The 144,179-nt window shown below is 42.1% G+C and overlaps 3 protein-coding genes across 5 annotated transcripts in view; 2 read left to right on the top strand and 1 right to left on the bottom strand.

Moving 5' to 3' along the window:
• The window catches only part of ACTR6 (actin related protein 6), an 18,658-nt gene extending 3,438 nt beyond the window's left edge, over window positions 1-15,220 (top strand). The window contains exons 2-11 of the mRNA XM_075856709.1: window positions 614-731; window positions 7,288-7,356; window positions 9,549-9,672; window positions 9,773-9,908; window positions 10,015-10,071; window positions 10,668-10,766; window positions 10,840-10,918; window positions 12,848-13,019; window positions 14,690-14,828; window positions 15,003-15,220. Of these exons, the coding sequence (XP_075712824.1) occupies window positions 614-731; window positions 7,288-7,356; window positions 9,549-9,672; window positions 9,773-9,908; window positions 10,015-10,071; window positions 10,668-10,766; window positions 10,840-10,918; window positions 12,848-13,019; window positions 14,690-14,828; window positions 15,003-15,132 (1,123 nt within the window). The 3' untranslated portion in view covers window positions 15,133-15,220. The remainder of the gene's footprint in view (window positions 1-613; window positions 732-7,287; window positions 7,357-9,548; window positions 9,673-9,772; window positions 9,909-10,014; window positions 10,072-10,667; window positions 10,767-10,839; window positions 10,919-12,847; window positions 13,020-14,689; window positions 14,829-15,002) is intronic.
• Window positions 15,221-63,768: 48,548 nt separating this feature from the next.
• DEPDC4 (DEP domain containing 4) lies at window positions 63,769-79,872 on the bottom strand. The gene is made up of 9 exons (XM_075860076.1): window positions 79,673-79,872; window positions 76,372-76,762; window positions 75,153-75,301; window positions 74,851-75,031; window positions 74,353-74,579; window positions 73,357-73,499; window positions 69,888-70,013; window positions 69,125-69,203; window positions 63,769-64,417 (listed from the first exon to the last, which is right to left on the bottom strand). Exons 1-9 carry the CDS (start codon window positions 79,740-79,742, stop codon window positions 64,236-64,238), a joined length of 1,548 nt encoding a protein of 515 aa, XP_075716191.1. The 5' UTR covers window positions 79,743-79,872; the 3' UTR covers window positions 63,769-64,235.
• Window positions 79,873-80,173: 301 nt separating this feature from the next.
• SCYL2 (SCY1 like pseudokinase 2) lies at window positions 80,174-123,090 on the top strand. Of its 3 annotated transcripts, XM_075856704.1 has the most exons (19): window positions 80,174-80,387; window positions 89,982-90,177; window positions 94,567-94,724; window positions 96,628-96,772; window positions 98,486-98,635; window positions 101,422-101,643; window positions 101,761-101,877; window positions 103,245-103,370; window positions 103,709-103,885; window positions 104,521-104,532; window positions 104,660-104,782; window positions 106,714-106,827; window positions 107,312-107,444; window positions 107,535-107,653; window positions 108,473-108,573; window positions 108,792-108,855; window positions 112,541-112,630; window positions 117,504-117,623; window positions 119,367-123,090. In XM_075856704.1, the coding sequence occupies exons 2-19, from the start codon at window positions 90,001-90,003 to the stop codon at window positions 120,015-120,017; spliced, it is 2,799 nt and encodes a 932-aa protein (XP_075712819.1). In that variant the 5' UTR covers window positions 80,174-80,387; window positions 89,982-90,000; the 3' UTR covers window positions 120,018-123,090. The 3 variants fall into 3 exon arrangements, with proteins under 3 accessions (XP_075712819.1, XP_075712820.1, XP_075712821.1); XM_075856705.1 differs by lacking the exon at window positions 104,521-104,532 and having other exon boundaries at window positions 80,176-80,387; XM_075856706.1 differs by lacking the exons at window positions 80,174-80,387; window positions 89,982-90,177; window positions 94,567-94,724 and having other exon boundaries at window positions 96,695-96,772; window positions 98,518-98,635.
• The last annotated feature ends 21,089 nt before the right edge of the window (window positions 123,091-144,179 follow it).

The following is a 144,179-nucleotide window of genomic DNA, read 5'->3' as shown; positions in this document are numbered from 1 at the left end:
TGTCTATTTACTCTCAAGACACTTCAGTAACGTTAATGTGTGAGTATGTGACTGCACATAGTGAACAACGCAGGATCACCATGTGCAGTGTAAATGAATGGAGAGAAGTGTATGACGATGATTGGTCAGCGTCATACACTTCTCTTCACAACGCCCACTTGGTCAAAAGTAAAACGCCCAGTTGTCTATTAAGAAAGTCATTAGCATAAAGATAAAATAGGTCATAACTTGGATGAAAATAAATTTTCTAAATAAAAAATACATTACAGCGCCGATCACATTATGTACAAGATAGGCCACTTATAATGTGGTGACAGAGCCTCTTAAAGACTATAGGCAACTCATCTTTACAGCAGTCGTTTTTAATACAACTGTTCTTTTATTATGAATAAACACTATGTACCAATCAGCACAATGACGTACTTAGGCTTTGTTCACGCTGACATCATGGCTTCCTTTACTATTATTAGAGCCATAACCATTGTGACGGATTGTTTGTGATTTTCTACAGGAAAGAATAGCGCAGCAGACTAAATGTAATGTGAACGGAGCCTTAATTTCTCTATAGCTATTACTACTATACTGTAGTTAATTGTATTTTATTTTTTTTCAGTGTTATTCCAAACTGTCAATTCAGGTCAAAGACTGCTCGCTTAAAGACGTTTACAGCAAATCAAATTGATGAAGTAAAGGATCCGTCCGGACTTTTTTATATACTTCCATATCAAAAGGTAATTATTTTGTGTAAATGGCGTCCTTGTTATCATGTGTATTAATAATAAATTTGGTCCTTGTATTGTTAAAAAATAACTGCATATTCTGCTAACTTTTTATATGTCATAGAGACATATTAAAAGTTTTTAACGGTGGGGGCCCTGCACCTTCGGCTGTGATGGGCGCTCCTTGTTAGGCTGAAGACGGCTCATCTAGAATTTCTGTGAGCCGTCTTCAGCCTGACAGGGATCTCTGATCACAGCCGAAGGTGCGTGACACTCAGCTGGGAACTTCTGCATCTTCGTTTCAGCATCGGTGCGGGTCCCACCACCTAACCCCCACCGATTTAAAACTTTTGATGTCTCTGTAACATCAAAAGTTTGCAGAAAGTGCAGACAATCTCTTTATTTAGCCATTTCTTATCTATATCTGTTTCTGAGAAAACTGGTTGACCACAAACTAGACCCCCATTACATCTCCCTCAAGGCTAGGGCTCCACGGAAAATCTGACCTGGTCAAATTTGATATGGTAGTCACAAGGTCGCACACATCCATGTTCATCATAGAGAAACATTACAGTCGCTGCAATGAAGCGACTTTACTACTGTGTAGTCCTAGCCTAAATTATATTTTGAGTGTTTAAAATTTGACAAAAGTTGGCAATAGTTGTAAATGTTCTGCCCCAAGCCGTCAATTCTTTTCACATTTTTCGCCGTCATGATGCTGGCTGGTAAAGAGGCATAGATGGAAAGATGTTTTCAATGTTGGTGGTAATGATTTTCCATTGTGAAAATTGTGTCCAGTGTTGCACCAATGCAAATGAATGATACTTGCAAGTGCTTTTCTTTTTCTTGTCTGGTAGGTGATTAAAGCCAGGATCACACTCCTAGTTTTGATTCAATTTTTGGTTAATTTTTTTGGAGCCAAAGCCAGAAGTGGATCCAAAAGGAAAGGTAATAAGAAAAGACTGATGCGTCTCCTTTGTTTTGTATCCACTCCTGTGTTTGGCTAAAAAAACCTAAGCCAAAACCTGCCACAAAAACCTAATCAAGGCTGTGTGTGTGATCCTGGCCTAAGCACTAGTTTAAACCCTCTTCTCCCACTCTTCACACACTGATAGCAACACCGCAGAAGAATGGCCCCCTAGATCTCCCAATCTGACCCCCTTAGACTTTTATCTTTGGGGTCATCTGAAGGCAATTGTCTATGCTGTGAAGATACGAGATGTGCAGCAACTGAAACTACGGATACTGGAAGCCTGTGCTAGCATTTCTTCTGCGGTGTTGCTATCAGTGTGTGAAGAGTGGGAGAAGAGGGTTGCATTGACAATCCAACACAATGGGCAGCACTTTGAACACATTTTATAAGTGGTCAGAAACGTGTAAATAACTCATGAAAGAATAAAGTAACGTTAAAACCAAGCACACCATTGTTTTTCTTGTGAAATTCTCGATAAGTTTGTGTCACATGACCCTCTTCCCATTGAAAAAACTAAAGTTGGATACAAAATGGCCAACTTCAAAATGGCCGCCATGGTCAACACCCAGCTTGAAAAGTTTCCCCCCTCCCATATACTAATGTGCCACAAACAGGAAGTTAATATCACCAACCATTCCCATTTTATTTAGGTGTATCCATATAAATGGCCCACCCTGTATATTGTCTGCATTATGACCAAATACATATAACCGAATATAACCGAAAAAAAGAAAAGCAACCACAATTTCTAGGTATCAAAATATGACAATTTTTTATTATTAATGGATAACATATAATTTACAAACAATTAACCCCTTCCAGCCATTTCACGTACAGTTACGTGATGGGAGATGGCCTTTTCCCGCATCTCCACGTAACTGTACGTGATGGAGATTAAGCTGGCTCAGGAGCTGAGCCAGCGACATCACCGCCGGGTGACAGCTGTATGTTACAGCTGGCAGCCTGAGGTATCGGCCAGGACCAGAGCTAGCCTCCGATCCGACCGATTAACCCCTCACATGCTGCGTTCAATAGAGATCGCAGCATGTGAGGAGTTTATAGCCACCGGCACCCCAGCAACGTGATCGCTGGGTTGCCGGTGGCTGCAAATGTGATCGGAGGGGTAATACTTACCTCCCGGTCCACCAGTACCGGAATCCTATGCCCCGTCGTCGGCGGGGCCCAGGAGGCTTCCGGTACCATCGGCAAGATGGCGCCGGCTCAGCTTCCGGCTCAGAAGCTGAGCCGGCGTCATCAGCAGTGGGTGTCCGCTGTATGTTAAAGCGGACACCCCGATCTAACGCCAGGAACCGGAGCTAGCTCCGATTCCTGGCATTAACCCCTTCAATGCAGCGATTCAATGCAATCGCTGCATCAAAGCTGGCGACTGCTACTATGGCAACAGGATGCCTAACAATGGCTTCATATCTGCCATTACGTTAGCCGATTAGGCCCCGCCCAGAGGCGGAGCCTGATCGGCTTGCTGTCAGTGAACAACTGACAGTTCTAATACATTGCACTACATAGGTAGTGCAATGTATTAGAACATAAAAAAAACAGTTGGACCTTCAAGTCCCCTAGTGGGACTAAAGAAAAGTGTAAAAAAAGTAAAAATAAAAGTTGTAAAAAATACAATAAAAGTTTCAAATAATAACACAAAACACAATCGCCCTTTTTCCCTTATCAAGTCATTTATTATTGAAAAAAAAGAATAAAGCCATACATATTTGGTATCGCTGCGACCGTAACGACCTGAACTATAAAAATATTGTTATTTATTCCGCACAGTGAACGCCGTAAAAAAAATAACAAAAAATACTGACATAATTGCTATTTTTTGGTCACTTTGTCTTCCAAAAATTTAAATAAAAAGTGATCAAAAAGTCGCACGTACCTAAAAATGGTACCTATAAAAACGATAACTCGTCTCGCTAAAAACAAGCTCTCATACAGCTCCGTCTACAAAAAATTTAAAACCGTTATGGCTCTCACAACTTGGCGACAGAAAAAATCCATTCTCTTTACAAAAGTTATTTTATTGTGCAAAAAGTTGTAAAACATAAAAAGTGCTATAAATTAGGTATCACCGGAATCGGACTGACCTGCAGAATGAAGCTATCATGTAATTTATAATGCGTGGTGAACACTGTATAAAAAGAACTAAAAAAATATGCCAGAATTGCTGTTTTTTGGTCACCTTGCCTCCAAAAAAAAAAGGATAACAAGTGATCAAAAAGTCGCATGTACCCCAAAATGGTACCAATAAAAACTACAGCTCGTCACACACAAAAAAAAACAGCCCTCATACCACTAAGTCTATGAAAAAATAAAATGAGTCAAGGCACCAATAAGCCAGGAAATAAAAAATATGCAGTCGTGCCGGCCCGAGGGGAACGTTTCTTCTGTTTCAAGAGGCGATTTATCAAGACCCTAAAATTAGGGAACCAGGAAGGGTAGGGCTCAAACATATCTGCTGGAAGTGAGGGTGCCCGTATTATACCAGGACAACACTTTCCTGCAAAATCCCCCAAACTGCAAAGGTGCGGAGTGTGGACCAAAAGGGGAATAAGTAAAGACCATTTATTAGTGAGACACCGGGCTCTGCAGAAAGGATTGTGTCACAGCATAACACACATCTATGGATTATTTTATTGTTTTTTTTTTAGCCCACTATACCACCTGACTATGCCCCTTATATACTCTGCCCGGCTTACATGTGCCCCCACATTATAAATGGAAACCCCAGTAAGACACCAAACAAAACTACTACAAGCAAAATCCACGCTCCAAAAGCCAAATGGCGCTACCTCCCTTCTGAACCCTACAGTGTGGCCAAAAAGGAGTTTACTTCCACATATATGGCATCGCCATACCCGGGAGAACCCTTTTAACAATTTTTGGGGTGTGTGTCTCCAGTGGCACAAGCTGGGCGCAACATATTGGCATATCTATTGAAAAAACATTTTCACTCTGCAACATCGCGTGCACACCAATTTCTGCCAATCACCTGTGGGGTTAATATGCTCACTACACCCCTAGGTGAATACCTTGAGGGGTGTAGTTTCCAAAATGGGGTCACTTCTGGGGGGTTTCCACTGTTTTGGTCCCACAGAGACTTTGCAAATGCGACATAGCGACCAGAAACCAATCCAGCAAAATCTGTACTCCAAAAGCCAAATGGCGCTCCTTCCCTTCTGAGCCCTACTCTGTGCCTAAACAGCAGTTTATTACCACATATGTGGTATTGCCGTACACAGGAGAAGTTGCTTTACAAGTGTTGGGATGCTTTTTTTAATTTATTTGTTGAGAATATGAAACATTTTAAGCTAAAACTACGTCTTATTGAAGAAAAAGGATTTTTTTTATTTTCACTGCCCAATTCTAATAAAATCTATGAAACACCTGTGGGGTCAAAATGCTCACTACACCCCTAGATTAATTCCTCAATGGGCGTAGTTTCGTGAATCGAGTCACTTTTGGGGAGTTTCCACTGTACTGGTACCTTAGGAGCTTTGCAAAAGTGACATGGTGTCAAGAAACCAATCCAGCAAAATCTGTGCTCCAAAAGCCAAACGGCACTCCTTCTCTTCTGATCCTTGCCGTATGCCCAAACAGCAGTTTATGACCACAAATGGGGTATTGCCGTACTCCAGAGAAGTTGCTTTACAAATGTTGGGGTTCTTTTATTCCTTTATTTGTTGAGAAAATGAAAAATGTTGAGCTAAAGCTACGTCTTATTGGAAAAAAAGGATTTTTTTTATCTTCACTGCCCAATTCTAATAAAATCTATGAAACCCCTGTGGGTTCAAAATGCTCACTACAACCCTAGATGGATTCTTCAAGGGGTGTAGTTTCCTAAATGGAGTCACTTTTTTGGTGTTTTCACTGTTTTGGTCCCTTAGGGGCTTTGCAAATGCGACGTGGTCTCCACAAACCATTCCTGCTAAATTTGAGCTCCAAAAGCCAAATGGCGCTCTTTCCCTTCTAAGCTCCGCCGTGTGTCCAAACAGCCGTTTCTGACCACATGTGGGGTATTGTTTTACTCGGGAGAAATTGCTTTACAAAAGTAGTGGTGCATTTTCTCCTTTTAGTCCTTGTGGAAATTAGAAAAAATAAGCTAAACCTACATTTTCTTTGAAAGTATGTAGATTTTCATTTTCACGGCCTACTTCCAATAATTTCTGCAAAAAACCTGCGGGGTCAAAATGCTCACTATACCCCTAGATAATTTCCTCAAGGGGTATAGTTTCCAAAATGGGGTCACTTTTGGGGGATTTCCACTGTTTTGGTGCCGCAAGAGCCTTTCAAACCCAACATGGAGCCTAAAATATTTTCTAATAAAAAGGAGGCCCCAAAATCCTCTAGGTGCTCCTTTGCTTCTGAGGCCGGTGCTTCAGTCAATAAGTGAACTAGGGCCACATGTGGGGTATTTCTAAAAACTGCAGAATCTGGGCAATAGATATTGAGTTGCGTTTCTCTGGTAAAACTTTCTGTGTTACAAAAAAAATAGATGAAAAAGGAATTTCTGCAAAAAAAAAAAGAAATTTGAACATTTCACGTCTACTTTGCCTTAATTCCTGTGAAACATCTAAAGGGTTAAGAAACTTTCTAAATGCTGTTTTGAATACTTTGAGGGGTGAAGTTTTTAAAATGGGGCGAGTTATCGAGGGTTTCTAATATATAAGGCCCTAAAATCCACTTCACAACTGAACTGGCCCCTGTAAAAATAGCCTTTTGAAATTTTCTTGAAAATGTGAGAAATTGCTGCTAAAGTTCTAAGCCTTGTGATGTCATAGAAAAATAAACGGATGTTCAAAAAACGATGCCAATCTAAAGTAGACATATGGGTGATGTTAATTAGCAACAATTTTGTGTGGTATTACTATCTGTCTTACAAGCAGATACATATAAATTTAGAAAAATGCTAATTTTTGCAATTTTTCGCTACATTTTGGTGTTCTTCACAATTAAATACTTAATGTATCGAGCAAATTTTGCCAGTAACATAAAGTCCAATGTGTCACGAGAAAACAATCTCAGAATCGCTTGGATAGGTAAAAGCATTCCGAAGTTATTACCACATAAAGTGAAACATGTCAGATTTGAAAAAATTGGCTGTGTCCTGAAGGCCAAAACAGGCTGTGTCTTGAAGGGGTTAAGTAGGTCCACAGACACTCTAAAAAAGAGGACAACCTAGCCATATACTCTGGTATAGTTCTATAGTAGAGATTGATATTTGGTTAACTGGACCATACTCTTTCAACAATAACTACAGTAGTTGCATATAGCGGAATACATTATGTGCAAACCTGAATAGGTAATGGCAGATGTGATATAGTAGATAACAAAGACTATTTGTACTGAGGATAACATAAAAGGAGCATACTGACCCATAATAGTATATACACAGAGAGCAGCAGGCTGGCGTCCACCCCGACGCGCTTTTGGCGCACTTGCCTTTGTCAGAGGGGTACGTCGGTGTGGACGCCAAATATATATATTTTTTTTATTGAAAGAACTGATTGCAATTTGCTTCAGGTTTATTTATTATTTAAATTTTCTTGCATATTTAATCGTATGTTCTTCATTAAATAGGGTTACTTGGTGAACTGGGATGTCCAAAGACAAGTATGGGATTACCTTTTTGGGAAGGAAATGTTTCAGGTAATGTACTGCTCATGACAGCCCAGTAATATTGAGTAGTTGCTTCAAAGATAATTTTTTTTAAATAAAAGTTTCCATAATGAAATTATTTTTTTTATAATGATATGGTCATAGATTAGTTCTGTGTTTATCTTATTGGTTACCAAGATCAGATGTGAAATGTATTATTCTAAAAATCCTTTATTATGTAATTTGATACTAAGCGAATAGGAGTATGTTTATAAGAGGCTCATTTCTGTAATGTAAAACTGTACAAGACGATCCCGAGCTCCACTTTGAAGCTACCGTACATATTATTTTATCAGGTACAGGGCCAGACTGGGACTACAACGCAGGTCTCCAGAACAGATACTGGCGTAAATGCGTTGGAAAATATGGCGTACAGCTAATGCCTTATATATGACCAAATTACCACGTGCACTTGTTTGGGGAAAAGTGGGTCGCGCTTCAGCTTTGCGTGGGGTGTGATTTATCTATTAACTTCTCCCGAAACTTTTGTAACTAAGAAATTGATGGAAAACCGCACCAGGTCCAAGCTAGCGTAGTTTTTTAACCAGCGTCACATTGTTGCCTCCTTGTAGATGATAATAGCGCATGCTACATTGAGGAGAGGGACAGGCACACCGCCCGGAGAGCGCATTGAGCGTAAACGAGCAGCTTTTAGGGTTTGCCCTAGATTTTCTCAATGATCTATACAAAAAAAAAAGCATAGAACCACTTGAAAAAAACACAGTTGTGTTTCTTACATGAGATAACAACGTACCACACATATAACTATATTATATATCATCCACACTATGCATTGTGTAACTAATGGGATAACGTCAGCCATCTTATATCTGTAGCGATGAGAAATAGAGCAGCACAGTGACACCAGGCAGCCATAGAACACAGAATGGATGAACGAACACTTGGGCAGTCAAAGAACAGTGGTGTTTTTGATTGCAACCAATCACAACTCTGCTTTCATTTTCAGTTTCTGATTGGTTGCCACAAACTACACTTCCCTGACACATGAGCCTTAAAGTATCTACAGAGCCACAGGCTGTGACATAATGGCTGCCTGCTCCCTGGGTTGAGGAGGTCTCTGGTGTTAAGAGCTGCTGGGAATTGTAGTTCAGTTGTCTCTATTTGTTGTACTATCTCACAGACAGGTTGTGTGTTCCTAGCAGTAGCGAGGAGAAATTACCAGGATATCAGCATGTTCTGGCTTCTCTCTTCTCCCTATTCCTTCTCATTCAGGGATCCACTGCAACTGGCTACATGGGCAGGACAAAAATAACTTTCCCTGAGTTTTTAGTTCTGCAGACTTCTGTACCACTGCAGAGTAGCATATATTGTTGTTCTGCAATCTTAGAAACCATCACAGCCCTTCTCGAGTTTAACAGAGCAGCCCTTCTGGAAAAATGAGGGATTATTCAGATTACCAGTTTTGGCCTGATTATATGACTGCATTCTGGGCAATACATATCAAACGGACTGTTCCAATATTCCTATTATATGTAGTAGTGATTCTGATAATAAGCTTACTTACTTTTAAAATTCTGTTTTATCCATGCAAATTCTGTGTGAAGTTACTGCCACTAGGTGTCTACCATTCCTGTAATCTGCTGTCCACCCCCTGTTGTCAAGCATTGGTCGTCCCTGGTTACAGAGCAGAATTGAGGGCTGCAGAAGGTGGGGGGGGGGGGTGTCACTTCACTGCCTAATATACAAGTCTATGGAAAGGGAGCAGGAGGGGGGAGCAGAGATAGAGAGTCAGCATCTCCGGCTGCATGTAAGTCTATGAAGGGTGGAGGAAGTAGGAGCAGAGAGCATCACACAGAGATCTTACCATCACAACAGTGCTGGATTCTCAGCTACACAGGTCTGTAGCATGTATAATGTCCTCCATGCTACTGCTGCAGCTTCTAATATATGTGATCGAGAAGAGGAGAATCCTGCTCTCCCGTGTATAGAAGATATGATAGCCATAAGGCACCGACCACTAGCTCACAGACAACTGAGAATTAGAGATCGAGCCTGCAGAGGGGAAAACTGCTAAATAATGCCACATACAAGTCATATAAGGGCCAGAAATTGTGTAATTCCTCATGTACACACACATCGTCTTATTCTGAAAAGTTACCTGAAACATTAGGTACAATTTAAGTTTCATTAAAATTGTGTTTTATGCTTTTTTTTTTTTTAAGGTGGACTTCATGGAATCAAACATAATAATTACAGAGCCCTATTTTAACTTCAGCTCAATACAAGAGTCTATGAATGAGATTCTGTTTGAAGAATATCAGTTTCAGGCTGCTCTAAGAGTGAACCGTAAGTGTTTTTGGACTATTTGAATATTGGGGTAAGGTCGTGACATACAGATGTCGTCATATAGGTTGAATTCTCATTATGTTCTTTTCTATTTTGTAAGCTGGGGCTCTGAGTGCACATAGATACTTTCATGACAACCCTTCAGAATTGTGCTGCACCATTGTAGACACTGGCTATTCCTTCACACACATTGTGCCGTACTGTCGCAGTAAGAAAAAGCAAGAAGGAATAATAAGGTAGGTGCAATGCTAAGGAAACTTATCTGCCTAATATAGAAAACGTCAGTATCCTAGTAGTCCTGGATATTTATTTGTACTGTTTTGTATCATTTTGTTTTTCCAGAATTAATGTTGGGGGAAAGTTGTTAACAAATCATCTGAAAGAGATCATATCATACAGGTAAGCTCACAAAATAGCGCTACGGTGTAGAACTTTTCTCAGCTTGTTTTCCTAGTTTAGTCTTACATCTCGCAACTAGACTTGTGGACTGTTTTCTAAAGCAAACTTGTAATTCTCTATTCTGTAACTTAAAGCTGCCTCTAGACATGGCTTATATTATCTATGGTTGATTCTTTTATATTCTTAGAAGATCAAGTTGGGATGGAGAAATGTATTAGGCTTTGGTTACATATAATTTTTTTGCCCACGTTCGGCATACGCTCATAGCGCATACGTAGAATGCAACAGCCGTAGGCTCCCATTGACCCATCTTATGTCAAGAGAGTATCCTTTTGATATACTTATTTTTTTATGCTATAATTTGCACAATTTTCTGTGTTAGGGACCCCATTAGGGGCCTCTGTCGCAGATGCCATAATTTTTTTCTAGACAAAGTAGAGCAGCATGCACCATTATTTTACTGCAAAATCCACAGCCGAAAAAGCCCACTACGTGGACCCAAATAGTCTCAGTTCAATGTTAGTAATTTTTTCTTGTTTTATTTTCATTTAAATTAGTTTTATTTATCATGTTAATATACACATATTTTCCACCAGACAATTGCATGTTATGGATGAGACCCATGTTATCAATCAAGTAAAAGAAGATGTGTGCTACGTAGCTGCAGATTTTTATAAAGAAATGGAACGGGCCAAGTATGTATTCTGAGATACAGATTGCATTTTCATTGTAAATCTAGATTACAATGCTAACAAGTATTTCCTTTAGAGTAAAAGCAGAAGATAACTCTTTGATGGTTGATTATGTTCTGCCAGACTTCAGCACCATCAAGAAAGGTTTTGTTAAGGTATGTTGAACTTTGGTATGACACATTTAGAGGTTACAGGGTGATGATGTACACCACAGACATACAAGCGTGATATGGTTCTCTTATGCAATGTGTCTAACATTTGAAGCTTAGTTATGATCCCCTTCTAGAGTCTTTGCGCGATTGCACTGAATGAATAGTAGGGGTAAGACCGATATATTATAGATCGCGTTGGTTTAGTGCAATTTACATTCTGAACCCTTATTCTTCCTTGTTTATGGATCCCATGTTTGGGACAACCAACGAGAAACTGTCATAGAGAAACACTACATTTTAATAATAAATTGTTCTTCTCTATCATGTGGAAGCTTCTGATCCTGCTGTGGGTAATTTACCATAACTATATGCAAGTGACTGACATCTTGTAGGATGTTGGCCATTTGATTCACTTTGCTTTGGTACAGGCCTCTGCCCAGCACCTTTTTATTGTATCTTCTTAAGAGGTTGATAAAATTCAGTGGATAAAATCTCTGGACCTTGGCGTTACCCACTCTGAGCCATTATTAGTTTATGGGTTCCTTTGTAAGGAGTTGCCTTGAAACAAACTTGTATATTGTGCTGGAATGAATGATCAAAGTAAATCTAAACACTTTGGCAGTCACATTTATCAAAAGTGGTGTCATTTTAGCCAAAATCAAAGTAAAAGTAGACGACTTTATTGACATATCTTGAGACAAATTTATGTTTGCATTTGCCCTTATGATAAAGCTGTCAAAACATACATCACTGCTATTAATTTTTGAGGGATATGGGGGAAAAAGTCAGACACAGAGCGCTCCTCTGGGGTAATACCGTCAATTCAGGGTGGATAGTACTATCAAGGTGTATTCGTGAGGAGTTGCACTCACCTTTAGTAGTTGTTCTAGAAGGCCGGCACAACTCTATCATCTAGCAAGTGGAGCCATTGTGCTCCATACTTAGGCAGTCTGCTGGCCCTCTGAGTGGACACCTGTGGCTGAAGAACCAGCGGAATCCGATGTGGAGAATGGGTTCAAAAACACTTGAAAAACTATCACTCCTTGTTGAAGGCGCTCCTGCATTCACGTTTGGAAGTCAGCCAAAGTCCCCAGTAATGGAAAAGCCTCTCGGTAAGTGAAGTATAAAAAGACTTTATTTCATAAAAAAGACATGTGTGGGTAAACAGCATACGTCTCTATATGTGGTTCAGGAAGCTACGTGTTTTGACCTAGGACTTAGGTTTTCATCAGGCTTATAAAAACTCAGAAAGATGCGTTCTTTAAATGCTCACTTCAAATGGTCAAGTGAGCATTTAAATAACGCATCTTTCTGAGTTTTTATAAGCCTGATGAAGACCTAAGTCCTAGGTCGAAACGCGTAGCTTCCTGAACCATATATAGAAACAAATGCTGTTCACCCACACCTTTTTTTTATTAAATAAATAAAGTATTTTTATACTTCACTTATCGAGAGGCTTTTCCATTACTGGGGACTTTGGCTGACTTCCAAACGTGAATGCAGGAGCGCCTTCAACAAAGAGTGATCGTTTTTCAAGTGTTTTTTGAACCTACTATTAATTTTTACACTGGCTAAAACAACGGTACTTTTGTCTACACCAAGTTCCTTGTTGAGTAGAGATGCAAATTTTATTTTTATTTTTTTAAACTTTCACATTTAATAAATGTGTCTAAATCATATCTTTTACGCCACTTTTAGAAATGGAGGTTCATGGCACAAATTGTTAATAAATATTACGCAGCAGATTAGACATTATTTGGGAGTAAAATGTGCCTAAAAATGAGAAATCTGGGGCTTTGTGTTATTTTTTTTGTGTGAAATGTTTTAAGGTGTTGGGTGTATAAGACCTTGAACATATGAGTGAAATTCTAAGTATAAAGGATGATTTTGGTGTCCCGTTAATTTGGCTATTGCATTTGCGATTTACAACAGCCGAGGGAAGAGATGGTGTTTAGTGGAAATACAACAGCCGGAGAGCAGATTCTTCGTTTAACTAATGAACGGTTTGCAGTCCCAGAAATACTTTTCCATCCTTCAGATATAGGAATTCAAGAAATGGGTATTCCAGAAGCCATAGTACATTCCATCAACAATCTCCCTGAAGGTAAGACGCTAAAGAATTTTTGCCTTTTTTTGTAAATGGATCCACAGGTTCCCAGACTTTCTCTTTGGTAATGTTATATATATTTCCTAACCAGACTGATTTATTGTTTTATGGCTCTTATTGTAAGATATACCAGTGTTGCAGAGCTATTTTAACATCATGTCCTCTCTCTATCTGAAACTGAATCTTTCTAAAACTGAGCTCCTTGTGTTCCCACCATCTACTAACCTCCGTAAACCTGATGTCTCCATCTCTGTGTGTGTGTGGCACTATCATAACTCCTAAGCAGCATGCCCGCTGTCTTAGGGTTAATTTTGACTCTCCTTTACTCCTCACATACCATCACTTTCACGCTCCTGTCATTTTCACCTCAAAACCATCTCCAGAATCCGCTCTTTTCTTACTGAGGAAACAGCCAAAACTCTCATTGTTGCTCTGATTCACTCTTATCTTGACTACTGTAACTCATTACTAGTCGGTCTTCCCCCTCACCAAACTCTCCCCTCTCCAATCTATCCTCAATGCAGCAGCCAGGCTCATATTTATGACCAACCACTACACCAACGCCTCTAATCTGTGCCAGTCACTGCACTAGTTGCCCATCCCCTTCCGAATAAAATTAAAATTTATTATTCTCACCCACAAAGCTCTCCACAGTGCTGCACCTCCTTACATCTCCTCCCTCATCTCTGTCTACCACCCTACTCGGGCTCTACGTTCTGCTACTAACCTTAGATTAAAATCCTCCATAATCCGAACCTCCCACTCCCGTCTCCAAGATTTTTCTTGTGCTGCACCAGTCCTCTGGAATGTGCTACCCCAGACAATCAGATTAATTCTCAATATCCAGTTTTAAATGTGCCCTAAAAACACCTATTTAGACAGGCCTATAACATTCCCTAATCTGACTCCTTTCCATGGCCCCCCTTTTAGATTATTCATCAGAATAAGATTCCCTCACACTCCTTCTCTTCATGTCCGTCATACACGGATACTGGCTGGTGACCGGCTCATGCAGCTTTATGTGCACCACCCCATGTGTATAAAAATGGCCGGACCATTGTACAGAACAAACACTGTTACACTTTGTGTCTCCCTTATTTCCTCATAGATTGTAAGCTCTTGCGAGCAGGGTCCTCACTCCTCTGGTTTGAATTGTAAATTAAGTTTGTCACTATGTAATGTCGTCTGATATTGTTTGTTTCATGTCCCCTCTAAATTGTAAAGTGCTGCGTAATAGGTTGGCGCTATATAAATAAAGATTATTATTATTATTCTTTTAGGCTCTTTATTGACCTTGTACATCATGTTCTAAAGGCTTAGTTTGCAGTAGATGTGTAGCTTGGCTGTTGTGCCCCACTGCAAAAGTGCTACCTGGGCCCTACACCTAACTGCCAATGACTTCACATATCCCCACATCAACTGATATGCAATAAAGAGTCTGTATACATTATGAAATATTTATCTAATGAGATGATTTAGTGTAGCGAAAAAGTCATTGTGCCATTGCACCATCTTATGTAGCTTGCCCCCATATTGTTGTGGCCCAATTAAAGCCTTATGGCATCTCAACTGGTTTGTGTATACTATACAATTGCCTGCTTTATCCTACGCATTAATTTAACAGTACTTAAAACGTTACTGATTATTTTACTTGTTTACTATTTTAGAAATGCAACCTCATTTCTTCAAGAACATAGTCCTTACTGGAGGAAACTCAATACTTCCAGGATTCAAAGAGCGTATGTATTCTGAAGTGCGGAAACTCACTCCAACAGACTACGACGTTTCTGTCATATTGCCTCAAAAGTAAGTTTTGTGAACTTGTACAGCAGTGAACGAACATATGAGCTCCTAAATGCTTTCTGACTTTAATAATAATTCCTATTTTAACCTCTTAACGACTACCAATACGCCTTTAGAATACATAACTAGAATATAGACCACAGACTGATCATTGGTTGGTTGTTTGTTTTTTTTCAGCCCCATTACGTACTCTTGGGAAGGAGGAAAGTTAATATCCGATAACGATGATTTTGAAGACATGGTGGTGACCAGAGAGGAATATGAGGAAAATGGCCATGTAATTTGTGAAGAGAAATTTGATGTTTAGTTTATTTATACTGTCTTGTAAACTATATTTTTAACCCATTTTTTTTGTCATGTAAATAGATGAACTTGCATAAATATTTATTAGAACAATTTGTTGTGTGGTACTATATTCATTAACTACAATGGTGATTTAAGCATAAAGCTTTGGTTCATATGGAAAATTTTTCAGTGCTTTAAGGGAACATTATTGTACCTGTAAAATTCTCACAAAAAGCAGAAAAGTACACTTGTATGTGTTCACTGGCTTATTGTAATATTTCTACTTTAATATATTATTTGTGATAAAGATGGGCAATATCACAGGTCAGGTTCACATACCTCAGCTGTGGAATGGGGCACTAGTGCTGCATAGCAACAGTTCTAAACACTTCGCCACCATTCTGTGGACCTAGAATTTATTAATGCGATCAGATTTTTTTTCTTCGCATTTTGAAAAGGGCTTCTAAAAAAGGAGAGCTGAGATCGGATTGCTTGCTGAAGGCAACAACCCATATTCATTTGTATTTGTTTCAATAAATCTCCCCTACTGTTTTGCCTCGTGCAGGGCTCAAAGGGGCAGAAACAAGTAACGCTCGACCCAGGTTCTGCACTAGACAGGCGATACCTTGAGAGTACCCAGGTAGTCGGCAGACGGAATGTCATGCTGTTGCAGGAAGTGCTGAATAGTTTCTGTCATTTGCTCTGGAAAGAGCAGACGTCTTATTGAAAGTTAAATGCTATCCTAACCCATAAAAATATTTATACCTGTTTTTTGTTAAGCGTACAACCCCTTTAAGTAGCCAAGGCTAGATGTCAGGTAGAGCTGTGATCTAGGTATTGCTTTAAAGCTCCCTTTAGCCGGAGTAAGAGGAAGTTGAAGTGAGAGCTGCTTATATGAGCAGCTCTCATTTCAGCCCTTGTGGAGGGGGGGGGGGGGGGGGAAGAAGCTGTGGTCCTCCTGTCCCTGTATAGCTGTAGATGACACAATGGTGAGGGGTAACGAAGTTTTGTTAATATTATCACTTCATTATCAATCAGGGAGCATACTTGCTCGCTGATATGTCACATATGGGGCATCTATTTTATTTCATAAAAGAAGTGAGATGATGAGCAAAAGCCTAATTAGGCGGTTTATTCACTCCACACCCTGGACGTTTACCAGCATCCGGATCGCAACGTCAAATACGTCACACCAAGCATTGGCACCACACACAAACATCCATTTATATATTTTTAGACTGTCCCTATCCTGTCTGTACCCGATGCTTAGCCTAATATCCATTGGCTGCTTCTCTAGCGATATCCGTTACACGGCCCAATACTTGCCTTGAAAACAAGTGCCGATCGGCGCTCGTTAGCTCCATTCACAGGGAGCAACCATTGGTAATGTATGGGGACGAACGATCCCTCGTCCATCCCCATGCATTTGCATTATGTCGTCAGTAAGTCTGCCTATCGAGACTATTTTTAGGGTACAGAAAATGTGAATAGTCACAATAAACTATCCTCAATCGAGACCGTGCCATCTAAACGCTTAGAGGGAGAGGACTCCCAGTCCCTCGATTGGTTGCCATGGCAGCCAGAGGCCTAGTGAAGGCCTACAGGTCTGCCTTCTGTGATCTATTAAGGATTAATAATGCACAGACAAAGGCAACACATAAATATTGCATGAGCAATCCAAAAATCGCATGTTTAAGTAATCTAGGGGGACTAAAAAAAAAAAAAAATGCTTAACCCCTTCGCGCTCAGGTCAGTAATAGTACGTCCTGCTAAGTAGAACGTTCGCGCTCAGGTCAGTACTATTACTGACCTGAGTAAACACGGCGCCATTTAATCCCGGCGCGTGCTTGAGCTGTGATAACTGCTGTTTCCGACAGCAGGCTATCACAGCTTAGTGTGCAGGGACCGATCGCGGTGGTCCCCGCCGATTAACCCCTTAGAAGCCGCGTTCAATAGCGATCGCGGCTTCTTAGGGGTTAAGCTGCCATCACCGGCCTGCTACACGATAGCGGGCCGTGATGGCTACTATGGCAACCAGAATCCTAACAATGGACTCTGGCTACGCCATCGACGGAAGCCTAGTGGGTCCCGACAAAGTCAGGACCCACTATGCTTGCTGTCAGCGAACAGCTGACAGCTCTAATACACTGCACTACGTATGTAGTGCAGTGTATTAGAATAGCGATCAGAGCCTCCTGCCCTCATGTCCCCTAGTGGGACAAAGTAAAAAAAGTGTAAAAAGTAAAAAAAAGTTGTGTAAAAATAAGAAAATAAAAGATTTAAAAGTAATAAAAGTAAAAGTCCCCCTTTTTCCCTTATCAGTTCTTTATTATTAATAAAAATATATAAATAAACAAATAAACTATACATAATTGGTATCGCCGCGTCCGTAACGACCTGAACTACAAAACGATGTCGTTATTTATCCCGCGCGGTGAACGCCGTAAGAGAAAATAATAATAAACTGTACCACAATCACAATTGTTTGGTCACTTCACCTCCCAAAAAATGGAATAAAAAGAGATCAAAAAGTCGGATGTCCCTAAAAATGGTACTGATGGAAACTACAGTTCGTTACGCAAAAAATAAGTCCTCACACGACTTTCCTGATGGAAAAATAAAAACGTTATGGCTCTTAGAATAAGGTAACACAAAAAATAAATGATTTTTTACAAAACGTATTTTATTGTGCAAACGCCATAAGACATAAAAAAAAATTATAAACATCTGGTATCGCCGTAATCGTATCGCCCCGCAGAATAAAGTGAATATGTCATTTATAGCGCACGGTGAACGCTGTAAAAAAAATTGAATAAAAAACAATAGTAAAATTGCTGTTTTTTTAGTCCCCACGCCACCTAAAATTAGAATAAAAACTGATCAAAAAGTCGCATGCACCCCAAGAAAACTACAATGGATTCCTCAAGGTCTCTAGTTTTCAAAAAGGGGTCACTTTTGGGGGGTTTCCACTGTTTTAGCACCACAAGACCTCTTCAAACCGGACATGGTGCCTAATAAATTAAATTAAATTAATTAAATGTCACCTCTACTTTGCTCTAAATTCCTGTGAAACACCTAAAGGGTTAATAAACTTTTTAAATGCTGTTGTGAATACTTTGAGGGGTCTAGTTTCTGAAATGGGGTGTTTGATAAGGGTGTCTAATATATGGGCCCCTCAAAGCAACTTCAGAACTGAGCTGGAAACGAAAAAATAAAATAAAAATGAGGCAATACTTCGCTTCTTACATTATATTGATAATGAGCTGTGCCCACCCCGAGATGACCCCAGTTTTGACCGTTTGTATAAACGGAGACCCCTATTAGACCATTTCAGTGCCCGGTTTTCCCAGCATTCACCCCCGAGAAGTGTATTTCTATAGATGAATCCCTGGTACATTTGAAAGGGAGGCTTCAATTCCGCGAGTACCTGCCGGGTAAGAGGGCAAGGTATGGCGTGAAGATGTATGAGCTGTGCGAGAGTGCATCAGGGTATACCTACAAATTTAGGATATATAAAGGGAAGGACACCAGTACTCAGCCCCCAGAATGCCCCCCCTTACTGGGAGTTAATACAAAAATTGTGTGGGATTTGGTGCACCCACTACTGGACCAGGGTTACCACCTCTACCTGTATAATTTTTATACCAGCGTCCCACTCTTCAACTGCCTCGCTTCCAGAAGTCCTGCGGCATGCGGCACTGCTAGAAGAAACCTGAGAGGCCTCCCTAAGACTCTGCTTGGGCACACTCAGAAGAGGTGAGAGCAGGGCACATTCTAGCAGCAACATATTGTGTGTCACGTACAAGGACAAGAGAGATGCCACACCAGTACTCATGTACCAGTACAGAGACCCCCAAACCAGACTGCATCCTGGACTACAATAGGTACATGGGAGGGGTGGACTTGTCAGATCAAGTCCTGAAGCCTTACAGTACTTCTGGAAGCGGGGCCACAGGCATCGTACCAGGGCAACACTTTTTAGGAGAAGTTCCCCAAACTGGCAAGAAGGGAAAAAGTCAAAAGAGGTGCAGAGTCTGCTATAAGAGGGCGATAAGGGATGACACAATATATCAATGTGACACGTGTCCCGAAAAACCAGAGCTCTGTATGAAAGAGTGTTTTAAAATTTATCATACATCCCTTTATTTTTAATTTACCCCAGTTTTACTCGCTCTGATCCACTTCACACAGCTTACCCCTCCTCATCTTTCCCCTCTGAGCCCTGCTGTGTGCCCAGGCAGCTGATAACAGCCACATGTAGGGTATTGCCGTACCCGGGAGAGCCAACATTACAGTTTATGAGGTGTATATCTCCGGTGGCGCATGCTGGGCACAATATATCGGACACTGAATTGGCATATATGTATAGAAAATTGCAAATTTCACTCTGTACCAACTGCTGCACATTATCTTTTACACAATACCTGTGGGGTCAAAATGCTCACTACACCTCTAGATGAATGCCTTAAGGGGTGTAGATTTTAAAACAGGGTCACTTCTTGGGGGTTTCAACTGTACTGGTACCTTAGGGGCTTCTGCGTACAAGACTTAGCACCAGAAAAGCTCCAGTAGGCCAAATGGTGGTCCTTTCCTTCTGAGCCCTGCCGTGTGCCCAGGCAGCTAATAACAGCCACATGTAGGGTATTGCCGTACCCGGGAGAGCCCACATTACAGTTTATGGGGTGTATGTCTCCGGTGGCACATGCTGGGCACAATATATCGGACACTGACATGGCATATATATAGAAAATTGCAAATCTCACTCTGCACCATCTGCTGCGCATTATCTGTTACACAATACCTGTGGGGTCAAAATGCTCACTACACCTCTAGATGAATTCCTTAAGGGGTGTCGTTTTTAAAATGGGGTCACTTCTCGGGGGTTTCAACTGTACTGATACCTCAGGGGCTTCTGCACACTCGACTTAGCACCAGAAAATTTCCAGTAGGCCACATGGTGGTCCTTTCCTTCTGAGCCCTCCCATGGGCCCAAACGGCAGTTTATCACCACAAATGGGGTATTGCTGCACTCAGGACAAATTGGGCAACAAAATGCGGTATTTTATTCCTTGTGAAAATAAGAAATTTTGAGCCAAAACTACCTCTTATTGGAAAAAATATTTTTTTTTTAAATTCACAGCCCAATTCAAATAAATTCTGTGAAAAAACTGTGGGGTCTAAATGGTCACAACACCCATAAATAAATTCTTTGAGGGGTGTAGTTTCCAAAATGGGGTCACTTCTGGTGGGTTTCCATTGCTTTGATACCTTTGGGGCTCTGCAAATGCGACATGGCACCCGAAAACCAATCCAGCAAAATCTGGGCTCCAAAGAACACATAGCGCTCCTTTCCTTCTAATACCTCCCATGGGCCCAAACGGCAGTTTATGGCCACAAATAGGGTATTGCCGCACTCAGGACAAATTTGGCAACAAAATGGGGTATTTTATTCGTTGTGAAAATAAGACATTTTGAGCCAAAACTACATCTTATTGGAAAAAAAATTTTTTTTTTTAAATTCACAGCCCAATTCAAATAAGTTCTGTGAAAAAACTGTGGGGTCTAAATGGTCACAACACCCATAAATAAATTCCTTGAGGGGTTTTGTTTCCAAAATGGGGTCACTTTTGGTGGGTTTCCATTGCTTTGATACCTCTGAGGCTCTGCAAATGCGACATGGCACCCGAAAACCAATCCAGCAAAATCTGGACTCCTAAGAACACATAGCGCTCCTTTCCTTCTGAGGCCTCCCATGGGCCCAAACAGCAGTTTATCACCACAAATGGGGTATTGCCGCACTCAGGACAAATTGGGCAACAAAATGGGGCATTTTGTTCCCTGTGAAAATAAGAAATTCTGATCAAAAATGACATCTTATTGGAAAAATTGTCATTCTTTTAATTTCACAGCCCAATTCAAATACGCGCTGTGAAAAAACTACGGCGTCAAAATTGTAACAATAACCATAAATTAATTCCTTGAGGGGTGCAGTTTCCAAAATGGGGTCAGTTTTGGGGGATTCCTACTGTTTTGGCACCTCAACACCTCTTCAAACCTGGCATGCTGCCTAAAATATATGCTAATAAAAAAGCACCACCAAAATGCACTAGGTGCTTCTTTGCTTCTGGGGCTTGTGTTTTAGTCCACGAGCGCACTAGAGCCACATGTGGGACATTTCTAAAAACTGAAGAATCTGGACAATACATATTTAGTTGTGTTTCTCTGGTAAAACCTTCTTTGTTACAGAAAAAAAATAGAATAAAATTGAAATTCAGAAAGAAAAACGAAATTTGCAAATTTCACCTCCACTGTGCTTTAATTCCTGTGAAATGCCTGAAGGGTTAAAAAACTTTCTAAATGCTGTTTTGAATACTTTGAGGGGTCTAGTTTTTAAAATGGGGTGCTTTATGGGGGATTTCTAATACATAGGCCCCTCAAAGCCACTTCAGAACTGAACAGGTACCTTAAAAAAATGGCTTTTGAAATTTTCTTAAAAATATGAGAAATTGCTGTTTATGTTCTAAGCCTTGTAACGTCCAAGAAAAATAAAATAATGTTCAAAAAACGATGCCAATCTAAAGTAGACATATGGGAAATGTGAACTAGTAACTATTTTGGGTGGTATAACCGTCTGTTTTTCAAGCAGATGCATTTAAATTCTGAAAAATGCTATTTTTTCTAAATTTTCTCTAAATTTTGCAATTTTTCTCAAATAAAGACTGAATATATCGACCAAATTTTACCACGAACATGAAGCCCAAAGTGTCACGAGAAAACAATCTCGGAATCGCTTGGATAGGTTTAAGCATTCCGACGTTATTACCACATAAAGTGAAATATGTCAGATTTGAAAAATGGGCTCTGAGCCTTAAGGCCCAAACTAGGCTGCGTCCTTAAGGGGTTAAAGAGGCTCTGTCACCAGATTTTGCAACCCCTATCTGCTATTGCAGCAGATAGACGCTGCAATGTAGATTACAGTGACGTTTTTATTTTTTAAAAACTAGCATTTTTGGCCAAGTTATGACCATTTTTGTAGTTATGCAAATGAGGCTTGCAAGTGGGTGTGTTTAAAAGTAAAAGTCCAAGTGGGCGTGTATTATGTGCGTACATCGGGGCGTTTTTAATACTTTTACTAGCTGGGCGCTCTGACGAGAAGTATCATCCACTTCTCTTCAGAACGCCCAGCTTCTGGCAGTGCAGATCTGTGACGTCACTCACAGGTCCTGCATCGTGTCGGACACATCGGCACCAGAGGCTTCAGTTGATTCTGCAGCAGCATCGGCGTTAGCAGGTAAGTCGATTGTAGCTACTTACCTGCAAACGCTGATGCTGCTGCAGAATCAACTGTAGCCTCTGGTGCCGATGTGTCCTCGCTCGTCTGACACGATGCAGGACCTGTGAGTGACGTCACAGCGTGATCAGGCAGAAGCTGGGCGTTCTGAAGAGAAGTGGATGATACTTCTCATCAGAACGCCCAGCCAGTAAAAGTATTAAAAACGCCCCGATGTACGCACATAATACACGCCCACTTGGACTTTTACTTTTAAACACACCCACTTGGACTTTTGCAAGCCTCATTTGCATAACTACAAAAATGGTCATAACTTGGCCAAAAATGCTCGTTTTTTAAAAATAAAAACGTTACTGTTAGCAGATAGGGGTTGCAAAATCTGGTGACAGAGCCTCTTTAATAAAAATTTTCAAAATATAAATAGAGCTAAGTAATGAAAAAAGTAAACCTAATTGGTATCGCTGCATCACATTTAATCCGCCCGGTGAATGCCATAAAAAAAGTTTCGTACATTTTCTGCATGGATTCTAAAACCACATCAATAAGTGACATGTCACTTATTGTAGTGGAAAAGCTGGTGGATTTCCGCACGCGAATTACCGCCAATTCAAACGGAGATGAGCCATTCATTTATGCTACAGATACATAGGTCAGATAGGTCTGGCCAATCCGACCCTTGTGAACATAGCCAAAGTCTCAAGCTATTTTAACTGCTGTGTGAGGGCTAGTTCAGTTTTTTTTTCACTCTGAAACCGCGCCAAAAAACATCCGAAATCACCTCCCATTGATTTCAATGAGAGGCAGAGGCGTTTTTCTAAAGTCCTTCATGACAGCACCACATGAGGTTGCCTTATTGACCACCTATAGGGACAGAAAGACTGAGGTTAATAGGCCCCCCCCCCCACCCACTTGCCAGTGTTCTTCTTGTCCCTACAGAGGACGGGTGCAGAGTTCAGCTAACTGAAAGACTCCGGCATGGGGCGAGATTGGGGAGCCAGGCTTCTCTCTTTTTAAAACGGCCTCGGATGCCCCACACCCCCCGGACTACTAACCATTGGTAAACCAGGATCCCAATGTAGTCCGGAGGTGGAAAATTTAATGGCCTGGCTTAAAGATGCGGCCATTTTGGGGTAGACCAAACCACAGGTCTTTTTTCCCCCTAATCCCTGGATGTTGAAACCGGAAGTATCGGTGTTATGTGTCTTGCAGTATAGGCAGCAGCGTCACTGGAAGTGATGTCGGACCACTTCCGGACCGTGGCCGTCTTGTAAGGACAGCGGGAAATTCAAGTCTTCCCCGCTATAAAAACGGGACATGCACAGGTAAGCAAGCTGATATCCTATTAGTACTGGTCTGCTAATATCAGTTAAAAGCCACGAGGATAACTATGGAAGAGAGAGGCTCTCCTGGACCTTTTATATAACTGGATTCCGTCCTGTTAGAAGTGTTGGAACTTGGACTATACTCACAATACAAAGGTACCAGTGAAAGAACTTTGAGCCAAGGGTTTGATACAACCTTCTCTAAGCATATTTTGGGAGTGTCTTCAAGGTATCTCCCGCAAATAGAAAAAGTGATCTAGTAATAACTGAATCTCATGAAGAGAAAAAATATGCTTTTCTTCCCTATTGACTTTAGACACACAAAACCTGGTCTAATCCAGGTACATATGGTTGTCATGTGAACAAATGTCTCCCCGGAATAAATAATGGCTCATGATACATTGCCTAAATATAGGTTTTGAATGCATGCATTTATTTTTCGGCAATTTTACAAAAAGGTTTTTTCTGGATCCTTTGCCAGCTGGATGCCGCCCTAAACAGATATGTTGAAACCTGGACTATACCTGTAACTTTAAGGTATTAGTGAAAAAACCTCTAGCAGATAGCTAGACAAAAAATCTTTCTCCCCAAATGGATTTTGGGAGTGTCTGCTCTGTCTCTTTTTCAAACGCATAAAGTGAACGGCATGCAACTGAATTTTAGGAGGGAATAATCTGTTTCGTTCCTATGGGATGTTTCTTTCCCTGAAATCACATATTGTTATTGTAATATCTTGTTTTAACATATGTTTGGATGCATGTATTCAATTGTCGGCATATTAAAATAGTACTCACATTAATGTTAGTAACACAAGTCCATGCATAATGAATTTTCATAAATATGACAATTGTGCATGCATAATGAAATTAATATCAAATACCTTTTTTTTTTTAAAAAATCGAAATAAATAATTTTGTATTTTGTTTAAACAGCCTTATCTTTTATTTAATCTCTACCCAAAATGTGCTGGTTGGTCCATCAGTTTTTCTTTTTTGCTATAATCATATTGGACGGCACCGTGCAATAATTATTGCATTTCTTTTGGGTTATTTAAAAGGATATTATCTTTTCTTTTTGTTATTAGCTATAGGATTGTTTGGAGTTTATCCTTATCCTCTGGGTAATATGGATCCTTTTCAGCCAGATGGTATTCCAGATATGTCCCAGAGCCATGTGAGTCCCTTCTGGGGATTTAAAGGTATACTCACTTTCTATATAGAGGTATTTTACCTCCCTCCCTGTAATAAGTGGGTAGGGAGACAGAAAGGTGAGCCCTAATCTACCCGCCACTCAGTCCCTGCCTACTTGCACGGCCCGTAATAGGCGACGGCGTACGACTGGGCGACGGTCCCTACGCTCAATATGTGCACGACAGACAGACAAGGGTACACAGAAGCTAAGGGAAATGGGGCAGGTATGAAGGTATAAATAGACAGAGGGCGGGAGCTAGCTCCGTCTGACAAGGCTGTGATGGGCTGGGAGGCTGAGAAGTGGGAGAGCCTGAGTGGTAGATGATCGAGTCACTCTATCAGACTTAGGAGCAGGTGCAGACTGATTAACCACGGGCGTCGACACAGAAGCTGTGTCTGGCAGATCCTTTACAGTACCCCCCCTTTTATGAGGGGCCACTGGACCCTTTCTAGGTGGACCTGGCTTATTGGGGAACCGAAGATGGAACCTCCTGAGCAATACCCCAGCGTGAACATCCCGGGCGGGTACCCAAGTCCTCTCCTCAGGCCCGTATCCTCTCCAATGGACCAGGTACTGGAGGGAGCCTTGGACCATCCTGCTGTCCACAATCTTGGCCACCTGGAATTCTACCCCTTCAGGGGTGAGAACAGGGACCGGAGGTTTCCTCGAGGTAGCCAAGGACGGGGAGCAGCGTTTCAGGAGGGAGGCATGATACACGTAGTGTATTCGAAAAGACGGGGGTAACTCCAGTCGGAAGGAGACAGGGTTAAGGACTTCAATTACCTTGTACGGCCCTATATACCGGGGAGCAAATTTTTTGGATGGGACTTTAAGGCGCACATTTTTTGAAGACAGCCACACCAGATCTCCGACCACAAACAAGGGGTTAGAACGTCTACTATCTGCCTGAGTCTTTTGTATGCTCTGGGACGCCTCTAGGTTCTTCTGAACCTGGGCCCAGACTGTGCACAGTTTCCGATGAACGACATCTACCTCGGAATTGTTGGAACCACCAGGTGAAACGGAGGAGAACCGTGGATTAAACCCAAAATTACAGAAAAAGGGGCAGACCACTGATGAGTTACTGACCCGGTTATTAAGGGAAAATTCGGCGAGGGAAATGAAGGAGACCCAATCATATTTACAGTCAGAGATAAAACACCTTAAATATTGTTCTAGAGACTGATTAGTCCTCTCGGTTTGGCCATTAGTTTTAGGATGGAAGGCCGAGGAGAAGGACAGATCAATCTCCAACTTTTTACAGAAAGCTCTCCAAAACAATGAAACAAATTGTACCCCTCTGTCAGAAATTATATTGACAGGAACCCCATGGAGACGCAGGATGTGTTTGACAAACAAGATAGCTAACGTCGTAGCATTGGGTAGTTTCTTGAGGGGCACAAAGTGGCACATCTTACTGAAGCGGTCTACTACAACCCACACCACCGACTTGCCTTGAGATGGAGGCAGATCGGTGATAAAATCCATGGAAATATGGATCCAAGGTCTCTGGGGAATGGGCAAAGAACATAGTAAGCCCGCTGGTCGGGACCTGGGAGTCTTGGGACCTAGCACAAATTTCACAAGCGGCGACGTAGGCCTTAACGTCTTTAGGCAACCCAGGCCACCAATAATTTCTGGCAATGAGGTGCTTAGTACCCAGGATGCCTGAATGACCAGATAGTGCAGAGTCATGATTTTCCCCGAGTACCCTTAGCCGGAATTGCAGGGGAACAAACAGCTTGTTCTCAGGAAGGTTCCCGGGAGCTGAACCTTGATCAGCCGCAATTTCGGAGACTAAGTCAGAATAAACAGAGGAAATGATTATACCTGGGGCAAAACACAAGCAGGATCTTCCTCCGAAGGAGGGCTGGCCATGAAACTACGCGACAGTGCATCAGCTTTAATATTTTTAGACCCAGCCCTATAGGTGACCAAAAAGTTGAATCTAGTAAAAAACAACGCCCATCGAGCTTGTCTCGGGTTTAGCCTCCGGGCAGATTCTAGGAAAACCAGATTCTTGTGGTCGGTAAGGACCGTTACCTGGTGCCTAGCCTCCTCCAAGAAGTGGCGCCACTCTTTAAATGCCCATTTAATGGCTAAGAGTTCGCGGTTGCCAATGTCATAGTTACTCTCAGTGGGTGAGAACTTCCTAGAGAAGTAGGCACAGGGACGGAGATGGGTGAGGGACCTGGTACCCTGGGACAAGACAGCACCCACTCCCACCTCGGAGGCGTCAACCTCCACGATGAATGGCTCCATTTGGTTAGGCTGAATCAGCACTGGGGCAGAGATAAAGCACTTCTTAAGGACCTCAAAAGCCTGGACCGCCTCTTGAGGCCAGTGGAGGAGATCAGCACCTTTGCGAGTAAGATCCGTAAGAGGCTTAGCGATGACTGAGAAGTTAGCAATAAATCTCCTGTAATAATTAGCAAACCCCAGGAAGCACTGTAACGCCTTCAGGGAGGCAGGTTGGACCCATTCAGCCACAGCCTGAACCTTGGCAGGGTCCATGCTGAATTCATGAGGAGTGAGGATTTGACCCCAAAATGGTATCTCCTGCACCCCAAACACACATTTTTCGGTTTTAGCAAACTGTTTTCCAGAAGGGCCTGGAGCACCTTCCTGACATGCTCAATGTGGGAGGACCAGTCCTTGGAAAACACAAGTATGTTATCAAGGTACACTACAAGAAATACCCCCAGGTAGTCTCTTAAAATCTCATTTATGAAATTCTGGAAGACCGTGGGAGCATTACACAACCCAAAGGGCATGACGAGGTATTCGAAATGACCTTCGGCCGTGTTAAACGCAGTCTTCCACTCATCCCCTTCTCTGATACGGATAAGGTTATAAGCCCCCCGTAGATCAAACTTAGAGAACCATTGGGCCCCCTGAACCTGATTGAAGAGATTAGGAATTAAAGGAAGGGGATACTGGTTCCTTACAGTGACCTTATTCAAGTTTCGGTAATGGATGCACGGCCTAAGACCACCATCCTTCTTCCCTACGAAGAAGAAGCCAGCACCTACCGGAGAAGTAGAGGGGCGAATGTAACCCTTGGCCAGGCATTCCTGGATATACTCTCTCATGGCTTCACGTTCGGGACAAGAGAGATTAAATATCCTACCCTTAGGGAGCTTAGCTCCTGGTACCAAATCGATTGCGCATTCGTATTCTCTATGAGGAGGTAACACTTCGGAGGCCTTTTTAGAAAAAACATCAGCGAAGTCCTGAATAAACTCAGGTAGAGTGTTCACCTCCTCAGGGAGAGAAATAAAATTAACAGAAAAACATGACGTCATGTATTCATTACCCCATTTGGTAAGATCCCCAGTATTCCAGTTAAACGTGGGATTATGCATCTGCAACCAGGGAAGGCCTAAAATCAAATCGGACGATAATCCCTGCATCACCAGTACAGAGCACTGCTCCAAATGCATGGCGCCAACAAGGAGTTCAAAAACAGGGGTATGCTGCGTAAAATAACCATTAGCAAGTGGAGTGGAGTCGATACCCACTACCGGGACAGGTTTAGGCAAATCAATCAATGGCATAGCTAGAGACATAGCAAATTCCACAGACATATTAGCAGAAGACCCTGAATCTACGAAGGCACTGCCGGTAGCAGACCTACCCTCAAAAGAAACCTGAAAGGGAAGCAAGATCTTATTTACGGGAAATACCTGTGCGCCCAAGTGACCTCCCCGATGCTCACTTAGGCGCGGAAGTTCTTCCGGCTGCTTATTCTTACACCTAGGACAGTTGTTCACTTGATGCTTGTCATCCCCACAGTAGAAGCAGAGACCATTCTTCCTGCGGAGCTCTCTACGTTGTTGGGGAGACACGGAGGCACCGAGTTGCATTGGTTCATCCGAGTTTTCTGTGGAAGAACGAAGCAACGGAACCTCGGGAGCCATCATGGGGGAGCCAGAGGAGAAAACACAAAAACTTTCAAGTCGTCGTTCCCTGAGACGTCGGTCAAGACGTACCGCTAAAGCCATAACCTGATCTAGAGAGTCAGAAGAGGGATAGCTAACTAACAGGTCTTTCAGGGCGTTCGACAGACCCAATCTAAACTGGCACCTCAAGGCAGGGTCATTCCACCGAGAAGCTACACACCACTTCCTAAAGTCAGAACAGTACTCCTCAACGGGTCTCTTACCCTGACGTAAGGTTACCAGCTGACTCTCGGCAAAGGCAGTCTTGTCAGTCTCATCATATATGAGCCCGAGAGCAGAAAAAAAAAGATCAACAGAGGAAAGTTCAGGGGCTTCAGGAGCCAAGGAGAAGGCCCATTCTTGGGGCCTGTCCTTGAGCCGGGACATAATTATACCCACTCGCTGGCTCTCAGAACCTGAGGAGTGGGGCATTAGATGGAAATAGAGCCTACAACTCTCCCGAAAGGAGAAAAAAGTCTTCCGGTCCCCTGAGAACCGGTCAGGCAACTTGAGGTGGGGTTCAAGAGGTGAGGTGGGGGGCACTACCAGGGTAGCAACATTCTGGTTGTCCCTCTGAGCCAGGGCTTGGAACTGTAGGGAGAGGCCCTGCATTTGCTGAGCCAGGGTCTCAAGGGGGTCCATAGTTGTGTCAGGGACCAGGGTAGAAAAGGTATATGGGCCTGTGATTATGTAATGACGGGGTAGGGAGACAGACAGGTGAGCCCTAATCTACCCGCCACTCAGTCCCTGCCTACTTGCACGGCCCGTCCTAGGCGACGGCGTACAACTGGGCGACAGTCCCTACGCTCAATATGTGCATGACAGACAAACAGACAAGGGTACACAGAAGCTAAGGGAAATGGGGCAGTTGCCCACGGTAACACCGTGAGCAACAAGAGTAGTGAACAAGCCGAGTCAAACCAGGAGTGTACGAGGTACCAAACGCAGAGCAGGAGAGTAGTCAGTAAAGCCAGGGTCAATATGAAGCAGAGGTCAATAGTACAAGCAGCAGCAGCAGAGCCAAGAAACAGGCAAAATCACAGGCAAAGGAAGAGCAGGAAATCAAGGTATAAATAGACAGAGGGCGGGAGCTAGCTCTGTCTGGCCAGGCTGTGATAGGTTCTCCCACTTCTCAGCCTCCCAGCCCGAGTGGTAGATGATCGAGTCACTCTATCAGACTTAGGAGCAGGTGCAGACTGATTAACCATGGGCGTCGACACAGAAGCTGTGTCTGGCAGATCCTTTACACTCCCCACCTCATCTTTTTTGGAAAAAGAACCCTCTTTAAAGCAATCAGACCTAAAAAAAGATTTAAAAAATGTGCTACCTGCGGGAAAAAACTGCAGGATATGCATAAAAAGCAGTTACGCCTGGATTGCGTTATAAAATGATTGAAAGAAGAACAACCTTCATTTTTATCCGAATTGAGGACTATAATACGTGATCAAGTAAAACAGTCAGTGGCCTCCTTTATACCACCTCAAGAGACTCCATCTTTGTAACAGGCAAAAAGACCTAAGAGAGAAATGGATCAGAAGTGGGGTCACCAGTCTCAAGAATCAGACTATGAGCAGGAATGTTTTTATCTGTCTGAAGGTGAAGAGGATCCGATTCAGTCATCCTCCTCCGCTCAGGAAAGGAAGTTTTATTTCTCTTTAGAAATGACAGATACCTTGATACAAGCAATTCAAGAAACCATGGGTATTCAGGATGAATATCAACCCCTTTCCATTCAAGACTAAATGTTTTTCCTTACAGAAAGGAAAAAAAAAGGTTTTTACTATAAACGAAAACCTCAAATTATATTTTCAGAATGGAAGGACTCCGAAAAAAAATTGCTGTTTTATTTCTCGAGAATTTAAAAATAGACTTCTCTTTGACGCCGAAAATACAAAACACTGGGATGAAATTCCAAAAGTAGACATCCCAGTTGCAAGAGTAGCAAAAAAGACAGCAATCCCCTTTGAGGATTCCTCACAGCTAAAAGATCCTATGGACTGCAAGGGGGACAGTCTTCTAAAGAGAACGTGGGAGTCTTCATCAGCCTTAGTCTCAACCAGCATTGTGGCTACATCAGTCGCAAGATCACTGTTCATATGCTTAACTCAATTAGAAAACGATTTGATAATGAAGACTTCTAGAGAAGACATTCTAGAAACTCTTCCTCTTTCAAAGACTACGACCGGTTTCTTGGTGGACCCATCAGCCGAGTCTGTCAGGTTTTCTGCCAAAAATGGGGCCCTATCCAACGCCGCCAGAAGAGCGTTGTGGCTCAAGACATGGACACGGGGGGGGGGACACAAAATAAAAAAATAAGTTGTGTTCGGGGGGCGTGGCTTGGATGCCGAACAGAGCGGTCGCATCTCCTTGAGCTCCGCTCTGAGATCTCTAAGCTACGACCTTAGCGACGTAACATACCACCGGATTATCAGTCCTATTACCTCCGACAGCACGGTAACATGATGACCCGGACGAAGTCCTCGAAAACGGGACCCAAGCGTCTCACAGACTTCTTCTCCGCGAAGGAGAACAAGCATGGCGGCGAGACATCTTCCACGGCCAGCGTCCCGCCAGCCTCTCCTCCCTTGCCTGAAGGAGATTGGGATGACAACCCCTCCAAGATGACAGCCGAGGGTGAGTCTGTGCCCTGTGGGGACGGGGAATCGCCTAAAGTAGCTTCCATGGAGAAGGGACGCTTTGCTGCACTAACAAATATCCCCACATCTAAGATGGCATCATCCCCTCATGTATCAGAGGAATCTCCTCCCCCCAGTCCTGCAGGCCTTACAACTGTCCAAGCCCCCTATGTGGAGGATATATTTCCACATTCTGTGGCCATAGAGGATATACCCTCATCGGATCAAGCTGCTTCAGAAGCTTTTATAAAAAATATGGTATTAGCCCTCAGGGGTTCCTTTCACAGCGATTTATTGGGGTTCTCCACGAAGCTCTCTAATGCTATCGACGACTTAGGAGACCGAGTGGACCACGTGGAGTCAAAAATGAGTGAACTCACTAATGCACATAGCGATATAGTGGATGCTCATGTGTCTTTGGAGGAAGAAATGCAAGCTTTAAAATGCAAGCTGGCTGATTTGGAGGATCGCAACAGACGGAATAATGTCAAATTTAGAGGAATTCCAGAGTCGGTCCAACCTTCCAACCTTACCGCTTACTTGCAGCAACTTATTAAGGATGTATTGCCTACTTCCAAACCTGCGGATCTTATCATAGATAGAGCACATAGGCTCCCTAAACCTAAATCTATTTCTGCTGATTTGCCACGGGATGTGATAGCAAGGATCCACTTTTATAATACCAAAGATTCCCTCATGTCTGCTTCACGTCGGTTGCCGGCTCTACCTGTACCTTATGAAAAGATACATATATATGCGGATCTCTCCCAAACAACCCTGCAAGCTAGGAGGAAATTTCTGCCTCTTACACTGGCACTAAGGAAGAATGACGTGGGATACAGATGGGGATTTCCTACCAAATTACTGGTGTATAAGAATGGAGTCCTGCATACCATGGCGGACGTAGAGGAAGGATCGGCCCTGCTTCATAAATGGGGACTTACACCTATTTCACCCGCTACAGTTCCTGCCCGAAGGTCCCCCTCGAGACTCTCACTGGAGTGGATTGGGAAATCTCGTCCTTGATCGATCCGGGGTATTGGCTGCTAAATGGAGGTCGTGATGGTGTCCAAGTAGACTCTTTCCCCACTTGTCTTTGGTGACTCTCAGCCAGACGACTGGCAGAGTTACTTTCTCACTACGTGATGTTTTTCTTGCTACAGTTTCTTAGTTTTTACTTTCCTTTCCTATCCCCCTTCCTTAAAATTGCTGTTCCACGATTATTGTCATATGTGCGTTATGTTCAGATCCTAACCTAGCTCAAATATGGTTTGTAATACATATAGAGTACTTTACATGTATTATTCATGGCGGTTAAATTTGTATCTCTGAACACCAGGGGGCTTAATTCACCCTTTAAAGGGAATGTGTTGCCAGCAAAACATGTTTTTTTTTTTTTTATTAAACATTTAGTGTGTAGGTGATTAAACATTGTTCAAATTTTTGTCAGGAAATATTATAAATTAGATTCTAATTTATAATATTTCCCATTGCTGGTCACTAGATGGAGCTATTCCCCAAAATTGCAGCATTGCATGTGGTAAAGCAACCACATTGCTTTTTGCTGCAAAATTGGGAAAAAAGCACTCGCTCTAGTGAGCTCTGAGAATCCCCCCTCCTTTATCCTGGCTAGTGCCGGGATAAACGAGGGGTTTGAACGGTCTAGCCTCCTACACTGTGTGTCGCCATTTTTTGAGCTAACACACAGTGTAGTAGGTTTACATACAGTAGTAAACACACACAAACACGAACATACATAGAAATCTCTTACCTGCTCCTGCCGCCGCGGCTCCCTCCGGCCCGTCCGCTCCGTCTGCTGCCGCTGGTCCAAGTGCACAAGTCCGGAAGCCGCGACCGGAAGTAGTAATCTTACTGTCCGGCCGCGACTTCCGGTCCACAGGAAAATGGCGCCGGACGGCGCGCATTTCAAATTGGACTGTGTGGGAGCGGCGCATGCGCAGTTCCCACACAGACGGCGTACACAGAAGTGGATGGGATGGGACCCGTTCGCAGTCCCTATGGGACTGTGGCTGCCGTATTCCATGTCTGTATGTGTCGTTAATCGACACATACAGAAATGGAAAAAAAAATGGCAGCCCCCATAGGGAAGAAAAAGTGTAAAAATAAGAAAAAGTAAAACACAAACACACAAATAAATATAAACGTTTTTAATAAAGCACTAACATCTTTAACATATTAAAAAAAAATTTGTGATGACACTGTTCCTTTAAGAGAGCTTCGGTATGGAAGGATGCTTTGACTTCCAACTCTGATATAATCTGTTTACAAGAGACGCATTTTGCCAAATCCCATTGTCCCAAATTTACCCATCAAAAGTTTCCATTAATTTACTTCTCTAATGCTGATAAGAAAAGGGCGGGAGTGTTGATAGCCTTTAAGGACACAGTGTCCTTCCAACTGCAATCTTCCGTCATTGATGAGCGGGGGAGATTTTTGATCCTGGTAGGTCTGCTTAACAACTGTCCCGTCACTATAGCTAATATCTATGCTCCTAATACGTCACAAATACGTTTCCTCAACAAGACTATGCACAAAGCTTGCAAAATTATGCAAGGGAAGCTCATTTTCCTGAATAGACCTTTTCTTGGTGGACAGGAACTCTATATCAGGGATTAAAGCTTCTGAGATAGGGCAAATAACTTGGTCAGATCACGCTCCCTCATATCTCCTTCTCTCTTTAGGGCCCGCGCCCTCACCAAGAGCCTCATGGCGGATCAATAATTTTCTTATCAGTCTTCCCAAATATAAGGAGAAAATCTCCTCTCAATTGCAAGAATATTTTCTTTTGAATGGATCCCCGGACATAAGCCCATTCACTCTATGGAATGCACATAAAGCGGTTATGAGGGGGTTCTTGATACAACAAGGGGCGCAATACAAAACATTGAAAATGGCCGCTCTGACATCCTTACTGTCTGATATGCGTTCTGTGGAACAAGAACTCCAACTAACTCAATCTCCCTCCCTGCACAACAAACTCATGACCCTTAGAAGGAATTTGCAGGCCCTGCCTTAAGATTAAACTACTACACCTCCTATAATAAATCCAGTAAACTGATGGCGCGTAAAATGAAACAACGTCAGCTAAAAACTAAAACCACACACTTAGTCGCACCAACAGATGGGTCTAGGATCTCTAACCCCCAAACTATAGCAGATCAATTTAGCTCCTACTACTCTAAACTATACAACCTGAAGTCTGATCCCCAAACTCCACAACCCTCGGATAAGGATATCCAAACCTTTTTAGAATCGGTTCAGTTGCCTTCTATATCTCCGGACCAACTATACGCCCCTGTATCTCTTTTAGAAGTGTCTAAAATTATTAATTTATCTAAAACCAACAAATTCCCTGGTCCAGATGGGTTCTCCAACGAATACTACAGAACCTTTAACACCATTCTCGCTCCCCATCTAACTGCAGTCTTTAATAAAGCAATGTCAGGGGGAAGTATGCCCCAAGAAATGCTGGAAGCCACGATAGTGACGATCCCTAAACCTGGGAAATTCCCTACAACCCCGGACAATTTTAGACCCATCTCCCTTCTTAACTGTGACACTAAATTATACGCCAAGCTTCTAGCCACCCGCTTAATAGACATTCTGCCCACGTTAGTACATTCCGATCAGGTTGGATTCACGAAAGGGAGGCAAGCTCCTGATGGTACTAGACGGATAATTGATCTCATAACTAAAGTAAGCCAATCTCGAGCGCCTTCTCACCTCCTTACCCTGGATGCAGAGAAGGCGTTCGATAGAATACACTGGGGGTTTGCATTTTCGACTTTGGCGAAATTTGGATTCGAAGGGAACATATTTAAAGGCATGGTGTTGCCCTAAAAACATGTTTTTTTAAAAAAAATTAAACATTTAGTGTGTGGGTGATTAAACATTGTTCAAATTTTATTTTTTTTTTTTGGCACGAGCCATGTAATATTATAAATTATTTCTAATTTATAATACTACCCATTTTTGGCCACTAGATGGGGCTGTTCCCAAAATTGCAGCATTGCAACATTGGGTTAAAAGCCCTCGCTCTAGTGAGCTCTCAGCATCCCCCCCTCCTTTATCCTGGCTAGTGCCGGGATAAACGAGGGGTTTGAAAGGTTTAACCTGCTACACTGCGTGTCGCCATTTTTTGAGGTAACCCACAGTGTAGTAGGTTTACATATAGTAGTAAACACACACAAACACTAACATACATTGAAATCTCTTACCTGCTCCTGCCGCCGCGGCTCCCTCTGGCCCGTCCGCTCCGTTTGCTGCCGCTGTTCCATGTGCACAAGTCCGGAAGCCGCGACCGGAAGTAGTAATATTACAGTCCGGCCGCGACTTCCGGTCCACAGGAAAATGGCGCCGGACGGCGCCAATTTCGAATAGGACTGTGTGGGAGCGGCGCATGCGCAGTTCCCACACAGACGCCGTACACGGACGTGAATGGGACGGGAGCCGTTCACAGTCCCTATGGGACTGTGGCTGCCGTACTCCATGTCTGTGTGTGTCGTTAATCGACACACACAGAAATGGAACAAAAAATGGCAGCCCCCATAGGGAAGAAAAAGTGTAAAAATAAGAAAAAGTAAAACACAAACACACAAATGAATAAAAACGTTTTTATTAAAGCACTAACATCTTTAACATATAAAAAAAATTATTTGCCATGACACTGTTCCTTTAAGGCTATTCAAGCGCTATATACTCTACCTACTGCTAAAGTTCTTTCTAATGGTTTCCTGTCTACCCCCTTCCATATTACTAATGGTACCAGGCAGGGGTTCCCGCTGTCCCCCCTATTGTTTACACTGGTTATTCGACAACATAAAATTGGATTATTCGCGGATGATATTATTTTGACCATTACTGACCCTTTATCCTCCCTAAGGGAAATTTCTCAACTTATCTCTAAGTTTGGATTAGTATCTTATTACAAAGTGAATGCATCTAAATCTCAAATTCTTGGGCTCTTTATCTCCCCGTCCCTGAAACAATCTATATTAACTGAGTTCCCATATCAATGGGAAAACTCTTCCATTCCTTATCTGGGAATCCAAATCAGCTATCCTTTGTCTCGACTTCCCAAAATAAATTTTGACCCTCTTCTAGCGTCCTTACAGAGGGAATTGGATCAAATTGCTTCGCATGAACCCACATGGTTAGGACGCAACGTGTGCTATAAGATGTTCATACTACCCAAAATATTATACTACCTACGCACACTGCCAATCCCTATACCGCAAATATGGCTCTCTAAATTCCAGAAGCAACTTCGGAACTTTCTATGGGGAGGAAAGAAGCCTCGGATAGCAGCGTCCCTCTTAATGAAGCGGAAACATAGAGGTGGGCTGGGAGTGCCTAATCTCTTATCTTACCATAGAGCAATAGTAGTTAAACAATCTGAAAAATGGTTTACTTCCTCTTCTGGAGTTAGCTGGCCATCGATTGAACAACATTTGATAGGAGGTCAACCACTATCTACGGTACTGATGGCCTATGCCTTGAGACCTGACCTTCCCCTTCCCAATATCCCCACAATTAGGCTATGTTCACACGGAGTATTTTGGGGGAGGAATATCTGCCTCAAAATTCCGTTTGGAACTTTGAGGCAGATATTCCTCTCCCTGCACGCCGATTTTCGCGGCAATTATCGCGCCGTTTTTCGCCCGCGGCCATTGAGCGCCGCGGGCATAAAACAGCGAGATATACGCTTTCTCCTGCCTCCCATTGAAGTCAATGGGAGGTCAGAGGCGGAAGCGCCCGAAGATAGGGCATGTCGCTTCTTTTTCCCGCGAGGCAGTTTTACTGCTCGCGGGAAAAAGACGCCGACGCCTCCCATTGAAATCAATGGGAGGCGTTCTCGGGCCGTTTCTGCCGAGTTTTGCGACGCGGTTTCTGCGTCAAAAAACTCGGCAAAAGACCCCGTGTGAACATAGCCTTAGGGTTGCAATACAATGTTGGCTTCATTTTATCGCACAACCCGCTGAAATTCCTGGGAGGGGTGCGATTCAGATACCGATGGGGGTGCTTGAAATACTGATTCCCAACTTAGGAAACAAACATTGGCCGATGAACGGCATCCATTATGTTTCTGATCTATTCTTGGGGGAAGATATTAAGTCCTTTGCCAACATTCAGGAACAGTTTAGGATCTCGGATAGAGATATTTACAAATATACTCAGATTAAATCTTATCTGGCGACCTCGCCTCTGACGGGGCTTCAGGTACCCCTATCAACTAAACCACTTCTTTCTGGGTCTGGTTGGGGAGTCGGAAACCTTACGGCTAGAATATATGATGCAATGAATGGGGATGTGGAGACTTCTAGGCGAGCACACTTCTTGAACTAGGAGAGAGACATGGGTAAATCTTTCTCTCTGGCACAATGGGAAGCAGCGATTAAATGGACTTTGAAATCCTCAGTTTGTATGAATCTCTTGGAAGTTTTCCATAAGGTTCTGTTACGATGGTACTATACTCCGACCAAATTGGCGAAGATATATCCTCAAACCTCTAACCTATGTTGGCGTAACTGCGGCCAAGAGGGCTCGTTATATCACATATTTTGGGGATGTCCCCGCCTGGTGACCTTCTGGACCAGCATTTTTCAATTACTCTCAGAGGTTATGGGGATTCCTATTCTCCAGGACCCAGGATTAGCATTATTATCTCTAGAGATAGAAAAGATCCCACCGGTTTCTCGACACCTAGTGTGCCATGTTCTGCTCACAGCGAAGCTGCTGATAGCTAAGGCCTGGAAGTCTCCAACGTCACCCACAAGGGAGGAGGTAGTGGCCAAAGTGTCAACACATTGTGTATATGAACGCATTTTTTACCTTAGACAACATAGATATGCTTCTTATATTGCCTTTTGGAATCCCTGGATAAAATATCATAAAGTGGATGTGGAGATAACACAGATTTGCGCAATTTCCCCCCCCCCCTCCTATCCTTCCCCCTGAACCTTCCCTTGTTTCTGGTTCTCTGTTAATATGATATGTGAACAAGATGGATCACTGTTGTCATAATTGATGTATACTTGTATATGACGCACTTCAGTTCTGTATCATATGTTGTTTATTTGGAAATTACAATAAAAATAGAATGTTAAAAAAAAAAAAAAAATAAGTTGTGTTCCATCCCTTTCTCTGGATCCTTGATGTTCGGACCACTCCTTGAGAATATGTTGGAGAATGTATCAATAAAAAGAAAGGGTTTCCAAAAGAGAAATCAAAAAAGGCGACTGAGATTTCATCAACAACCGAGATATAGAGGTAAAGGGAAGTCTGGTCGCCGGAGTTACCCCTAAGGGGGAAGAGGGCAAGGGTTCATTCCAACCCACAAAACGATGCCAGGAGTGTGTGGGGGGGGGGGGGGGAAGAGACTCCTACACTTTCCTCACTTCCTCCAGAATGATTTCAGGTACCGATTCAAAAGATCAAGTTCTCATCAGCGATGTTCAAAAACGTACACAAATGAAGGCGATATCCCCCTGTGCCACACAACTAAGTAAAAAATGGCCATTATTCAATAATCTTCTTGATAAAAAACGGATTTTAGAGGACGATCTTCAACCTCAAAGGATTAAACAAATGAGTGAAATATCGGAAGTTCAAGATGGAGTCTATCCGATCTACCACTCCACTAATAAATCAGGGTGTTTGTGAAGGTTATTGCAGAAGTTATGGTGTCTCTAAGGAAGCAAAATGTGATTATCATCCCATATCTAGACTACTTGCTTCTAGTGACAGATAACCCATCCGTCCTAAGAATCCAACGAACCCAAGTCCTGACCCTTCTACAAAGTTTGGGTTGGTTGAAAAAAATCCAAAAATATTTCTAGGGGTACTATTGTACTCCTCCCTTCAATATTCCTTTCTACCAGAGATAAAACAACTTCTCGTTTTTTAGGTGATCAGGAAGTTTTTGAGGAAAAACAGCTGTTTGGTAAGCGAGGGTGTTATGGAACTGCAAGTTGAGCGATTCCCCAAAGGCTGCTGCAGACAGCCGAGAAAGAGCGTGCAAATAAAACCGCAAACTCATCCGTCACAACTCTGGTCGACAGAGTCTAAGGCTACTCTAAGGTCTCCACCAGAGCCGACCGCAAGGTGGGTTGGTCTTTGCTGCATAGAACCCAGGTTGTCTTAGCAGAGTTCAGTGTTGGATAAGAGGTGCAATGCAGGAAATACCTGAACAGAAACCACCCAGCCAGAGGGTAAACAGAAAGTCCAAAATAGAGCAAGTGGAAATCTGGTACAGCAGAGGTCAGAACCAGCCAGGAGCAGATCAAAATTGGTAAACAAGGGGTTAACGAGAGACAAGCCGAGGTCAGTTTCCAAGAAGTCCAGAAGTCAGAAGTACAGGGAGTGTCAGAGTTCGATCAGAATGCCAAAAGACTGAGAGAATCACAAGAAAAGACCAGGTGGAGGAAGTAGATCTAAATATAACCCCACACCTAATTGGCAGAACGACAGAGAAAAGAGAGGGGCTTGTCCTCCTACGCTGTTTAACATGCATAATGTTTGCAGCTCACATGGGCATTGTTGTCTTGATCTGTTTTATTTGTGCCTTACGACAACATATGTTGTATTTGCTATTTTTAACCCCTTAAGGACGCAGCCGCTTTTGGACCTTATGACACAGCCTCATTTTTTAAATCTGACATGTCACTTTATGTGGTAATAACTCTGGAATGCTTTTACCTATCCAAGCGATTCTGAGAGTGTTTTCTCATGACATATTGTTCTTTAAGTTAGTGAAAAAATGTGGTCGATATATTCAATATTTTTGTGTGAAAACAACCAAAATTTAGAGAAAATTTGCAAAAAATTAGCATTTTCTAAATTCAAATGTATCTGCTTGTAAGACAGATAGTTATACCACACAAAATAGTTACTAGCTAACATTTCCCATATGTCTACTTTAGATTGGCATCATTTTTTTAACATCCTTTTATTTATTTAGGACGTTACAAGGCTTATAAGTTTAGCAGCAATTTCTGAAATTTTCAAGAAAATTTCAAAAGCCTATTTTTTTAGGGACCAGTTCAGTTCTGAAGTGACTTTGAGGGCCTTATATATTAGGAACCCCCACAAATCACCCCATTTTAAAAACTGCACCCCTTAAAGTATTCAAAACAGCATTTAGAAAGTTTCTTAATTTTTTTTTGCAGAAATTCCATTTTAATCCATTTTTCCTGTAATACTGAAGGTTTTTACCAGAGAAACACAACTGAATATTTATTGCCCTGATTCTGAAGTTTTTAGAAATATCCCACATGTGGCCCTAGTGCGCTACTGGACTGAAACACCGGCCTCAGAAGCAAAGGAGTACCTAGAGGATTTTTGGGCCTTCCTTTTCTTAAATTATATTTCAGGCACCATGTCAGGTTAGAAGAGGTCTTGTGGTGCCGAAACAAAGGAAACCCCACAAAAGTGACTACATTTGGGAAACTATACCCTTTGAGGAACTCATCTAGGGGTGTAGTGACCATTTTGACCCCACAGGTGTTTCATAGATTTCATTAGAATTGGGCAGTGAAAATGAAAAATGACATTATTTTCCAATAAGATGTAGCTTTACCTCAAAAGTTTTATTTTTTTCAACAAATAAATGAGGAAAAGCACCCCAACATTTGTAAAGCAACTTCTCCAGAGTACGGAAATACCAAACATGTGGTCATAAACTGCTGTTTGGGCAAGCGGCAGGACTCGGAAGGGAAGGCACGCCATTTCGCTTTTGGAGCGCTGATTTTGCTGGATTCATTTCTCTGCACCATGTCGCATTTGTAAAGCTCCTAAGGTACCAGAACAGTGGAAACCCCCCAAAAGTGACTCCATTTAGGAAACTACACCCCTGGAGGAATTCATCTAGGGGTGTAGTGAGCATTTTGACCCCACAGGTGTTTCATAGATTTCATTAGAATTGGGCAGTGAAAATGAAAAATTACATTATTTTCCAATAAGATGTAGCTTTACCTCAAAATTTGTATTTTTTTCAACAAATAAATGAGGAAAAGCACCCCAACATTTGCAAAGGGAAGGCACGCCATTTAGCTTTTGGAGTGCTGGATTGATTTCTCTGCACCATGTCGCATTTGTAAAGGTGCCAGTGCAGTGGAAACCCCCCAAAAGTGACTCCATTTGGGAAACTACACCCCTCAAGGAATTTTTCAAGTGGTATAGTGAGCAGTTTGACCCCATAGGTGTTTCATACACTGGGCAGTAAAATAATAAAATTTTTGATTTTTTTCAAAGAAAATGTTGCTTAGCCCCAAATTCATAATTTTCACAAGGGGTTAAAGGAGAAAAAGCACCCACAGTTTGTTACGCAATTTCTCCTGAATACGGCAATACCCCATTTGTGGAGATAAACTGCTGTTTGAGCACGTGGCAGGGCTCAGAAGGTAAAGAGCACCATGCAACATCTGAGGCCTAGTACAATGGCATTTACTGCCCTGTGTCATGAAAACAGAGGCTCCTGGGTGTCAAAACATTAGAAACCCAGAAAAGTGACCCCCATTTAGGAAACTAACCCCCTCAAAGAATTCATCTAGCGGTATAGTAAGAAGATTTAGATTGTAATGTAACACCTTTCAAGGTATTCATCTAGGGGTATAGTGAGAATTTCTAATTTGTGAAGTTACAACCCTCTAGGTATTCATCTAGGGGTATAGTGAGAATTTTTAAATTGTGAAGTGACAACCCTCTAGGTATTCATCTAGGGGTATAATAAGAAATACTTTAATTTTAGTAAATAAGGAGGACAAACTGGAAAACCCGCAATGGAGGGAGAGGGAATGGCAGGTCCCACTACCAACCTACCCACTATTCCATAAAATCAGGCCCAAAAAATAAATCAAAGGCCTCAGCAAAAAAAGACTTGCTGAGACAACCAATCTTATCTGGATTTATTCCTCTCACCCAGATTTGCAACCTGGATGAAACAGACACTCCCTCGGGTCCTTGGTATAGTGAGAATTTTTAGTTTTGTTTTAGGTGGGTTTTTTTCAAATTTTAAATGATCAAATTTTAAATGGGGCTGGTCAGTAAAAAAATGAATAATTATTCATGGCCAATATGGGAGACAGAAAAGGTGAATGAAGAATAAATGAATTAAAAATCCAAGGAGGTGTGGTATATTTTGAAACATTGTTTCATGCACAGGCCGGGATTTGTGGGACATGTCTCGCAATGGTATGTGGTGTACTTACGAATGCCTCGCTTGGCGCACACACTGCATTTTTTTGGGGGCTTCTGTTTTTTTTCAGTGCGGGGGATTTCTGTGGCAAAATGCTGGCTGGGAATTATCCTGCTGACGGAAGAACCGGATGAACTGCCCTCCCCTTCCTGGTCACTAAATATCAGGAAACGTATCGCAGGAAATTGCAGGAACGTATCGCCACTGCCAGCGTATCTGTAGAGGACAAAGGCGTTGTATGCTGCCATCTGTGTAAGATGCACAGACAGCTTTTTATACCATACCCTGGTCTTGCGCATGGCGCTGTAGTTTTATAACCTGGTCGGACAGGTCAACACCACCCATATGTTTGTTGTACTCCTGTACGCAGAATGGTTTGGGAACTTGGGTGGTGGATCCGCGTACAGGGACTAGGCTGCCTCTGCTGTCATGAATGCTGGTCAGTATAAGGACGTCCCTTTTATCCTTATATTTCAGGAGGAGCAGATCGTCGCTGCAGACAGCTCTGCTCTCCTAATTTTAGGATCTGACCCAGCAAATTTTTGGGGAGGCCCTTCTGATTTCTGCGGATTGTTCCGCACGCCAAGGCGGATCTGGACGAGAGAACTTTTAGCAATGGGACGCTGTTGTAGAAGTTGTCCAGATATAAATAATATCCTTTGCCGAGCAAAGGATGGACAAGATCCCATACAATCTTTCCACTAATTCCTAGGAAGGGGGGGGGGGGGCATTCTGGGGGATCTATTTGGGAGTCTTTTCCCTCATAGACCCTAAAAGAGTATGTGTAACCGGTGGCACTTTCGCACAGCTTGTAGAGCTTTATGCCGTACCGGGCTCTCTTATTGGGTAGATACTGCCAGAAGTGCAGTCTACCCTTGAAGCGGACTAGGGATTAATCCACCGAAATATTTTGTTGGGGGGTATAAACTTGGGAAAAAATTTGGGAGTAGTGGGCAATTAATGGTCTTATTTTATACAGCCTATCAAAATGTGGGTCCTGTGGGGGTGGGCACAGGCTATTATCATTGTAATGCAGGAACTTTAGGATGGCTTCGAATCGCTTCCTTGTCATTACTGTGCGGTACAGGGGGGTGTTATATAAAATATCAGGGGACCAATAGTCTCTAATACTGGGCTTTTTTATGAGACCAAAACTTAAAAATATGCCCCAAAACTTCCGCAATTCCACTGGGTTTGTGGGGGTCCAATTTTGGCTTCTCCCATAATAAAAGTCGGGGTTCTGGGCGATAAACTGTTCCGCATAAAGGTTGGTCTGCTGGACAATTAATTCTAAAAGGGAGTCTGAAAAAAAAAGTTTAAAATAATCAATGGGGCTGAAACCGGTAATTTCAATTTGAATGCCTGAGGGGGCTGTAAACTTAGGCACCTGGGGGGCATCATTGTCCGCAGCTTCCCCGGTCAGCTCCGGCAGAGCAGGACCTACGGCTCTTCTGCGCCGACTGGGGGGTGCAGACTCAGAGTCACTGGATTCAGAGGAAGATGGAAGCACGAACTGCTCTTCACCTTCACTCGCGCTGTCCGTATCGGAACACAGCATTTCATATGCTTCCTCGGCTGAAAAGACTCTTTTGGCCATACTAATAAACTCTTGCTACCACTAATGAACATATTTTTTTTGTAACTTTAAAAAAAAAAAATTTGTAACATTTTTTTTTTATCAAAAAATAAACCGCTACTCTCAACCGTGGAATGAGAACAGACCCTGGTGTATTCAATTAGTAAGGGTACCCTACCTACCAGGGGAAAAACTAAATGAGACATGGCATTGCTACCTAACAGGGAACTCGGGCAGTGGGCAATCTAGGGACACAGCAGGGTGATGGCGACCGGGTACTGCGACAGGTAACAGATCACAGCATGGCAGAAGGATACTGTGGGGGGGGGGGGGGGACTGAAATTATATATAATAAATATAATTTTTTTTCTCTTAACCAGTGGGCACCAAAGGGGGTGATCACTGGTTAGTGGGCACAAAAGGGGCAGATCGCTGGGTTTTTGGGTTCCTTTTGTAACAATTTGACTGTAATTGTACTTGTCTCCGACTCTGACAAGCTATCTGACAGGAATGAGCTTGTCAGAGACGGAGATGCCGGCAAACCACTGCTCCTGCGCTGTGATTGGCCTGTCAGTACTGACTGGCCAATCACAGCTCGTGCCAGCACGGGACCACTCTGATTGGTCCTGTGCCCGCGAGTCCTGCTCGGCAACTGTCTATGACAGTTGCGATCGGGACGCTGTCACCATGTCTGTTGACATGGTGACAGTTTGAAGCTTGGGCGTAACTGTACGCCCGAATGCGGGAAATCACTCGCATTTCGGACGTACAGTCACGCCCGTGTGCGGGAAGGGGTTAAAACCATACAAATTTTGGAAAAGAAAAGAGAGTAAAACAACCGCTCAGAAGCTAGAACAGTAGTCATGGTGATCTTAAGGGAACAGGCGTTTTCCTAACAGAGGTGATGCGGATCATGGGATTGATGACATCCTGTATCCAATCCATCCCATGGAGCCAATACTATTCTCAAAAATTACAAAATCTGATTCTATCCCAGTAGGTTCACAAACAAGAGTTCCTAAAGTCAAAGATATTAATCCCTGAGTCAGTGAAGACAGCCCTCCTCTAGTGGGTGCCTCTAAACAACCTAAACAGAGGAGTGCCATGGAAGTTTTCTCCATACGTGGTAGTCACCACAGATGCCAAACAAGTTTGGGGGTCTAGATTTCAAGACAAGGACTTCCAAGACATCTGGTCTCCTCAAATAAGGAAGATGTCTTCAAACTATAGGGAACTGGGAGCTGTATTCACTGTGCGGGCATGTGCTAGGGCTTGGCATAAAAGAGGCTTTTTGGCCTTTTCGGTCCAGGAATTCTGCATTTGATTTTATAGCCGCATACTGTTTTCTGGGGGGGGGCCTAATGCAGCTGAAACATTAGAAACACCCCATAAATGACTTCATTCACACAAGTAGACCCCACAAGGTTTCCTTCAAGGGGTTTATCAAATTTTTAGAAAGTCCAGTTTTCTTCTGAAAGTTTCTTGAATAAGATGTAACAAAATAAAATTAGCATTTTTTTAGCAAATGTGTCAGTTTATGCTAGCATTTTTCACACATAGTATGGACCATGGACAAAATTAATCTCCTTTCACATTCTTCCACTTCTCCCGTGCATGGGGATACCAAATATGTGTGCTTTATTCACTGTGCGGGCATGTGCCAGGGCTTGGCATAAAAGGAGGCTTTTTGGCCTTTTCGGTCCAGGAATTCTGCACTTGATTTTATAGCCGCATACTGTTTTCTGGGGGGGCCTAATGCTGCTGAAACATAAGAAACACCCCATAAATGGCTTCATTCACACAAGTAGACCCCACAAGGTTTCCTTCAAGGGGTTTATCATATTTTTAGCAAGTCCAGTTTTCTTCTGAAAGTTTCTTGAATTTTTTTTTTAGCAAATGCGGCAGTTTATTCCAGCATTTTTCACACACAGTATAGACCACGGACAAAATTAATCTCCTTTCACATTCTGCCACTTCTCCTGTGCATGGGGATACCAAATATGTGTGCCTTATTTATCACATAGAGATGTAGGAGGGCGGACGATAGAAGAAGCTTATTTCACAAATTGCCTTTTTTCAAAGCTGGTTTTTAAAAACTCAGAGTTTTTATAACACTTCCAAAATATCTGCTCTTGAAGTAGAGATCCCAAAATATTCATCTAGGGGTATAAAGGGAATTTTTTTTGGGGGGTTTTCTAAAATAAGAAATTGCAGATTTATGCAAATGGAGCTATCCAGCAGATGAACTTTAGAGAATATGCAAACATGACATCTACCCCCCACCCATTTTTCCCTCACACTTGGAGTAAAATTAGGGGAAAAATAAAAATGTAATGTAGGGCAAATATATTTTCAACTAATTAACTAAAATCTAATAATTCAGAACAGTGTGGTATTTTTTTAAAACATGGGTCAATGCACAGGCCTGGTTGCAAGGGACATGAGGGACAAAAATATCGGGAATCTTTGCGGTGCCTGTCTTTTCTGTAGAAGCGGCACTTTTTCTGGGGGTTGCTTCTAGTTGGTGTTGGGGGAATGCGAGTGATGAAATGTCTTTCAGTCAGTCGTTTGACATCCTCAGACTGGGGGCATTCTCTGGTGTCCTGAACATCAAATATGAGGCCTTCGATAATTTTCTCCTGGAAATCCAGGTATGTATCTCTGCATCTGTTTTTTTTATAGAGCACAAATGAATTGTGGATTGCCACCTGTAACAGATAAATGGCCACTTTTTTGTACCAGGTTTTTGTTTTGCGTTTTACTAAAAATAGGGCTGTAAAACCTGGTCGCTTACATCCACCCCCCATGTACTTGTTATATTCGGACACGCTCACTGGTTTGTGCTTGTCCGATGTTGCCCCCCCTTTCCCTCACTGCCACTGTTCCTGCGGTATGAATCGTGCTTAGCACATATACATCTTTACGATCCCTGTACTTGACCGCCAGCAATTCCTCAGATGCATAAGCACAGGAGTCCCCCTTTACCATGCGCTTCCCCACTAATTGCTGCGGAAAACCAATTTGGTTTTTGCGCATGGTACCACATGCCCCAGTCCTTGCAGCATGCAAATGCCTAAACGGGGGCACACTAGAATAAAAATGAACGCAGTACAGGTGGTACTTCTTGTGAAGCAGAGGCTGCATTATCTCCCACACGATCTTACTGCTGGTGGAAAGATCAGGGGGGCATCCAGGAACATTTATTGAGCGGTCCCGCCCTTGATAAATCCTGAAGGCGGTGGTATATCCTGACCCGCTTTCACACAATTTGTAGACCTTAACGGCATAACTTGCCCTTTTGGAAGGTAGATATTGGCGAAAGCTAAGTCTTCCATGGAAGTTAAGGAGGGATTCGTCCACGCTTAGGCCTCATTCACACGGCAGGGTTTCCCGGCCGGGTGCCGGCCGTTCATAAATCGGCCGGCACCCAGCTGCATTAGGAATGATAGACCCCTAATGGGGCTATTCACACGACCGATTTTTTGACGGCCGGAAAATCCGGCCGTCAAAAAATAGGACATGCTCTATCTTTGCCCGGGCACCCGGCCGCCCGGCTCCCATACAAGTCTATGGGGCCGGGTATTACACGGCCATCACCGGAATGTGTTCCGAGTGATGGCCGGGTTTCCCGGCGCTTGCGCTCTATCTCCTCCTCCTCACAGCGCAGAGTGCATGTGAGGAGGAGGAGTTGATGCCATTCTGACGAATGGCATCGCTGTACACTGTGTTGCAGGGCCGGGGTGTACAGCAGGTGGAAGGGAGCGCTGCGCTGACTCCCTTCCCCTGCTTGTTAAAAGCACCCTGGCTCGGCGACACCTTCGATGGCGCCGCTAGTAGTAGTAGCAGCAGCAGCTGCTGCTGCTGCTGCTACTACTGTAGCGATGCCACTATAGCAGAGCAGGGAGGTATCTCCCCGCTCTGCTATGTGCTAGCCGCACTTTAGCTCCTTGAAGGAGCGGAATCCCCGTGTTTTCGGGGATTCCGCTCCTGGACAGAGCGCTTGATGTCTCTGTCCATATCTGGGCAGTGACATCAGGGGAAACTCCTGAAGCGGAATCCCCGAACACATGGGGATTCCCCTTCAGGAGCTGCCGCTGATGTCACTGTCCGGATCTGCCCGGCCCGGCACGGATGCATAACTTTATGCAAACCGGCCGGGCAAAATGGCCGATTTTACCGGCCGACACTCGGGCTCGGGAACGACCCGGTCGTGTGAATCCCGCCTTACATTCTGCTCAGGGGTGTAAAGTTGCATGAATAAATTTAGGGAATTTATTAGCGGTCTTATTTTGAACAACCGATCACGGTTTGCATCGGTACTTGGGGGGTTCTGTGCATTGTCATTGAAGTGGAGGATCCTCATTATTGTCTCATAACAAGACCTGGGCATTACTGCAGAATACACTGGGGTTGCTTGGGCGGGTCTTGTTAACCAGTAAGACCTAATGGAGGGCCATATTTGGGGTGAGCCCCAAAAAATGTTTTAATTCCTGCAAATTGGTGGGCGTCCAATCTCTGGCATGGGTGGATGAAGGTTTCTGCCTTCTATACTGAGCGACATATAAATTTGTTTCGTGGACAATGATATTTAAGAGGTTGTCTGTAATAAATAAACGGAAGTAATCCATTTGGACAAAATTTGTCCACGGTAATGCCAGGAGTGGCAGTAAATCCGTGGATTCTAGGCCCAAAAGATGGAGCAGGTGCCCATACAAGAGCCTGAACTGGAGGGACCAGGCTGTCCCGTGCTACAGCGCTACTAGGGCCTGCGCTTTCATGTTCTGCAGTTTCAACTGTGTCAGGGATAACGTTCCCTGAAGATGAACCTGAAGTGATGCCATCATCGTCACTGCCTAAAACAGGTTCCATCTCTGACGCCATCTCTGATGCGGTCTCAGACCACAGCATGGCGTATGCTTCCTCAGCGCTAAAAAAAACTTCCTCGCCATAACGTCACTAACACTATTTTTTTTAATAAACACACAAACTAACTGGTATATATATAATATTTATCTACACTACCGCTAAAAAAATAAACCACTATTGAGATTATATATATATATATATATATATATATATATATATATATATATATAATATTATATATTCCCTACCTGACTATTCTAATATAATAAATTAATAAATAAATATATCTATACAGAGAATGTTTTATAGTGTAACACTGTATTTTTTTTGTAACTGTAATCTTGTAATCTTCTGGCAGCAATTCTCTCGAGTCTCTTCTTCTCACACTGAAACAATGTTTGAGGAGAAGAAAAGAGGCAGGAGATTTACTGCCAGAAAAGTCAAAATAAAACAAATGTGATCGCTGTGATAGGTTTTTACAGCGACCACATGTTCAGGGACCATCAGATTGGTCCCTGATACTCTGCCCAGTACCCAGAGCTGTTGGTAACAGCGTGGGCACAGGGCTGTGTGCACGCGATTGCATGCACACTGTATTTTACATAGAAATGCATGTGATCGCTGTGATTGGTTGTCACAGCGATCACATGTTCAGGGACCAAAAGATTGGCCCCTGACATTTTGCCCAGTGCCCATGGCTGTTATGAACAGCCGGGGAACAGAGCTGTGTGCACGCGATCGCGCGTGCACAGTCTCTGAAGTGCCCCCGTAATTAGTCTATACGGCGGACTTCAGAGACCCTGACCGCTGGCCGTAAAAACACAGCCAGCTGTCGGGAACCTGTTAAATTTGTCTAAGTCCTCAGGAGATAGTTTTAAGATGGCGTAGCATCTCCATAACAGATATTAAATATAGAATATATCCGTAGGACATTATTATAGAGGGTTTGAACATAGAAGTTGTGCCCCCTTTGGGAACTATCAACTCCAGTACTCCCGGGGACTGGATCCACCAGTCCACTTGGTCAGAAAAGTCGTATGGAAAAAAGCAGTTAAGTACAAAAGGCATAAATAATTAAACCCAACACAACCCCACCCTACCCATCGCCCCAAACTCGAGATAGGTTTCAATCCTAAATGCAGCATGTAGCAAAAAACAAAGACAGAACTTTAGGGTATGCTTAAATGGTTAGTGAAAAGGGGGCAGCCCTCAACACAATTACAACAAGAAATGCTGCGAGGAACATATCCGAGTCGGGGCATATCTCTAAACACCCAGCTCAGCCGAAGACTTAGTCGAGGAAAAATCAAGTTTTTAGGAATATGTTCCACGACAAGGAGTAAGCGTCCTTGGATAGAGTCACTCATCATCACTGAGGACATCAAGGAGAATCAAAATCCTTACAGAAGAGCAAAGTTAAAAGCACGTTCATTAATGTAGAATAACTCCAGTCCATGCCGTTCCATCCCGGCAAAGACCACGGTTAGTCAAGAAATATTGCAGAGCCATTGTGCACCATGCGGGGTATACCATAGAATAGATGATTTGTTTCTCCCTCAGACATTTCTTGGCCTCCGTAAATCGCTGCCTCTGCTTTTGCACCGCCAAGGAATAGTCGGGAAAGACTCTCACATCTCAGTAAGTATGTTTCAGAGGCCCGTTTCCTTGCTAGTTCCAGCAATTTGTCTCTGCATTTGAAGTTTAGAAATTTGGCAATGAAAGTGCGTGGCGGCGCCACAGGTGGAGAAGCTTTAGTCAGAATCCTTTGTGCACATTCCACAACGAACATTGGAGAAAAAGCAGTATCTCCAAATAATGACTTGAGAGTTTAAGGCTGGGTTCACACGACCTATTTTCAGACGTAATGGAGGCGTTTTACGCCTCGAATTACGCCTGAAAAAACGCCCCTAATACGCCTCCAAACATCTGCACATTGCTTTCAATGGGAATTACGATGTTCTGTTCCCACGAGCCTTTATTTTACGCTTTGCTGTCAAAAAAACGGAGCGTAAAAAGAAGTTGCATGTCACTTCTTGAGGCATTTTTTGGAGCCGATTTTCCATTGAACACTATGAAAAACGCCTCAAAAAACGTCTGAAAAGAAGATCCAAATTTCATTCTCAGCTTCAAAAACGCCTGAAAATCAGAGGCTGTTTTCTCTGAAATCAGCTCCGTATTTTTCAGACGTTTTTTGTTAAGCGTGTGAACATACCCTTAGAATGCAGCAGGCTCAGGTTTTTCCACACCTTCGGGAAGGTCGATGAAGCGTAGATTGCATTTTCTCCATGACGAGTTTCGCCCACCAGGAGGATTGTTGCATCGAAAAAGAGTCGATCCTTGATCTCAGGGGAGTCGCCACATCTTCTAAGTCAGAAATACGCCTCTCAGACTCTCAGCAGCTCTTTCATGTAACGTGTGTACATCAGCTCTGAGAAGACCAAAGTCTGTCTGAAGGGCATCAATCTTCTCAGTTTGAACAGCACAAAATTCCGTAATAGCCTACAGCACGTCTAACATGGACAGTTCAGGAGGGGGAGGCCTCAGAAGGCAGCGAAGCACAGGGCCCAGCTGCAGCACCAGTGGATTTATTCATTTTGTCTGTAATTTTAGATTGCTTGGAGGGAGCCATTACGGGAGAACCCTGGATAGGAGAATGGTGTAAGAATGGGGAGTTACCTCAGATCGGTGCACAGGAAAACATACCTTAGAGGATAGACCAAAGACATAAGAAAGGAGGGGAAAGTTCCTCCATGCATTTCAGTATCCAGCTCACATCTGTGCCATATAGGGAGGGACAGTAGGGAGGTCGTAGTGTAACCACGTCAGCGGCAACAAGCTGCTAAAATCACTCACCACTCCCATGTGTAAGATGGCGGTCGCATCCTCAAGTGCTTTTTTGCAAGTTGTATCCTTACCTTATTGACCCTTTTGTGTAGCAGGATGGCAGGGAAGATATTGTAGGGCTATATGAGGGTCCCAGGACACGGAACGGCTGTGTCCCATTGCTCCAGTCCAGCCCGAAGCAGCAGTCATCCGGATTTCTGTTGACATTTAGGCCGGGAAGCAGGCCCCAACACTAGGCCAAAACTCTGTTGCAAGGGAATTGGGCCAAAATGGTGTTAAAACATGCCCCTCAACAGCAGTGGTATAGTGGGATAACCCCCAAAGCAGCAGGGAGTGACGGGAGAGAAGATGAAGGAGGATGAAAGATGCCGCAAACGGAGCTCTCCAGAATACGTCCACTGATTCAGCATTGGTAAAGAACACTGGGGTCACATTGTGTTTTTGTTGTTTTGGTAGATTAACTCCCATTTAGAGATGTATGAGTTTATCAACCAAAACAGAAAAAATGCATCAAAAAGCTTTAAGATTCCCTTTAGGCCTCATTTACACGAGCGTGTGCGTTTTGCGCGCGCAAAAAACGCTGCGTTTTGCGCGCGTTTGTATGGCGTATGCACTGCGTATACGCAGCCTTGTTGCGTTTTAAACGCGCGCACGACTAGCGTTTACATCGCGCGTAAAAAACGCAGAGGGGATTAGTGGGACGCCCGCCTACAAATAGGCCAGCTGGCCCAACCCCTGCTTGCTGGTAGAAATCTGTTTGCAAGGTTATTTCCGCCTCTGCAGAAACCACAGTGTTTGTTTTTCCCTTCAAATTGGAATCGCTTTGACACCCAACTATTATGGCTTCGCCAGCACTGGCGCGTGTGCTTCTTCTCTGGATGATCTCACGTCGGTTTGGCCAGCGCCGACACATGCTGCAGCACCACACGCCTGGAAGAAGTCGCATTTGGGTTCACCCACTTGTGGCCCAACGTACAATAAAAGGGCATTTCCATACCCTGTTTGAGGACTTACGCCGGCATCCCGACAAATTTCGAGCCTTCTGCCGCATGTCTGTGGCCACATTTGACCTTCTGCTTGAGCAAACTCGCTCTGGTCTCACCTTCCAGAATACGAACATGAGACGCTGCATTTCGCCCGAGGAACGTCTGCTTGTGACCTTGAGGTATGTATGAAGCTGCTATAACTTAGTCCATGCCGCTGTCTGCTTTACCAGCCCCCCACTAACATGTGTTCTTCCTTTCTTTTTCTTTCTCTTTATTTTCTAGATTTCTGGCCACAGGCAATAGTTATCATTCGTTGCATTTTGAATTTCTTTTGGGAGTGACCACCATTTCGTTCATTGTCACATCCACCTGTGTCGTGTTGTGGCAGAGTTTAAAGAGCACGGTCATGCCTCAGCCCACGACAGAACAGTGGCTAAGTATATCAGAGGGATTTCTTAGAGCTACTGAATTTCCTAATTGCATTGGTGCCCTTGACGGCAAACACATTCGTGTGAGAAAGCCCCCACGCAGTGGCTCGCAATACTATAACTACAAGCAGTATTTTTCCATGGTATTGTTAGCCTTGGCGGACACTAATTATTGTTTCACTATTGTTGACATTGGCTCGTATGGAAGCTCGGCAGATGCCCGCATATTCCGTACATCAAGAATGGGGAAGCGACTCGTGAATAGGCGACTGGGGTTGCCGGAACCCTCCATCCTCCCAGGCTCCAGCGGGCCCCCAATCCCGTATGTAATCGTGGCAGATGAGGGGTTCGCACTCACAAGGCAAGTCATGCGTCCCTTTGCAAGAAGGGGCTTGGATGACCGTAGGCGCATGTTCAATCTCCGCCTGGGCAGAGCTCGGCGATGTGTCGAATGTGCCTTTGGCATTATGTCGAACAGGTGGCGTGTCTTTCTGTCAACAATGCAATTGTCCATGCATAATGTCACACGTGTTATCCAAGCGGGTGTAGTTCTGCATAACTTCTGCCGCATTAATGATGCAAACTTTGATGCTGACTATATCATAACACACGCAGACACCACTGACAATGTCCCGGTGATTCCTCTCGGCCGATCTGTCTCCTCCGGCCTTCGAGTTCGTGATACTTTGGCGGCATATTTTGAGTGCCCATCTGGACCAGCACCGTGGGGGGCTGATGACCTGTGAAGGGGTGAATGTTCTTTTGACGCTTCACTACCGACCTGAGATGTGGGCATTTTTTGTTTTGTTTCTTTTGTGTGTTGGGGTTGGGGTAGGGACTCGCAAAACATGAGGACCCTTGACGCGGGTTGCGAGCTTATATCTCTCTGGGTTTGAGCAGGACTTTACACAGTTGCCGACTTACTTTGCCCATATATCCTGTTGTGCGGACTGCAGTTAGGGAAGTCCAATTGCAAGTGTACTTATTTTGCTTCAGGGCCCATGGCAGGACCTAAACTTTGGAATCCCTTTCAAGCCATGTCAAACCACGAGAGATTAACTAAAACCTCATATCACATGTCCATGCATTGGTCCAAAAGGCCAGAAGTGTGTGAGAGTGTAGGCTAAGGAAATGTGTGCCAAACCTTCTGTTGGGTGGTCGAAAAGAATAATAAAACGAAATCAAACCATGAACTTGTTTTTTTTTATTTAGGGATTCGGACCAATCCCAATTTTTTTGGAAAAATAAATACACACCAACATGGTGTAACGAAATCCAAACTAAAAACAGGATCACACAATATACGTGGCCAGGCCTGCACCACACACAACAGTGCCGTCCAGAAATATTGGCACCAACACACTCAGAGGTGTTGGTATAGTTGGGCTGGGGAGGCATATGCCTGCATTTCAGCACCACTATGCTGGACCTGGAGCTGGGTAGGTTGTTCCTGGCCAGCATAGTGGTGCTGATGTGGTGGCTGGAATGTGGGCCCCGCGAAGTGGGGAGCCATAGGGCGCATGTATGGATGCGGACGGGCCATCTGGGGAACAGGGTGAAATTGGCCAGGCACCTGGGCCGTGGGTGGCGGCATGTAAGTATTTCGCCACTGCTCGATTGCCGTGAAACACGGATGGGGATTGTGTGGCGGTCTGCAAGCGTCGATCAATGTGACGATCGACGCCTGCAGACGGCCCATAAGGTCCATCGGCACCAGGCATAGGAGGGGCACAATGCTGCGGCCAAAGGCATCATTGCCATCCTCCTCTGCGGCTCGCCTCAAATACTCGAGTACCCGCGTATCCACCTGGGCAGATGTGGAGGGCTGTGGGGCACGAACACGCCGACTGCGGGCTCGCACGGGCCGCTCCTGGGCTGGAGAGCCAACCGGCCGTTCGGACTGGCCTGGTGCGGGCTCCTGGGGTGTCGGCTCGGGGCTGGGTGGCAGGATATTGGGAGCAGGGGCTTCGGCCACAGACTCCCCCACGTCAGTCTCCTCTGCTGTATCCTCCAAATTGTCGGTGGTTCTACAAGGAGGCAAAAAATTATGAGTACAAAATCTAACAATGCCCACAACAACACGTTGACAGACAGGACCTGGCCAAACACACAGTACACTCATGCAACGACATAAATGCTTACGTGCGCATATCCATGATGTCCTTCAGGAACATCAGCTGTTTCGTATAAATGTAGGGCCGTTTGCGAGATGCCCCATCTCCGCTGCGTCCCTTGTCACCCATCTCTCGCCTGAATTGATCACGGCAGCTCCGCCACCGTGTCTTGATATCTTGGACTGGTGTATGTAACAAAAACAAAACACGCCATCAGAACTATCACCTCTCACTACAAAATGAAGGGCCCTGCAATGGCAATGCGGTGGGACGTGGGGAAGCACCTGCTCCACCAAAGTTTCTCGTGCTCATGTGCGCAATACACATACAGGGCCCAGGTTTTCTATAGGCATGACAGGCATTGACAGAAAATGCCAGGTACTCACCCAACCGAGTGCGGTCACGGGTTCGGCCTGTCTCCCACTCTTGCCCAAAGAGGTTTTTGGCCACCAACTCCCATGCGTCCTCCTTCACCGTCCTGTTGTGATACTCCTCACATCTGTTATCCCATATCGCTGGATGCTCCTGGATAAAAAGTATGAGGCGCTCCACATCCATCCCGCGCGGCATGGCTGTAGTATGTGGCTGTGAAACACTCCAAAATATCCCCAGACAACTCTGCTGGCACTGGCTAGTCTTGCCCCCTCGCACTTGAAAGGCAGGCACTTCCTGGTTTGGAGAAGCTTTGTGTAGCTTTATAGACTAATTAGAATGGACATAACAGCTCTTGCGTGTTTTTCGCGCATGCAACGCAGGACCGTCCGTGTGGCATGCGTTGTTTTCACGCACCCATTGAAGTCAATGGGTGCGTGTTGCGTGAAAAACGCAAGAATATAGAACATGTCGTGAGTTTTACGCAACGCACTCACGCAGCGCAAAATACACGCATCGTCTAAACAGCCCCATAGACTATTATAGGTGCGTACGACACGCGGGAAAAGCACGCGCGTCGCACGCGCGTATAATACGCTCGTGTAAACGAGGCCTTAAACAGATATTTTTAGAAAAAAAAAAAGGTGAGAGATTCCTCCATTGTATTCTGCAAAACAGCAAATTAGCAAACAGGTAAGTTGATTTTCCCACCCCTAACCCAGCCAGATCTGCGCACAAGACTACTTTCTATACAGCATCTGAATGGCAATCAGCTCCTGCCCTCACAGTTGGTAATCTCTCCCTAGAAGAGATTTTTACTTCACTGCTGAAATAAAAGTAAAAACTGTGTCCTGTAAGGTGGGGTTCACACGACCTATTTTCAGACGTAAACGAGGCGTATTATGCCTCGTTTTACGTCTGAAAATACGGCTCCAATACGTTGGCAAACATCTGCCCATTCATTTGAATGGGTTTGCCGACGTACTATGCCGACGACCTGTCATTTACACGTCGTCGTTTGACAGCTGTCAAACGACGACGCGTAAAATGACTGCCTCGTGAAAGAAGTGCAGGACACTCACTTCTTTGAAACTTAATTTCAGCCGTTCTTCATTGAATTCAATGAAGAACAGATCAAATGATCGGCCGTCAAAGACGCCTCGCATAATGCCAGGAGGAGCTTTTACGTCTGAAACTACGCAGCTGTTTTCTCCTGAAAACAGTCTGTCTTTTCAGACGTAAAAGCCAGTACTCGTGTGCACATACCCTTATACTGATGGGATTCTGCTACTGTCACTTTTTGTGGTTCTCAGAACCAATAGGTTCTCTTTAAAGAGGCTCTGTCACCAGATTTTGCAACCCCTATCTGCTATTGCAGCAGATAGGCGCTGCAATGTAGATTACAGTAACGTTTTTATTTTTAAAAAACTAGCATTTTTGGCCAAGTTATGACCATTTTTGTATTTATGCAAATGAGGCTTGCAAAAGTACAACTGGGCGTGTTGAAAAGTAAAAGTCCAACTGGGCGTGTATTATGTGCGTACATCGGGGCGTTTTTACTACTTTTACTAGCTGGGCGTTCTGACGAGAAGTATCATCCACTTCTCTTCAGAACGCCCAGCTTCTGGCAGTGCAGACACAGCCGTGTTCTGCGTCACTCACAGGTCCTGCATCGTGTCGGACGAGCGAGGACACATCGGCACCAGAGGCTACAGTCGATGTAGCTACTTACCTGCAAACGCTGATGCTGCTGCAGAATCAACTGTAGCCTCTGGTGCCGATGTGGCCAACACGATGCAGGACCTGGGGCAGGAAGTGAGTGACGTCACAGCGTGATCTCTCGAGAACAGCTGTGTGTCTGCACTGCCAGAAGCTGGGCGTTCTGAAGAATAAAAAATAAAAACGTTACTGTAATCTACATTGCAGCGCCGATCTGCTGCAATAGCAGATAGGGGTTGCAAAATCTGGTGACAGAGCCTCTTTAAGTATACCCAAAAGGTCATGATTTCAGAACATCCCATAGAAAACTCCTGTAGCAATTACTAATGCTGTGACAATAATTATATCAACTGTGCAATGCTAAAAAAAAACAAGACATGAGGGTACTTGAGACCCGGTGTTGAGAAACACTGCTCTGTGCCAATTGAAGGCAGAGCATTAATGCTGCCGTGCAAAGGATCAATCAATTTGTCCAGTTGGGCTGTCCCTGATGCAATATGAAAAGTTACCCACAGTGCCTTGCTGTGTTCTCATTGAGGAGCACACAAACTCCGCAAAAGTGTAAATAATTGTGCCGCAACAATGCTTAACCCGTTAACCCATCGTGTTTCTACGTCGGTCACTAACGGGCCTTATTCCGATGCCATAGACTTTTTACGTCGCGGCATCGGAATAAATTTACAGAGCAGGGAGCTGTCAAATCTCCCTGCTCTCAGCTGCCAGAGGCAGCTGAGGGCTGGGAGCGTCCCTGCTCTGCCGTGTGAGATCGATATAAGTATCGATCTCACACGTTTAACCCCTCAGATGCGGTGCTCAATAGCGAGCACCGCATCGGAGTTGTTTTGGAGAGAGGGAGGGAGCTCCCTCTCTCCCCCACCGACACCCGGCGATACGATCGCTGAGTGTCTGTGTCTCTAATGGCAGCCGGGGGTCTAATAAAGGCCCCCCCAGGTCTGCCTGGAGTGAATGCCTGCTAGATCATGCCACAGGCATGACCTAGCAGATGCCTGTCCGTGTTAAACGGCCAGGCAGTAATACACTGCAATACAAAAGTATTGCAGTGTATTATAAATGCGATCGCAGAATCGCATATTATAGTGCCCTAATGGGACTAGTAAAAAAGTGAAAAAAAAGTTTCATAATTAAAAAAAAAATGTGAAAAAAATTAAAAACCCAGCTTTTCCCCTTACAAAATGCTTTACTATTAAAAAAACAAAATAAAGTTAAGTTACACATATTTGGTATCGCCGCGTCCGTAACGACCCCGACTATAAATCTATTACATTATTTAACCCGCTCGGTGAACGGCGTAAAAAATGTAATAAAAAACTATGGAAAAATTGCTGTTTTCTGTGAATACTGACTTTAAAAAAAATGTGATAAAAAGTGATCAAAAAGTCGCATCTACTCCAAAATGGTACCAATAAAAACTACAAGTCTTCCCGCAAAAAAAAAGCCCTCACACAACCGCATCGGCGAAAAAATAAAAACGTTACGGCTCTTCAAATATGGAGACACAAAAACAAATAATTTTGAAAAAAAAAGTGTTTTTACTGTGTAAAAGTAGTAAAACATACAAAAACTATACAAATTTGGTATCGTTGCAATCGTAACAACCCGCTGAATAAAGTTATTGTGTTATTTATACCACACGGTAAACGGCGTAGATTTAGGACGCAAAAAAGGGGGGCGAAATTTCTGATTTTTTTCTATTCCCCCCCAAAAAAAAGTTAATAAAAGCTAATCAATAAATAATATGTCCCCCAAAATGGTGCTATTGAAAAGTACAACTTGTCCCGCAAAAAACAAGACCTTATACAGCTGTGTCGACGCAAAAATAAAAACGTTATAGCTCTTGGAATGCGACGATTTTAAAACGTAAAAAATAGCTTGGTCATTAAAGAGGCTCTGTCACCAGATTTTGCAGCCCCTATCTGCTATTGCAGCAGATCGGCGCTGCAATGTAGATTACAGTAATGTTTTTATTTTTAAAAAACGAGCATTTTTGGCCAAGTTATGACCATTTTCGTATTTATGCAAATGAGGCTTGCAAAAGTACAACTGGGCGTGTTGAAAAGTAAAAGTACAACTGGGCGTGTATTATGTGCGTACATCGGGGCGTGTTTACTGCTTTTACTAGCTGGGCGTTGTGTATAGAAGTATCATCCACTTCTCTTCACAACGCCCAGCTTCTGGCAGTGCAGACACAGCCGTGTTCTCCAGAGATCACGCTGTGACGTCACTCACAGGTCCTGCATCGTGTCAGACGAGCGAGGACACATCGGCACCAGAGGCTACAGATGATTCTGCAGCAGCATCGACGTTTGCAGGTAAGTCGATGTAGCTACTTACCTGCAAATGCTGATGCTGCTGCAGAATCAACTGTAGCCTCTGGTGCCGACACGATGCAGGACCTGTGAGTGACGTCACAGATCTGCACTGCCAGAAGCTGGGCGTTGTGAAGAGAAGTGGATGATACTTCTCATCAGAACGGCCAGCTAGTAAAAGTAGTAAACACGCCCCGATGTACGCACATAATACACGCCCACATGGACTTTTACTTTTCAACACGCCCAGTTGTACTTTTGCAAGCCTCATTTGCATAAATACGAAAATGGTCATAACTTGGCCAAAAATGCTCGTTTTTTAAAAATAAAAACGTTACTGTAATCTACATTGCAGCGCCTATCTGCTGCAATAGCAGATAGGGGTTGCAAAATCTGGTGACAGAGCCTCTTTAAGGTCCAAAATAGGCTGGTCATTAAGGGGTTAATGGTTCCTGCTAAACATTAGCAACAGGCAGGAGTCACCATGTTACTCAGTCTTAATAAATATTATGAAAATTGTTGCTTGGGGGAATCTGCTAGAACGATCGTATAGCTCATGAAGACGTCAGTACTCCAGTCAGTCTTTATTGAATGTACATAAAAATGCTCATTAAATATGCAACAAATCCTAGTTCCCATTTTTCCTGGATTTTGTTTTCTCGCATGGCTATGTATCGCTAAGACTTATTAAAAAGACAATGCCAATACCCCTTTCCCTGAATTTGACTTTATATACTGAGGCACTAGATTGCCCTACATGACTGTATAAACATACTTTTTTTTTTTTAATTATTCGTAGTCCCCCCTTTTTTATCTACATCCTGCACTTTCCCTCTGTAGTTTATAGAAAATTTATAATAGCTTAAAAAAAAAAAAAAAAAAAGAAGAAGATGATTCAATATTGTGCACTTATTCCATACATTTGCCTGTTGGCGACGACCTAATAAGGTTGGAGGGAAAACGTATAATGCAAAACCACTGTATGAAATATCCTAAAAACACTTTATACAGTACTTTGTATCATGTTCCTTAAGAGTAGAATGCACTTTACATAAAGATATACCAGAAAGTAAGCATAGTATAAAATGCATTTACAATATGGGACAGGCCAGGATACATATACATGTTCGCTTATGATCGCACCCAGCTTCATTGCTGATAGGGCTCTCGAGATCAAAAATCTCCAACCTTCGATTAATGCTGTGGAGTATACTAGAAAGATGCTTACTTATGTTCGCAAAAGTGCACCGATTTCCCATTCGGACTGCGAGTCACGTGATGCCGGCTGCAAAGGTCACTGCCACTGATGTTCCGTACATTGCTTCCCGCATCCCTTGCGGCTGTATGCACAGAATGTCATCGCTAAAATCGCCTAAATTTGGCCGGAATTGCTGTTACTTCTACTGAGCACGCGCTGGCAGACACAGGCATGTGTCTGTCCCAAAATTTGCTTGCACAATGGACTATGGGAAATGTAGTCTTTGCGGCTCTGGCAAGCCCAGGGACCAGAAGTGCCCCATTTAAACAAAACAGCATGCACCTCCCGCATCAGGTCGACAAAAAAAATAATTTATATATATATATATTCATTTTTTTTAATTTTCTTTGATTTCTTGACCAGATTAAAAAAATGCTTAGGGTCCCTGAAAATTCTTAGCAGGAATGTATCACCTATATAGTTACTAGTTAAAAGAAAATAGTGAAACATATACATTTTTTTTCTCATCTGTTTTTATTTTCCAATTGTTTTTTTTTAAATTATTTTCTATACATGATTACGGGTGCGGCCAACATGTCTGAGCAGCTACTCGGCTGAGTTAACAGTATTCAGAGATGAGCTTTACAGAAGTCACATGGGCAATAGGAAACAATGGTCTGGATATGACTCAATGACTTCTATAGGAGAGTTTTCTAGGCAGGCTCTGGGCAGAGGTCACTATGCAGGGAGGAGGGGAGCTGTATCCATCAACCATAGTCAATGGTGGGGATCCTGTGTTATCTGCCTCATTTTATAATAGAGGTGCTACCTTTCGTTGTAATTCGGCCTGTAATGATAATGAGATGACTGCTGAAAAGTGATCTCTACAGAACAGTTAGTGTCAGTCTATTATAAGGGCCCTTACACCGGCCAATTATCGAGCAAGAGAGGCTTCACAAAACGCTCGTTCCCGATAATTGCCCTGTGTAAACAGAGCAACCGTCAGCCGATGAACCACCAAATGCTCGATCATCGACTGATTGTATAATTTACGCAGTACAAAATATTATCGTTGTCAGCAGCACAAACAGGGCGATGCACTGCCGACATGATAGAAATGTATGGGGACGACTGATCGGAGTAATAAGCACTCGTCCCCATACATAGCTTCTTGTGAAAAGGCGCAAACAAGCGCCAAACGAGCTGTCTCGATCGGCGCTCGTTTTTACGGCCCTCATTGGGCCCTGTAATAGGACCTTAAGGCTCAGTGGCAAGAGTGAAAACTGCAAGAATTCAGAATTTGCTTTTTATAAATACAGATCGTGACATGAAAAACAAAAAAAACATTTAAAATAAAAATTTGCTTTAAAACAGTGTCATTTTCCCTTTAAGACTGCAATATAAGAAGATACAACGTCAAAACTATTGTAATTCATAATTTGCAACATATTGAAGTAGTATCTTTCTTCAAGAATGACATACCTTCATTGTATCCGATCACACTTTACGTGTGCACTATTCTGACCAATCAAGTAGTTAACAATGTTCTGCTTAAACTTCTGATTAATACACCACATCTGCCCATAATTTATCATATGAAAGAAAAAAGGACAAGTATTTTACAGTTACATTCCCACACACGTACAATTGCACTTATCCCATAAAATTCATTGCTACATATGTATTATATTTACAGACTTTCTTTTTTTTTAGTCTATAGCTACAATTAATTAGTATATTATTAAAGTGTAATCCCAGCTATAAATAATATGATAAATGCCAAGAAATTAACTTAGCAAGCAGTTTAACCATATGTTCTGTTAAGAATCGGTCTTCAGGTTGGTTGAAACCCAAAGCACCAATGCCTTTATCGTGTAGATACTTGGCAAAAGTATTATACAGAAGAAAATCATGGCTGCTTTCTTCAAAAAACAGTGCACCACCTGCCCACAGGTTGTGTGCGGTACTGCAACAGACACAACCTGTGGACAAGTGTGGCACGGTTTCTGCAAGAAAGCAGCCATGTTTTTCTAATCCTGCATTTAACATACACATTTCATGGCTGGATATACATGGTAATAAAATATAAAGATCCACAGTATTTCACATTTTCAGGTTAAAAATGATATACAACGCTTATTCAAAGTGAAGGCAGTCAAGCATGTACCCTTATCCCCTGCCAGCCCATTTATTGCTGACACAAGGTACTAGTACTCAGTAATGTCACTGGTTTCTAGAGACGTGATAAGCAGATTTCTGAAGGCCTGACTCCACTTTAGAATCAGTAGTTACACAAAGTATAAAGTGACAAACCATCCCAGTACAAGAACAAAGTTCTCTCTAAACAAATACATAAAAAAACAACACATTAGGTAGGTCAGTAGTAAAGAGCTTAAAAGGAGTTGTCCAGACACAGACTGGTTTTTCATACTGATGACCTATCCACAGGACCCGGACCGATCAGCTGTTCCGGCTGCCTCCTGGCATCGATGTTATGCAGTGTTCAGTGCTGGAAGCAGATTGCTCCGTGCACTGCATAGTGGCCGTGCTGCAGAACTGCGACTCTGCTGCTATTCATTTGAATAGGAGCAGAGCTGCAGTACTGCAGCACGGCCGCTATAGTGTCACTGGAGCTATCTGCTTTCAGCACAGACATTCGGTGTCAGGAGGCAGCTGATCTGTGCAGGGTCCCGGTGTCTGACCTCCACAAACCATATACTAATGACCTATCTTGTGGATAGGGCATCAGTATGAAAAAAACGGTCGTGCCCGGACAACCCCTTATTACAATCAAGCAAAGTAAATGGAAAGTACTAACATACAATGAAGTTCTGGGTAAGAGACTTGCATTAAAATCTGAAAACAATATTATTAATGACTGGGGCAGTATTTATATGGAAAGGGAAATGCACTTGTCATGTTTTGCAATAATTCATAAGTGTCCTGCATTGGACGTATATCAAAAACATGGCAAACGCTCCTGAATACATCACAATCTCATATTTTTATGTCGCTGGCTAAAACCGAACCACATAAATAGGCACAGACCACTTACTAATAGTGCAAAAGTCTATTTAATCAAAGCATATTAGTGGGAAGTTAGTTGCTGGAGGTTGAAGGATGAAACTTCTGGAATTCTTTCATTAATTTCTTCTTTTTCTTCTCAGGAATGGCAAAACTCCCATCCACCATTGTTATTAACTGCTGTATTTCCTTTCCTGTGTAATTATACCTCTGTGTTTCATATTCTTTAACGGTTAAACGTTGACAAAATGTAAAGCCTGCCGAAGGAAAACAATTAAACAGACGTTTTGAGAATATCCATGAACTTTACTAATTGGCAAATATTGCAATTCTTATAGACTATTCTTAAAGGTAACTCCATCTTACACACTTATGGCATATGCACAGAAAATGCCATAAATGGATGATCGGTGTAGGCCCCACCACTGGGACCCACACCTATCGGGAGTCCTGTGATCCTCGTTCTCTCTCTGCGACCTGCACCTATCTATCCCCCGCACTTCTGGCATATCCTGTGGATATACCATAAATGAGTAAGGATCTGAAGGAGTCCAACAGCTTGTGCAAATTTCTGGAGCAATTGGAGTCCCATTTCTCTGATACAGAGCTCCAGATCACATACATAGACAGAATTAAATGGTAAAATATTGTCTGCCTGCAGCCACCAAGAGAAACTTGTTGCATACTGTTCGTACAATGAACTCAATAAAACAGTGAAGTAAGGTTATAAGCTCTCTAGGAGTGAATGCAGGCAGCAGGGCCGGACTGGGACAAAAGATCAGCCCTGGCATTTCCTGTACATGCAATATGTTTGCGCGGTCGCGGGCCCAGCTTACAGCTATACAAAAACATTTTACATAGTGTGATGCTCTGAGAATTGCTGCCTTGCTTTTGTGCTACTTAGATATTCAATAAATCACTAAATACACGCAAACTGCTAAGAGCAGCATAATTCACACGTTTATGTATGTGTATATATATATATATATATATATATATATATATATATATATATATATATATATATACACACACACACACACACACACACACACACACATACAGTGAAGGAAATAAGTATTTGATCCCTTGCTGATTTTGTAAGTTTGCCCCATGTCAAAGACATGAACAGTCTAGAATTTTTAGGCTAGGTTAATTTTACCAGTGAGAGATAGATTATATATTAAAAAAAAAAGAAAATCACATTGTCAAAATTATATATATTTATTTGCATTGTGCACAGGGAAATAAGTATTTGATCCCCTACCAACCATTAAGAGTTCAGCCTCCTCCAGACCAGTTACACGCTCCAAATCAACTTGGTGCCTGCATTAAAGACAGCTGTCTTACATGGTCACCTGTATAAAAGACTCCTGTCCACAGACTCAATTAATCAGTCTGACTCTAACCTCTACAACATGGGCAAGACCAAAGAGCTTTCTAAGGATGTCAGGGACAAGATCATAGACCTGCACAAGGCTGGAATGGGCTACAAAACCATAAGTAAGATGCTGGGTGAGAAGGAGACAACTGTTGGTGCAATAGTAAGAAAATGGAAGCCATACAAAATGACTGTCAATCGACATCGATCTGGGGCTCCATGCAAAATTTCACCTCGTGGGGTATCCTTGATCCTGAGGAAGGGGAGAGCTCAGCCGAAAACTACACGGGGGGGGGGGGGGGGGGAACTTGTTAATGATCTCAAGGCAGCTGGGACCACAGTCACCAAGAAAACCATTGGTAACACATTACGCCGTAATGGATTAAAATCCTGCAGTGCCCGCAAGGTCCCCCTGCTCAAGAAGGCACATGTACAGGCCCGTCTGAAATTTGCAAATGAACATCTGGATGATTCTGAGAGTGATTGGGAGAAGGTGCTGTGGTCAGATGAGACTAAAATTGAGCTCTTTGGCATTAACTCAACTCACCGTGTTTGGAGGAAGAGAAATGCTGCCTATGACCCAAAGAACACCGTCCCCACTGTCAAGCATGGAGGTGGAAACATTATGTTTTGGGGGTGTTTCTCTGCTAAGGGCACAGGACTACTTCACCGCATCAATGGGAGAATGGATGGAGCCATGTACCATCAAATCCTGAGTGACAACCTCCTTCCCTCCACCAGGACATTAAAAATGGCTCGTGGCTGGGTCTTCCAGCACGACAATGACCCGAAACATACAGCCAAGGCAACAAAGGAGAGGCTCAAAAAGAAGAACATTAAGGTCATGGAGTGGCCTAGCCAGTCTCCAGACATTAATCCCATCGAAAACTTATGGAGGGAGCTGAAGATCCGAGTTGCCAAGCGACAGCCTCGAAATCTTAATGATTTACAAATGATCTGCAAAGAGGAGTGGGCCAAAATTCCATCTAAATGTGTGCAAACCTCATCATCAACTACAAAAATGTCTGACTGCTGTGCTTGCAAACAAGGGTTTTGCCACCAAGTATTAAGTCTTGTTTGCCAAAGGGATCAAATACTTATTTCTCTGTGCACAATGCAAATAAATATATATAATTTTGACAATGTGATTTTCTGTTTTTTTTTTATATAATCTATCTCTCACTGGTAAAATTAACCTAGCCTAAAAATTCTAGACTGTTCTGTTGACAGTGGGCAAACTTACAAAATCAGCAAGGGATCAAATACTTATTTCCTTCACTGTACATACACATATATACATACACACACGTCATATACTGTACATACGACTAATGTCATCATACAGTAATACTGATATATAAAGGTATATTCAAACTGCTGCCTAGCGGCAAACAGACCCCCCCCCCCCATGTGCTCCTTATACCTGTGTTAAGAGTCCATGTTTTTTTTGCATATCTATTCATTTTAAGAGTAGAGTTCATTTGCCTCTAATTTACGAGACGGAGTGTGAAAGATCCAAGTTTTCATGCATATTTATACGTTGAAATAGTTTTAAATTAAAATATTAATCTATGCACTGAATTCCCTCATTAACCCCTTAACGACGAGCGACTGATATATCCGTTGCAAGCAGGTGTTCATTCCCACATAGTGACGGATATATCCGTCGCGCTGATCGGGTTGATACTGCCAGTGTACCCACGTGATCAGAGGCCGGAGCACGGGTGTTATATACAGCCTGGCTCCTGCCGCAATCGCAGCGCGCTCTGATTCCGGCAGTTTAACCCCTTAAGATGCTGCTGTCAATAGCAACAGTGGCACCTAATGTGTTTGACAGAGGGAGCTCCCTCTGTCACCCCATCGACGCCCACGCAAAGAAATCGCGGGGCGCCGTCAGGTTTCCATGGCAGCCAGGGGCCTAACAAAAGCCCCCAGGTCTGCCTTCAGCATCTGCCTATTAGGCCATGCTAGAGGCATGGCCTAATAGATTGCCTGTCAGTTTTACACGGACAGGCAATAATGCTTTGGTATACTAAGTATACCAAAGCATTATATAAGCGATCAGCCGATCGCATAGTGAAGTCCCCTAGTGGGACAAAAAATAAAAGAAAAAGTAAAACCGTTAAATAAAGTTTATGGAAAAAAATAAAATACAAAAAAAGTTAATCAATAAGTCCCATGTCCACCAAAATACCACCAATGAAAACTACACCTTGTCCCGCAAAAAAAAAGCCCACTCAAACCTAAAACACATGCCACACCCACGTTACTCAGATCTAAGACCTATATGAGCCACTCACACCTAGGTCATATGCTGCACAAGAAGCACTAACACCTAGGCCCCATGCTGCACCCGCATTACTCACACCTCTAACCCATTCCGGGTCCAAAGCTGCTTTTATTGGTTTAGAATACAGCAGTGCCTTTCTTCTTTTCTCTTAACTAACAAAGTCTGTGAAACCTGCTGGTGCCGCCCCACACCCACGAACCAAGACCCTAACGATTATTAATAACTGTGTGGGTGGAAGCTAGACAGCCCTCTGTGCACAAGCCCATATTCTCCAGAATTGCCAGATGCCCAATCCGGCCCTGGCAGGCAGAATCTTATTTAACTTATATTATGAAATCCCATATCGCGACCATATCAACAGCATCTGCGGCACCTAAGTGGTTTCACAGAAGTAAGAGGCTGTGATCGCAGGGTGTCATTTAACAGCCAGAAGTCTAACAAAGGCCCCCAGACCTGCCATCATTATGTGCCTATCTGTCAGTATATCACGGACAGGCACGGATGGTTAGAAATACCAAGTATTTCAAAACATTATAAACGTTTATAAATTATAAAGCTTCAAATCCAATAGTGGGACAAAAAATAAATAAAATGGAATATAAAAAGAAAAAGTTTCATAGAAAAAAAATAAAATTAATACAAATTAATCAGCAAGTTCTCCAAAAGTGTGCTAAATATATACCTGGTCTCACAAAAAACAAGCCCTCATACAACTAAGTTGACCAAAAAATAAATAAATTTGAATTAATAAATTGACGGACAAAATCTAAATTCCGCAGCATGTCAATTTATGCACTTGTGTTTTTTTTTTACAGAAAGCCAAGTGCGACTCTTGCAACGTAACCGCAGCGATAGTACTGCAAAAAACGCAACTCTGTAAAAAAAAAAAAAAAAATCATGCCTTCCCAGAGCGCCCTCCTTCCTGCAATCCAGCCTGGGATGATCTTTCATCCCCTGTGACCGCTGCAGCCAATCACAGGCTGCAGCATCACATGGCCTGCGATGTCATTGTAGGATGACAGACTACACACAGAAAAGAGGGAGGGGGTAAGTGTCTACTTTTTTCCCCCAAGCACTGCTTCCCGCAGCGGAAATTCCATCCGAAAAAACGCGGTGCGTGGTGCGATTTTTTTCGTACATAAGCGAGTTCCATGTTGGACGCTGCGCAGTTTTTATGCAGCGTATCCGACCCGTAGGAACCCAGCCTAAGACTGGCTATTTCCACGCAGCCCACAAATGGTTTAAGATATACAGGTTAAAGCTATTCACACTGGCAAGATTCTTCCTGAATACCTGAAAGTTCATCTGGGTCTCCTCCATTCTGCAGGCTTCTCAACTTTGTACTAACAAGGTCAAGTAGCTCCATGGGTGTCTGTGTAAACACAAACCACATATATTCATTGCTATGAAATTAATAAATATTTAGTATACTGATAAATTCTGCTCAATGTAGTCTCTTAGTCTTCCTGCCAGAGGGAAAATGTAAAATAGTCCTTAAAGGGGTTGTAACTACGAGAGAGATTTTTTGACATATCCACAGGATATGTCAAATGTCCGATAGATACAGGTCCCCCACCTATCTCCAGAACGGGGCCCCCTAAACCCCATTCAGCCGCTCTGTGTTGCAGCTGAATGAGGTGAATTGCGACAATGAAAAAGGTTATATAGTCGCGAGTTACGTAAACAGCTGAGCTACACTGTTTCCGTAACTCCCATAGCAGTGAATGGCAGTTACGGAAGCAGCATGCGAGCTATGCTGTTTCCGTAACTACCATTCAGTTCAGAGATGGGACCCGCATCGATCTGACATTTGTGACCTATCCTGTGGATAGGTCATAAATGTCTCATGGGAAAACCCCTTTAAAGTGTCCAAAAAAAACAAAAAACAAAACACGGGCTTTCATATCTTCCTTCTAAGCTGAGATATAGTTGCTTAGGGTAACAGGCCCGAAGCCTAAAGAGATTCCGACTACAACATTTCCTGTATGTATATCGGTCCGGTACAGTGCTATCAACAAAAGCTTGTATGGGTTTTCTGATCTATAAACAGACTTACTTTGAAGAGGTCTCTTGAATGATCCAATAAAAACAATGTAAATTGTTCACTTTGTCCTCTTGATACTGTCGGGTTGAGAACAATGACTTTCGTGAATATTTTTAACACCATTATTTTGTTATCAAACTGGAAAAAAAACAAATCACAACATTATGTTTACAATAAAGACTGAAGTTATTATTCAAGTTGCAAAAAAGAAAAAATAAAGTATGGTATTCTGATCTAAATAATAAGTATTTCTTCAGCAAACATTCATAAAGCACCTGGTTCCTTCCATGAAGCTGGTTTCACACACAGTTTAGAAGAGAGGAAAAAAAACGTTGTAGCCAGATATGGGAAAGCCTACACAAACAGCATTTTGTTTTTAAGGGTTAGTGGCGTTTTTATCAAAACACAGCATGCTTTATGTATGGTGTTCATTCTAGTGTTCTTAATAGGCTTCTCTATAGAACTTCAAAAAAACAGTAAAAACACATGTACAAAATAAAAAAACCTCAATAAAAATACATGGAAAAAAAAAGTGCATGTGAAAGAAGCCTAAAAATGAATGGCTCTTTATGACCTAATATCTTAGAGCGTACCTCATCTCCAGAGGGCTGCAGACTTCCTGCTAGGATGTCCCCCCCACACGCAGAAAACCGTTCTCACTGTAACACATTCTTTAGAAGCAGAGGCATTCATGTAGGACATTATACAGCAGAAATTAGAAGTGTAGCTGTAATCCAGCACAGAGGTGAGAAAACACTTACTGGAAGCTGCAGCAGCATCTTTGTGTGTCTCCCTCCATCTGCCTCCCTCTCCCTCCCCTGAGCATAATCTTCTATGGGGCGATCATAAGTGAAGAATGAGGCAATTTTCTCTAATAAGATATATTACAAAGTGTCTTATATTGGCTTGTACAATTTATGCAAAGTTTGTTGAAATAACAGTGATCATTTAATACTTCCATGTATAGGGGAACAAGATCTACTCTCAACCATTGGCAGTATTGTTTATACAAAGGCTGGACTGAGTGGTCAAGCAATCCTGCAATGACCAAGGACTCAGCAGCAATGGGGTTCACAGTGTTTAAATGGTCCCCAATTTTTCAAACAACTTATGCTGATCTTATAGTATACCTGATATAGATCAACTTTGTAATTTACTTGTTAAAGCTTAGATGTTTTATCAATGCAAATTCTGTGTGAAGATACAGCCACTAGGTGTCTCCCCTTCCAGTAATCTGCTGTCCACCCCCTGCTGTCAATCAAAATCCATTCCTACTTACAGAGCAGACGGACTGCAGCAGGTGGGGGTTTGTCACTTCACTGCCTGAAAATACAAGTCCATGGAGAAGGGAAGGGGAGCAGCAGAGGAAGAGACAGATGCTTTGTCCATATAAGTCTGGGGGGGGGGGGGGGGGCGGGAAGCAGGAGCAGAGTGAGAAAGATACACACAGACGTGCTGCAGATTCTGGTATTATTTCTCACCCCAGTGCTTGATTCTCAGCTACACTACTTATTACTGCTGTATAATGTCCTTCATTCTGCTGCAGCCTGCAGTGTATAGAAAACATGATAGCAGTTAGGTCCCGCCCCACTGGCTCAGAGATCACTGAGAATTAGAGATCGAGCCTGCAGAGGGGAGAACTGATAAAAACAATCTCGGATACGAATCTTTTAATGACCAGAAATAGTGTGATTTCTCATGTACACACATAGGACAGCTTACTCTGAAAAGTCACCTGAAAAATTAGGTACGCTTTAACACTTGGGCAGATAATCTACAGAGCTCTACACATTAAGGCCGGATTCACACGAGCGTGTGCGTTTTGCGCTCGCAAAAAACGCGACGTTTTGCGTGCGCAAAAGGCACTTAACAGCTCCATGCGGCAGCCCGGTAAGATGCGCGGCTGCGTGATTTTCGCGCAGCTGCCATCGTTATGACACTCCATTTGGATGTTTGTAAACAGAAAAGCAAGTGGTGCTTTTCGGTTTTCATTCATAGTTTTACAGCTCTTGCGTGAATCACGCGCGTCCCACGGAAGTGCTTCCGTGTGATTTTCACGCACCCATTCACTTCAATGGGTGCGTAATGTGCGAAATACGCTCAAAGAACGGACATGTCGTGAGTTTTTTCGCAGCGGACTCACGCTGCGTAAAAATCACGCAACTGTCTGCACGGCCTCATAGACCAATATAGGTCCGTGCGTCCGTTGCACGGACGTATATCACGTTCATCTGAATAAGCCCTAAGTGATATCACCTCGCTAGAGACGTCACTAATTACATCAATAGTCAAAGCCAAAGTCTGTGTCAGGATAATCTCAGTCAACTTCAAATGCGCAACAACCACGGTTATCATTCACAGATTTTCCATCACGTTAGAAAATGTACGAGTTAACCAAGCTATCGCTCATCTCATTTTAAGATAGCTATTGCGAACATAGAAACTTAATTTTACAGCAAAGAATAAGGACTTGGTAACTTGCTGTAGACTTCAGTATCCTATCCTGTGTTTGACAAATAAAAACATAGTAGGGAAATCTCAGACTTCTAAATAGCATTGAGGCAAATCAACAAGATGATGGCTTTATTCATTAAGGTGCATCATGCCACGTGTATTCACCACCCATATATTGGATTTACATACTTCAGTAATAAATGGAAATGTAGTCGTTTATTTTAATCCACAGCTTACTTACAATCGTTTCTGGACATAAAAAACTTGTATAGGAGTATCTAAAAGTATGTCTACAACATTAGCATCTAGATGAGATGCACCCCAACCTCTTAGGCCTTATTCAGGCGAACGTGTCAGTTGTGTCCGCAAAAAACGGACACGTTTCTCACGCGTTGCAGTTCCGTGTGTGTTCCGTGTGGCATCAGTTGTTGATGTCTGTTTATGTACACATTTCTTTATTTAAAATTTTTTTCTCTTAATTTCTTATGAACTTGTGCATGAATCACAGACAGCACACGGATGTGTGTCTGTGTGCTGTCCGTGATTTTCAAGGACCCATCGACCTCAATAGGTGCAAGCAGCACAAAAAACAGCACATTAGGACATACAGCGAGTTTCACGCAACGGAAACACGCTGCGTGAAAAACACTGCATGTCTGAACGACTCCATTGAATTGCATAGGTCTGTGTGACGGCCATTGTTTTAACGGCCATCACACAGACATATTCAACGTTCATGTGAATAAGGCCTTATAATTTATGAGCCACTTTGAAATACAGAAGTTTGTGCAAGTCACACTGAATATTAAAAAGTGAACAAGTCTGATGAAAAGATTTGATGTAGTAATATATACCCCTATGGTACTTCCCTGGTGCCACTAGTGAACAATAAGAGCTGGAGTCGCCAACAGCTGGCCAGACATATGCAGCAGGCCTCAGAGCCACACATGGCTTTCAAGCAACTGGTTGGGGGAACACAGGTCCAGATGCATCACTACGAGCCACAAAGAATAGACGTTCTACATACCTGCTTCTGCAGCCGGTAGGAATCATTTTCAGAAGCTGCTACCAGGAAAATTATTAAGCGACGGAACTCCTCTCGCGCTTGTGGCATTAGCAATCTTAGGAAAAGCTGGACGGCTTCCAGAGCTTGACTTTGCTTTCTATTTTCTGCAATAAAAACACTTAATTAGCACCTATTAAATAATAATTAAAAAAACAAAACAGATAGTGGTTACAGTAATGGTGGTGGATTAAAAGACGATTCCACTGGTTCAGACTGTCATAATACCCAGAGATAACCCAAAGCAGAAATAGTGGCTACAAGTACAGAAAATTAGTTGCAAGGTGAATACAGTGGACTTCAGTTTCAGGCTTTGACAGGTCATGCCTGCACTTACAGTTCTGTGGTTTATCTGGACTGGAAATGTTTCCATTTAAAAGATACAGTAAAAATGTGCTCAGCAGTAAAACGATAGCTGCTGTACCTCATCATACAACAAAATCCATCATGATGTATGGCTCACACATACACTACATGGCCAATATGCATGGTGTACACACAGTATCACAATCACTGTCAGGCAGCTTTTAGGGACATGTGCAAATGGAGCAAGTACAGAATAAACCCCTTATGTAAACAAACAGCCAAAGATTAGGACTGGACATGTCGACATCCTCCAAAGAAAAAAGCAGGACAATGGAGCCTGTAGCACTACGTTCGGCTGTGTCGGATATCATCATGTAAGATTGATGCCTTATTGAAAATTCCTCAAATTCTAATGTACACGATACTGTATTTGGCGAGAATATTTACATTTTGACTAAGTTTGTAAGAACCAGAACAGGTATATGCAGCACATGAAGACTGTTATAACAGTAATATTACCTATACAAGCTGCTTAGATGTTGGCTCTCATTCCCTAAAGAGTACTGAGAATATGACAGAATACCTCCCCATTGGTTACTAGTCCCACTTTTAATTCATTCCATGCTACTAACACAAAAGATTGGTAGTTCTCACCCAGAAGTTCAATAATTCCCATTAAAATTTTAATCATACGGCAATCCAAAAACGGATCCCTTTCCTGGGAGTAATATTTAGTAATAACTTCAAATAGCATCTTCTTGTACAAGTCCAGATTTTCACCATTTCCATTAGTCTGAGATAACTGCTGGCTCAGCATCACAATCTGTTCATCAGGAAAATACTCCAAACACTCAACTGCTGCAGCAAGCCACGCGTCCATCCTAAAAAGAGAAACCAGAATGCTAACTACTGTTGTAAATAGCAGCCTGCCTTTTTCTTAGAAGTTTACAGAACTATGACCTGGACTCTGACTTCCTTGAAGCCCAGCCATTGTATTAGCGCATCACTGAAAGTGGTTTAAAGCAGCCCGTTAAATAAAAAAAAATTATAAAACACAAAAAATATCCCACAAAAAACATATTGGGGGTTGCTATTCATGCAATACCTTCATAAATTTAGATTTACTAAAAGTTAATATTTCAAATCACTTACTTGGGTAAATTTAGACTTTGTAGAATTTCTCTGTCCAGAAATGTGTTTGAAACAATCAAATCAGGAAAATGCTTCTTGTAATCTGCCTTAACTGGGGAGTCCAAGATGCCTTCCAAGACAGGAATGTGAATTAGCTGAAGAAGCCGAACCATCACTTGCTGTTTCCACACATTTTCAACATCTTTAAAGGATAGAAACAATGATGCTGTAAATATTACACATCTACATAAAAAGGTGTATTTGTATGTGAGAAGAGATAGGGAAACGTACATCTCACACGGCAGCATTGTTGGACACTTTACCTTTAGGAGAAGGGGCGCAAGATGGCTTACTGAAATCTTGGTTTAGATGTGCATTGGGAATTTCAGAAATACAGTGAAGTAGTTGGTTTAACTTCTCATTTGCAGGGTCCAGAGCTGATGGATTGCAGATTGTTACAACACATCCAGTCCTATATGTGACGGTAAAAAAAAAAGCATGTGACTACAATGCATTTAGTAATCTGAGCAGTGAAATCGGAGAATCTGCTCACCTATCTCAGTTACATACAAATTATATATATATATATATATATATATATATATATGTAGAAGAAATCCCACAGCACTCCAAAGTAGCAAAGCATGTGATTTATTCAGTCAACACAAGCTGCACCATTTCCGTCCTGCTATAGGACCTTTTTCAAGCATAGTGATACAACTGTATGAAGCATATAAAGCAAGAGGACGGAAACATGTGTGTGTGTATGTATATATATATATATAGATGACATCATACAGCAGTAATGAGCAGTGTAGCTGAGAATCCAGCACTGGGGTAAGATATAACACTTACTAGGAAGCTGCTGCAGCATGTGTAGCTCTGCCACTCACTCACCTCCTGCTCTCCCCTCCCCCTCCATATATTTCTGTGGGCTGCTGTAACCTGAACTCTCAGTGATATGATAGTCTGTCTCGTCTTGAGGAGACGAATTTAGCCGTAAATTCAGAGTGAGTGAACAGTTAGTAGCGGGGGTGAGTTGGGGGGGGGGGGGCAGTGGGGGTAGGGCCTTATAAGTGGAGAAAAATGCCTTTTTCTCTATTGCGGTATATTACAAAGTCTTACATTCGCTTGTACTATTGATTTACGCAAAGTTTGATGAAAAATTATTGACCATTTAAACCAGCGCTGCAGCCCCTTCAATTTTAGGATCAATGGGGGGTCCCAGTAATCAGACCCCCACCGATCTGAGAGTGATGGCATATCCGAGCATATGGGAAAAGTTGTTTACTCAATATGACCAACTCAACAAATGTTAAACGTGTATTAGTTGATGGCAATGAGTGCTGAACTATGGAATTTAGCTTTTACATGTCTCCAGGCATTTTATTGTACTGTTTTTGACGCTTTGGGGACTATAAATTGAAGATATACTAGGAAAGCTATTCCATCCAACCAAGCCGATCACCCAGTGAATGTAGAGAGAAAAAAAAAAAGCTCTAAAAAGGGAAATATGAAAAGAAGTAAGAAACAAATACTAACCTTGAGCGCCTCTTCTCTTTACCAAAGCTCTTCTCACCTGGGGAGCATTCAGCAGCACCTCTGGTTTTTAGAAACCTATAGAAATGACTATTACTGTCCTCAAAGACAAGCTCAGTTTCAGTCTTAAAAAGTTTTGCACCAACAGGTTCAAAGACTTTGTGGTCCATGAGGGCTTGGCACAGCTGCACTCCTTTAGTACGTGAAATATCATAGCTGCTTAAATACATATTCTGCATAAGATGGCAAAGTACAACGTCCACGGCATCGGAGCCTGCAAAGCAGTTGGGGTATGTTCTTAAGTGTTGCCGTCTATCCTTTACTTCTACTTGACATTTCAGTGACTGGATAATACTGTTCCACAAGTGTGTTGCCTGGAAGGGTCCAGTGTAGCCTGCAATATTAAAAAAAAAAAATAGGACATGACTAAAAAATAAGCAAAAATATATAAAGCTCACCTAACCGCCCACTGTTTAGATGGTGGGCAGTGAAGGTCCAGAACATACAGCGACATTGTTTGGCGTCGCTGTAGAAAAGGCTTATGAGCGCTCATCCTCTAAGCAGGAGCTGTAACCAACATCTCCTGTACTTAGAGAAGCCCGAGGACTGTGGCATAATCAAAGGAGATTCCCCTCTTCGATCGCGTCACAGGAAACCCGGTGGCGCGATCAGGGAATGGCGAACACTTCTGCAGTCAGTCCCGGGGTCCTAGAAAGGACCTCAGGGCTGACTGTTGAGTATGCCTGGTGTTACGGCACACAACTTCCCAGTGACACAGTATAATGTATTAGCATACGGGAGTACGCTAACACATTATAAGCATAAAATAAAATTGTTAAAAGGTTATCCCCTCATAGGATTAAAAAAAATAAATGTAACCAAATAATAATAAAGGCCTTGTTCACCTCAGCGTCTGGTTCCGTTGATGGGTTCCGTCAGACCTTTCCGTCGGGGGAACCCATGAACGGAAAGACAAACGTAAACCATAGCTTCCGTTTGCATTGCCATGGATGTTAATGGTAATGTTTCCCTTGCAATTGATTTCCGTTACGTAAGGTTTCCGGTTTTTAGCGGAAATAGCGTAGTCGACTGCGCTATTGTTTCCGCTAAAAAACAGAAACCTTACGGAACGGAGACAAACGGAAACCATTTGCAACTGCATATAACTAGAACTGTATTTTTCTTGCTGTGAAACATCTTATTGAACACGGTGAACCACGGATTTTGAAGTAAAGGGGAATGATTTGATCTTTATGCAGCCTCTCAGGCCCATATAGTTAGTAGGTCTACAAGGGAGAGAAGTATTGTTTGGACTCTGAATTTACACTTATGTGAAATGAAGAGCACCATGTTGGAAACTAGGTTTGCACATCATAGCCTATTATTAACCCCTTTCAGACACCCGCCATTTATATACAGCGGAGGTCAGAAGCGTCCGGTAGCGGCCTGTTACAGACGACACTTCACTGCAACGAGGGATCCCGCTCGCTTAACCACTTAAATGTCATGTTCAATCACGACAGCAGCATCTTAGCTGTTAGGGTATGTGCACACACACTAATTACGTCCGTAATATTCGGACGTATTTCGGCCGCAAGTACCGGACCGAACACAGTGCAGGGAGCCGGGCTCCAAGCATCATACTTATGTACGATGCTAGGAGTCCCTGCCTCGCTACAGGACAACTGTCACGTACTGAAAACATGATTACAGTACGGGACAGTAGTTCCACGGAGAGGCAGGGACTCCTAGCATCGTACATAAGTATGATGCTAGGAGCCCGGCTCCCTGCACTGTGTTCGGTCCGGGACTTGCGGCCGAAATACGTCCGTCAATTACGGACGTAATTAGTGTGTGTGCACATACCCTTAGAAAGAGAGGGGTGGCCCACTTCGACTGCTCATCGCCCCCCCCCCCCAGCGGGGTGCTGATGGTTCTCATGGCAGCTTGGGGACTAATGAAGGCCCCCAGGTTTGCCATCCTTGTATTTCTATTAATCCCTGCCAGAGTTTAATAAGAGCCTGTAAAAATCACAACATATTGCAATACATTAGGACTGTAATATATAATGCAAGCCCCCTTGGGGGACAAAAAAAAACACCCCCCCCCCCAAAAAAAAGACTGTACAATGCAGAATATATAATTTTTTTTAAAAAAGACCAAAAACCTTATCCTATTTTTCCTTAATAGCTTTGTAAACATAAAGAAATCCAAATATAAACGGGTATCGCCGCGTCCATAGACGCCTAAATTATTACAATATAACGTTATTTAACCCAAGGTGAACGCGGTAAAAAATAATTACATTTAAAACACAAGAATTGCGGGTTTTTATTTTTTTGGTCACTACAAAAATTGCCATAAAAAGTGATAAAAAAAAAAAAAAGCCTCATGTACCCTAAAATAGTACCAAAAACTACAGCTCGCTCCACAATAAATAAGCCCTCAGACCGCTCAAGCGACAGAAAAATAAAGACAGTTATGGCTCTCAGAATATGGTGACAAAACAAATTGTATTTTTAACAATTAGTTCTATCCTTGTAAAAAGTAGTAAAAAAAAACTATGTAAACTTAGCACCGCCATAATCATGTTGACCCGCAGGATGAAGCGAACGTCCGCTTTACTGCATGTGAATGCCGTAAAAACGAAAAATCGCTGTTTTTTTATTCCCTTTCCACCCCACAAAGAATTTTTTCCCAGTTTCCCCGTACATTATATGGTATAATAAACGGAGCGGTGAAATATTACAAACCATCCCGCAAATAAAAAAACTCAATCAGCTAGATCGACAGAAAAAAAATATGGTGGCTTTTGGAAGGAGGACAGGAAAAAAACGAAAATGAAAAAACTAAAAATGGCCTCAGAGGCAAGGGGTTAAATAGGGCCCTAAGGGGCTCCATGCAAGGGCGGGGGTGTTAGAGGTTAATTTGGGCCCCTGACAGCATTACCACCAGTACTGCAGAGGGTGCTATTGAACCCAGTCCCTTATGCCTGAGGGGGCCCCATATGATGACACCTGTAGTATGCGTGACCTGTGACCTACAGAAGTTGCATTGAACCCGGGAGCTTCAAGTTATCAGGTTTCACATGCTCCACCAGTTTGTAACCTTTGACCACCAGTTTGTAACCTTTGTACTGTGGCAAGGTCACGTTTCTTTATCCTGTATTATGCATTCAAATCCAATAAAAAAAATGAAAGGAAAAACATATGTAACGCACGCAATAATGGACATGGCTACATATATAGTGGCGGCTGTACAAAGCACTGCTCGTACTGATATACTTTATACGGACCGCTTTTACCTCTCCTACGTGCTCTGAGTTCTCCCATACTACGGATCCTACGGAACCTGGGAGTCAAATCTGCCGCCATCCCACCTGCTGATGTCACCTGTCGCCGGGTCCCACCATCACATGACGCTGACCGTCCAAGGGGAGAACTCTATGGGGCGTAGCTCAGCGGTTGACGTCATGTAGACGTATGCAGTCCTACAGCAGCCATCTTTAATTCTGGCAAGGACAGAATGCTCTAAGAGACGTTGGATCAGGTCTCCGCGCACTCTAATTTTGTGTTTTCTTTAGTATTGTTTATTAATTGATTACGAATCTGACAATATTTTGTGGAATTAAAAAAAAAAACAGTTGCGCGGACCATATTTTGTCTCGTTATACGTCATTGTCGTGAGAACGGAGGAGAATGGCTTGTTTGTTCTCGGGACACCTTTTGCATAACTAGAGCACGAACTGTACTTAGTGATGTTGAGTATTCTAGGAGACATTTTGTTGTAGCCTCCTGAATAGTGTATTCTCATTGTGACATTCGGAAAAATGGCCGCACAATCATGCACATTTTTAGACACTTCTGCTAATCTCTAGTGATTGGAGAAGGTGGTCAGCTGACGGTAGATGTGGAGCCACCTGAACGAGGAAAGAAGTGGAGCGGCCTGACGGGAGGAGCACGTAGCCGTATGTCCTAATCACAGCTCGCCGCCTCCTGTATAGTCAGAGCTGGGGACAGGTATGGGGCCCGCCGCCATGTCTCTGTACGGAGATAAGAGGAGGACATAGAAGAGCTGTGGTATCTGCTGTCAGTAGTACAGGCTCCGTGCACCGTGTTGTCACAACTAATGTCTATTCACCATGCCAGGAACTTGTCACATTATTGTTTTTCTGCTCTATATATATATATATATATATATATATGGGGTTGTTTCACATCTGTGTTGTTCATATGCGGTTTTTATACACTGGTCATCAGGTATCACTGGTCATCAGGACCAATGTATCACTGAAGGAGCTCTGCCCCCAACCTAAGGCCGGCTGGGTCAGTACTGGTGGGCTTACAATTCATCCATTGTCATGTCGATGGATGTGTAGAGCCCCTGAGCCTTACAAGAAATCTAGAACGTGAGTAAATATTAGGTAATATCGGACATTAACGCCATAGTCTTGTGATAAAATTTGCGCAACTCCTTTCCATTGAAAACGGGATCAGTTGCGCCATCAGTTTCCTTCTGGAAGGGATGTGAAACAGATCTCAGACTCTGCGCCGTGTCTGTAGGATCAGCTCTCGGCATAGCGCTCCTTTCAAAGCGATCAATGTGAGGTGTATTAAAGGGGTTATCACAAGAAGACATCCCCTATCCGTATGCTCTATTAGGGCGTATGGATATCACAACAAAGATTGACCTCACTCTTGGGGGGTCCCAGCCTGGCCACGTGCTGATCTTTTGGCAAAAGTTTTTATGGAGTATGTCATGAATTTTTTTCCCTTTAAAGGAAAGAAAAACAACTAATATTTGGTGAAACGTTTCTCGTATATTTGTATACTTAACACTTTATATATATATATACCTTACAAATTGTGGTGTGAAACGGGCCTAGTTCCATCAAGATTTGATTCTCAAAAGAATATCTTGTGATGTAACTAAATGCAGTGATTACATATTTAATGGTGTTAAAGGGATTGTCCACTTTTTATTTTTTCTATTAATGAAATCATACAGATCTCTAATATACATGTATTTAAAATTCTGCTCACATCCGTTTCTTATATCTGCAGTTGCCTCTGTCTAAAAATCATCTAGAGACCGTGAATACAGGCAGTGAATCAATTGTTCCTATTCACATAGCCCATGTTGCTCCAACATATTGTGCGTGGTCACATGACTGGCGCCATGTTTAGTCCTATTCGGTTAGCCTGTGATACGTTACACAGGACTATACCGTGGGCTATGCCATTCTACTGTGACAGGGGCCTCAATCACTATAAGAAATGTATGTGAGCAGAATTTCTAATACATGTAAATTAGAAAACTGTATGATTTCCTAATCTACAAATAAATACAAACTGGACAACCCCTTTAAGGCTAGGTGACTGTGGAGGGAATCCCAGGATGGTCCACACCTTGCTCTTCCTTGTTCTTCAAATGGTTCTGTTTTGGGTTGTTGTCCTGCAGTATCAATCTTTCTCCATAAAGGAGTGTTGCCTTTCAATCGTCCGGGCGTAGTTTGACCTCCAAAGTAGCCAAAACGCCCTCTGACTTGAATATTCCTATAAACACTATCAGAAGGCGAGCACCATTGAACGCAGATCAAATATATGTGCAAGATCCCACACTAAAATTACTAATAGAACAACAGAAAAGTAGTGTGTATAAATGGGCCCCTGCACATAGAGCATATTCATTACATTGCTATACTATTTACAGATAAGTAATACAGTATAAAATTAAGTACAAAAGACATGCGGGACCATCAATATTAAGATAGAATCCCTAAGGCCCCATGCACACGGACGTGTTTTTGCGGCCGCAATTCCCCCGAAAATCCCAATCTTATGGGGTCATGCACACGGCCGTGGTTTCCACGGTCCGTTCATGGCCCAGGAGCCCGGACCGCAGAAAGAACGGGCAAGTCTTATTACAGGCGTGTTCAGCGGTCCAGGCTCATAGCAAATAATGGGCGCGGCCATGTGCACGGCCCGCGATTTGCGGGTGGCTTGCGGATGACACTCCGCCCCTGGCCGACCCGAAAATCACGGCCGTGCACATGGCTACGGTCGTGTGCATGAGGCCTAAGGACACCTAAGCTAGCTTTTAGGCCCAGTTCACACCGAGTTGTTTTAAGCTGATTTTGACGCAGAAACCACATTGGAATCAGCGGCAAAAAAAAAATGGGAGGGGGTGGAGCTCGGTGGATGGTCAAGATGGCCACATTGTAGTTAGCTCCCACAAGTATTAGGGCTAAAGCGGCTCAAACCAGGATACTGGACTGGAAAATTTCGGGCTCTATTGTGAGTAAATACTTACCCCGATACTTACCTCAAGGGGATGGTGAAGAAGAGACAAAAACCGGCTGCCCCTCGGAAGCTGACCGAGTTTTTTGGTCCGAATCCGGGCCTGGAGCAAGATGTCGCCCTCCAGTTCTTCCAGGAAGCTGCATCTCGATCACCGGCCGCGGCACACGGAGCGGGTTTTAGCGCCGACCGGATGTCGGCAACCACGATGTATTTCCGGCCTCGTCTAACAGGAGCCCCCTGGATAAGTGAGACGCCTGGATTTCAAATACAGCATCCCCATGCGGGGAAGGCATGGTTCGCAAAAATGACGCCCGCCTGAAATCTGCTGGAATGCCTGCAGAACTGGAGACGTCATCGGGACTGTGTGCCTATGAAGGGCCGGAAGGGCCTTTGACTGCTGATACCCTGGAAGGTATGCTACTCTCCTTACGTAAGGATATTTCTAAAGATTTTAACTCTGTCGTTCATCAATTACAAGCAAATATTGATGGTCTTGGCTCTCGTACGGAGCGTCTTGAACAGAAAATGGTCCATTTTTCTATTGCACATAATGAGCTTGTTGACACTCACTCTGCGCTTGAGGAGGAGGTGAATAGGCTGCGGGATAAGGTCACAGACCTGGAGGACCGATCAAGAAGGAACAATCTTAAAGTTCGGGGTGTTCCAGAGGAGGTTTTGCAGCCTGACCTTGCTAAGTATTTTTTTTGCAAATCTTCCAGATATTACTACCGTCCTGCTCTACGTTAGACTTCACTATTGATAGGGTCCATAGAAGTCCTAAGGCGAGGTCTGCTCCTGAGTTTGCACCCCGAGATGTTGTAGTTAGTATACATTTCTATTTGGTTAACCCCTTAATGACCAGGCCATTTTGCACGTTAATGACCAAGGATTATTTTTAGTTTTTTCACGGTTGCATTCCAAGAGTCGTAACTTTTTTTTTATTCCGTCTACATAGCCGTATAAGGGCTTGTTTTTTGCGGGACGAGTTGTATTTTGTAATTGTACCATTTTTAGATGCTTATAATATATTGATTAACTTTTATTAACTTTAATTTAGGAGAGAATTGAAAATAAGCAGCTATTCCAGCATTAATTTTCACGTTATAAATTTACGCCGTTTACTATGCAGCGTAAATAACATGTTAACTTTATTCTATGGGTCGGCACGATTACGGGGATACCAAATATGTAAAGGTTTTATATGTTTTCCTACGTTTGCACAATAAAAAGCCTTTTAGAAAAAAATGACTTGTTTTTGCATCGCCGAATTTCAAGAGACGTAATTTTTTTATTTTTCCGTCGATGTGGCCGTATGTGGGCTTGATTTTTGCGGGCCAATGTGTAGTTTTCATTAGTACTATTTTGGGGTACATAGAACTTATAGATTAACTTTTATTTAATTTTTTATGGGGGAAAAGAGGGAATTTTGCCGTTGTTTTTTTGGACGCCGTTCATCCGGCGGTTTAATTAATGTGTTCATTTTATTGTTCAAGTTGTTACGATCGCGGGGATACCGTATATGTGTATGTGTGATTTTGTTTTGACACTTTTACTAAATAAAACCACTTTTTGGGCAAAAAAAGTAGTTCTATTTGATTTTGACTATTTTTTTTTTCACAAACTTTATTTAACTGATTTTAAATATTTTTTTTTTCGTCCCACCAGGTGACTTTACTATGCGATCTGCTGATCGCATATATAATGCTTTGGTATACTTAGTATATCAAAGCATTATTGCCTGTCAGTGTAAAACTGACAGGCAATCTGTTAGGTTATGCCTACGGCATGGCCTAACGGGCATTTGCTGAAGTCAGACCTGGGGGTCTTTGTTAGGCCCCCGGCCGCCATGAAAACCCGACGGCGACCCGCGATTTCCTTGCGGGGGCGCCGATGGGGTGACAGAGGGAGCTCCCTCCCTCTGTCAAACACATTAGATGTCGCTGTCACTATTGACAGCGGCATTTAATGGGTTAATGCCGGAATCGGAGCGCGATTCGTTTCCGGTAGTTGCGGCAGGAGCCAGGCTGCGTATAACAGCCGTGCTCTTGCCGCTGATCGCGTGGGTACACTGGCAGTACCCGCGCCATCACAGGACGGATATATCCGTCGTCCTGCGCGAACTAGCAGCTGCAGAGGACGGATATATCCGTCCTTCGGCGTTAAGAGGTTAAGGGGAGATTGATGGCGAAATGCCAAAAGAGGGGATTTTTTCCAGCTCCGTATGCGGAGTTATCCATATTTCCAGATTTATCAGCTGCCACCTTACAGAAAAGACGCGGTTTCTACCCGGTTGCTTCCTCTCTTCGTGCTGCAAATATTAAGTATATGTGGGGCTTTCCTACAAAGCTTTTTATCCATAAGAATGGGGTCCCTCATATGGTCTTGTCTGTAGAGGAGGGTATAAATCATTTAAAGAAAATGGAACATTCCGGTCGATTTGTCATTCCCTTCTCAACGTCTAAGACCTCCGGCCCGTATACAAGAAGACTGGACTGTCATGAGCAGAAATGGCCAACACTCCTGATTTCGTTTCACTTGGGAGGCGTCCTGGTCCAGTTGTTATTATTTTTGCTTTTCATTAAGCCCATTTTTGAACTTTGGATATTGTCCTATCCCCCCTTCTCACCGGTAGTGCGTTTTTGCCTGGTTATAATTCTTCCTTTTTTTTTTTCTTTTTTTTTGTATTGTACCTGACTACAACATGTATTCTTTGTATATCATACAAAGGCAATTGGTTTCTGTATGGTAATGTTTGGGGGGCGGTTGCAGCCGTGTTGGTGCTTGGTCGTTTCATTTTGTTAATCATGCCGATTAACCATAATACCTCTTATTGTGAAGGGCCTGAACAGCCCATTTAAACGTAATATGTTCTGGAAGGATGCCACTTCATCCCGTTGTGATGTAATTTTTGCTCAGGAAACTCATTTCATTCAAGGTAAACACCCTATATGTACGCATATTCAATTCCCCAATGTTTTTTTTTGCTTCTGATGGTACAAGGAAAAAACATGGGGTTTTGATGGTGTTTGGGGATTCTGTGACCTTTTCTTTGCATACTATCATATCGGACCCTTTGGGGAGATTTCTTATTGTTTGTGAAATTAACAAAGTTTAACTCTGTTATTGCTCCTTCATTGGATCATTCGGCAAAGTCACAGAGATCTCCATCTGCTATAGCTTCTCTGTTAAGGGAACGGGTATTGTATGATGTCTGGAGGTGTCATCACGGATCAGTTGTAGATTTTACATTTTTTTTCACTGCATTCCTCATATTCCAGGATTGACATGTTCTTCCTGGAGTATCGGGGTCTGCGAGATGTGGTGCGGACCGAGATCGGTACGATAACCTGGTCGGATCATGCACCGATTACACTCTCTCTTAATGAAACCGTTTCGTATTCGCCTACTTATGTGTGGAGGTTAAACGAATACATTTTGTCGCACCCAGACCATAAACACGTGTTAAAAACTGAACTGGAACAATATTTTGATATCAATTCAGAATCTGTATCGGACGATTTTATGGTCTGGAATGCACATAAAGCAGTTATGAGAGGTGTTCTCCTTAAAGCGAGTGCCTTAGCCAAACGGAAACATGATAAAGAATTTAATTCTTTAATTTCTAAAATTCGGATGTTAGAGACTCAAAATAAAATGTGCCCTTCTCCTCGGTTTACTTTGGAATTGCGCATACTTGATTTACTTATCCTTTTGCTGTCAAAATTTGATAATGCGTTTAAAAAGACCCAAATGAATTTTTATGCCCATGACAACCGGTCGGGAGCTTTATTGGCTAAACAAATAAAAGCTACTAGATCTAAACAAAAAATTAGCTTTTTATTAAACTCGCAAGGTGAGAAAATGTCACATCCTCAAAAGATTGTGGATCAGTTTACATCTTATTATGACTCTCTATAACCTTCAGCAGGATCAGGATACCTATATACCGAAAGAAGCCGACATTTCTGCGTTTCTAGATACAGTCTCTCTTCCCCATCTGTCCAAAGATCAGGCTGCCTCCCTTTCACTTCCCATCTCTGTGGAAGAGGTTATGCGTGCCATTGCGTCCTTAAAGGCCTTTAAATCCCCTGGTCCAGATGGGTTCTCTAATGGGTATTATAGGAAATATGCCCCGATATTGGTCTCGCACTTGACGTCTGTGTTCAATTTGGCGATGGATAAGGGTTCTTTCCCTTCGGAAATGCTGGAAGCTCTCATAATTACTTTGCCTAAACCTGGCAAGGAGCCGACTATCCCTACGAATTTCCGGCCAATTTCCTTGCTGAAAACAGACGTCGAGTTATATGCGAAGATCTTGGCTGCCTGTCTGGTTGCGTTTTTGCCTGACCTGATTCATCTGGACCAGGTGGGATTTGTTTCTCATAGACAGGCTCCCGATGGCACGAGACGATTTTTAAAACTTATTCGAGCTGCTGAACTCGCTCGGACCCCTTATCTGCTTCTAGCCTTGGATGTGGAGAAGGCATTCGACCGGATTCATTGTGGTTTCTTGGAGGCAACACTGACCAAATTTGGCTTTACAGGGCTCATTGAATCTGCCGTGTTGGCTTTATATTGGTCTCCTGCCAGGGTGTTTACATCTGGATGTCTCTCGGAACCCTTTCGTATTACTAACGGGACAAGACAGGGGTGCCCCCTGTCCCCTCTTATCTTTGCACTTATGTTGGAACCCCTGGCGGAGCGAGTTAGAACGTGTCCTGGGATTTGGGGACTCAAGGTGGGTCGGCAGGAACATAGGATTGGCCTCTATGCCGACGATGTGATCCTGGCAGTGACAAATCCGGTTGTCACTTTACCATGTGCCCTGGATCTCTTAAATGCCTTCGGGCGGGCTTCTTACTATAAGAGTAACAGGTCAAAATCCCTACTTCTTAATATTGGATTAGATACCATTACTAAGTCCTCTATAGCAGCTTCTTTCCCTTTTTCAATGGAGTGACTCTAGTAATATTGTCTGGCTTCCGTAAACCTTTTATCTCCTGGGCTGTTCCTTTTTATCTCAGTGCTCGGACCCCCACCAATCCAAACTTCTGACATGTCTCTATGACATGTCAGAAGTTTGTCAAACGTTTAGCTACACTTTAATTTACTTTATGTATTAATCTTGTGATGGTGTGGTCACTTTTTGTCTGCTTGATCCAGTTTCTGCACAGCGATTTCTGAGCGTCATGTACATCCTCCTTAGAAACTTTGTCAAGCCATGATTTGTTTTTTTACTAAGAATAACCATTTGGTCCTGTTCACACGGAGTTTTATTTTTGCAGTCAGAAAAAATCTGCCTCAGAATTCCTTTTTTTTTACTGCGTCTTTCGTTGCATTTTTTTTGACTGCAGCCATTGAAGCCAATACTAGGACTGCGGGCAAAAAACACTGAGAAACACTCCGAAACGAGTGCCACGGGTATTTTCTGCCTTCCATTGACTTCAATGGGAGGTCAGAGGTAGAAATTGTGGTAAGAAAAACATGCTGCTTTTTTCTTCCTGCGAGTGGTCAAAAGGCACTGAGAAGAAAAACTTCTTTGCATCCCATTGAAATCAATGGGGGGGCGATTTCGTGTTTATTGGTGCTGATTCCGACACGGTTTCTACACCAAACAACTGTGTGTGAACTGACCTTTTGTCTTCTGTCTCTTTCACCTAAGCTGCCCATACAAAAGATAGCGACCAAACGCAGGTTTGGCCGACCGCTATTCCTCTCGACTGCCGCATACACATGCATATGCATCCAATAGGGAGAAGGGAGTAAACTGCTGTTGGACTCCTCTGGCCAGGGCTTATATTCCGTGGGAACAGGGGATCGAGCAAGTTAAAATCCAACATGCCCGATCCTTCTTTTCCCGGACATCTGCCGTGGGTTTGGCCTACCGTCATCTGATATGTATGGGCACCTTTAGTTTTGATGCCCTATTTTCCACTGTTACTGCCCACTGGCGGGTTCTCAAAAACCTTTGTGTGCCTCCATATAATATTGGAAGTACTGTATGAGCCCATAGCAGTCTATGGATTCAGTAATCTGGATCTGTACAACACTGATCCATAATAAAGTCATGTTCATAAGACCACTTACGGATGGCTGTCTTACAGCAGCAATACCTGAAGCTCCCACAGTTCTAGTGAACCAAACTTAGATCGCTATAAGATCCAGTAGTGTTCTAACTTCAGTTTAACTGCGGGAGGTTATGCATAGACGTTTGATATGTAAGGGTAAGAATGGGGATTTCAACATCTCCAAGCTTTTTTTTTTTTTTCTTTTTGCGAGCTTGCGGCAATTCTTTAGTCCTGTCTTTGGACAGACTGTACTCTCTAAATGGGATATAGACCATAGACTTGTAAAACAGCCTAGCTGGCTGATAGACGCTGCCGGAAGTTGACAGCTGGCTTGCGGTATCTAGTTGGTATTGCTGCCAAAATAAGCTGGTATATTAGGAAAGTGCTGTTCAATAGCCCTACGTAATATTCTGAAGGTGTTGTAGAGGTGTGTTGTGTAGCTGACCAGGTCATGAAAGGATAGACTAATAGAAATGCAGTGTAAGTCAAGATTTTTAAGGGCAGCATATAAAAGGAACATTTCCGCTCGACTATTAGTCCAAATGGCACAAAAGAACATTGTGCCCTTTGTCTAATAGAGCTTAATAAAGGATACAGTGGGCTCAGCTTTCTCCACCTGCCCCTCTTACTAATGACTGACGGCTGCGGTGTATACATGTAGATACGTGGCAGTCCGTCAGTTACTGGGGAGAGAGGCGGATGGAGTGCTCCCCTCATGAATACAGTGGACTCATAACTATGGGTCTTCACTTATTTGTTAGGTGCAATTAGCCAAATGACACTAATTGTAGACAGTCACTGTACACATACTACGTGCCACCACCTCTACCTTACCCTCTGTGGTGACCGACCGGTTGCTTTGTGTGCCTGTATACACCTTAGCCTGTCAATCACCGGCTTGAAGGGCAGGTGGAGCGCGCTCATGAATACACTAGGCTCATAACAATGAATCTTCTGTATTATTTCAGAGCTCCTGTTAGACAAACGGCATAATATATATTTTTTGTGCCGTTTTGACTATTAGGAGTTGTCCCTGTAGTATGTTACCCTTACATAAGGCAGCGTTTTACATTACAATGCTTGCAAGCTCCTGTTTGCATTGTCTAAATTATTCATTAATAAATAAAAACGTGTTAGAAACTGACAGTCTTTTTCTCAAATACTTGATAATATCTCCTCTGAAATCCTACTTGCATTCTTGTGCACTGAAAAGCTACTTTTTCCCTTTTCTTATATGTATAAGGTCAAGAAAGAAATCCAAAATGGAGTCTATGCTAAATAAGCTGAAAAGTACAGTCACAAAGGTGACCGCAGATGTTACAAGCGCTGTAATGGGAAATCCTGTCACAAGGGAATTCGATGTAGGAAAACATATAGCCAGCGGTGGCAATGGACTTGCTTGGAAAATCTTCAATGGGACTAAAAAATCTACTAAACAGGTGAGGTATTTTATTGATCACTTATAGTCAGGGCTGGACAAGTCCCAGGAGCCAGGTAGCCAATGTGCTTAGAAATTGGCCGCTGATGTCTTACCTTTTTGGTGATATTCTGTTGACGCCTGTTTTTATTGCCTCTGGGCACTAAGAATGTCAAATTGACTCCTAGACTATATTAACGGTTTTCTAATGTTTTTTGGATTTTGTCCATCCTTACTACTTTCTGTATGTAATGAACTATAAGAGTATATCATGCCTTCACACTTGGTAGCAATGGTGCAGCACTAAAACGTCGCCAGGACCATGTGTATTGACGTGCATGTTTTAAAGAGTCTCTGTCACCACATTATAAGTGCCGTATCTCCTAGATAAGGAGATCGGCGCTATAATGTAGGTGACAGCAGTGCTTTTTATTTAAAAAAACGATCTATTTTACCACTTTATTAGCATTTTTAGATTTATGCTAATGAAAAATAATCATGCAGAGTGCACCTCTAAAACAAAAGTTCCTGCTGCCGCTGAGAACAGGGGCTAATGTTCTGGGCATTGTTAAGCTCCACATATTTTTCCATTGTAAAGGTTCCGTCAGGTTTGCCACTGCACTTGCGCACAGAAGCATTCGGGTTTAGAGCGTTTGCGAATGCAAATTCAGTATCCATGATAACGCCATCTTTGCAACGGTGCCATCGTTTGCATAAATGCCGTGAAAGTTCTCTGAACAATAGCCCCTGTTCTCGGCAGAGTCACGGCGGTGTATGCTGCATGTAATGTATACATCCGTAACAGATTCCATAACATTGGGGAACACCGCGCCAAGGGTATAGGCCCTTACCACAAGGAGCCTGATCCGAGGTAGGAAAAGTCTTGGTCCCCCCCAGGCAGGCTGTACCCTTCCCACAGACGCTGTATAATCCGTTTTAGCCGAGTGTCCGTAGGAGGCAAACAAGATCTGATTCTCAGGTCTGCTGCTTTTTTTATTTATTTTTTTCATTTTTTTAAAATTTTATTTTCTCTGCTTCGCTGCAGATGGATTGTCAACCTGGTCATTAGTCTAGTCAACCCCCCTGCGAGTGCAGGGAAACCAGGCAGTTTTTTACATTGACTTTCCCTCAGCATCGGTAACCTAACTTGTCTGCAGGTGGAGTGCCAGTAATCCCACTATGTGTGTGAGGTTACTGAAGAGATAACCTTGACACACCCGAAGACTACGGGTGGTGAGTAATAAAACACCCTGCCCCCACCCACCTATTGGAGACTCTGGCACTTTATCAAAGTGTATACCTTTTAATGGCATGACATTCTATCTAAAGCTTCTTTCCACTTATGACCACATATTAGGGCTGTACTGTTCCTCTTAGCGGCGAGGGAATGAGCACCACACTGCGTCGCCATTCACCATCTACGCCACTCATTCCATCAGTGCTGAAGGCCGGGTTCAGTCCCCGGCTTGCATCAGCGCTAGGCTGCAATTCACATACAGGACGGCACACACCACCCTGGTGGTCACATGATCCCAGCGGGCCTATCGGCCAGCTGGTTCTGCTTCCTTGGCTGCCTGGAGGGAGTATTCCCTGAGGAAGCGGGCTTAGGAGCAGGACGACTGTTTCAAAAACGCGGGCTTCTGAAGGGGACAGTTGTACCTCTTTCCACAGAGTTGCTTCTGACACACTGGAGCCGGCGCCGTTACACATAGCTTCTTCATAACAAGGGTACACTTCTCCGCTCTTGCTTCAGGAGCCATCTTCCAGCATCTTCTTCAATCTCTTGTCAAGTGCTACACAGTACCAAGTGTCTGGTAGGCCAGCCTTAGGGCTAAATTATCAATTTTTTTTATATAATATATATTTTTTGTTTATTAGGTTCAGCTCTCCCAGAGGTTAGTTTTTTCCTTCTGACACTGTTGCTTGTCTGTTAGTTGCCTGTTTTTTCTGTTCCTCCCTCCCTAGTAACATGTCTTTATCTTGGGAGCACCTGATCAGGCAGCAGGCACAGGTGGACATGACCACATACTATGCCTATGGTGGTTGTAAAAATTTTTTTTTATATACTGCCAACCTGCTCCATTCTACCCACAGTGTCTGCAGTAGGATGCTACCCCCTGAATTGGCAAAGTCCTTTTCTCAGCCCTAAGGGACATTTACAGACTCTCTTAAACCATCGTTGAGTCTTTGAAGCGTCTGCCTTAACAAATAGCGGCTGAACTTAAAGCCCCTCCTTCCCCTCCCTTGGATAATATATAGTCTTCCTCTCTTGCTAGATCAGATAAGAGGTGCAGATTCCATCTCCTGGCAGACAAGATTGAGTTCCTAGCCGGCACACTCCTTCCATCCACTTTTGCATACGGGTCAAGGGCAGGATGGTGTCGACCTTCCAGGCAATTCCATTTGCGCAATTTGACTCCGGTCCTTCCACGGGGCGATCATCTCACACTGAGACAAGTCTCAGGATTCACTGGATAAATTCACACTCGTTCCCCCTCGGACTAGTCAGGAGTTGCGCTGGTGGGAGACCCTGCCCGCCATCACATTGGGGCAGTCTTTTTTTTTTTTTTCCTCCCCTCCAGGGGATTGTCAACGGATGCCAGCCTCTCCGGGATGGGTGCATTTTTTTGTCTCCATATGGTCCAGGGCACTTGTTCAATGACGTCACCTCCTGTGACCATCAACCTTCTGGAATTAAGGGGAATCTTCCTTGCCTGTTCCCATTGGATTCTTCAGGGTCGCACTGTCAGGATCCTGAACAACTCCAAGACGATTGTCTATCTGAACCACCAAGACCGTACCAAGAGTCGGGCGGCTCCGTGGGAGGCCTGTCGTATCCTACTGAGTGGTCCACATACCAGGAGTGGACATCTGGCCTTAGATTTTCTAAGTCAGGAAAGACTAGATGTAGGAGAGTGATCTTTTCACCCAGTGGTATCCTGGAAATTCCCCTGTATTGCAGCCGTTGTTTTGGTCACTCCGTGGGATGAGATCTCTTTGCTCCCCTTTTGGTTTTGGGGGCTCTTCAGGTGGCTCCCTTTGAACCCTTGAGGGACGTTTCGCCTCGTCTCCATTCCTGGAAGATTGCTTTCCTAGTGGCTAAAACCTGCATCAGACACATTCTAGAACTTGCTGCCCTGCCCTGCAAATCTCCCTATTTATTCATCCATATGTTTTAAAGGGGTGCTTCAACGTGTCCCATGCTTTCTCCCAAAGGTGATTTCTGCCTTGTTCTTCCTTTTGCCCCCCCCCCCCATCTCATCTGAGGAAGTGGGCTCTGCACTGTCTTGACATGGAAAGAGCAGTTTGCATCTATCTGACTGTAACGGTCAATTCGGTGCTCCAAGTCTCTTTTTGTTCTTCCTAAAGGGCCTTACAAGGTATTGGCCACGTGGACAGCCACTATTGCTCGTTGGATCCCGTCTGTGATTTTAGAGGCCTATGTATCCAAGGGTAAAGTTCCTCCCCTTCAGGTCACTGCCTGTTCTACAGGGGCTGTTGGTGCCTTCTGGGGGTCAGACATCTAGCTTTAGTTGCATAGGTTTGCAAGGCTGCTACCTGGGCTTCGGTACACACCTTCTCCAGATTAACCAGATTCATTCTTTGGCCTCCTCTGATGCCAGTCAGGGCTGCAAGATGCCGCAGACAGCTGTGTTATAAGTATGCCGCGTGCCTGTGCTTTTTCCTTTTAATTTTCTTTCCATCCTCTGGGACTTGACGTCCCATAATTCTTTGTCCCCCAATGATATTAATGAGAGAACTGTTTTTTTGTACTCCGTAAAATCTTTTTCTCGTTGTCTTCAATGGGATACACAGATCTCGCCCTCTTTTGTTGTTCCTCGCTCGTGACCCGTTCTGTCTGTTTAGTTGGTTTTTCTCCCGGGACCGTAGACTTGTTGTTTGTTTTTTTGTCGTCTCATACTGCTTCCGTACAAACTAATTTATCTAGTCAGCCTTAAAGTGGCAAGAGCCTTTACCCATGGTGCTGTGTCTCTCTCAATGAATTCAATATGAGAGAGATTTTACAGTGAGTTAAAGTCCAGTCTATAAGGGATGTCTACCCTAATTTCATAATGAAGTATAATGGTTTTCTGTTGTTGGTAGCTAATGTTACCAAAATAGAAACTGGGGAGGGAACCTCCGGCTCACCTTGCACACTCCAGTGTGGTGTGGATTGTGGATTGCGCTCGGATCCTCGTGTCGGCACACGGCTGGCTAGCAAGAAAGGAAGGAAGAAGGTAGGATCCAGCGCTGGATCCTACCTTCTTCCTTCCTTTCTTGCTAGCTAATGTTACGTTGCAGCCAGGACATTGACGTGTTCCTGTTCCTTTTTAATGTAGATGACTGTCAATTAAAATTAAGTTTTTTAGAGCATTTTTTAAAATTAGTTTATTTTTTCTTGTTTTATCAGGAAGTTGCTGTTTTTGTGTTTGACAAAAAGTTGATTGACAAATATCAAAAGTATGAGAAGGACCAAATTATAGACTCTCTGAAGCGTGGCGTTCAGCAATTAACACGGCTTCGGCATCCACGGTTATTAACTGTACAGCATCCACTTGAAGAGTCAAGGTAAAGAAGGCGTTTATGCATAATGATTTTTAAAGGAGCATAAACTCTAAAGTATCTTATGAAAGTACACTTCATAACAAAAGCTGTTAATAACATTCCTACACAGTGCTGCAGCGTCTTCAAACCCAGGATCGGTGGGGGTCCCAGAGGGCAGACCCCCACCAATCAGAAAGTGAATGCAACTAGGGTTTGGCGTCCAGTCTATAAAATGGGAATACCACCTACAAGCGCAAGGGACATAACATCCCAATAAAGTATGAAAGTAACTACCATGGATAGTAAAAAATATATAACTTTATTAGTACATAATACATGGTATAACAATATTAGATATAGTAAAAAATATGGCGGATCATATATCAAGAGGAGTAGCGATCTGGTAAAGATGACAGCATACCATGAGGAGCACAAGAGACAACCAACCTCAAAAAACGTCCCAGTACTAACATGCCATGGATACAAGTGAAATAGAGTGTCAATAAGACAAAAGATGTATATATGGCTATATCTGTTGGAAAAATACTGCCCGTTACAAAGTGTACATAGCACAGATATGCTAAGGATAAATAACGTGTATGCAGACCAACATTTACAAATAAATGCCAGATAGAATGGATGAGGAACTCGGGTACCTGTAGACGTGATGAAAGCAGGGGGGGGGACGTGAAGAGATGGCACAGAGACGCCTCGACGCGCGTTTCGCCTGCGACCGGCTTCGTCAGGAGGCTAATCACATTTAAAAAACCGGGGGTTTATATACTAATGCAAGTGAAAACTGATTCATTGGTGGCACCTGTGGGGTGCACGTATAAGCGGCGCTCCATAGCCATGATGCAAACACTGCATCATCAGGAAGCGCCAAGCTGTCCACGGCGTGACGATGCGTCTCACTTGCTGAGACGCACGTCACCATAGTAACGTGAACAAACAAGTCAGGCACTCCGAGATACAGTGCCCACAGCGCGTGCGCCAGTGAGCGTCTGTGCAAATAAAGCACAGAGACCATCAGAGAATAAGTAATAGGACGGTACTGCATGATTCATAGATAAATTGGCCACAAACTTAAATATTTATGAAAACAGACCCAAACAGGGGATAACATATACAAATAATAACATAAATAAATAGAACATAAATAAATACGATAAAGATATATATCTGATAAGTGCATAGTCAATAATTTTGATATTACACAAAATTCATAAATTATAAATAGTAGATATATAAATAATTCAGTAAGAATATGAATTTAATGATATATATATATATATATATATATATATTAAAAAATATAATAAAAATAAAAAATATATACATAAAAAGACAAAAATATATAAATATATGCAAAAAGTGCTACAAATTAGTTAAATAGGTGTAAAGAGAATTATGGTGGACTAAATGTAGAATGAAAAACTAAAAACCTTACCTTGTTTTGAGGTTTGCTGTAGGTTTACTATAAAATGGGAATAACCTTTTAAGGATCTTAAAACAAAAAAATGTATTGCTCTGCTTTAACATTGCACTATTCTCCAAAAAGTAAGTGATCTAAAAAAAGAAGTCATTCACAGACCACACACTGCTGATTCGCAGTCTGTTCAGAGCGGTGATTTACATTCTAGAAAGTGTCAAGATGCCCCAGGCACTGTACAGTAATCTGATGCTGGAAAAGCTAACAATCTCACTGCATAGTAAACTGTGTCTGATGTCAAGCTTGTTGTCTGTTTCCAATGGCAACCAGCAGAATTGCCAGTGCAGCCCTGTAATTCAGGATCCGTTTAATATAAGTAATATATTTACAAGGTTATTCATCAATGTGCCACTTAGAATTACAGATGATGGTCCTGTACAGAAAAGTGCAGATGGGGGTATCATTCTTATATATATATTTTTTTGCTTCATACAGGGATTGTCTTGCCTTTTGCACAGAACCTGTGTTTGCCAGCTTAGCTAATGTTCTTGGAAGCTGGGACAACCTCCCATCTCCGCTGCCTGCAAATATTAAGGAACATAAACTGTATGACGTGGAAACAAAATATGGCCTTCTTCAGGTATGCAATGATGTATGAATATAGCTGATTTATTGCATATTTCTCATATCTTTTTCATTTGCACAGTCCCCTGTAGAACGGTGTAGAGGACAGTTACTAAGTCATGAGCGTTTTAGGTCGTATCATGTGTCAGTAGAAATAATATAGGTCAAGTATAGCAGAATCTCCACAATAGCACAGTGTGTGTGCAGTAACCTCAATAGAAGGTAATTTTTCCTTCTGAAACACCTGCAGAACCTTGAAAAAGATCACACACCATATTGTAGATATTTAGTCTGAGAATGTACATAGCTGGGAGTCCCATATGACAGATGCTCACCTGGTTAGTATTGAGTTAAAGCACTATTCAATTTGTAAACTATTTTAGCATACATCTGGCTAATGATAGCCTAAGTTGGACGTATGAGCCGCACGTGGACTCCAACATGGTGTGATGCTAACCTTCTATTTGCTTTCACCTTATCTATGACCATTAAGTATTCTGGTAGGCCTCATGCCCACTTCCGTTTTTTTCCTTTAGGGTGCTAGCCGTTTTTGTTTTTTTTACTGCTAGCACCCTGACCCATTCATTTCAATGGGGCCATACACACTTCAGTTTTTTTGACTGTCCCGTTGGTCCGTTCCGACAAAAGTAGAGCATGTCCTACTTTGGTCCGAGATTCCGTGACCGTGGGGCCCATACAAGTCAATGGGTCTGTCGAAAAAAACTGAAGGCATCCGTGTGCTGTCCGTGTGTGACGGAGCAGTTGCCTAGCAACGGCCGGGAGGGCAGAAGTAAACGTAGAGAGAGATATTGCACTGCACTAATCGGCAGCCCCTTCTCGATCCAGCACTGATCGCCAGCCTCTTCTCTCTATCCAGCTCTGATCGGCAGCCTCTTCTCTCTATCAGTGCTGGATAGAGAAGAGGCTGGCGATCAGTGCTTGATAGAGAGAAGGGGCCGCCCTTTTGGGCAAAGTTTCCGCAGCGCAACGCAGCAATAGAAAGAAAAAGATGTTCATACGTACCCCGGCCGTTGTCTTGGTGATGCATCCCTCTTTTGACATCCAGTCCGACCTCCCTGGATGACGTGGCAGTCCATGTGACTGCTACAGCCTGTGATTGGCTGCCGCGGTCAGATGGGATGAAACGTTATCCCAGGAGGCTGGACTGGAGGAAGAAACAGGGAGTTCTGGGTAAGTATAAACTTTTTTTTTTGTTGCAAGTTTTTGAAGGAAACATTAGAAATGTATATTGTGAGTGCCGCGCATGGTACTCGCTGTCCAGGGTGCTGAAAGAGTTACTGCCGATCAGTGCAGCCCCTTCTCTTTATCCAGCACTGATCGTAACTCTTTCAGCACGCTGGACAGTGAGTACCATGCGTGGTGCTCACAATGTAGATTTGTAATGTTTCAGGACCCTGTCGCTGTCCATGCTGTGTACCGCTACACACTATGAAACGCTGTGCCCGCACTGATATCCGGTGTATAGTGTGAATGGGAATTTGTTTCCTCTCGGAAACGGAAACACGGAAGTGTACACGGAGTAAACACGGGAACCACACTGATATAATCACGGACACACGGATCCGTGAAAAACAGTGATGGAAGTGTGCATGAGGCCTTACATCTGAGATTGTCACCGGCCAGTTATAATTTTTCATCTTTTAACTGCTGAGAAAACGATTGTCTGCCATTTAAACCACGATTGATGACCATGTGTGTCTCTTGGTAGGTTTCTGAAGGCTTGTCATTTTTACATAGCAGCGTCAAGATGATCCATTCAAATCTCACACCAGAAAATATCATTTTGAACAAAAGCGGCGCTTGGAAAATTATGGGCTTTGACTTCTTCAATTCTTCAGTAAACCCATCAGAACAAGAGGTAATTTTGAGGGGACACATGACAAACAGGGATAGTAAATTGAGTGTCCTCTCAATTGTATATTTTTCTGCGATACTCCGTTTTGAATGTCCTATTTAATGAATACGGTCATTAGTTTTTCATTGACCGGTTTCTTGTATGTCCGCAATACTGGAAAAAATAAATGTACCAGATAAAATAATGTAAATACGAGTTTTCGGTTCTATAATCATGAAACTATATAGGTACACTAGACAGAATTATGAAATGCTGTAGGTTTTAATAAAATAGTTTTTTACTCCATGTAGATATTATGCCATTTCAATGCTGTAATGGTTGCCTTATGTTACACATTATATGAATCTATATAGCAGCAAACCTTAGTCTGCACTAGCTATATTGAGCCATTTCAACCAATTGAAATGTATTTGACATTTAACATTTTTATTGATCGTTAAGTATAATTGTGACATAATTATGTCGATAATTTATAATCTAACATGTTAGTCATAATTAAGTGCGACTATAAAATACTTGTGGATTTTCAGTAGATCATCAAACAAGTGCAAAATTACATTTTCAGCATGTTTCTGAAGCCTCTTAGTCTTTGCTGCTGCTGCATTTCTCAGCTTGTGGGAGGGTCAGCTGGCTTTTCTGCTTGTATCTAACCCTGTACAAGCTGTGATGTAACATGAACTACATCCATTCACTTAGACTGTCACTGCGCTCCCTCTTTGATACATTTTTTGTTTTGTTTTGTTTTTGAATGACTGAGTAAGAACATTGCTTGAGCGCAGCAGGACCAAGATATCCTGTAACCAGACGTCCACTTATTCTGTATTTGTATTGGCTAACGTAACATGACTGATAAAGGATCTAGGAGGAGGCTGTGCAGCGAGGGGAAGTAAAGAATGTTCTGTATAATGCTTGGAACACAATGGGGGCAGCATAACCAAGTATATCACTAGAAGAGCTGTGGGAATAATCTAATCATGAACACACACAACTTTGTATGCAAGGGTTTCTCAATTCGTCCTTAAAGGGGTTTTCCCATGAGAAACATTTATGACATATCCACAGGACCTGCACCTATCCCCAGAATGGGGCCCCCTAAACCCCGTTCTAGCTGTGTCTGATATCGCTGACTGCCGTCCACTTCCTGGTTATATGGTCGGTGTTACGCAAACAGCGTAACTCGCTGAGCTACGCGGTTTCTGTAACTCCCATAGTAGTGAATGGCCGTTTTTTTACAATAAACATTAAAGAGGCTCTGTCACCAGATTTTGCAACCCCTATCTCCTATTGCAGCAGATCGGCGCTGCAATGTAGATAAGAGTAACATTTTTTTTTTTTTAAAACGAGCATTTTTGGCCAAGTTATGACCATTTTTATATTTATGCAAATGAGGCTTTCTAAAGTACAACTGGGCGTGTTTAAAGTTATGTACAAGTGGGCGTGTATTGTGTATGTACATCTGGGCGTTTTTACTTGTTTTACTAGCTGGGCGTTGTGACTAGAAGTGTCATCCACTTCTCTTCACAACGCCCAGCTTCTGGCAGTGCACAGACACACAGCGTGTTCTCGAGAGATCACGCTGTGACGTCACTCACTTCCTGCCCCAGGTCCTGCATCGTGTCGGACGAGCGAGGACACATCGGCACCAGAGGCTACAGATGATTCTGCAGCAGCATCGGCGTTTGCAGGTAAGTCGATGTAGCTACTTACCTGCAAACGCTGATGATGCCGATTGCTCAGCATCATACACTTCTATTCACAACGCCCAGCTAGTAAAAGAAGTAAAAAAGCTCCGATGTACATACACAATACACGCCTGTACATAACTTTAAACACGCCCAGTTGTACTTAAGAAAGCCTCATTTGCATAAATATAAAATGGTCATAACTTGGCCAAAAATGCTCGTTTTAAAAAAACAAATAAAAACGTTACTCTTATCTACATTGCAGCGCCGATCTGCTGCAATAGGAGATAGGGCTTGCAAAATCTGGTGACAGAGCCTCTTTAAAATAAAAGTCACAGTACACAAAATATGCACATATTCGGTATCGTCGTGACCGTAATAAACTTCACAACAAATTTATAGCGTCATTTATGACCTGTACGTTGTAAGAAAATAAAATAAAAACTGGTTTCTTTCAATTATTAATGCGAGCCACATGGTGTTATGAATTTTAAACCTACATGATGGGCTTAATTACAATAAAAATGTATCACACCACGTGCCTCACATCAGAAAATGGAAGAACTATTTATTTATTTTTTTTCATTATTGTCGCAATACTACACAAAGTATCGGTATCGAAGTCCAAATTCTGGTATCGTGACGACCCTATACCTAAGTATGCAAACAACAGGAAATAAGGTTAGACAGCCCAGGGTCCTTTAATGGACCCTGGGCTGTCTGGAGATACAAAGTATGGGCTTCGATTGTGTCACAGGGCCTTCTGTGACGCCATCAAAGGTGAGTCCCCCCTTCTGATTTCCACTTTGAATGCCGCGCCAGCTTTGATCGTGGCATTCAAGGGGTTAACGGCAGAGAGAAGGTTTCTCTTCTGTGTATTACAGCCGGTGCCCTGCTCCTGATCGCTCGCCACACTGTGTGTGTCACAAGAAGAGAATGCTTGACCTAACGTGGCAAGCACCCGCCGCTCAGGATGAGTATTCTCGTTCTGTCTCTTCAAGCAGTTAATCTGACGATGTTGATTCAAAGATCATAGTTTTATTGTTTATAACAGATTTATCTAGAGCTCTCATCTAAGTTGTCTGTACCATTGTCGTCTTTTTCCAGACAAGGTATGTATGTAAGGAATGGGATCCGAATTTACCTTCACTGTGTCTGCCTAATCCAGAATACCTGGCACCTGAATATATACTGTCAGTAAGCTGTGACCCTGTCAGTGACATGTACTCGCTTGGTGTTATCATACATGCAGTGTATAACAAAGGAAAGACTATCTTTGAAGTCAACAAACAGGATATTTACAAAAGTTTTAGCAGGCAACTGGATCAGGTATGTTCTGCTATTCTTTAATGTCGAGAGTGCGACCATCTTTACTTATGTTTAGATAATGGGAGATGTGTGTCATTTTTGGACTTTTCTATCTGGTCCTTTTTTTACTTTACACAGCTAAGTCGTTTAAACCCTAATGTCCTTGTAAACATCCCAGAAGAAGTCCGGGAACATCTGAAACTCCTTCTCAATGTTACTCCAGCTGTCAGACCAGATGCAGATCAAATGACAAAGGTAGGTGTACTATAGTTTGGCAAGAATCTGTAAACGATGTTTCCACATTCACTACCTACTTCCAACGTTCCTTCTACAATGCATTCAGTCCTACTTTATTCATTATCTATATCCTATATCTTCCCTGTTTAGCTGTACCTTCTAAGATATTTTGACTTATTTCACAAAGAGCGCTAAACGTCAAGGCCCATTTACACAGGCCAATGATCGGGGAAACGATCAGCCGATGAACGAGCAAACGTTAGTTCATCAGCTGATCGTATAGATGATTCAGTAATAAATGTTGTCGGCAGCACATCTCCCCAGAGCAGCATGTTCACTATATACATTGTACAGATACTCCGTATCAATTGGCATACTACATATTACGTTTGCGTATTGGATGATTGTAATTTGGAAATGTCATTGGTGAATTATGCGGCTGTTTAGCAGCATCTGGCATCTAAAACGCCTCATACCCCATATCTTCTTGCCTCTAGTGGCTTTTTTAGGCACAATTATAATACATTTATAAATACAGTTTGTATGTACATACCAGTACGAATTCTAAAAAGACTGTTTCAAAATAATATTTATACAGTGCTTTATTAAGGCTATGTTTCCATTTGCATTGTGGTATCCGTTCATATGACGAAAGCCACCGGCGCCCAATGGACCCCATTGACTTACATACCATGCTGCGCTATTCTTCCCGTCAAATCTGCCAACGGAGCCTCTGATGGCCGGCTGAACACAGCTTTATATTATTCCAACATATTCTGCAGCACTTTACAATAATATAATGCGACAAACATAAAATGACATGAGCAAGAGTCAGTCAACCAGCAGGCGTCTGCACCAACACAGATATATAGTACATTGATGCAAGAAGCAGAGCTGAGTTGTGTACGGATCATTGGCTGCGATTGCGGCTTTTGAACTTCGTTCTACGAGAGACTGGTAACCAGTGTAGTGACCAGCAGAGGACAAAGACATAAGGCACGAGTGTATGTGGGATCTGTATCGCCTGGATCTGAATGAGATGTCACTGATTTTTAATGAACTATTCATACTAGCCTGGTGACAAACGTATTCAAAGACCGCAGTGAAAAAAATCTGTGTGCTTCATCTTATGCCATATATCGGACCACGTTCTCTCTCTGAAGCACTAAATTCAGTGCTTCTAAAGCAAACTCACTCCATTTAATGGAACCTCACTCAAAACTGAACAGCTGCAATATGTATTACCAGCCAAAATTCACACGCTTGTGTACATGAGGCCTTAGAATAACTATTAGGCAAAACTATTAAATCGTGTCCCACTGGCATGATGGATTAGGACCGCATGCACTGAATACTACATTCATGCTTTGTTCTTCATTTTACAGATTCCATTTTTTGATGATGTTGGGGCTGTGACTTTACAATATTTTGATTCCCTATTTCAACGAGACAATCTCCAAAAATCCCAGTTTTTCAAAGGTTTACCGAAAGTTCTTCCCAAACTGCCAAAGGTTTGTATCAAAGGGGGACACCACTGATAGACATTGTCTGATTTTGTAATTCCACGATTGTATTTTTTGAGAGAGATATTTTCTGGATGAACGGAATGCATTCAAAAGAAATGCAAAAGTATACATAGTACAAAGCAGCACAAGATATTTGTTTGAGAGAGTCTTGCTTAAAAGAAAAAAATCAAATACAAATTGTTATGTATCGAAATACACTGATAAATGTTGATATTGAGATGGAATCCTGCAAATAAGTAGGGGATGTTTCATGCTGAGTTTACATGAGAAAATGTACATAGGCTGCCTGTATATTCTGTAAAATTGTGTTTTGTATTTTACAGCGAGTTGTTGTACAACGTATATTACCGGCACTGACTTCAGAATTTGTAAACCCAGACATGGTGCCATTTGTGTTACCCAATGTTTTGCTGATAGCAGAGGAATGCACCAAGGAGGAGTATACCAAGCTTATCCTGCCAGACCTTGGGCCTGTTTTTCGGCAACAGGAACCTATTCAGGTTTGTTTTCTTGTCTTTTTCAGATTTGTTTTTAAGATTCATCTAATTATCTTTTGGAAGAGATTTGAATAACAATTTGAAATTTTGTTCTGTTTGTGACCCCTTCTAATATATGCCTTGTTCTCCCTTGATGGAAAGTTGGCATGGAGCTGTGTAAGAGCACCACCTGAATGTCTTGTTCTGGAAGTGGTCTCCTGTTTGCATGAGGTGTATATTAGCGCCTTGCACTTCCAAATTCCACCACCATTTCCTTATAGATTTGTGCCCTTTGGGGCGAAATTGTTCCAGAATTCCGTAACAATGTACAGTTCAATACATGTAAATTGTGTTAAACAAAAACATAAAATCTGCACATAATTTAGGGCAAATACAAGGGGAAATCTGTGCAATAATAACACAAACGTGCCATTACTTCTGAAATCTTTAACAGATTTTTCTACTAACCATTGATGAGGCATACACAGTACAATTTCCTATGGGTGTGTCATTATATAGAAATAGGGCAAACCATTCTATATTAATGTAAAGTAAAGGGAGTCTTGGGATAATCTTATTGATGTCATGTTCAACACCAAGACTTAAAATTTTAATAATTTATTCCAATTGTCTTCCGTTTTTTTTTTTCATGCCGTCAGGCTAGCAACATGGTGAGTGATTGTTTGATTATAATACTAGTCTTTGCATGTTAAAAGCATTTTTCTAAGAAAAATGAATCTGATTACGGATTGATTTTTTTTTTTTCGTTTTATTTGATTTTTTTTTTCCCATTTGTAGATACTTCTAATATTTCTGCAAAAAATGGATCTTCTTCTGACTAAGACCCCGCCAGATGAAATCAAGAACAGTGTATTGCCCATGGTGTACAGGGCCCTGGAGGCACCGTCTATGCAGATTCAGGTAGCTGTTCTGTTTTACTGCTTGCATGTGGCTTGCAATCGTTTAACCACTTGCGTAACCTGTTAACTATCATTTTGGCAACTGTAAGGGTGTGTTAACACACTGGAGTCAAATTGTCAAAATTGTGACAAATAATGCAATTTAACTGCTAGATGTGTGAACACACAGCCTAGGAATTAATTTTGCCTGGAGCAAATGTATTTCCATGGAGTTTGAGTCTTTCTGACGAACACCACGATAGTCCTATTTCTAGCAAAGGGTATTTCCTTTAAGTGAGGTTAAATCATAATTCTTTTACAATATTTCCATTTTTTTTTTATTGATGTAGTGAATATCATGTCACATTGTGACAATCGGAGGCATATATTTTATAGTATGTTTAAATTTGGCTACTTTTTCCATACACAAGTCTAAAGGGCAGTAGTGACCCCTAGTGGCCAGAGCAAATATTGCAAATAGAAATCTAACAAACCTTTGACGTGGATTTTTTTTTTTTACTTGGTGGTAGCCTTGAGATAAAAAAAAAAAAGTTGCATTAAGTTTCAGGCTGCAATGTCTTTCCTTTATTCATTTTGTGACACCCTGATATGCAATATTCAACCTGCTCCTAGTTTCAGACTATTTGTAGGTGTCCCTCACAGTAATACATGCTGTAGGTGAGCTCTGTGACTGCAGGATGCTGCTGCCTTTACTAGCACTCATGTATCAGCACAACTTTATCCCTGTACTCTTTCTACTTCTACAGTCCATACTTGATCTCTTATGGACAGTGATGCTGAGGCGTGTGTTATCCCCCTCCTTCCCCCTGCACAGACTGCGTGGGTGCATTCCTCTCTCTTTACACAGATACACGGCCTGTATGATTCACCCTCTCTACCTGTGCTTTCCTCCCTATCTACACTCTGATTCAGTACAGCCTGTGTGATCTTTCATACATTTCACCTCTTTTATAAATGCAACCATTTTTAATTACTAATAGTGATGACATTCGTGTGTTAGTTTTTATGGCTATGGGTTCACTGTGTAAAGGTAGATTTTTTTTTTTTAGAGTCTGCCGGATGCTACACCATAACTGCTCATTTGTACTAAAATGTATTCCTGTTCCGATATTTGTCCTCTAAGGCTTCGTTCACATCTGCGTCGGGCTTCCGTTCATTGGTTACGTCAGACCTTTCCATCAAGGGAACCCATGAACGGAAAACATAGCTTCCGTTTGCATTACCATTGAAAAACTGAAACCTTACGGAACAGAGACCAAAGAAAAGCGTTAGCGGAAGCATTACCATTGAAATTGATGGTAATGCAAACGGAAGCTATGGAAATTCCATCATTAATATACGATATTTGATGATCGTTTGAAGATGACCACTGTTTACCTGTGTGATAAGATTTCTATGTACCGTATTCCATCTCTGTATGTGTCGTTAATCGCCACATACAGAGATGAAAAAAAAATGGCAGCCCCCATGGAGAAGTAAAAGTAAGAAAAAAGTAAAAAGTACAACACCAGAACACAAATAAATAAAATTTATTTTAATATCATACTAAAAGCAATATTATAATAAAAAATAAAAATTTCATGACACCTTCCCTTTAATGGACCTGTTAGGGTGGATTTCCATAAGTTGAAAGACGGACAAAAAAACATGTAGCAAAAACGCACACATTTTAATGCGAATTGCTAAGGTTTTTGGTTACATTGTTTGCACATGCAGTTTTCACATGTGAAATCTTTGGCGCACTACCCACCCATGTAAATACATCCTCATGGATCTAACCATATCCAGGCTTTTAGAAGACCCTTGATCGCTCCATTGCAGCTGAAGTGACTAATTCTGACAAGGTGTGAATGATTAAAATAGTTTGTATATTTAATTGTTATATTTGAACTAAAATCGTAGACTAAAATGTTTTTTCCCCTCTCTTTCTAGGAGCTGTGCTTAAACATAATCCCTACATTTGCAAACCTAATAGACTACCCATCCATGAAAAATTCTTTAATACCAAGAATTAAATCTGCTTGTTTACAGACATCATCACTTGCCGTGAGTATGCAAAATTGCTGTTCTCAATAATGTTGCTTACTATTTTCTGTTTTTTCTTCTCAATTGTTGTTCCAGCATTTGCCCAGTATAAATAATCCGGTCTTCTTGGGAAACTTCCTGCGCAAGAAATAGAACCCATTTACCATGCAGGAGTGGGCATTAGAATAGGACATATCCAAGGGCGTCTCAATCAGGGCTCCGTATCGACATTAATAAAATTGTGGCAGCTCTCAGTGTTCAGATTTTTTTCCTCCTCATAGGGAAACATCGGAGTCATGAGTTGCAGTACTGTTGTGATTTGTACCATTACACGCCACATGTAGACATGGATTGCAGCGTAAACAGCAAAGCATGTACAACCTTTAATTCCATGTAATATGATTATCATTAACTATTCCACGTTGACCGATGCTCCGTTTTTTGCAGGATATCAGTGGCAACCTATACAAAGACAAATGACCTGACATTTTGTTATTTCGCATAGGTGCGGGTTAATTCCTTGGTGTGCTTGGGAAAGATTTTGGAATACCTGGATAAGTGGTATGTCCTTGATGAAATTCTCCCTTTTTTGCAACAAATTCCCTCCAGAGAGCCGGCAGTTCTTATGGGGATTTTAGGTATGGATATTTCTCTTATGCATAAATATGCAGTAAGTATTTCATACATATAGTTTTTATTTCTGTAAAATATCTAATTTGTATTAACAGGCATATACAAGTGTACCTTTACACACAAGAAGCTTGGTGTCACCAAGGAGCAGATGGCTGGAAAAGTGTTGCCTCATTTAATTCCTCTTAGCATTGACAATAACCTAAATCTTAACCAGGTGAGTGTTGTAGAACTGACTCGTGAGTACTATATGTAAAATATACTAAGGCGGTTGTCCTAGTTGTGAACCTTTCCATAGGAAAAACACAGTTGGTCATAAAACTAGAATTTAAAAAAAGAAAACACTACATGCATTTTATGGAAAATATTGCTATAGATCTGTTTTGACTTGTTCAACTACCTTTTGAGTTATTGTGCTGTATCAACTACTGCATTAGTCATGGCTAAAGTGGCTCTGCAGGGCTAAGGGTGTTGTCTCATGAAGACGACTCCTATACATATGGCATATGGATGTTATTGTGGGGTGGTGAAATCCCTTTCCTTTTAGGTGGACTTACTAAAAAGTATTAGGGCCCGTTTACACAGGCCAATTGAACGAGCTTTCTTACAAACGCTCGTTCCCGATTATCGCCCAGTGTAAACCATTGTTGTCAGCAGCACATTTCCCCATGTAAACAATGGATGTGCTGCTGATAATGATTCAAACTGATGAGTCCCGAATGATTGTATTAATGATAGTTTGTCCCCATACAGTAAAGCATCGGCCCATGTAAAAGGGTCAAAGAGTGCCGATCGTCCTGTAGGGCTGCTACTTAGTCAGGGGAGTAAAATCACTAGTCGCCAACAGGGTCCGCTATGGAGGATTCTGCCAAACCACTCTCCTATACCCCCTGTGAGCTTGACCCTGGTATGATAAACAGAGGTCACCTCCATTAGGGTCATGCTCCTTCTTTGTTTTTTTGAATATGTAAATTGGTGGTTGTCTTCTGTGCTGTAAAGGCTGACGGACTGGCTCATTTTTCCTTTTCTCATTTAGTTTAATTCGTTCATGGCTGTGATAAAAGAAATGCTGAACAAGTTAGAGGCAGAACATAAAACCAAGCTTGAACAGCTCCATGTTATGCAAGAACAGCAGAAGTGAGTGGACTTGACCTTGTATATGCTGTTCACTGTGTGGATTACACGGGCCATCCGATTGTATGACGCTCGTTCTGGTCATTGCTAGTTTACAATGCCGCTACTTACCCAAATAATCTAGAATGACTTTTCTTTCTTTTTCTGATTTTGTGCCTACAGCAATTAATATGTTCACAATCTACAAAATTCAGACTTTGTTCTTTCCTTATTTCTTTTAGGTCCTTGGATATAACAAACCAGTTGAACATATCTGCCGAACAAGCGAGTAAAGCAAACAATCAGGTAATACAACTTGTAAAAGGCAAGTTAAGTATTTACATATCTTTATTAAACATCAAAGCTTTCTTCCCCTCCCTCAGTTATGTAATTGTTACGTTTGCTAGGGTTGGGAGATGTCCGCAAATATTCTCACTATAAGGATGTGGAGAGAGTTTTATAAATACCTGTGTTTTTTTTTCTTTCTCCTGTATTACCCTTTATATATATATATATATATATATATATATATATATATATATATATATATATATATTTATATTTCTTTTTGGATATATATATATATATATATATATATATATATATATAATATAATCAGACTGTTGCCCTGTTTCTGTGTAGTTTAATGTATTAGGGGATCGGTTTGTGTTTAATATCTACAGATAATGCTGCATTACTGGATGTGAGCAGGGCTACATGGCATCTTGTCAATGCAACCCTGCTCGATCACATCTAAGTTGATGAACATAGATGTGATTGATATTATGCTGGTCCTGTGTGTATTAGACACACACACACAGGACCCGGTCTCAGCCGTGCCGTCCGTTCAGATGAACTGACGGAATTGGCTCATAGCGAACGATACAACTTCTATGTATAAAGGATGCATAGAAGATGTAACGGAAAAACTAGACAAAATGTTTAATAAGTCAATGTAAAAAATGGTTAACATTGATTTAATAGAAAAAAAAGCTTTCAAAAGTATACCTAGCCTTTTAAGTGTTGCTTTTTTTGTGTTGGCCCAGACTACATTGTGTATTTAATTATTTGAACTTTACATATTTTTTAATTGAAAATTTCAGAAGTGAAAACTTACGTGCAAAACATATTCTTACATTGAAAATTCCACTTCATTGCTACATGCACACGATGCATATTTTGCTGCGGAAAAACGCAGGAAATTCACAGATAAAAAAATCGCACCCTATTGCGCATTTTTCGGTGCGTTTTCATACATAAATTGGTGCGTTTTCATGCTGCTGGTTTTGGTAAATTTTTTCTTAAAACGAGGCAGATACAATTCGCAAGCGGAAAAGCAAGATAAATTGCCATGTTGCAGATTTTAAAATACACCACGCACGTCCGTTTACATGCTGAAAAAAACCGCAGCGTGTACATGAGATTTCCTGAAATGTCGTTTACTTTGCTGATACTGTATATTATGCTGCGGATTAGCTGCACGGAAACACATGCGGCAAAACCGCACGTAATACGCATCGTGTGCATTGAGCCTTAAGAGGAGCATAGTTGGACAATTGACAGCCTAGCACAAAAACAAAAGGGGGAAAAAAAATAATTCATAGTCATCGCTTGTGTACAAAAAAAATAATTGATATAGTCTTTAGAGTAAGGATAAGTCTTCACAAAGGAATCATAATGAATTCTCAGCAAACAGCCGTGAACGGGTATAATAATGGTCTCATGTAGTGAGCTATTAAACACGTTGGCCCAGATTTGTTGGAATTTGTCTACCAGCCACCAAATGTTCCATAGGGAAATTATACTAAGCAGCAATAATAATTTTGGGGATCATGGGGAGGTTCTTACTCTACCAGTTCCAGCAATTTGAGATCTCGTCGGTTAGGATGTGGGAGGTGAGGAACCTGTCTGAGACAGGGAGGTGGTATAAACCTAAGGAGAGACGGGCCATCGCCGGAACCACTCAAATAGCACCACCCAAAATGTTTCTTAAAGGGTGAAGAATCTTCCAGAAGGGGTGTATGAGAGTACAGTCTCACTCTCACCAGTTGTGGAGGATATAAGGTCCCGTGTCTCCAGCACACATTGGATGTGCTAGGGTACATTTATCAGACAGTGATCTACCACCTATAAAGGAGTTTCTGGATGCCTGCAGATGGCTGGCACATCTAGAGGATTTGTGGCTTAAAGGTTAAAGCAAATTTCCTGTGGTGGCTGAAAAACCTGGCATCCAAGTCATCCTACCATCTGGTAACAGAGGAAGATCCCCTAGTATAGCGTTAGAACCGTAAGTGGCGGAGCCGCAGTTATTTGTAGAATTGCCTATGAAGGAGAGAATACTTGTTTATATTTGTTTATATGTGTTGAGAACATTGTCAGTGGAAATCTCCTTCAGTTGGGTTATAGAGGAGAAATCTCTGTCAGGAATTTGACTTTGTATAATCAGTAATGGCATATTTCTTATACATAATGTAAAGCCTGTGCTCCCGCCAGACCTCGCCATGTTTTAAGGCCTTTATAAACTGGGAGGGTAGACGATATGCCTTGGGGGGAGAGGGTTAGGAATGAAACCATAGTTAAGGTACATTTGTAGGACCAGAAATGTAACATTCCATAGATACCCATTGTTTATTGATATTTATGAGCCACTATTGTCTAATCTGTTAAAAAATATCCACCTGGTAATATGAAGCAGTACATGGGCATCCCTGCCCTCATTGGCCTATCCTGGCATATAAAGACCGAGCTTTCACTGTTGGGTGTTTGTTCTGCCAGTTAAAGACCATTTAAGCTTCTGTTTGTGAAATGTTTTAGACAAGGTACGAGGTGTGTAAATTTGGGCAGAGGGAGAAGAGTAAAGGGCTATTGTTGCTTTAAGAATACATGCTGCAAAGCCAAATTTACGGAGGACAGTCTCTATATACCCTCAGTGAACTGTATTGAACGCCTTCTCTGCATCTCTGGTGAGAACAGAGAAGGCGTCCGAGCTCTGTGAGCCTCAAATATGATCTTAATAAAAAGGCGGATGACGTCCATAGTCTGTCGACCTTCATAATGGATTAAGAAAGAGAGGATAGTTCAGCAGTGTCAAAAGTGAAATTGGGCAAAAGTTGGATGGTCTTTCTGCAGGTTTTGGGAGGGTTAACTATCTGCACTACTTCTTTTTTTTTTTTTTAGCTTGCAGTTGCAGTCTCCAAAATCAGATCTCTAGGGCCGAATGTTGAAGTGGACTATACTAGCTCAGTTGTTCTTAGCTATTTCATACACCTTCATATTACCTTTATAGGATGCTTTTATATGTTTCTTAAGCTGGTATTACACCGGCAGACTTAACACAGCAAGGGTATGTTCACACGGCCTATTTTCGGACGTAATTCGGGAGTTTTAACCCCCGAATTACGTCCGAAATTACGGCTTGAAAGCGTTGACAAACATCTGCGCATTGAAAGCAATGGGCTGACGTTTGTCTGTTCACACGAGGCGTATATTTACGCGCCGCTGTCAAAAGACGGCGCGTAAATAGACGCCCGCGCCAAAGAAGTGTCATGTCACTTCAGACGTAAATGGAGCCGTTTTCCATGGACTCCATGGAAAACCAGCTCCAGTTACGTCCGTAATGGACGCGGCGTTCAAGCACCTGCACATGCCGTTACGGCTGAAATGACGGGGCTGTTTTCTCCTGAAAACAGCCCCGTAATTTCGGCTGTTACGGACGCTGCCGTGTGAACATACCCCAATAGTCGCTCGTTTAGCACCATTTACATGGAGCAATCATTGTACTCTATGGGGCCGAACCAGATCGTTCATCTCCATATAGTATGCATCATCGTCGGCAGCAAATCTGCTCTTTACATGCGAAGATTTGCTGCTGAAAATGATATTTAGTGCTTCATAAAAGATGCGATCAGCCATTCATTTCCCCGATCATCGACCTATGTAAAAGGGCCTTTTACTTACCTGGCACAATTGTCTTTTGTTTATTTTTCTACAGACAGATAAAGCATTTGACATGAGCCAAGATTTTCTGACGGGTTCAAGTGAGAAGAAAGAAAATGGACATGTGCCAAAGCCGCAAAGCAAGGTGAGACCTCGTGAGTTTACCTCTAGTCATACCGTTTAGAATAATATTTGGTACACTTGGTGTACCGGTGTCATCATTGGTACTTTTGGTGATATTAATCTAAGGAGTTTTCAGTTTAGTTTATCTGCATGTTTCTGTAATATATATATATATATAATCCAAGGTTCTAGCAGCAGTCGTCACAGTAATTGGGTGCAGATCCCAGGGATTTGACTATCATCCCCCAACTTGTAGAGAAACACAAAAAAAAAAGCACATCCTGTCGTAGTTGTTACACACACGCATATATATATATATATATATATATATATATATATATATATATATATATATATATACACATACACACACTACCGTTCAAAAGTTTGGGGTCACCCAGACAATTTTGTGTTTTCCATGAAAACTCACACTTATATTTATCAAATGAGTTGCAAAATGACTAGAAAATATAGTCAAGACATTGACAAGGTTAGAAATAATGATTTTTATTTGAAATAATAATTTTCTCCTTCAAACTTTGCTTTCGTCAAAGAATGCTCCATTTGCAGCAATTACAGCATTGCAGACCTTTGGCATTCTAGCTGTTAATTTGCTGAGGTAATCGGGAGAAATTTCACCCCATGTTTCCAGAAGCCCCTCCCACAAGTTGGATTGGCTTGATGGGCACTTCTTGCGTACCATACGGTCAAGCTGCTCCCACAACAGCTCTATGGGCTTGAGATCTGGTGACTGCGCTGGCCACTCCATTACAGATAGAATACCAGCTGCCTGCTTCTTCCCTAAATAGTTCTTGCATCATTTGGAGGTGTGCTTTGGGTCATTGTCCTATTGTAGGATGAAATAGGCTCCAATCAAGCGCTGTCCACAGGGTATGGCATGGCGTTGCAAAATGGAGTGATAGCCTTCCTTATTCAAAATCCCTTTTACCTTGTACAAATCTCCCACTTTACCAGCACCAAAGCAACCCCAGACCATCACATTACCTCCACCATGCTTGACAGATGGCGTCAGGCACTCTTCCAGCATCTTTTCAGTTGTTCTGCGTCTCACAAATGTTCTTCTGTGTGATCCAAACATATCAAACTTCCATTCGTCTGTCCAGAACACTTTTTTCCAATCTTCCTCTGTCCAATGTCTGTGTGCTTTTGCCCATATTAATCTTTTCCTTTTATTAGCCAGTCTCAGATATGGCTTTTTCTTTGCCACTCTGCCCTGAAGGCCAGCATCCCGGAGTCGCCTCTTCACTGTAGCCGTTGACACTGGCGTTTTGCGGGTACTATTTAATGAAGCTGCCAGTTGAGGACCTGTGAGGCGTCTATTTCTCAAACTAGAGACTCTAATGTACTTGTCTTGTTGCTCAGTTGTGCAGCGGGGCCTCCCACTTCTCTTTCTACTCTGGTTAGAGCCTGTGTGTGCTGTCCTCTGAAGGGAGTAGTACACACCGTTGTAGGAAATCTTCAGTTTCTTGGCAATTTCTCGCATGGAATAGCCTTCATTTCTAAGAACAAGAATAGACTGTCGAGTTTCACATGAAAGCTCTCTTTTTCTAGCCATTTTGAGAGTTTAATCGAACCCAAAAATTTAATGCTCTAGATTCTCAACAAGCTCAAAGAAAGGTCAGTTTTATAGCTCCTCTAAACAGCAAAACTGTTTACAGCGGCGCTAACATAATTGCACAAGGGTTTTCAAGTGTTTTCTAATCATCCATTAGCCTTCTAACACAGTTAGCAAACACAATGTACCATTAGAATACTGGAGTGATGGTTGCTGGAAATGGGCCTCTATACACCTATGTAGATATTGCATTAAAAACCAGACGTTTGCAGCTAGAATAGTCATTTAGCACATTAACAATGTATAGAGCAGTGGTTCTTAACCTTGTTGGAGGTACTGACCCCCACCAGTTTCATATGCGCATTCACCGAACCCTTCTTAATTGGAAAAATAAAATTCAAAACATAGGTATATATTTTACTGGTGCACAAAATGAACCGTGCATCAACATCAGTGTTCAAAGAACAAAACCATTAAAACATGATTTTCACACAAAAACAAAAACATAATAATGAATATTTACTGGAAATCAGTGTGACTTCTGCTGTTGCCTTTCAGAGACCAGTTCAGAAATGCGCGGCTTCACCTTGGCAAGTGCCACTCTCATGTCATTTTCGCAACAAAGTCTGTTTCTTTTCTTCGTTTTTATGTCCAGCATCCTCAAAGGATTGCTCGCAAAGATATGTTGTAACAAACGGTATGAAAATCTCCAGAGCTTTCTTAGCAATAACAGGGCACGTTACCATTTGTTGACACCAAAACGTTGAGAGCGTTGTTGTTCTGAAGAGTTGCTGTTGAACCTGGCTCTGCTGAATTTCAATGATTTCATCGAGGTATTTATCATTGACATCTGTTGTCTCAACACTAAACGTGAACGGCTGTCTCACCCATGCTGGATATGACTCTCTTGTAGGGAAGTATCCGTCGAGAGACTTTGCAAGCTCATCTAAGTGCGTGGCTATTGCTTGCTTCAGTTCCGCGGGTACAGAAATGTCTCTGATTCCAGATACATCTTCGATCTTACTTACACAGTCGTCCAGCAGGGGAAAGTTTACGAAGTTATCGTTCTCTGTTCGTCGTTTCCATAACGATAGCTTTTTTTGAAAAGCCTTCAGGTTTTCTTCCGCTTCGATGATGTTGACTCCACCGCCCTGCATCTGTTGATTGAGATGATTGAGAGCTGCGAAGATATCAGCCATGTACTCTAAAATGAGAATGAACTCAGAATTTTTGAAGCAATCTGCATGACAATGTTGGTGCTCTTGCAAAAACAGGGCTAATTCCACACGCACGGCAAAAACAGGATTCAGCACCTGTCCCCGGGATTACCACCGAACGTTAGAATGGTACAGAAGTACCTCGAATTCAGAGCCCATTTCTTTACACAGCTCACTGAAGATGCGGTGCCTCAGAGCACTATTTCGCACATAGCTCACGCATTCCACTACAATTTTTAATACTTCAGCCAGTTTTGGAGGCAAGGTTTTTGTTGCCAACACATGCCTGTGCAGAATACAATGCATAACAATGATGTGTGGTGCATCGGCTTTCACTAGCGCACCAAAACCAGACTTTCTTCCCAGCATGACTGGAACAAACAAACTGCAGAAACCATATCCCACGAAAGATTGTTGTCTTTGAAGAAGTCATCCACAAGTTTCTTCACATTGGCTGCCTTAGTTGTTGTCGTAAGAGGTTTACAAAATAAAAAATCTTCCTTTATCACGTCGTCTTTCACATAGCGGACGAATACAGAAAGCTGGCTTAGATTGGAAACGTCTGTGGTCTCGTCGAGTTGAAGGCTGAATTTTGCCGGGCTTGAAATCAGATCTGCAACTACTTGAGCCAAGATGTCTTTGCTCATGTCCTCTATTCTGTCGCTGATGGTGTCATTTGAAAGAGGAATTTGGGATAGCTTAACTTCAGCCTCTTTTCCCAGCATCATATTCTCCATCTTCAACACAGCTGGTTTTATGAGTGTTTCACCAATGGTGTGTGGTTTGCCCTGCTTTGCGATCAGGTAAGCAACTTCGTACGATGCTGTGAGGATCGGTTTGTTGATGGGTACAAAGCCGAGAACAGGCAGAGTAGCCTTTTCATCGAATCTGGCTCTCTTCACCTTGAATTCAGCGAGCGTTGTGTTCTTGTATTGTCCATCTCCATGCAGCTTAAGGAAGTGTTCGCTTAGTTTTGCCGATGCTAGACTAGAATTGCTCAACTCAATTGGAAATCATGCAGTTAGGACGCTGACTCCCATCACGTTCCGTTATACATGTGAATCCATATTGTACATATTCGTCCGACCACTTTCTTTTTTTGCTCGACATAGTTAGTATGAAGGGATTAAAATATTAAGAAGGAAATCACACGACGTACCATCACGACAGTCACAATTCGACTACTAGGCCAAGCGATGTTGCGTGATCACCTGCAGCCAATGCTGGCTAAGCGGGGCGTGTCATCACGAATCATATGAGTCGGGTGTCTGTCTTGACCTCCGCCGAACCCCTGAGACTGACTCACCGAACCCCTGGGGTTCGATCGAACCCAGGTTAAGAACCACTGGTATAGAGTGTATTTCTGATTAATTTAATGTTATCTTCATTGAAAAAAACTGTGCTTTTCTTTCAAAAATAAGGAAATTTCTAAGTGACCCTAAACTTTCGAACGGTAGTGTGTATATACACACACACACACACACACACTCACGCACATATATATATATATATATATATATATATATATATATATATATTTATTATTTATTTTTTTTCTAATCATCCATTAGCCTTCTAACACAGTTAGTAAACAGCTTGAGAAAGGTTCAGGTATGAACCGAAACGTTGCTCATTTTTTCCACCTGCTGGTGAATAAACCAACATCTCCCTAATACTGAAGTCCTGGTGCTGTTACTTTCTCTCTGTTCCTGTTATATGTATATATATAACGTGTAGTGTGTGTGTGTGTATATATGTGTGTGTATATATGTGTGTGTATGTATGTATGTATATATATATATATATATATATATATATATATTGTCCACCGTCCAGCAGCACCACCTGAAAATATGGATGGGTGTACGCCCTGGGAACCTAATCACGGTTCCAAATATTCCAATGTGTGTCCAAAAATAGGCAGCACTCCAAATCAAGGTGAAAGTAGTAGCTTTTAATAGCCCTCGTGCAATGTTTCGGCTCAATACAAGGAACATTTCTCAAGCATTTTTAGACACACACATTTTGTATATATATTTATTTATTTATTTGTGTAAGGATTCCTATTATAATATATTTAATTTTTGTTTTTGTCTCAAAAGGTATCACTTACACTTGAAGAGAAGCAAAGGCTTGCAAAAGACCAGGAACAAGCACAAAAGATGAAAAGTCAGCAGCCGCTAAAACCTAACACAATGACACCTGCGGCACCTGTGAAACAAGTAAGGGCTTGTGTTTAGGTTTCTGATCGTTTTACAAACATTTTATTTTCCTGTGCATTCTTAAAGAGGCTCTGTCACCACATTATAAGTGCCCTATCTTGTACATGATGTGATCGGCGCTGTAATGTAGATTACAGCAGTGTTTTTTATTTAGAAAAACGATCATTTTTGACGGAGTTATGACTTATATTAGCTTTATGCTAATGAGTTTCTCAATGGACAACTGGGCGTGTTTTACTATATGACCAAGTGGGCGTTGTACAGAGGAGTGTATGACGCTGACCAATCAGTGACCAATCAGCGTCATACACTTCTCTCCATTTATTTACACTGCAGATAGCGATATAGCTATATCGCTATGTGCAGTCACATAAACATACTATAACGCTACTCATGTGTCATGACAATGAATATACATTACCTCCAGCCAGGATGTCATGTGTATTCATTCTCCTGACCACTTCTGTAGTGTCTCTGTGAGTTACAGCACAGCAGGCATAGTCTCGCGAGATTACGCTGTAAGCGGTCATTCACAGTGAGATCTTGCTGTGCTGTCTGTAACTCACAGAGACGCTACAGAAGTGGTCAGGATTCTGAATACACATGACGTCCTGGCTGGAGGTAATGTATATTCATGTCAGGACACTGCAGTAAAGTTATAGTGTGTATGTGGCTGCACGTAACGATATAGCTGTATCGCTAGTGCAGTGTAAATGAATGGAGAGAAGTGTATGACGCTGATTGGTCACTGATTGGTCAGCGTCATACACTCCTCTGTACAACGCCCACTTGGTCATATAATAAAACACGCCCAGTTGTCCATGGAGAAACTCATTAGCATAAAGCTAATATAGGTCATAACTCCGTCAAAAATGATCGGTTTTCTAAATAAAAAACACTGCTGTAATCTACATTACAGCGCCGATCACATTATGTACAATATAGGCCACTTATAATGTGGTGACAGAGCCTCTTTAATTGGGAACAAAACCAGCTAGTTTCTATCTTAGCTAAAAAAGAATGCACACATTTTTAAGTAAAATTCCTACATGTACTATGCGTTTGATGCAGTGTAAGGGTCTAATGTTCCATGAAAGCGACGTGTATTGATGTATTATGCAGCATTACACCGTAAACTGCATGACCCAGCAAGCCTCAAACTCTGCACTCAGTGGTCCACATTTACGAAGACTGGTATATTTTACGCCATAAAGGAGATAATTTGCTGTGATTTGCGGCAAATGTATTAAAAAGTGCATGTGTCTCTATAAATTCTGAGCATTTTGAGATGTCTGTGAAGCAATCAGCAGGTGTAGATTTGAAAAAAAAAATTTGCGCCATTTTCATGCTTTTTACCTAATTTCTTTGACTAAAACTGCGTCTCCTTGAAGACCACGCCAACTTTTCCTGTTTTTTTCCAAATTTGGCGATTTTTACCGTAAATTTGTTGCACACTGTGATTTGCGATTTTCAAAACCTGGAGTAAACTGCATGATAAATGTGTGCCAGTGTTTGCATCTTCTAGCACGTGCAGTTTCCACTCTATGGGTTTTTATCTATAAGAGATTTATTTATATCCAGTTTATCATAGATATTCGCTTTGTATTGCTCTCCACATTAAACGTACCCTTGATGAATGGTCACTATATATGTACACTTGACACCATTATGTTGGTGTGTCAAGGTTTGCATGTATAGCTTTAGAAGTACAAGTACATTATGTCGTTTTCTTCATTCTTGCAGACGAAGGATCTGACTATGACACTCATGGAAAATATGTCGTCTCTGAACAATTTCTCAAATGTTGGCTCCAAACCAGCGGTAGGAGGGTTTTCTCCGGTCACTAGCATGCCAGGAAACATTGGATTCCCAGCTTCAGTTGACATGGCTTTAAATAGAAATGTACAAAATGGGCTTAACTCAAATGCAGGGTTCCAACCATCTGGCTTCAGTATGGGGCCAATGAATCCCAATCAAAATTTCTTTAGTGGAACAGCCCCCATAGGAATGAACAAGATGCCACCATTGTCTATTCCTGCGACCATGCAGAACTTCAGTACTCTAAGCAGCCCTCCTAGCATGCCGCAGCAGAACTCCTTCAACAAGCCCACCTCAGATATGTCTTCTTTAAACACTCTGTTTGGTCCACAAAAATCTAAAGTGAGTATGAACCAGATGTCCCAACAAAAACAAAATCCCTGGGTGAACCAGTTTGTAACACCACAACCTACTGAGAACATCAGTGGCAACGTAACTCAAACGGGCATGGCGGGGCAGTCCGGATTTGGAGTTCAGTCCAACCCGTTTTTCAATCCACCAAACCTCACACAGCCTGCAAACACTATGAAGAGTAGCAGTTCTGCTAGCAACGATTTAAAAGACCTTTTTGGCTAAGAACGTTTTTCTTAAAGATTTATTTTCTAGTCATGCTTGGCCTGCTTGGGGTCTCTTGGTTCTGTTCCGCCATTGTGATATTACAAGGTTTCTGAAGAGTTCTGTTCTATTGCTTCACTTTGTGATGATCCTGGGGTTTCATTTGATGAGCAAACATCACTATTTTCTTTTAGTTATGGTGTTCATAAGTTATTACACGGAATTCACCAAAAAGCGGTTTATATTATTTGCTGCCTATTATAATGCAAATATCAATTCCATAAGACTCGCTTTATCCATTTACCAAGATTGTGTCCCAATGGAGTTTGCTATTCTATTGAAAAATATTTTTTTTAACTAATTAATTATTTTTAATGTAACATCTAAAACAACTAAAGTGTGAGGAATTGGTGAGTGGTAACCAAAATAAGATTTTACCAACATTTTTTTTTGCTGCTTCCTCAGGGTAAACACATTTGTGAAAACATTTTTTAATTCTATTTTCACTTTAAATTTGAATTACTGAAAAACATACAAATGAAATAAACCAATTTTTACATTTCCTAGTATCGAGTAGCACTTTGTCCAGCCTTAAGCCAGTCCATTAAAAAGGACTCTACCAAATAGGGTGAATAGTAAGAAAAACATTCCTACTTTTTATGTGCACATCCCCCAAGAACATATGAAACGAGTAGATGAGATTTTATATTTTAATTACCTCACTTGATATGTGATAAACCTTGACATATATTGAGCAACATTTTTTTTCTTTTTTTATTATTTTAATTTATGTAAAAATTTAATTTATCTAAAAAAAAAATTCAGTTGAATGTAAACTTTTTATTTTTATTTTATTTTGCATTTGGCACTTTTACCTAAATGCTTAAAGGAATAGGATGAAAAGAGATGATATGCACTGTAGGCAATGGTAATCTAAAAAAAAAATCAATAGAAATGATTTCAAAAAGGAGAAATCTTTACAAAGCATGGGCCGTATCTTTCTTGGTGGTAATGAGATTTTCTACAATTGTCGCTTTTGATCTTTGTGGCAAAACTTAAATAACTTGGTGACCTATCCGGTAAAGTTACATCCATACCTTCGTGGTGAATGTAGAGACAGTTAAAGTCAATGTCCTTTCAAAGATGGCTCAAAATACAGTGATTTATTTCTTAATACACCTTTCCAGTTGTTGTTTTTCTCTTACAGAGCTCCAAATTCCCTGCTTTGCCTCCTAAAACCATAGAGTTAAGGAGTCATTGAACTTTTGGAAAACTTTTGATATCATATAGAGCTATATCAGAAGTTTTGATCGGTCGGGTTCACGATCGCTGAAACAATGCCGAAGTGCCCAGCCGAGTGGTCTACGCCTTAGGGTGTAACGGGCTGAAGACAGGCTCATAGACGTTCTATGTGAACCCTTCAGCCTTACTGGGCGTGCCGATCACAGCTGAAGGTGCTGAGCACTTCTGCCCCTTCGTTTCAGTGATAGAGGGGGTCTCAGCACCTGGACTTACACCCATCAAAAGTTCTGACAAGTCCCTATGGCGTATGAAAAGCTAGGCAAAGGCTTGGCTGCCAGCAGCCACCACTAGGAGCTTATTTCATATGGATTTCTTAATAAGTTGAATGGGAACAATATGCAATTGGCTCCTCCTAGATCTGCAGAGGATTTAGATCTCTGACCCCAAAGGATTTATTGGGGAATTTATAGTACAGAGTTTTGGACCTATTTAGTTAAAAATAACACATTGATTTAAAGGGGAAATTCCCTTTAAGCTTCGCTGCTATGTAGGTATCAATCCGAGATCTAAGGCAACAAAGTAATTTACTTTACGCACTATGGCTGTGGAAAACTCCTTTTAAGGGTTAACACCGAATTCTTGTCTCGCTTACAGCTTGAATTTCCTGAACTTTTATTCCTGAAGTATGGATTCCTGAAAATTGTAAACGTTATTTTGTGTTTTATACATAGTAACATCGGTTTGTTCTCCGTTCTCTGTATATGTATGTATGTATGTATGTGTATATGTGTATATATATATATATATATATATATATATATATCTAATATGATTTAATATACTAGATTGACCTTACAGCGCCTGCATATGCGAATATTAATAGTGAAATCCAAGTGGACATTGTAAGTTATAAGTTGTGGTATTCTACTAAATACATTTATATTTGTACATTATTTTCCTTTGTAATCTGCAATAAATCCTTGTCTGGCATATATTCTGTAGGCTTCCTATTTTCTCTCCTTATACATTGTGTAGGTATGTTTCTTAACCGTTTCCCTCACATAGGCAGCATATCCTATGATATACATTTATTACGTATATCATATTGACCCTTTCTGTCCAGTTCTTCTATGTTGTTCACTGTTGCATGGGCTGCACTCCAGCCTTCTGCTGTTGAGGGACTGGATATATTGTCACCATTAAAGATTGCTGTAAGCATCACTCTTAAGAGTCTATTTAACATGACGATGCTTTAAAAATCTCTGTTCTCCATAGCCGAATTCTTGGAAATCTTGTTTTACCAACACCGCTCACCCGGTTTTCATAGTGTCTGGAAAAAGTGACAACCGCCATGTCTGCATTGTACGTGAGCCCTGATATCTGTGGTCAAACTTGAATGTAGAGGGGACCGAACGAAAAACCTACTTCCACCACCTGCTATGGTATAGAATAGGTGGTGCTTTTCAGGTCAAAGATATATGAAGATGCGGAGATCCCATGACCTAAATCATTATTCTGTTCATCCTCGAACATGGTAAATACTGATTGAAGTGACTTACCTAAAAATTGCTTGCTTTGTTTCAATGGACTACGTTTTATCCTTTTGATTTTGAAGACCACGGGGCCTTACGGTGTAAATGGATTTGTTACATAACGATATTGAAAGACTTGAACCCTTACCTTAATTTATATATAACTGTGAATCATTGAAATAATTGAATATATTATTGAAGGTTTGTGTGTCTTGTTATAATTACTGTTGAACCTGTGTTGTTGGTATTTACATTTTGAACAAATTGTTTGTAAGGAAATCATTAATAAATGAAGCCTGGGTAAGACTATACACTGGAAAGGAGAATTGTGTTTCCCTTTATTAAGAATGCATGGATTTTCTTTCATGAGTTTGCAGATTTTAGGAAGAAATTGATATCCAATGTTATAGGTCAACGTAAGATGGTTTTCCCATTACATGCAGAATTGGGATTTGAGATTTTACTGGAGGCACACAGGGATTCCCAGTGGTCAAACATCGCCCCCTATGACTCGACATAAGTGCACATGTATGGCTTGAATTTCATTTTTTTTTATCCTTTTACCACTTCAGAATAATTTAAGGCCTTAAAGGCTATGGACACTTATGGGGGCACTTTTTTTTTTTTTTAATAAATAGATTAGTCAATGTGTTTAGTGTAACTTTGTAATTAGTCTTTATTAAAAATTCATTTTACTTTTGGAGATACAGCTGTTTTGTATGCAGAGCAGCTGTATTGCTCTTTTTACACTGAATCCGTCAGGTCAGCGGCTTGGACTGGTTCAGTGTCGGCGCACGCAGGATCCACCTCTAATCGATCACATCGAAGTTCTAAATTTAGATGTGATCGTTTACAGGTGTATCCTACATGTCATAGACACGCAGGACCCACCAACACTGAACCCGTCAGGTCCACGGGTCTGACGGATTCAGTGTAAAATGAACGATACAGCTGCTGTGTATAGAGAATACAGATCAGCTGCATCTCCAAAAGTAAAAAGATTTTTTAATAAAGACTAATTACAAACTTACTCTAAACCAGGGGTCTCAAGCACGCGGGCCGCATGTGGCCCCTGGGGCTGTCATCTGCGGCCCGCGGGACACAGAACCACTAGTATCGGCTCTGCTCCGAGACTCTGGAATTCCCTGACATCGCTGTCCACATATGAACAGCGATGTCTGGGGCTTCCCCAGAGCCGGAGTCCCGGGCAGAGCGCTAGTACAGGCTCTGCTCCGGGACTCTGTGGAATTCCCTGGCATCGCTGCCCATATATGGACAGTGTCAGGGTCTTCCCCAGAGCGGAGTCCCAGGCAGAGCGCTAGTACAGGCTCTTCTCCGGGACTCTGTGGAATTCCCTGACATCGCTGTCCATGTTTGGACACACGATGTCTGGGGATTCCCCAGAACCAGAGTCCCGTGCAGAGCGCTATTATAGGCACTGCTCCGGGACTCTGTGGAATTCCCTGACATCGCTGTCCATATATGGACAGTGTCAGGGTCTTCCCCAGAGCGGAGTCCCGGACAGAGCACTAGTATAGGCTCTGCTCTGGGGAAGCCTCTAACATCGCTGTCCATACATCGACAATGTCAGGGGCTTCCCCAGAGCAGGAGTCCCAGTGATGTCAGGAGCACAGCTGGAGTCCCAGGAAGAGCCTACTAGCGCTCTGCCCGGGACTCAAGCTCTGGGGTTGCCCCTGACATCTCTGTCCATATATGGACAGTGATGTCAGGAGCAGAGCTGGAATCCCAGGCTGCACTCACAACTCTATTATATCATGTACTTTACTCCAGTCACATCCAGAGCTGCAGTCACCACTATACTGTAACATGTTATACTCCAGTCACATCCAGAGCTGCACTCACAACTCTACTGTAACATCATGTACTATACTCCAGAGACATCCACAGCTACACTCACAACTCTACTGCAAGATCAGTAGATGCAGATGCAAACATCTTGTCTTATACTCCAAACAAATCCAGAGCTCCAGTCACAACTCTACTATTATATAATGTGCTATACTCCAGTCACATCCAGAGTTGCAGTCACAACTGTACTGTAACATCAGGTCCCATACTCCAAACAAATCCAGAGCAGCAGTCACAAATCTACTGTAGTTCGAGTGCTAGAAGCGGCTCTGCTCCGGGCCTCCAGCTCTGGGCAAGACCCTGACATCACTGTGGTAGCATCTGCGGAGGGCACTGTGGCCTTATCTAGGGGTGTGTTGCATTATCCACCGAGGGCACTGCGGCAGCATCCACCGAGGGCACTGCGGCAGCATCCACCGAGGGCACTGCGGCAGCATCCACCGAGGGCACTGCGGCACTATCTAAAAAGGGGCTGCCCAATCTTGACATGTGTGTCTGCCAAACGCTGCTAACTGAGCCGCCGGACTGCATTTAGCGACATTTAAACTAGAAAGCTGGATTGTTGAAATAAGCGTGTGGACATATATCAAATGTAAAACCTAGCGGTATTATTATAGTAATGTAGTATTATTATTCTAGTAATATAGTGTTATAGTAGTTCAAATAACTGATTAATAATAATTTTGTATTGTATCAAATTTGAAAGTAATGCCGCCGTCAACTTCCCATTTTTTCTATATGTGGCCCACTTACCCGGCCGAGTTTGAGACCCCTGATCTAAACACACCGAACTAATCTAGTTATTAAAATAAAAATGCCCTCAAATGTTTACATGGCCTTTTAAAGGGGCGCACAAAAACCAACTAGCAACACTTACTTGCATCTCTTCAGTTTAATAAATTTTGTTTCTATTATTAAATTAGATATTGGTGCCACTTTTCTAAAAGTCCTTTTTTTTTTTTGGGCTGACAAGTCTGTTTCAGTGAACACTTGCATTCCCCATATAATAACATATATCACCTTTCCTTAGAACTGTATTTTGTGACGTTCCTTATTTATTCCTCCTGAAAATGTATGAATAAAATGACAAATGGGTGTTACTATTCCCCTTGTTAATGGGGCATGCCCCTACACCAGGTGTCAGCAACTTTCATCATTCCAGCTGTTGTGAAACTACAACTCTCAGCATGGACTGACAGCCATAGGCTTTATTATTCCTGCCAAAGGCTTTCGGGGCATTCTGGGAATTGTAGTTTTACATCAGCTTAAGTGCCGAAGGTTGATGACCCCTGCCCTACACTGTCTGACGCTATCCAATCGGAAATTTTTGAAGTCAGAGAAGGTGGACTGCTTTAAGTTTTGTACAGCATGGAATCCTATTATAAGTCAGAGGGACTGTTGGTTGCAATTTGGAGCTATTGAATGACCGATCCGGCACAGTGTCATGGCTTACGTTCTAAACCAAAACCATGACGCCAGTGTGAACAAAGCCTATGAAATGTACTCATCACAATCATTTCTGATCAGAGAATAGATTTTCTTACTATAGGGTTTGAGTCTGGAGGGTGGTCTTACTCAATCATTTTCATGCATACATCCTCATACAGAGGAACCTGACTATCATGGAGTGAGAAAACCCAGTAGACTTGGCCTATTATTGCACATTAGGAGCCTTCACAAGGATATGGGTAAGCCTTACATTTCCAATGTGTCTTCTTTGGATTCCTTAGTGAATACAGAGACTGGGATTAAGAGCATTTTTTTATTTAAAAATGTAAAAAAAAATTATAAGTATTGTAGCATTTGCAAAGCGGGACACCTCTTCAAAGAGCATTTTCAAACTAAAACATGTTCGGTTTGTCCAGTCTCTACATCTTCTGGATAGTCACTGCTCAAGTATATCATCTGCTTGTGGAATTTTTTTTGATCTTCTGCAATAGCGGCAATGTCTTGGCTGCGACAAACTGGCGGAAATGTAAGTCTGACCATGTCAATAATGACTGAGGTTTCACTCTGGCTCATTTTGCTACTGGAAGTCAAGTTGTCAGATCACAAATCTCTATTTTCCACCATTTGTTTGGACCATATGATCGCAGCTAATCCATGGCGAGTTGAGCACAATGGACTGTGGGATAATTAGGCTCTTGTTGACATATGATTGTATTCTCTTCTAGCGCTGCTTTCATCCTACTTTGCCTTTAACGCTAACATAATGGAACAGCTGTTTCCTCTGCCAATTATGATGAGGTTTACAGTATATTCTAATTTATATTTAACTGTTTCTGTGGTTTGGTTGTTCCTACACCTAATGTGGTACAATTCCACTACTTTAGTTTCACCTGAATGTATACAGAGCTAACCGCACAGGGATACGTGTTCACGAATTATGATGCATTTGTCATACATATTCATTTTAGAGCTTGATTGCTTCAAGAAACTTGTATTCTAGATAAAGGTTAAACCTTCTGCTGCCATGTGTTGTGACTAATATTTTTTTTCACTTTTTTTTATTTTGGTTCTATAATGAATTTTTATAAAAAAATAAAAATAAAAGGAAAAAATAAATTGTGATTCTCTCTCTAACTGCTAGTCTTCCAAATCCAAACTGACCACACAACAGCAGGCATATCTTCAAAGTATATCCGACCCCATTTATATAGTATACAGCACCTCCCTATGCTGCTTTAGAAGACCTTCCTACGCAGTATATACATGGCTTAATAAAAATTATAGGGAATTTTATCGGGAACAAGAACTATGTGCTGTGCAAAATCCCACCTGAGATATATATATATATATATATATATATATATATATATAATATTTGTCAAGCTTTACACGAGTACTAGTGTCGTATAGAGTCCTAATAACACTGCCATACAGCAACCATGTAATGTTACAGTATATGCTCTGCCTAAAATTTACAAAAACATCTCTGGCACAAAAAAAACTTGGACCCTGGATGTAACCTCTGGCTTTCCCCTTTAAAAAAGAATAAAAATTACTTACTGGGCAATGCTTGGTCTAGGGATCATCAATCATCTCTCCCTAACTTGTAGCTTGGACTGGGAGGCCCATTGGTATGTATCAAAATGGCGCCACCAGCACTTCTACTGTATTATGAATAATACTGCTGTATTACAGCAAGAGTGTGAAGATCAGACAGGATCACCGTCTAAACATGGCTACTATTGATAAGAACCGACCCATATACTAGTCCTTCTCAATGAATTAGAATATCATCAAAAAGTTTATTTCAGGAATTCAATTCAAAAAGTGAAACTCCTATATTATATAGATTAATTACACACAGAGTGATCTACTTCCAGCATTTATTTATTTTATCCCCTTCCTGCCGCAGCCCTTCAGATTTTCATTTTCCTTTTTTCCCTCCCCACGTTCCAAAAGCCATAACTTCTTTATTTTTCCGTCGATATAGTACTATGATGGCTTGATTTTTGCGGGACGAGTTGTAGTTTTTCGTAGCACCATTTATTGTGGCATATAAAAATTATTTGCGGGGTACAAAATGAAAAAAACAGCGATTCCTCCATTGTGTTTTGCGTGTCGTTTTTACAGAATTCACTGTGCAATTAAAACAACATGTTACCTTTATTCTGTGGGTCAATACGATTACGGCGATACCAAATATATATAGTTTTTTCTATATTTTACTACTTTTACATGTAAAAACCGAAGTGTAAAAAATAAAATATATTTTGTGTCGCCAAATTCTTATTTTTCCATCGATTAAGTGGTATGGGGGCTTATTTTTTGCGGGATAAGCTGTAGTTTTTAACTATACCATTTTGGGGGTACATGCGATGTTTTGATCACTTTTTATTTCATTTTTTGTGGGAGATGAGGTGACCAAAAAGAGCAATTCTGACGTTTCAATTATTATTATTTTTTTTACGGCGTACACCGTGCGGGTTAAATAATGATATATTGTAATAGTTCAGACTTTTACGGATGCGGCGAAACCAATTATGTTTATTTTAAATTTTTTTTTTTTACTGTGCTTTAGGGGGAAAATGGGAAAAGGTTTTTTGTTTTTTTTAAACTTTTTAATATTCTTTTTTTTTTTTTTATTAGTCCCCCTTTGGCACTTCAACCAGCAATCGTTAGATCGCTTGCACTATATACTGCAATACTAATGTATTGTAGTATATCGTGATTCTGACCGGCTACTATTAAGCCCTGCCGGAGGCAGAGCTTAATAGGAGCACAAAGATGGCGGACCTGGTAGCCTTCATTAGTCCCCCAGGCAGTCCTAACAATCATAGCCACCCCGCGATTGCATTGTGGGGGGCGCGATGAGCCATTAGAGGGGGTCGCCCCCTCTGTCTAACTATGTAAACGCCGTGGTCGCTATTGACCGCGGCATTGAACGAGTTAAACTAGCAGGATCGATAGAGTGCCGTATCCAAGTGGTTTTGGAGGGAGGGAGCTCCCTCTCTCACCACATCGGCACCCTGCGATTGCAATCGCAGGGTGCCAATGGCTTCTATGGCAGCCGGGGGCCTAACAAAGGCCCCCAGGTCTGCCTGTAGTGGATGCCTGCTAGGCCATGCCTGAAGCATGAACTAGCAGGTGCCTGTCAGTTTTACACTGACAGGCAATAATACGCTGCAATACAAAAGTAGCGCAGTTTATTATAAAAGCAAGAAGATCGCATAGTGAAGTCCCCAAGAGGGGCTAAAAATAAAGTTAATAATAAATCAAAATCCCAAATAAAAAAAATGAAAAACCCACTTTTTCCCTTATAAAATACTTTAATATGAATAAAAATGAAAACATTACACATATTTGTTATCGGCGCATCCGTAACGACCCCACCTATAAAGCGATTACGTTATTTAACCCGCACGGTGAACGCCGTAAAAAATAAAATAAAAAACAATGCCAGAATTGCTGTTTTCTGTTCATCCTACCTTAAAAAATTTTGATAAAAAGTGATCATAAAGTCGCATGTACTCCAAAATGGTACCAATTAACCCCTTAATGACCAGCCTACTTTAGCCCTTAATGATCAGGCTATTTTTTAAGTTTTTCCATAGTCGCATTCCAAGAGCTATAACTTTTTTATTTTTGTGTCGACATAGTGAAGGAAATAAGTATTTGATCCCTTGCTGATTTTGTAAGTTTGCCCCATGTCAAAGACATGAACAGTCTAGAATTTTTAGGCTAGGTTAATTTTACCAGTGAGAGATAGATTATATTTTTAAAAAAAACAGAAAATCACATTGTCAAAATTATATATATTTATTTGCATTGTGCACAGAGAAATAAGTATTTGATCCCCTACCAACCATTAAGAGTTCAGCCTCCTCCAGACCAGTTACACGCTCCAAATCAACTTGGTGCCTGCATTAAAGACAGCTGTCTTACATGGTCACCTGTATAAAAGACTCCTGTCCACAGACTCAATTAATCAGTCTGACTCTAACCTCTACAATATGGGCAAGACCAAAGAGCTTTCTAAGGATGTCAGGGACAAGATCATAGACCTGCACAAGGCTGGAATGGGATACAAAACCATAAGTAAGACGCTGGGTGAGAAGGAGACAACTGTTGGCGCAATAGTAAGAAAATGGAAGACATACAAAATGACTGTCAATCGACATCGATCTGGGGCTCCATGCAAAATCTCACCTCGTGGGGTATCCTTGATCCTGAGGCAGGTGAGAGCACAGCCGAAAACTACACAGGGGGAACTTGTTAATGATCTCAAGGCAGCTGGGACCACAGTCACCAAGAAAACCATTGGTAACACATTACGCCGTAATGGATTAAAATCCTGCAGTGCCCGCAAGGTCCCCCTGCTCAAGAAGGCACATGTACAGGCCCGTCTGAAGTTTGCAAATGAACATCTGGATGATTCTGAGAGTGATTGGGAGAAGGTGCTGTGGTCAGATGAGACTAAAATTGAGCTCTTTGGCATTAACTCAACTCGCCGTGTTTGGAGGAAGAGAAATGCTGCCTATGACCTAAAGAACACCGTCCCCACTGTCAAGCATGGAGGTGGAAACATTATGTTTTGGGGGTGTTTCTCTGCTAAGGGCACAGGACTACTTCACCGCATCAATGGGAGAATGGATGGAGCCATGTACCGTCAAATCCTGAGTGACAACCTCCTTCCCTCCACCAGGACATTAAAAATGGCTTGTGGCTGGGTCTTCCAGCACGACAATGACCCGAAACATACAGCCAAGGCAACAAAGGAGTGGCTCAAAAAGAAGCACATTAAGATCATGGAGTGGCCTAGCCAGTCTCCAGACCTTAATCCCATCGAAAACTTATGGAGGGAGCTGAAGATCCGAGTTGCCAAGCGACAGCCTCGAAATCTTAATGATTTACAGATGATCTGCAAAGAGGAGTGGGCCAAAATTCCATCTAACGTGTGCAAACCTCATCATAAACTACAAAAAACGTCTGAGTGCTGTGCTTGCCAACAAGGGTTTTGCCAATAAGTATTAAGTCTGGTTTGCCAAAGGGATCAAATACTTATTTCTCTGTGCACAATGCAAATAAATATATATAATTTTGATTATGTGATTTTCAGTTGTTTTTTTTATATAATCTATCTCTCACTGGTAAAATTAACCTAGCCTAAAAATTCTAGACTGTTCATGTCTTTGACAGTGGGCAAACTTACAAAATCAGCAAGGGTTCAAATACTTATTTCCTTCACTGTAGCTGTATAAGGTCTTGTTTTTTGCGGGACAAGTTGTATTTTTTAATAGCACCATTTTGAGGTACATATTATTTATTGATTAACTTTTATTAACTTTTATTTGGGGGGGAATAGAAAAAAACCTGAAATTTTGCCACTCTTTTTTGCGTCTTAAATCTACGCCGTTTACCGTGTGATATAAATAACACAATAACTTTATTCAGCGGGTTGTTAGGATTGCAACGATACCAAATTTGTATCGTTTTTGTATGTTTTACTACTTTTACACAGTAAAAACGCTTTTTTTTCAAAATTATTTGTTTTTGTGTCTCCATATTTGAAGAGCCGTAACGTTTTTATTTTTTCGCCGATGCGGTTGCATGAGGGCTTTTTTTTGCGGGAAGACTTGTAGTTTTTATTGGTACCATTTTGGAGTAGATGCAACTTTTTGATCACTTTTTATCACATTTTTTTAAAGTCAGGATTCACAGAAAACAGCAATTTTTCTATAGTTGTTTAAAACGGACAGGCATCTGCTAGGTCATGCCTCCTTTATTAGGCCCCCGGCTGCCATGGGAGACACAGATACTCGGCGATCGTATCGCCGGGTGTCGGTGGGAAAGAGAGGGAGCTCCCTCCCTCTCTCCAAAACCACTCAGATGCGGCGCTCGCTATTGAGCACCGCATCTGAGGGGTTAAACGGGTGAGATCGATACTAATATCGATCTCACCCGGCAGAGCAGGGACGCTCCCAGCCCTCAGCTGCCTCTGGCAGCTGAGAGCAGGGACGCTCCCAGCCCTCAGCTGCCTCTGGCAGCTGAGAGCAGGGAGATTTGACAGCTCCCTGCTCTGTTTACTTATTCCGATGCCGCGACGTAAAAAGTCTATGGCATCGGAATAAGGCCCGTTAGTGACCGACGTAAAAAGACTATGGGCCGGTCACTAACGGGTTAAAACTAGAAGCCCCCACAAAAAACAGCTGCATCAGCGTAAGGCTATGTTCACACGGGGTATTTTGCAGAGTTTTTTGACGCGGAAACCGCGTCGCAAAACTCGGCAGAAACGGCCCGAGAACGCCTCCCATTGATTTCAATGGGAGGCGTCGGCGTCTTTTTCCCGCGAGCAGTAAAACTGCCTCGCGGGAAAAAGAAGCGACATGCCCTATCTTCGGGCGCTTCCGCCTCTGACCTCCCATTGACTTCAATGGGAGGCAGGAGAAAGCGTATATCTCGCTGTTTTATGCCTGCGGCGCTCAATGGCCGCGGGCGAAAAACGGCGCGATAATTGCCGCGAAAATCGGCGTGCAGGGAGAGGAATATCTGCCTCAAAGTTCCAAACGGAATTTTGAGGCAGATATTCCTCCCCCAAAATACTCTGTGTGAACATAGCCTAAAAATACATCAATTATGGCTCTTAAAACATGGCGACACACAAACAAATAATTTTGAAAAAAAAGTGTTTTTACTATGTAAAAGTAGTAAAACATACAAAATTTATATAAATTTGTTATTGCCACAATCGTAATGACCCACTGAATAAAGTTATGTTATTTATACCACACAGTGAACGGCGTAAATCTAAGATGCAAAAAAGAGTTGCGAAATTTATGAGGTTTTTTCCATTACCCCCCCCCAAAAAGTTAATAAAAGTACCCTAAAATGGTGTTATTAAAAAATACAACTTGTCCCGCAAAAAACAAGACCAGCTATGTCGACGCAAAAATAAAAAAGATATAGCTCTTGGAATATGACAATGGACAAAACGGCCATTAAGGGGTTAATAAATATTTTAAGTGATTTACAACAATTTTAAATTGACTTTTATTAAATAGTTCTTTTTACTTTTTACGATACAGCTTCTATGTATCCTGTATAAATAGAAGCTGTATCGTTCTGTCAGGTCAGCTGAACTGATGGCTCACGTGAGAGTGGGTTCTGCGTGTCTCTGACACACAGGATCCAGCTAAGGCCTGATTCAGACGAACGTGACGTTTTTGCGCGTGCAAAAAACGCTGCGTTTTGCGCGCGTGTCAGCAGCATGTGGCATGCGTATTTGGGGCGTGTGTGCGTGTATTACGCGCGTACGACATGCGTTTTCGCCAGCCTACAAAAAGCCCAACAATGCAACACCCCTGCTTGATGTGCGCGCGCACCTGTGCTGCAGCATTTTTGAGCTTTTCATTAGCAAACTCATTAGCATAGAGACAACGTGTCCGGCGTGAAAAACGCGCGTTCCACGCAGGTGCCTCCGTGTGACATGTGTGATTTTCACGCACCCATTGACTTCAATGGGTGCGTGATGCGCGAAATACGCAGAGATATTGAACTTGTTGCGCTTTTTACGCTTTGAACAAACGCTGCGCCAAAACCACAGACTGTCTGTACTGCCCCATTGACTTCTATTGGGCTGTGCGTGGCGCGTGACTCCGCCCTCATAGTGATCACATCTAAGTTCATAAACTTAGATGCGATCGAGCACTCGGTTCCGCTGACCTGAGAATCAGAAAAATGTAGAAAAATAACAGTAAATTTAAAAATTGTTGCAAATCACGTAAAACATTGCTTAAAATAAAAATAATTTGCTTACAATGTGTACGTAGCCTTTAACCCCTTCCCGCTCCTGGACATACTATTAGGTCATGGTTACCATAGCGTTCGCGCTCCATGACCTAATAGTACGTCACGGGAGGAACGGCCATTTCGGCCGTCCTCCCGACACATACAGGAGCTGTGACAGCAGCTGTCTCATACAGTAGTTGCCGTAGCTCCTATAGCGATCGCGGCTTTTTAGGGGTTAAACCACCATCGACGGCCCGCTACATGATAGCGGGCATTGATGGTTGCTATGGCAATCGGACGCGTAACAATGGCGTCCGGATATGCCATCGACGGGAGCCTAGTGGGTACTGACAAAGTCAGGACCCACTATGCTTGCTGTCAGTGAATAGCTGACAGCTCCAATACACTGAACTACGCATGTAGCGCAGTGTATTCGAATTGCGATCAGGGCCTCCTGCCCTCAAGTTCCCTAGTGGGACAAAGTAATAAAGTAAAAAAAAAGTAAAAAAAAGTTGTGTGAAAATAAGAAAATAAAAGTTTTAAAAGTAATAAAAGTAAAAATCCCCCTTTTTCCCTTATCAGTCCTTTATTATTAATAAAAATAAACAAACAAATAAACTATACATAATTGGTATCGCCGCGTCCGTAACGGCCTGAACTACAAAATTATTTCGTTATTTACCGCGCGGTGAATGCCATAAAATAAATTAATTATAAACCATGCCAGAATCACAATTGTTTGGTCATTTCACCTCCGAAATGGAATAAAAAGAGATCAAAAAGTCGCATGTACCTAAAAAGGGTTCTGATCGAAACTACAGTTCGTTACGCAAAATATAAGTCCTCACACGGCTTTCTTGATGGAAAAATAAAAAAGTTATGGCTCTTAGGGCTTATTCAGACGTACGTGATATACGTCCGTGCAATGCGCGTGATTTTCACACGCCTCGCACGGACCTATATTAGTCTATGGGGCCGTGCAGACAGTCCGTGATTTTTACGCAGCGGGTGTCAGCTGCGTAAAACTCACAACATGTCCTATATTTCTGCGTTTCTCGCGCATCACGCACCCATTGAAGTCAATGGGTGCGTGAAAATCACACGCACCACACGGATGCACTTCCGTGGGATGCGCGTGATTTGCGCAACAGCAGTCAAAAGTATGATTGAAAATAGAAAAGCACCACGTGTTTTTCTGTTTACAAACATACAGTGTCATAATGATGGCGGCTGCGCGAAAATCACGCAGCCACGCATCATATGGGGATGACACATGGAGCTGTTAAGTGCCTTTTGCGCAAGCAAAACGCACACGCTCGTGTGAATCCGTCCTAAGAATAATGCAACACAAAAAGTAAATGATTTTTTAGAAAAAGTGTTTTATTGTGCAAACGCCATAAGACATAAAAAAAACTATAAACGTATGGTATTACCGTAATCGTATCGCCCTGCAGAATAAAGTGAATATCATTTATAGCGCACGGTGAACGCTGTAAAAAATTTTTTTTAATAAAAATCAATTGTAGAATTGCTGCTTTTAGTCACCACGCCTCTTAAAAATACAATAAAAACTGATCAAAAAGTCGCAAGCACCCCAAGAAAACTACAATGAATTCCTAAAGGGGTCTAGTTTCCAAAATAGGGTCACTTTTGGGGGGTTTCCACTGTTTTGGCACCACAAGGCCTCATCAAACCTGACATGGATAATAAAAAGGAGGCCTCAAAATCCTCTAGGGGCTCCTTGGGTTCTGAGGACAGTGCTTCAGTCCATTACCGCACTAGGGTCACATGTGGGATATTTCTCAAAACTGCAGAATCTGGGCAGTAAATATTGAGTTGCGTTTCTCTGGTAAAACCTTCTGTTTTACAGAAAAAAAATGGAATAAAGAGGATTTTCTAACAAAAAAAAGAAATATGTAAATTTCACCTGCTTTGCTCTAAATTCCTGTGAAACACCTAAAGGGTTAATAAACTTTCTAAATGCTGTTGTCAATACTGTGAGGGGTCTAGTTTCTAAAATGGGGTGTTTGATAGGGGTTCCTAATATATAGGCCCCTCAAAGCAACTTCAGAACTGAACTGGAACCTAAAAATAAATAAACGAGGCAATACTTCGCTTCTTACATTATACTGATAATGAGCAGTGCCCACCCCGAGATGACCCCAGTTTTGCCCGTTTGTATAAACGGAGACCCCTATTAAACCATTTCAGTGCCCGGTTTTCCCAAGCATACACCCCGAGAATTGTATTTCTATTGATGAGTCCTTGGTGCATTTTAAAGGGAGGCTTCAATTCCGCCAGTACCTGCCGAGTAAGAGGGCAAAGTATGGCGTGAATATGTATAAGCTGTGTGAGAGTGCATCAGGGTATACCTACAAATTTAGGATATATGAAGGGACGGACACCAGTATTCAGCCTACAGAATGCCCTCCCCCCTTCACTGGGAGCTAATGCTAAAATTGTGTGGGATTTGGTGCACCCACTGCTGGACCAGGGTTACCACCTCTACCTGGATAATTTTTATACCAGCGTCCCACTCTTCAAGTACCTCGCTTCCAGAAGTCCTGCGGCATGCGGCACTGCTAGAAGAAACCCGAGAGTCCCTAAGACTCTGCAGGGAAAACACTCAGAAGGGGTGAGAGCAGGGCACATTCTAGCAGCAACATATTGTGTGTCAAGTACAAGGATAAGAGAGATGTCCTTGTATTGACAACAATACATCGCCACACCAGTACCCATGTACCTGTACGAGGTACCAGTACAGAGACCCCGAAACCAGACTGCATCCTGGACTACAATAGGTACATGGGAGGGATGGACTTGTCAGATCAAGTCCTGAAACCCTACAGCGCCATGCGGTGTGGTATAAGAAGCTGGCCGTGCACATCATACAGATGGCATTGTACAATGCGTACGTGCTACGTCGTGCAGGCCAGACGGGAACTTTCCTGGAATTTCAAGAGATGGTTATCACGAACCTAATCTTTAGGGACCAAGAAGGGGGGGCACCCAGTACTTCTAGAAGCGAGGCCACACGCATCGTACCAGGGCAACAATTTCCAGGAGAAGTTCCCCAAACTGGCAAGAAGGGAAAAAGTCAAAAGAGGTGCAAAGTCTGCTATAAGAGGGGGATAAGGAAGGACACAATATATCAATGTGATACGTGTCCCGAAAAACCAGGGCTCTGTATGAAAGTGTTTTAAAATTTATCATACATCCCTTGATTTTTAATCTACCCCAGTTTTACTTACCCTGATGCACTCCGCACAGCTTATCCCCCTCATCTTTCCCTTCTGAGCCCTTATGTGTGCCCAGGCAGCTGTTAACATCCAATTGAGGGTATTGCCATACCCGGGAGAACCCACATTACAGTTTATGGGGTGTATGTCTCCGGTCAAAATGCTCACTACACCTCTAGACGAATGCCTTAAATGGTGTAGTTTTTAAAACGGGGTCACTTCTCGTGGGTTTCAAATGTACTGGTACCTCAGGGGATTCTGCATTCACAACTTAGCACCAGAAAAGCTCCAGTAGGCCAAATCGTGGTCCTTCCCTTCTAAGCCCTGCCGTATGCCCAGGCAGCAGATGGCATACATATATAGAAAATTGCAAATCTCACACTGCATCATCTGCTGCACATTACCTTTTAGACAATACTTGTGCGGTCAAAATTCTCACTACACCTCTAGATGAATGCCTTAAGGGGTGTAAATTTTAAAATGGGGTTGCTTCTTGGGGGTTTCCATTGCTTTGATACCTCTGAGGCTCCACAAATGCAACATGGCACCCGAAAACCAATCCAGCAAAATCTGGACTCCAAAGAACAAATAGCGCTTCTTTCCTTCTGAGCCCTCCCATATCACCACAAATGGGGTATTGCTGCACTCAGGACAAATTGTACAACAAAATGGGGTATTTTATTTCTTGTGAAAATAAGAAATTTTGAGCCAAAACTACATATTATTGGAAAAAAATAAATTTTTTTTAATTCACAGCCCAATTCAAATAAGTTTGGTGAAAAAACTGTGGTGTCTAAATTGTCACAACACCCATAAATGAATTCCTTGAGGGGTGTAGTTTCCAAAATGGGGTCACTTCTGGTGGGTTTCCATTGCTTTGATACCTCTGGGGCTCTGCAAATGCGACACGGCACCCGAAAACCAATCCAGCAAAATCTGGACTCCAAAGAACACATAGCGCTCCTTTCCTTCTCAGCCCTCCCACGGGCCCAAATGACAGTTTATCACCCCAAATGGGTTATTGCCACACTCAGGACAAATTGGGCAACAAAATGGGGTATTTTGTTTCTTGTAAAAATAAGAAATTTTGAGCCAAAACGACATATTATTGGAATTTTTTTTAAATTGTTTTAATTTCACAGCCCCATTCAAATATGTGCTGTGAAAAAACTGTGGGGTCAAAATGGTAACAACAACTATAAATTAATTCCTTGAGGGGTGTCGTTTCCAAAATGGGGTCAATTTTGGGGGATTCCTACTGTTTTGGTACCTCAACACCTCTCCAAACCTGGCATGCTGCCTAAAATATATTCTAATAAAAAAAGAGCAAAAGGTGCTACTTTGCTTCTGGGGCTTGTATTTTAGTCCACGAGCACACTAGAGCCACATGTGGGACATTTATAAAAACTGCAGAATCTGGACAATACATATTTAGTAGTGTTTCTCTGGTAAAACCTTCTGTGTTACAGAAAAAAATTTAACGGGAAAAATGACATTTGCACATTTCACCACCACTTTGCTGTTTTGAATACTTTGAGGGGCCTAGTTTTTGAAATGGGGTGTTTTATGGGTGTTTCCAATACATAGGCCCCTCAAAGCCACTTCAGAACTGAACAGGTACCTTAAAAAAAAGGCTTTTGAAATTTTCTTATAAATATGAGAAATTGCTGTTTATGTTCTAAGCCTTGTAACATCCAAGAAAAATAAAAGAATGTTCAAAAAACTATGCCAATCTAAAGTAGACATATGGGAAATGTGAACTAGTAACTATTTTGGGTGGTATAACCATCTGTTTTACCAGCAGATGCATTTAAATTTAGAAAAATTCAATTTTTTCTAAATTTTCTCAAAATTTTGCAATTTTTCACAAATAAACACTGAATATATCGACCAAATTTTACCACTAACATAAAGCCCAATGTGTCACGAGAAAACAATCTCAGAATCACTTGGATAGGTTTAACCCCTTCCCGAACACCCCACGTAGATTAACGTGCTGCAACACTGGTCCTTGTGCCTGCAGCCCGTTAATCTACGTGTGCTCCTAACAGAGCACACAGGCGCTCCCCGCAGCTTGGCATCTCCCAGTATGGGCAGCTACTAGCAGCCCTAGTACTGGGGGAAAACATCGTGTTCGGATCACAGCAGTGATCCGAACCGATTAACTCCTTAAATGCGGCAGTCAATAGCGACCGCCACATTTTAGTTGTTATAGCAACATCGGCAGCCCGCTACGCGATTGCAGGGGGGTGATTGCTATGGCAACCGGAAGCCTAACAAGGCCTTCCAGTATGCCATCTATGGAAGGCGGTTAGATCCTGCCAGAGAAAGGGCCTAATATGCCTCCTGTCAGTGTGAAACTGACAGGTATAATACCCTGCCATACATAAGTATGGCAGGGTATTATACCAACGATCCAACAATTGGATCTTCAAGTCCCTAGTGGGACTAAAAAAAAAAGTTACAAAAAAATGTACAGAAGTAAAATGTCAAAATAATAACATTTTAAAAATTGCCCTTTTTCCCATATTATTAGAAAAAAATGAAAAAGATAAATAAACTATGCATAATTGGTATCGCCGCGTCCGTAACAGCCTGAGCTATAAAAATATAATGTAATTTATTCCGCACGGTAACGCCATAAAAAACAAATAAAAAAACTATACCGGAATCGCTATTTTTAGTCACTTCAGCTCCCAAAAAATTGCATAAATAGGGATCAAAAAGTCGCATGTACCCAAAAATTTTACCAATAAAAACTACAGTTTGTTCCGCAAAAAACAAGCTCTCACACAGCTTTCCTGATAGAAAAATAAAAAAGTTGTGGCTCTTAGAATATGGTGATACAAAAACGAAAGATTTTTTTTAAAAAACCGTGCCTTTATCGTGCTAACACTGTAAAACATAAAAAACCTATATACATATGGTATCGCCGTAATCGCATCGACCCGCAAAATAAATTAAATATGTAGTTTATAGCGCACGGTGAACGACGTAAAAAAAAAGAATAAAAAACAATGGACGTTTTGACGGCCTAATTACACTAAATTCAGCAAAAAACCCACGGGATCAAAATGCTCACTATACCCCTAGACAAATTCTTTTTAGGGCTGTAGTTTCCCAAATGGGGTCACTTCTGGGGGGTGTCCACTGTTTTGTTCCCTCAGGGGGTTTGCGAATGCGACATGACACCCGAAAACCAATTGAGTAAACTTGAGCTTCAAAAGCCAAATAGTGCTCCTTCCCTTCTGAGCCCTGCCGTGTGTCCAAACAGCCGGTTATGACCACATGTGGGGTATTGCCGTAATCAGGAGAAATTGCTTTATAAATCTTGAGGCACTTTTTCTTCTTTATTTCTTGTAAAAATTGATAATTTCTAAGTTTTTTTGGAAAAAAATATAGATTTTCATTTTTACAGACTAATTCCACTAAATTCAGCAAAAAACCTGTGGGGTTAAAATGCTCACTATACCCCTTGATGATTTCCTTGAGGGGTGTAGTTTGCCAAATGGTGTCTTTTTGGGCATGTTTCCACTGTTTTGGCACTTCAAGACCTCTTCAAACCTGACATGGTGCCTAAAATATATTCTAATAAAAAGGAGGCTCCAAAATCCCCAAGGTAATCCTTTGCTTCTGAGGCCTGTGTTTCGGTCCATTAGCACACTAGGGCCACATGTGGGATATTTCTAAAAACTGCAGGACTCTGGGCAATAAATATTGAGTTGCGTTTCTCTGGTAAAACCTTTTGTGTTACAGATTAAAATGGATTTTCCGACAAACAAAAGAAATTTCTAAATTTCCCCTCTACTATGCTTTAATTCCTGTGAAGCACCTAAAGGGTTAAGAAACTTTCTAAATGCTGTATTGAATACTTTGAGGGGTGCAGTTTTTAAAATTTGGTGACTTATGGGGGTTTCTAATATATAAGGCCCTCAATGCCACTTCAGAACTGAACTGGTACCTATAAAAATAGGTTTTGGAAATTTTCTTGAAAATGTGAGAAATTGCTGCTAAAGTTCTAAGCTTTAGGACGTTCAAAAAAACGATGCCAACATAAAGTAGACATATGGGAAGTGTTAATTAGTAACTATTGTGTGTGGTATTACTATCTGCCTTACAAGCAGATACATTTAAATTTAGAAAAATGCAAATTTTTGCAAATTTTCTCTAAAGTTTGGTGATTTTCACAAACAAATACTGAATTTATTGATCAAATTTTTCCACTAACATACAGTACAATATGTCACGAGAAAACAATCTCAGAATCGCTTTGATAGGTTAAACCATTGCCAAGTTATTACCACATAAAGTGACACATGTCAGATTTGAAAAAATTTACTGCGTCCACAAGGCCAAAACAGGCTCAGTCCTGAAGGGGTTAAGCATTCTCAAGTTATTACCACATAAAGTGAAATATGTCAGATTTGAAAAATGGGCTCTGAGCCTTAAAGGAACAGTGTCATCACAAATTATTTTTTTATATGTTAAAGATGTTAGTGCTTTATTAAAAACGTTTATATTTATTTGTGTGTTTGTGTTTTACTTTTTCTTATTCTTACACTTTTTCTTCCCTATGGGGGCTGCCATTTTTTGTTCCATTTCTGTATGTGTCGATTAACGACACATACAGACATGGAATACGGCAGCCACAGTCCCATAGGGACTGCGAACGGCTCCCGTCCCATTCACTTGTGTGTACGGCGTCTGTGTGGGAACTGCGCATGCGCCGCTCCCACACAGTCCAATTTGAAATTGGCGCCGTCCGGCGCCATTTTCCTGTGGACCGGAAGTCGCGGCCGGACAGTAATATTAATACTTCCGGTCGCGGCTTCCGGACTTGTGCACTTGGACCAGCGGCAGCAGACGGAGCGGACGGTTCGGAGGGAGCCGCGGCGGCAGGAGCAGGTAAGAGATTTCAATGTATGTTCGTGTTTGTGTGTGTTTACTACTGTATGTAAACCTACTACACTGTGTGTTAGCTCAAAAAATGGCGACACACAGTGTAGGAGGTTACACCGTTCAAACCCCTCGTTTATCCCGGCACTAGCCAGGATAAAGGAGGGGGGGATGCTGAGAGCTCACTAAAGCGAGGGCTTTTTACCCAATTTTGCAATGCTGCAATTTTGGGAATAGCTCCATCTAGTGACCAGAAATGGGTAATACTATAAATTAGAATTAATTTATAATATTTCCTGACTCGTGAAAAAAATAAAAAAAATTTGAACAATGTTTAATCACCCACACACTAAATGTTTAATTAAAAAAAAAACAACATGTTTTTCTGGCAACACATTCCCTTTAAGGCGCAAACTAGGCTTCATCCTTAAGGGGTTAAGGATTTATCTGACAGAGTTTTCACGATGCACTGTAATTTTCCAGTGCCCATTTGGGTCTTTATAGGTCTAGATACTCACAAATCGTTCTTCACACCACTCTGTGCATATCTACTTTGCCATCAAAGTTATCTGATATACTTATTTTATGTTTTATAGATGATGAATAGCATCCTTACAACCATCTTGTGAACTCTTATGCAGTTTTGTAAATCGCCACTATTCAATTAACACCTCAGGTGAATCACTCTCAATAGATTATCTAGATCTATACGATTCAATTTACATCTTGGAAGAATCCAAGTAATATTAAACCTGAACGGTCTCATTTAATCATCACAGCCTCATGTGCCAAATTTTCAGAGGGAAAAGTTTCCTGCCTCTGTTAGGGTATGTGCACACACAAAATCAAAAACGTCTGAAAACACGGAGCTGTTTTCAAGGGAAAACAGCTCGTGATTTTCAGACGTTTTTTATTCAAAGTCGCGTTTTTCGCGCCCGTTTTTGGAGTTGTTTTTCTATAGAGTCAATGAAAAACGACTCCAAAAACGCTTCTTTTTCGCGGCCGTTTTTTTACGAGGCAGTTTTTAAAAACGGCCGTGTAAAAAAAACTGCACGTCGGAACAGAACGCCGTTTTTCCCATTGAAACCAAAGGGCAGATGTTTGGAGGCGTTCTGCTTCTGAAATTTCGGTCGCTTATGGCCAGAAAAACGTCCGAAAATAAGCCTTGTGAACATACCCTTATGTTTACACTTTTTGATCGGAATACGGAGAGCATTTCGTGCCCACAAGCTCCTGAGATTTTATCTGGTACTGACTATAAGGCTATGTGGTCTGGCTGTGACGTAACCTAAAGTTGCTTGGCCCCAATGCAAAGTGTGTAACAGAGCTCCACAACGACCAGGTCTTTAATAGTACTTGTCTCCTCATATAGGGTAGAGCGTACCTTTACCCCTTTCCCTCTCAGGCTCCAGTGTGCAGCATCTGCACCTCCAATAATTACGCCCTGTGGTTGGATTGGGTATGGAGAATTCTGCAACAAACAATTTAGCAAAATGCCACATGATGTGATATTAGCAATGATACTATATAGTTACATGTAAATATGAAAATTCTCCTGCTATATGTAAGGTTCACAGGAAAAAGATATTTAATAATTTTTTTTTTTTAATTAATTTATTTCATCATTAATTGAAGTCCACTCTGATTTTTCAGTATATATTTTACCTGAAGTCGCTATATAATATCCATGTTTCCGTCACCCATTGACGTTTAGCATTGAGGACTTATACGCAGTCCATTGTTAACTCTTACACTATCAGTTGATCAAGCATAGAGATAACAGCTGCCTTAATGAGAATTGTGGCTCATGAGAAAGAAGAAAAGGCTCAGTAATAATATATGTGAATTTCAGTCCATGACCACCTGCATGCGTCATGGAGACGGGAGGAAACCCTTAAATGTTTAATAAACTTGTTCTTTGTCTCCCTTTTGTAAGGGATGCTATTAATAACTAAACTGGTAGGACCATATCGTTTCCGTTACTATAGCATCGACTAGTGTAGCATCTCTTCCCCTATCAGGGACTCATGACAGCCTAGGAGGATCATTATCACTTCTCCGAATCCTGGAACACTGCCTGGACAGAATATTAGAAGTGGATTTTCTCCCTTTATTTTTTTTCCCAGCATCATTTATGGCTTTATTTGATCCTTGGAGTTTCCCAAAGTCTG

This window comes from Rhinoderma darwinii, chromosome 3 (genome assembly GCF_050947455.1).
Source record: "Rhinoderma darwinii isolate aRhiDar2 chromosome 3, aRhiDar2.hap1, whole genome shotgun sequence".
Lineage (NCBI taxonomy): Eukaryota > Metazoa > Chordata > Amphibia > Anura > Rhinodermatidae > Rhinoderma > Rhinoderma darwinii.
This window is presented reverse-complemented; position numbering and strand designations above follow the sequence as displayed.

Excerpts from the sequence above, each read along its gene's own strand:
- SCYL2 (XM_075856704.1), top strand. The coding sequence starts at position 90,001 with ATGGAGTCTATGCTAAATAAGCTGAAAAGTACAGTCACAAAGGTGACC. Across the intron at positions 98,636-101,421 it reads TAAACCCATCAGAACAAGAG|ACAAGGTATGTATGTAAGGA; the intron begins GTAATTTTGAGG and ends GTCTTTTTCCAG. Across the intron at positions 108,574-108,791 it reads GTTATGCAAGAACAGCAGAA|GTCCTTGGATATAACAAACC; the intron begins GTGAGTGGACTT and ends TATTTCTTTTAG.
- DEPDC4 (XM_075860076.1), bottom strand. The coding sequence starts at position 79,742 with ATGGCGGCAGATTTGACTCCCAGGTTCCGTAGGATCCGTAGTATGGGA. Across the intron at positions 76,763-79,672 it reads ACTCAGAGCACGTAGGAGAG|GCTACACTGGACCCTTCCAG; the intron begins GTAAAAGCGGTC and ends TTAATATTGCAG. Across the intron at positions 69,204-69,887 it reads ATTCAAGAGACCTCTTCAAA|ACACCCATGGAGCTACTTGA; the intron begins GTAAGTCTGTTT and ends GTGTTTACACAG.